The sequence below is a fragment of the Neltuma alba genome, unplaced genomic scaffold (genome assembly GCF_004799145.2).
Source record: "Neltuma alba isolate B1F8T4 unplaced genomic scaffold, ASM479914v2 tig00006042_pilon, whole genome shotgun sequence".
NCBI classification, from domain to species: domain Eukaryota; kingdom Viridiplantae; phylum Streptophyta; class Magnoliopsida; order Fabales; family Fabaceae; genus Neltuma; species Neltuma alba.
In genome coordinates, this window is record NW_021634329.1 from 102,264 (window position 1) to 245,423 (window position 143,160).

The window sequence follows — 143,160 nt, forward strand, 5'->3', positions numbered from 1 at the left end:
TAGCGACGTAAACGTGATTCGCTTATTTTCTCATTTGCATCAATCTCTGAAATCTCAGCACAAATGTTTTTAACTCTTAAAAAATATTCCGAAATAGACATGCCTTCTTGAGTCAGCATTGCTAATTCATTCTCCAATAACTGTAACCTTGCTGTGTTCTTTTTGGTGAATATCCTTTCAAGTGTCTGCCATACTTCCTTCGGAGAGGTGACATCACGGACATGATCAATGAACTCTTTGCTGATGGATGTCCTCAAAGCAAAAAGAGCCTTCCCACACTTGATCTTCCACTTGCGTCGTGACTCGGCATTCTCAGGTACGTCAGACGGAATTGTATCTTCACCGACCACCAACTCCCATAGATCCTGACCTTGAAGATATGCCTCCATGCACGTTCTCCAGTACTTGTAGTTGTTGCCTACAAGCTTCTCCATACTGTTCTGAACACTTCCTTCATTTGAAGCTTCCATGACAGCAAACAACGAGAAAACTTGACTCACGACCTGGCTCTGATACCATAAAACAAATAAGACGGAGAACGACAAACAGTGAAGACTGGTGATATCTTATGGGAATATTTTATGAATTTCTGTATATCTCAATCGATTACATCATGGTCCATATATAGCACTGACCCACGAACTAGATTCCCATATTTTTCTCTAACTACTTAGATATCCTAATAGTAGTCCCCTTATTTAGCAACAACTAATCCTAGATAATCGCAAACCGACGTGAACAATTCTCACGTCTTTTGACTTGGTAAACCAGAGAAAAAGAAACAACAAATAAATAAAACAAATGAGAGAGTAAATGGAGAGGACTCGAACTTTGCATGTCACGTGCTTTGAGGTTTGTGCTAATTTTTAACATTGTCCGCCTTCAACAAACACTTCTATCAGAAATTCTTGAGGAAAAGAAGGTGAGGTTTGGCAGTGTTGACGAAGGGAAATCTATAATTAAACATAGACTCTCTAACAAAAAGGTTTTATTGGTTCTTGACGATGTTGATGAATTTGAACAGTTAGAACAACAGGCAGGTGGCTGTGAGTGGTTTGGTTGTGGAAGCAAAATCATTATAACAACAAGAAATAAGCAATTGCTAATTGCACGAAATGTTGAGAAAGCATATGAAATGAAGGAGCTAGATCATTTTTACTCGAACTCTTTTCTTGGCATGCCTTTGGCACGAGACAACCTCCAAGTGACTATACAAATATGTGCAATCATGTTGCATTACGGGGAAGCGATAATATTGAAGGAATAAGCTTAGATGTTAGTGAATGCCCAATACTTACAAGCTTTCCACATGAAATCAACATGGCATCTCTTGCACGCCTTGACCTCAATTTTTGCGAGAGTCTTGACTACTTCCCACGCATAGTAGGAAAGATGGAAGAACTAACCATGGTTTCTGCAGTAAGGACTGCTATTAAAGAGCTCCCACTTTCAATTGGAAATCTTCCAGAGCTGTACGGTTTGGATTTAAGCTCCTGCACAATTCTTACGGAGCTTCCAAGTAGCTTATTGACATTGCCAAATCTTGGGAGTCTTCAGTTGGCAGATATTCATCCTCTTGGTGGAGAATCTTTGAAGAAAGTGATGCTACAGAGCCAACCAATTATTAGCTGTGAAATCATGGAAAGCTTGAATCTCAGTGATTGTGGTCTATTGGATGAAGATCTTCACCGTACTCTGAAATGTTTTCAAAATGTGGAAGACTTGGAACTATCGAAGAATTATTTTGTGTCACTTCCCGAGTGCATTAAAGAGTGTGCTTATTTGGAGAGTCTAAATCTGAGTGACTGCAAGAGGCTAAGAGATATACCAGAGCTGCCATCAACGTTGCAGGACATAACTGCGGAGTCGATAGGCCGTTTATGGTCTCAGGTATTTCTCATGCTTTTATTTTATTTTATTTTTCCTTTTTTCTTTTGCTATTTTAAAGATTAATCAAAGGAGTGTGAACGGTAAGATAGTTATTAGTGAACAGTCTCGCAAGTGTTAAATTACCTAACGTATTCTCTCATTATGTGCGTATATATTCTCTTATTTTTTATTTTCACATCAGTAAATGCCTGTGGTCGCTGCTGTTTTGTTAATCAGGCAAAAGAGGTGGTCTTTCAGGTGGCAATGGTTCTGCCAGCAACAACATTTCCTGACCGGGTAGATTATTGCTGCAAAGGAGGGAAATTGTCTTTTCGTGTTCGTGGAAATTTCCCACGTGTCCTTCTCGGATACGAGATGGGGAAAGTAATAAACACAAGGTGTATGTACTTGGTGAAAGCTTTTATGAGCATCAATGGTCGTCATAAAATGCCGTGGGTGATACATGATCGTGCTGCAAGGAAAAAGGGAGAAGTTTTATTTACTGCAGGTTATCCCCATCATGTGTTTCTCTTTGATCTGCTACGTCATTTTAGGGAAGAAGAGTTGGAGGGGTTTAATAGGTTTTTGGGATTGGATAAATGGAATGATGTGGACATAGAAATCACATTTCACCCACCAGATATGTCCATAATTAACTGTGGTATTTATGTCGATAAGCAAGAAACGAACATGGAGAATGTACAGTTCAAGTCTTCTGAACTGATTTCCATGAAAACTTCAAGAACTTCACTAAAACGAAGAGCCGTAGCTTCTCATCCTAACGAACCACCCAACAAGCATCTAAGAGGGTTCCAAGAAAAGATTAATAATGCGAGAAAGAGCACAAGGTGAGCCTCTACTTCCTCTTATTAACTGTCGTTTCGTGGTTTTATGATTAGTGTTGATGTTTTCCCCTTTCGTGTATTATTGTAGGAAAACTAAACCTCACCAGATTTTTCACTCACAGTTGAAGAGAAGATGGTTTTTCCTTTGTCTAAGCATCTTTGGAGAGCTTTGTATTCTTAGGCATCAAAATATAACAGTTGGTAGCAAATTGTTAGTTAATCGAAAGGAATTCTGAGTGATTGTTAATTCCAATGTGACGATTAATTTCATTTTTTAATGTATTATCATATATATATATGGTTATATGAGTAATATGTTTACCATGTAAATATTATGTTATATCTTGTGTCCAATTTGTTTAATGACAATTGCTATAGAAATATCATTACATATCTTCAATTTTAGTTTTTGAAAAGTTATTAAGAATAGGGATATTTTATTTTAGAAAAATATATTTAGGTGAAGTTTCGTATGTCTATTATGTCCAGTTCTTCTATCACATTAGTCATGTGTTTTATTTTTTTTCATGTAAGTTTATAATCAAATACTATTAAATACTAATATTTTCAAAATAAAACACATGATTATATGTAATTAAAAATTTTAACATAATAAATATAAATAATTTGATATAAGGGAAAATGCTTACATTAAGTTGTTATATTCATCATAAAACAATAAATAAAGTTGTGTGATTGTCATGTCAAATGGGATTCGAATCATTATAAAACAATATTGCTAATCATGAAGGGGGCGCATAAATAAGAGCGAACGAAAAGAAAAGAACACATATACTACTGCTACATATAAAACTTTATATTTTGGTTATAGTTATTTTAACTTATGCACGGCAATTTAGGGAATGATTAATGTTTAGACCATCAGTTTTGTTTTGTACAGTTTTATAAAGATTAAAATATTTGATGTCGCAGATTTTTTTCCCTTTTACAGTAGTTTTTTAAAAAACAAAATTGAAGGCGGAGTAGAAATGTATATATCTTTTCAACTTCTTTCGAAAATTATAAAACTTTATGGGTCAAAAATCATTTTTGTTCTAAAAATATTCATGAAGGCTTGGGGGTATTAAGATTTTTTTTTTTTGACTCAGTATCCTCTCGGAAGTGTAAAAAAATAGTAATGTCATCCAAATAAAATTTTATATCGTTAAAAATATAGTGAAAACTTATTACTCCTCCGATCCTTATTATAAGACCCAATTTGACTTTTTATTTGGTCCTAATTATAAGACCCAATCCATTTTGTCTCTTATATTTATGCATTTTTTTCCAAGATAATCCTTCTAATAATGATAGTTTTAGCCAATATACTTAATTAGTAAGGATATTTTAGGAATGACAACACTTATTTATTATAAATAACCAACTTAATTTACTTTCTTAATCTCCTCAAATAAGTTAATTGGGTCTTATAATTAGGACCGGAGGAGTATTATATTATCATATTGCACATTCTGGGATTCCCCATATAAAAATGGCACAGCCAGCTGGTTTTGTCTTTGGAATTGACGTAACTATGAGATGCAATACAAGCATTGGATGTGGAAGAATGCGATGCCTTTGTTTCTGTATTGTACATTCCGTCTTTTCATTTCTCCCAGCTATTATATAACTGAGAGATCTGTTGGCCCAAAAACAAAAAAACTGAGAGATCTGTTTCTCCTATTTTTAGTGGCTTGCTTCACTTCTAGCTATAATTTGTTCGCATCATTGGTAAATATGTCCAGCTGTGAGTAGATTTAAATTAACATGAAAGATGTCATATATCAAATAAAGTCGGGATTATTGATAGATATATAATAGAGTTAAATTACTTATAAACATAAGTTATGAGTTAATATAAATTTTAGTCTTTTAAATTTGTTTTAATTTTAGTTTTAGTCTCTTAAATTTTAAATCATAAGTTTCAATCTCTTAATTTTTTTATTTAAAACATTGATCCTTATAATTTAATGAAAATTTGGATCGTTTTACCGTTTGAGGGACCAAAATATTTATTTTCTACGAGAACAAAGATGAGGTTCGATGCTCACTTTAATTTAATTTGGACCATTCAAATTGACTTTGGATGGTATAAATTTAATTTAAAATTTTTTGTGTTTGAAATAATTTTTTATTTTAATATATACAAAATTTAAAATAAAGATAATCTTAAAATTAACTCTTTCTTTAAAAATAAGTTTATTATTGAGAAAATTATAAATTAAAATTTTTGGGGTGCAAATTTAGAGTGTCTCCAAATCACCTTAAAATTGGTAAGTGAAAAAAAAATGAGAGAAAAAAATGAAAAAAAAAGAGAAAAACATATAATTAATTAAGAGTGCATGATTAGATAATTTCATATTATAGAGTATAAAAAATTAAATCCTTTTAAAAATTTGATGCTTATATTTTGAAGTGAATGAGTATTATTTAATTAATTTAATACAAAGGCTGATTGAAAAATGAATGAGAGAGATTGCACGAGGGGGAGAGAATAAGTTACCGAGTTTGTTTTGCTTACAAATCATGTGGGCCCAGCTGTCATTCACCCTCCCTTCCACCAATTAAAGGCACGCAAACACAGCAGTGAAGAAATCGTTCAGGTGGAGCATTTTTGAAAGCGTAGCATTTAAGTATTCTTGTTTACTGTTTATAGTATCTAGGTCAAAAAGCTTCCCTCTAGGCTATCAAATAAAGCAATAACGCATTTGTTTGTGTTTCTGTAAACCAGGAGTGAAGCATCTTTAACGTACAGTGCATCTTATTATTATGTTCCCTAAGGATCCCAAATTATTTGTTGAAAGATTATGAAAGTAAGGTATTAATAATTTTTACTCCCCATTTGGTATAGACAATCAAGGTTTATTATTTAATATTTTTATTTTTAAAAATATTTTTTAATAGATAAATAATCCAAAATAAATATAATATCTTTGATGTAAGTTTTTTTAAAAAAATTATTTTTTATTTAAAGCTACTACTAGTTAAAAATACTTTCGATGGTTGACTTCTCTTCTTCTTCTGGTAATATTTATTATTATGGCAATCATAATTTAAAAATACTGTGCTTAATTTTATGAATATGGCAAATATTTCTCTTATTCTTTAAAAGCACGCGCTTCTTTCTACTAGAAAAAGCAAATATTTATACGTTCATTGCTTTCTAAGATATATAATTATAAAATTCATCACGATGAGATTTTGTTAATTTTTTTATAATAACTTATGGTCGTCAACATATTTTCACATACAAAATGTCGTAGGGAAAACAAATTTCAAATACACAAGATAAAACTAATTCATTTATCGTCTTAGGTTTTTCTCCTGCCACAGGCATCCAAGAAAGCTCCACAAAAAGAGTGAAAAACACAATTAGCTATAACTTATATTATTCATAAAAATTTTTTGATTGTGTTTATTCTTGAGCCCTCAAATCTCAATGGTGACGGTCCTATGGGAATTTTTTTTAATTTTATTTTAGAAAAAAATTAGAATGAATCCCTTATTGAAAAATTAATTGACAAATGGAACCTAAGGACTGTGTGCCAATTAATTTTTATTGCGTGCAACTTAACTTTCTTTGTATATAATTCATCTTCTCTTGTGTGCAATAATTTTTCTTTGTGCAATGTTCAACTTAATTTCCATTTATACAAATGAAATTCTGTTATGTGTAAGTCATCTTCCCTATGTACAAACTAATCCGCCATATCCAAATAATATTTTGTGCAAACCATCTTATCTTTGTGCAACTTACCTTATTTTATGTGGAACTAATCTTTCCTTGTGCAATGAATCATCTTAGGGACTATTTGCCAATTAAATTTGCAACGAGGGATTTATCTCAGTTTTTCCTTTATTTTATGGCCAGAATGGTCCTCTCGATCAATTTCAAATAAAGCATTAAGGCATCTTTCTTTTCTTTCTTTTTTTGGGGGTTGGAAAGCATTAAGGCATCTTTACGTACAAAGAAACCAGAGTGGGGCATCTTCTACAGTATTATTTTCAAACGTTTTCAACATTGACACCGGCCAACACTGGATTCCTAAAAAGACAACATTAAACTGGAATTAGTTTGCTTACATTTCCCTAAGTTCGTCTGTGCTTAATCAAGATTAAATTGGACATAGCAGGCAGCTTAATTATGGCGACTCAAGTTGAAACAACATCATCCTTTGGCTCCAATAACAAAACCGAGTATAGATATGATGTTTTTCTGAGTTTTAGAGGTGAAGATACTCGCCACACCTTCACTGTGCCTCTCTACAATGCTTTGCGATGTAAGGGAATCAATGCCTTCATTGACGACAGGAAGCTTGGCAAAGGGGAAGAGATCTCACCTACGCTTCTTAGAGCCATTGAGAGATTGAGAATTTCCTTCATTGTGTTCTCTAGGAGCTATGCTACTTCCACATGGTGCCTAGAGGAACTCGCCCATATCATTTGGTGTCAGAAGCGGAAGAACCAGCTGGTTATGCCCATCTTTTACAAGGTGGATCCGTTGGATGTTCAGTATCAGAAAAATAGCTTTCAGGAAGCCATGGCTGCTCCTGAAGATAGGTTCAGCGATGACTTGGAGAAAGTGCGCAAATGGAGATCTGCTTTGTTTGAAGCTGCTAGCTTATCACTGGCATGGCTTTTCGAAGAAGATGGGTATGTTTTCTTATATTATTTCCTTAGTGGTTAGCACGCTATTGAAGGTGTTTGAAATTTTGACGTGTGACTATCGCTTTTGCAGTCCAATGAAAGGTGCAAGAAATTAAACATGTAGTTTTCACAGTATTGTTCTTATGAGGATTATTATATATAGAGTTTTAACTTTTGATTCTTGAAATAAATACTAAATTTAAATTTAATAAATAAAAGTTTAATCTAATGCTTACTCGTAAATTTAATAAAATTTTTCCCAATGAAATAAAAAATAATAACAATACGTTGACAGCTACGCATATCCCTTTTTTTTTTTTTTTAAGTTTCTGAACCCAGTTTTCACTTTTAATACTATTTTAGAATAAAATACTATCATGGATATTCATACAAGATTACAATGTAAATTTGCGATCTTAATAAATTAGACATATTCCTTTTATAGTTTGTAACGAGTACAGCTTCGTAACAATAATTATTAAGATATTTTTGTTTTTGCATGATTACTTTTGGTTACTTAAATGATGTCAAGTGCACATTTGTTCCTCTACTTTTATACAATGTTTTAGTTTAGTTTCTTCATTTTAGAAGTATTTTTTCATTCTCTTAAAACTCTAGATGTTTTTGTAACAATTATTGTTATTTTAAAAATTAAACTTAATATGCCACATTTGACGATAGTTTGTCAATATTTCAAATTGAAATTTCAATGTCAGTATTTTTTGGTTTACAGTGTCAGGATAAAATGATTGAAGATATACTTATATAAAATTAAGGGATCAAAGTGAAACCGCTAAAAATTAACTTCAAATATGCACCTTGTATATAAGGGATTCAAATAAATCTTAGACACATACAGTGAAAGTATTAAAATCTTGGAGAGCCAATTAATATTGATAATATCTTCAAAGAATCCAAACATAACTGTATTGAAAAAAATTATATGATAATAGAGTACAAAGATATAAAACAGAACATGTTACGAAAATCATCTTCATAGTAAAAATTTTCGCCGTTGTAGATGCAACGAAGGTGGATTTATTGAGGGTATTGCTGAAGATGCATACGCTAGGCTACCTCCTAAACGCTTCCATAACGTTGATTACATCGTCGGACTTGAGCCTTGCATAGAAGAAGTCATGTCACTTTTGAATGAGTCTGATAATAGTGTTTCTATGTTGGGGATTCATGGAGCTGGTGGAATTGGCAAAACAACCCTTGCAAAAGCCATCTATAACTCAATCTTCTTCTATTTTGAAGGTGCTTGTTTTTTATTTGATGTCAGAGAAGTGTCAAAGAAATATCAGGGTGTTGTCCGCCTTCAACGAACACTTCTATCAGAAGTTCTTGAGGAAAAGAAGATGAAGTTGGGTAGTGTTGATGAAGGAATATCAAAAATAAAGCATAGACTCTCTCACAAAAAGATTTTGTTGATTCTTGATGACGTTGAAGAAGTTGAGCAGTTAGAACAACTTGCAGGAGGGGCTGATTGGTTTGGTTGTGGAAGCAAGATCATCATAACAACAAGAAACAAGCAATTGCTAGTTGCACACGATCTTAAAAAAACATATGAAATGAAACAGCTGAATGAGCATGACTCTCTTAAACTGTTTTGTTGGCATGCCTTTCGAATGAGCCACCCTCCAAAAAGCTACAAAAGTATGTCAATTGGTGTTACAGATTATGTACGTGGCCTTCCTTTGGCCTTAAAATTGATAGGCTCCAATTTGAGACATAGAAAATTAGCGGAATGGAGATATACACTACAACAATATAACCAAATCACTGGAAGAACAATACATGAGATATTGAAAATAAGCTATGATTGCTTACAAGAGGGTGCTAAGCGTATTTTTCTGGACATTGCTTGTTTCTTTAAAGAGGAGAATTTGGAATATGTTGAAGACATACTAGGAGCTTGTTATTATGGGACAAGGTTTTATATTGAAGTTCTTGTTGATAAATCTCTAATAACTGTTGCTGATAATGGTCGCTTGCACATGCATGATCTAATACAACAAATGGCTAGAGAGATTGTTAAGCAAGAGGCACCCTCCAGTCTTGGTAAACGTAGCAGGTTATGGTATTACAAAGATGTGCTTAATGTGCTGCAAAATAATTTAGTAAGAGAAAAAAGGTTATCTATTTCCTTACGTACATTAAATTGTATAAATTTGAAAAATTATCTAACAATGTCACTTTTTTGAACTTGTGTTATAGGGAGGAAATGATATTGAAGGGATAATCCTTGATCCACCTAAACAAGAAGAAGTGATATGGAATGGTTTGGCCTTTCAGAAGATGAAAAATCTTCAATTTCTCATTGTTCGAAATACCCAATTCTTAACAAGTCCCAAGTATCTTCCTAATAGTTTGATATTGCTTGATTGGGAGAGATATCCTTCTATGACTTTACCACCAGATTTTTCTCCTCCAAAACTAGTTTGCTTCAAGTTATATAGAAGTCTTTTCAAATTGGAAGAGCCATTCCAGGTACATTTTTTTCACTCTTTTTTTTTTTTTTTTACTTCTTTCTATCTTTTTTCTTTGATCAAATTTCTGGAGCCATAATGTTCTTCTAAGAATCAAGAATAAATAACTTTAACTCTCATTGTATTTTTTGTTATTATCTATATATAGACTTGCTCACCTATTTCGGATTTCAGAGATTCAATATAAGATAAGATAAACCAAAGAGATGCTAAAATATTCTATTCAAAATATAATATTTATTGATAGTTGCTGTTAATTAAATAACCTTATATTTTTGTTTTTGCAGAAGTATGAATATGTGACATATATGAATTTCTCGCAATGTGAATTCTTGAGAGAAGTGCCTGATATGTCTCATTTTCGAAATTTAAAAACATTGAGCTTTCGCGAATGTTGCAATCTGATCAAAGTTCATGATTCTGTGGGATCTCTTCATAAGCTAATACTATTAGATGTTGGTGAATGTACCAAACTTAAAAGCTTTCCATGTGAAATCAACATGCCATGTCTTGAAGATCTCACTCTTTCTGGCTGCAAGAGTCTTAACTACTTGCCACGTATCGTCGGAAAGATGGATGCACTTACCGGTATTTCTGCAGATAGGACTGCTATTAAAGAGCTCCCACCTTCCATTGGAAATCTTTCAGGGCTTGATACTTTGTTTATACACTCTTGCAAAAGTCTTAGGGAGCTTCCGACCAGCTTATTGATGTTGCAAAATCTTAGCACACTTTTGTTGGGAGGCATTCAACCTCGTGGTAGAAAATCTTTAAAGAAACTAATGCAAGAGAGTCAACCATTGACTAGTTGCGCAAACATGGAGTTCCTGGGACTTGGAAACTGTGGCTTGTTGGATGAAGATGTTTACCTTACTCTAAAATGTTTTCAGAATGTGCATCACTTGGATCTATCAAGAAATGATTTTGTGTCAATTCCTGACTGTATTAAAGAGTGTGCTAATTTGAGGGTACTAGAAATACATAATTGCAAGAGGCTAAGAGACATACCAGAGTTGCCATCAGGGTTGAATGACATAAGGGCAGAGAATTGCACATCACTAACAACTGAGTCAGTAGGCCGTTTATGGTCTCAGGTTTTTCTCATGCCTTTGATAATTTTCATTTGTCATGATCCTGGGCTTTATAGCTATGGCAAGGATAAACTTCTAAAAATCATGTCATAATTAGAACGTTTCAGCATTCGGTAATGTTTAATAATTTTTATTCATCTAAAGACATAGAAAGATAGGAAGATCATATTAAAAACATTCCAATGAATGGGAGATTAAGTTATTTGATATCTATAATTATAAATAATTACTCCTTCAGTTATAAATGTAGGAACTAGTTAGGGATTTATGGTTCTGAACGTAAGATTTAATCTATTTTATCTCTTATATCTATTAATTTTTCTGATACTAATTTGTTTAACTTTATAAACTGATATATAATCTAACGTTATCATGTCAATTTTGTTGGAATTAGGTAATTTATTGAGCTTCCTTAATCTCCTCAATTAACTAAGTAGTTCTTACATTAAAGACCAGATGAGTAAATTGGAAGTATTCTTTTATGTGTAGTTCTCGAATCTGAAAACACCTTTGGTCTCTATTGTTTTGATAAATCAGGCTAAAATCTTCTTTTGCAAAGGAGTTGGTATGCCGGCAACAACATTTCCTGATTGGATTGATTATTGCTGTAAAGGAGGCACATTGTCTCTTCGTGTTCATGGGAAAACTTTCCCCCGTCTTGTTGTTGCAATTGAATCAGGGAAAACAAAGACAAGAAAGAGTATTCCCTTCCAAGTTTTTATGAGAATCAATGGTCGTCAAATGTCATGGATAGAAGGTGATGTTCCTTATGTGCCTGATGCAAGTAAAGAAGGTCGTGTGTTGCTCTTTTTCGGTAAGCCAGGCCATGTGTTCTTATTTGATATACTTCAGAATTTTCATGAAGAAGAAATGAAGGGGCTTAATAAGTTTCTAGAATCAGATTGGAACGACGTGGACATACACGTAATGTTTGGGTCATATATTTCCATAATCAAGTGTGGAGTTTATGTTGATAAGCAGCAAATAAGTATGGAGAATATTTGCTTTGTGTCTCCTAGGGAGTTCATGAATACTTCAAGGACTTCACTGAAACGAAAAGCCATAGCTTCTTCTCTTGGTGAATCAGCCAAGAAGCTCTTGAGACATTTCAAGGCTGCTAATAAAAGAAAGCTCAATGACAAAGGGACACATTAAAGTGAGTTTCTACTTTCTTCTACTAATTGTCATTTCAATTTTGTGCTTATCATTCGTTTTGTTCCCTTGCATGTATTGCAGGAGAAGAAAACGACACCAAGTTTCTTGGTACATGATGTCTTACCCAATGGGCGAGCATTTTTGGAAACTTCTTTACTACTAGATGTTGGTTAACAAATGGTCTGTTTTTGTAAACATGGTTGTTGATTTCAATGTCATTGTGTATTGGTAATTTATGTTTATGACGAAAAATAGTACCATATATAAATACTTATATCTAATGTTTCATTTCTCAACATCATATATTCTAAAAAGGGAAAATTGCAAATGAAGACCCCTAATATGTAAAATTACAATTTGGGACCCTCAACTTGAAAATAACAAATAAGGACCCGATTCCACTTTTGCAAATATCAAATTGTATTAAAATGTTTGAAATACCCCTCAGCTGAATGACAAGTTGACTATGAAAAATAACAAGTTCATTTTAGCGAAGGACAATTTCAGTAGACCAAATCACAACTTGGCTGAGGGTATGACAAATGATAAGTTGACTACGAGAAATGACAAGTTCACTTTAGCGAATGGCAACTACAGTAAACCAAATCACAATTTAGCTGAAGGACATTTCAGACATTTCACCCACATTTCATATTTGCAAAAGTGGGACTGAGTCCTTATTTGCTATTCTCCAAATTCAGAGTCCCAAATCACAATTTTACATATTAAGGGGTCTTTATTTGCAATTTTTCCATCTAGAAACTTGGTATAATTGTTTAAATTTGCTATGATTTTCATATTAGGAAGCCTCTACCATGGATAATAAGCTAGTTCTTGAGTGAGAATACTTGGTGATCTAGAAAAAAGCTACCCACTGAAGGTCTGACCAACAAGGCCACCAAGAAATTTGGCAGCCCCATCCCCCCCCCCCAAATAATCTTTTGGGATTTTAGACTAGTCCCCACAATAAAATAGTTGCCAATTTGTTGAAAGCTTTACAAACCCATATAATTGTTAAGGGGAAAATTAGAGAAAAGACTTTAGAGAAAATCATTATATCTATTGAAAAGCATCATACAAATTATAATTATTTAAAAATACTAATCGCTAAAATGTAAATTTTAAAACACTAAATTCACTCTCGCCAATTTTCCTCCATGACCTCCTACCTTCAATTTTTTTAAATAAAAGATAAAACTGATGAAGCCGAAACCGCATTTCGATCTCTTTGCTTCTGCACAATCATGAACATCCAAATATATATGGAAGATAACAGAAGTAAACATTAATACTGTGGGAGATAAAGTTAATTGACATCTTATATCTAATGCTAAATCCAATCTTTCAACTAGTTCTTATATTAAGAACTGAAAATAGTAGTACTTTTTCTTCAATCTCCCAGCCTAATTTTCAGTTATATATATTATAGTAAGCTATACTACATGCAGATCATTAGTAACATGGCTAGCTAGCTCTTTACAAATTGTGCAAAGATGCATAATATAACATATTATTATATTACTCCTCTGTGGAATCCCCCTTATAAAAATGGCTCAGCCAAACTAGTTGTTGTCCTTTTTATTCTGAGACATTGAACGTTGCTTATTATCTTAGGCAATTATATTCTGGAAGACATCGTAAATGGCACGTCTTTTTATTTGGAATTGACGTAACTGTGTGTGTGTGTGTCTATATATATATATATATAAGAGATAGGCACTGGATGTGGAAGAATGCGATCCCTTTTGAGTGGGAAATGAAATGCGAAAGGGAATAATATATTATTAGAATATTTGCTTCTGCACATATGTTTATATGAGATCCGTCCCTCCTTTTTAAATAGCACGTCTTTTCACTCCTAGCTATAACTTGTTAGAATCATTTGTTGTTGATATGTTTAAGGGGATAAGATGGATCCAGTACCCCGAAATATTTTCTCGGATACATTCAGTACCTCGAAATATATTTTTCAGGTGTCTCGCTACTTGCAATATTTTTTGATGTATCTAGCATCTCAAAATATTTTTTTAGTTACATCTAGTACCCAAAAAATCTTTTTTGGTGCATCAAGCACCAAGACAAAAAAAAAAAAGCTTCATGATAATAGATGCATCACAAAATAGTTCGAAGTGCTGAATGCAGCTAATATAATACTTCAGCGACTGAAGACACTTTAACTTTATGTTTAAGTGGACTTGAATTAATATGGAAGCACCCATACATTTGAAGCAGTTAAGCATTTTGTTTTCTTTTTTTTTTAAAAAAAAAACCAGCAGTGGAGCATCTTTTGCGTGCAATAGTTCAACTCAACCAGCATCCTTGCTGTTGAATTACATGTATGTAAAAAACTTGTAAATTAAACATAGATACGTTTGAGTGTTTAATCTTACTCTTAATTCATAATTATTTTAACCAATTTTTTGTTTGTTTTCAAAATTATTTTTTGTACATAGATTTTAAATAATTCAAAATAATTCAACAATTGAAAATATGTAACATGATATTGACGTCTTTCCCAAAATTGATGGAGAAGGAGAATAAAAAACTAATTAATGAGAGTTTTTTGAAAGAAGTTTTTTCCTTTGAAATCTCCACATTTTACAAAAGAAACAGTTGAAGAGAAAAATATGTGACTCGCACGTATTATTTTCTCTCCAATTTTCTTTCCCTCTCACTTTTTTCTACTTATCCAAGGAGGGGAAGATATAATTTTCCCTCATGCTAACTCAAGCACATTGGTAATGCAATTTCAGATTCACAGGTACTTCAAAAATATTCTCTTCTCCGTCTTCATACGTTGATCATTGTTTCGCTTCCAAAATTTAGAAAAGCATTGTAATAATTGGAATATGATTCTCTAGCTGACTGGATTGACGTAACTGAGACATGCAAAAAGGAATAATATATGCATCGATTTAATTTTGTCACATCCTCCACACTGATGTGGGAAAATTAAAATTAAATATTCTATCCCATCATCGTTATAAAACATTTTAAACGTCACACCGAAATTAAAAAAACAAGAAGTAGTTAAATTATTAATTTTGTTTGACAATGACTAAAAATTTCACATTTATCCTTATTTAAAATTAGAAATCATGTATTGAGAAGCTACAGAAAATTTGAATTGAATATTAAATAGGGAAATTTTTTGTATGCAAAAATAGGGATAGAATGTAAATAATATTTTACATGATGATTTATAATACTAGGAGTCATCTATTCGTTTCAAAGTGTGCCTCATAACAAAGAATCGAAAGTGTGTTTTATTATAGGGATTACATATTAGTAAAGTATACAAATTTTATAACAAATTTTACCGAATATAAATTAAAGACTACTTCACGAACTATAAATAATAGGGAAACTTATTTTACATGTACCCAAACTTTTTTTTATCAATCTTTTATTTTTTACATGTAATTTTCTTTTTCTAGTTACATCATTTAATTTTTGCTCTATTAGCATAGCTTGCTTTATTAATATAATTAGCTTTTGTATAGGTGTTCACGGTGCTCATCGAAGAACAAAGTTAAAGATTTAATTAAAAAAAGCATATAAGTGCCAAATTAAAAATCGAGAAAAAGTATGTGTATTCTCAAGATAGTTTTCCCTAAATAATATGGCTGATTTATTTTTCAATTTTTTTATGCTACACAAAACATATTTTATATGGATAAAATTACTTTAAGAGATACTCATACTGTTTTAATATCGATCTTACCTCTTGCTTTTATTATTCGTAAAGAATTTAATTAATGGTAATTATCTTGGAGCCGCTCATCGTGCCCTCGTTTCTTTTTGCCTTTTTTTTAAGACATAGGTATCCTCTTATCAAATGTAACTTTATTTAAGATATTATCGCGTACTAAATATAAGTACTTATCCCAATAAGAATTCAAACATTAGTTTACTATGTTATGGGGGATTAGACTTTTTTGCTAGACCTGATCCCATTGATAGGTCCTTTCGACATAACCAAATAAAGCAATGTGGCTTTTTCCTTGTGTTTTCAGGAAAAACAAAAAAAGAAAAGAGAAAAAACACCTGCGGTAAAGCATTTTTTATGTACTACGAATTTCACTTTGATATGTTCAATAATTGAAAGTATCGGCTCCAAAAAGACAAATAACTTGGGACTAGACGCAAAAACTAAAATTAATTAGAAAAAAAATATAATTAGGTCTCAAAATATCAATTTAAGCTATATGTAAGTTTCAATTTGCAATTGAAACTTTAGCAACATATTTTTTAAAAATTATTTATAAACATATTTTATTAAAAAAAAAAGAGAGCAACATTATGTATTTTTAAACATTATCTTAATTTATACTACCTCTGGTCTTTAATATGAAAACTAATTTGACTTTTTATTTGGTCCTAAATATAAGATCCCAATCCACTTTGTCTCTCATATTTATCTATTTTTTTAAGGTAGTTCTTGTAGTATTTGTATATATTAAATATTTCATCAAATGACACTTTATTAATAAGGATATTTTAGGAAAGATAACACCTATTTATTGTAAATAATTAACTTAACTAATTTTGTTAATCTACCCAAATTAGTTAACTAGCTCTTATATTAAGAACCAGATATAATAGTATGTATTATTATAAAAGCTAAAGGAAAAAAAATGAGCAACATGATGATAAGAGCAAAAAGAGAGATGTAAAAAAAGAGGGTGGGGTCTCATTCACATACAAGTATACAAAATATATATATAGTCTTTTATAACCTTTCAAACAAATTGAGATTGACAATAAGATGAAGAAAATGAACTTACATATTTTCATAATACATATAATAAAAGATTCCCAAGAAAAAGTCGATTTTAGAGACTGTGATTTCGTGGGTAAAATTCTAAATATCCTTTCATTTATGGAAATCCACGTCATAATGATACCTATAGCAGTATGAAGCTGTTAAGCAGTTAATGTTGTTCCGGTAATTAAGAAAAGAAAAAGAAAAAGAAAAGGCAGTTAATAGTGCTGGCTTATTCCTTTCTTTCCATCTTTATTTTTTCCTTTGTGGTTCAAACTTATTCCTTTCTTTTCAATATATTCTCCCAAAATTATGATAAATTCATCAAGTCAATCTATCATCCACTGCTTTTGATATCATGAATTATTCTTCAGATATTTATATGGACCTATATTGCATAATACCATAGCATAGCTATTTATCTTCTCTGTTTAAGTTCAATAATACAAGAGCACCATTAATCAAAATGCCAGGGAGAGCTGTGGGTCCATTTATTTCGCAGCGACCAACGGAGCTTGCGGGACCAGATCTTTTTAAAACAAAACTTGATAAACATTGAAAATGAAAAATGAGAATTAAATATTGAATTTGAATTTTTGTTTTAATATTGTCCGGCCAATCCATTTTCACGATTAACGGGTGAGATAATTATTGAATTTTTGTTTAGAAAATTATTTATGATAAATATTACAAGCACTTATTGTAACACACACATAATATATTTCTTTTTTTCCAGGAATACGGCCTCACACACTATGCAACTTGGTCCGCCGTGGATTACTGAGTCCTCAAGATGAATGAAAATAAAACAAAAACAAACTGGAAGAAGACCGGAAAAAAAGGATCCATCATCTGCACCATCATTATTTTTTTGGGTCAACAGTTGCTTCCAGAAATACAAAAGTCAAACAAAAACAAGGTACCAACGTCTTCCCATTTGGATCCATTTAATAAATATATACACACACACACATTTATATGAAAGCACAATCCACGTTAACTCTATAAGTTTCTCTCTCGTTTGAGTTTTCAAATCTCAACACCTAACTTCAAGTCTGCGATTATTGCAGCCATGGCGATTCAAGTGGCTTCACCATCATCCCATAGCTTCACCAGCGAAGCTAAGTATCGATATGATGTTTTCCTGAGTTTCAGAGGTGAAGATACTCGCCACATCTTCACTGCACCTCTCTACGATGCATTGCACCGTAAGGGAATCAACGCCTTCATTGATGACAAGAAGCTTGGGAAAGGGGAAAAGATCTCACCTACGCTTCTTAAGGCCATTGAGAGATCCAGGATTTCCATTATTGTGTTCTCTAAGAACTACGCTAATTCCACTTGGTGCCTGGAGGAACTTGCTCACATCGTTTGGTGTAAGGAGGAAAAGAACCAGCTGGTTATGCCCATCTTTTACAAGGTAGATCCGATGGATGTTCAGTATCAGAGAAACAGCTTTGAGGAAGCCATGGCTGTTCTTGAAGAAAGATTCAGAGATGACACGGAGAAAGTTAGAAAATGGAGATCTGCTTTGTTTGAAGCTGCTAGCTTGTCATCAGCATGGCTTTTCAAAGATGGGTATGTTTTCTTATACTATTTTCTGAAAGCCATCTACTGAGCAAATTTTGAAACAATTAATTAGTGGTTGGAGGGTCTGGGGAGGGATAGATGTACATAGTCTTACACTCACAAGGGGAGAGGTTATTTTCAGGATTTAAACCCTTGACTTTCAAGTCACATGATAGCAGTCTTACTGTTGCTTAAAGGCTCACTCTCTTAGCACGCTATTGAAAACGTTTGAAATTTTGATATGTGGCTTTTGCTTTTGCAGTTCAAAGGTGCTATGAAATGGTGGATTTTACAGTATTTTTCTCATGAGGATAATTATGAATTGTGTTTAATATTCAAAATTTTTATTTTCAATTTAGAAGTTTAAATAGTTCTATAATTTGACTTTTTTGTTTTTGCATTATTACTCTTAGATTTACTTAAATGATATAATTCAAATAACAAATACTTATAATTTTTTTAAAAAATTAGACATATAGAGTGAATGGATTAAAATCGTAGAGAGCTAAAAGATCATAGAAATATAAAACAGAATATGTGGCGATAATTATCTTCATAGTAAACAAATTAACTTTTCCTTTTGCAGATACCAAGATGGATTTATTGAAAGTATCGTTGAAGATGCATATGCTAGGCTACCTCCTAAGCGCTACCATAACGTTGATTACATCGTCGGACTTGAGCCTTGCATAGAAGAAGTCATGTCACTTTTGAATGAGTCTGATAATAGTGTTTCTATGTTGGGGATTCATGGAGCTGGTGGAATTGGCAAAACAACCCTTGCAAAAGCCATCTATAACTCAATCTTCTTCTATTTTGAAGGTGCTTGTTTTTTATTTGATGTCAGAGAAGTGTCAAAGAAATATCAGGGTGTTGTCCGCCTTCAACGAACACTTCTATCAGAAGTTCTTGAGGAAAAGAAGATGAAGTTGGGTAGTGTTGATGAAGGAATATCAAAAATAAAGCATAGACTCTCTCACAAAAAGATTTTGTTGATTCTTGATGACGTTGAAGAAGTTGAGCAGTTAGAACAACTTGCAGGAGGGGCTGATTGGTTTGGTTGTGGAAGCAAGATCATCATAACAACAAGAAACAAGCAATTGCTAGTTGCACACGATCTTAAAAAAACATATGAAATGAAACAGCTGAATGAGCATGACTCTCTTAAACTGTTTTGTTGGCATGGCTTTCGAATGAGCCACCCTCCAAAAAGCTACAAAAGTATGTCAATTGGTGTTACAGATTATGTACGTGGCATTCCTTTGGCCTTAAAATTGATAGGCTCCAATTTGAGACATAGAAAATTAGCGGAATGGAGATATACACTACAACAATATAACCAAATCACTGGAAGAACAATACATGAGATATTGAAAATAAGCTATGATTGCTTACAAGAGGGTGCTAAGCGTATTTTTCTGGACATTGCTTGTTTCTTTAAAGAGGAGAATTTGGAATATGTTGAAGACATACTAGGAGCTTGTTATTATGGGACAAGGTTTTATATTGAAGTTCTTGTTGATAAATCTCTAATAACTGTTGCTGATAATGGTCGCTTGCACATGCATGATCTAATACAACAAATGGCTAGAGAGATTGTTAAGCAAGAGGCACCCTCCAGTCTTGGTAAACGTAGCAGGTTATGGTATTACAAAGATGTGCTTAATGTGCTGCAAAATAATTTAGTAAGAGAAAAAAGGTTATCTATTTCCTTACGTACATTAAATTGTATAAATTTGAAAAATTATCTAACAATGTCACTTTTTTGAACTTGTGTTATAGGGAGGAAATGATATTGAAGGGATAATCCTTGATCCACCTAAACAAGAAGAAGTGATATGGAATGGTTTGGCCTTTCAGAAGATGAAAAATCTTCAATTTCTCATTGTTCGAAATACCCAATTCTTAACAAGTCCCAAGTATCTTCCTAATAGTTTGATATTGCTTGATTGGGAGAGATATCCTTCTATGACTTTACCACCAGATTTTTCTCCTCCAAAACTAGTTTGCTTCAAGTTATATAGAAGTCTTTTCAAATTGGAAGAGCCATTCCAGGTACATTTTTTTCACTCTTTTTTTTTTTTTTTTTACTTCTTTCTATCTTTTTTCTTTGATCAAATTTCTGGAGCCATAATGTTCTTCTAAGAATCAAGAATAAATAACTTTAACTCTCATTGTATTTTTTGTTATTATCTATATATAGACTTGCTCACCTATTTCGGATTTCAGAGATTCAATATAAGATAAGATAAACCAAAGAGATGCTAAAATATTCTATTCAAAATATAATATTTATTGATAGTTGCTGTTAATTAAATAACCTTATATTTTTGTTTTTGCAGAAGTATGAATATGTGACATATATGAATTTCTCGCAATGTGAATTCTTGAGAGAAGTGCCTGATATGTCTCATTTTCGAAATTTAAAAACATTGAGCTTTCGCGAATGTTGCAATCTGATCAAAGTTCATGATTCTGTGGGATCTCTTCATAAGCTAATACTATTAGATGTTGGTGAATGTACCAAACTTAAAAGCTTTCCATGTGAAATCAACATGCCATGTCTTGAAGATCTCACTCTTTCTGGCTGCAAGAGTCTTAACTACTTGCCACGTATCGTCGGAAAGATGGATGCACTTACCGGTATTTCTGCAGATAGGACTGCTATTAAAGAGCTCCCACCTTCCATTGGAAATCTTTCAGGGCTTGATACTTTGTTTATACACTCTTGCAAAAGTCTTAGGGAGCTTCCGACCAGCTTATTGATGTTGCAAAATCTTAGCACACTTTTGTTGGGAGGCATTCAACCTCGTGGTAGAAAATCTTTAAAGAAACTAATGCAAGAGAGTCAACCATTGACTAGTTGCGCAAACATGGAGTTCCTGGGACTTGGAAACTGTGGCTTGTTGGATGAAGATGTTTACCTTACTCTAAAATGTTTTCAGAATGTGCATCACTTGGATCTATCAAGAAATGATTTTGTGTCAATTCCTGACTGTATTAAAGAGTGTGCTAATTTGAGGGTACTAGAAATACATAATTGCAAGAGGCTAAGAGACATACCAGAGTTGCCATCAGGGTTGAATGACATAAGGGCAGAGAATTGCACATCACTAACAACTGAGTCAGTAGGCCGTTTATGGTCTCAGGTTTTTCTCATGCCTTTGATAATTTTCATTTGTCATGATCCTGGGCTTTATAGCTATGGCAAGGATAAACTTCTAAAAATCATGTCATAATTAGAACGTTTCAGCATTCGGTAATGTTTAATAATTTTTATTCATCTAAAGACATAGAAAGATAGGAAGATCATATTAAAAACATTCCAATGAATGGGAGATTAAGTTATTTGATATCTATAATTATAAATAATTACTCCTTCAGTTATAAATGTAGGAACTAGTTAGGGATTTATGGTTCTGAACGTAAGATTTAATCTATTTTATCTCTTATATCTATTAATTTTTCTGATACTAATTTGTTTAACTTTATAAACTGATATATAATCTAACGTTATCATGTCAATTTTGTTGGAATTAGGTAATTTATTGAGCTTCCTTAATCTCCTCAATTAACTAAGTAGTTCTTACATTAAAGACCAGATGAGTAAATTGGAAGTATTCTTTTATGTGTAGTTCTCGAATCTGAAAACACCTTTGGTCTCTATTGTTTTGATAAATCAGGCTAAAATCTTCTTTTGCAAAGGAGTTGGTATGCCGGCAACAACATTTCCTGATTGGATTGATTATTGCTGTAAAGGAGGCACATTGTCTCTTCGTGTTCATGGGAAAACTTTCCCCCGTCTTGTTGTTGCAATTGAATCAGGGAAAACAAAGACAAGAAAGAGTATTCCCTTCCAAGTTTTTATGAGAATCAATGGTCGTCAAATGTCATGGATAGAAGGTGATGTTCCTTATGTGCCTGATGCAAGTAAAGAAGGTCGTGTGTTGCTCTTTTTCGGTAAGCCAGGCCATGTGTTCTTATTTGATATACTTCAGAATTTTCATGAAGAAGAAATGAAGGGGCTTAATAAGTTTCTAGAATCAGATTGGAACGACGTGGACATACACGTAATGTTTGGGTCATATATTTCCATAATCAAGTGTGGAGTTTATGTTGATAAGCAGCAAATAAGTATGGAGAATATTTGCTTTGTGTCTCCTAGGGAGTTCATGAATACTTCAAGGACTTCACTGAAACGAAAAGCCATAGCTTCTTCTCTTGGTGAATCAGCCAAGAAGCTCTTGAGACATTTCAAGGCTGCTAATAAAAGAAAGCTCAATGACAAAGGGACACATTAAAGTGAGTTTCTACTTTCTTCTACTAATTGTCATTTCAATTTTGTGCTTATCATTCGTTTTGTTCCCTTGCATGTATTGCAGGAGAAGAAAACGACACCAAGTTTCTTGGTACATGATGTCTTACCCAATGGGCGAGCATTTTTGGAAACTTCTTTACTACTAGATGTTGGTTAACAAATGGTCTGTTTTTGTAAACATGGTTGTTGATTTCAATGTCATTGTGTATTGGTAATTTATGTTTATGACGAAAAATAGTACCATATATAAATACTTATATCTAATGTTTCATTTCTCAACATCATATATTCTAAAAAGGGAAAATTGCAAATGAAGACCCCTAATATGTAAAATTACAATTTGGGACCCTCAACTTGAAAATAACAAATAAGGACCCGATTCCACTTTTGCAAATATCAAATTGTATTAAAATGTTTGAAATACCCCTCAGCTGAATGACAAGTTGACTATGAAAAATAACAAGTTCATTTTAGCGAAGGACAATTTCAGTAGACCAAATCACAACTTGGCTGAGGGTATGACAAATGATAAGTTGACTACGAGAAATGACAAGTTCACTTTAGCGAATGGCAACTACAGTAAACCAAATCACAATTTAGCTGAAGGACATTTCAGACATTTCACCCACATTTCATATTTGCAAAAGTGGGACTGAGTCCTTATTTGCTATTCTCCAAATTCAGAGTCCCAAATCACAATTTTACATATTAAGGGGCCTTTATTTGCAATTTTTCCATCTAGAAACTTGGTATAATTGTTTAAATTTGCTATGATTTTCATATTAGGAAGCCTCTACCATGGATAATAAGCTAGTTCTTGAGTGAGAATACTTGGTGATCTAGAAAAAAGCTACCCACTGAAGGTCTGACCAACAAGGCCACCAAGAAATTTGGCAGCCCCATCCCCCCCCCCCAAAATAATCTTTTGGGATTTTAGACTAGTCCCCACAATAAAATAGTTGCCAATTTGTTGAAAGCTTTACAAACCCATATAATTGTCAAGGGGAAAATTAGAGAAAAGACTTTAGAGAAAATCATTATATCTATTGAAAAGCATCATACAAATTATAATTATTTAAAAATACTAATCGCTAAAATGTAAATTTTAAAACACTAAATTCACTCTCGCCAATTTTCCTCCATGACCTCCTACCTTCAATTTTTTTAAATAAAAGATGAAACTGATGAAGCCGAAACCGCATTTCGATCTCTTTGCTTCTGCACAATCATGAACATCCAAATATATATGGAAGATAACAGAAGTAAACATTAGATAAAGTTAATTGACATCTTATATCTAATGCTAAATCCAATCTTTCAACTAGTTCTTATATTAAGAACTGAAAATAGTAGTACTTTTTCTTCAATCTCCCAGCCTAATTTTCAGTTATATATATTATAGTAAGCTATACTACATGCAGATCATTAGTAACATGGCTAGCTAGCTCTTTACAAATTGTGCAAAGATGCATAATATAACATATTATTATATTACTCCTCTGTGGAATCCCCCTTATAAAAATGGCTCAGCCAAACTAGTTGTTGTCCTTTTTATTCTGAGACATTGAACGTTGCTTATTATCTTAGGCAATTATATTCTGGAAGACATCGTAAATGGCACGTCTTTTTATTTGGAATTGACGTAACTGTGTGTGTGTGTGTCTATATATATATATATATAAGAGATAGGCACTGGATGTGGAAGAATGCGATCCCTTTTGAGTGGGAAATGAAATGCGAAAGGGAATAATATATTATTAGAATATTTGCTTCTGCACATATGTTTATATGAGATCCGTCCCTCCTTTTTAAATAGCATGTCTTTTCACTCCTAGCTATAACTTGTTAGAATCATTTGTTTTTTATATGTTTAAGGGGATAAGATGGATCCAGTACCCCGAAATATTTTCTCGGATACATTCAGTACTTTTAAGTATTTTGTGGTCCATTCAGTACCCCGAAATATATTTTTCAGGTGTCTCGCTACTTGCAATATTTTTTGATGTATCTAGCATCTCAAAATATTTTTTTAGTTACATCTAGTACCCAAAAAATCTTTTTTGGTGCATCAAGCACCAAGACAAAAAAAAAAAAGCTTCATGATAATAGATGCATCACAAAATAGTTCGAAGTGCTGAATGCAGCTAATATAATACTTCAGCGACTGAAGACACTTTAACTTTATGTTTAAGTGGACTTGAATTAATATGGAAGCACCCATACATTTGAAGCAGTTAAGCATTTTGTTTTCTTTTTTTTTTAAAAAAAAAACCAGCAGTGGAGCATCTTTTGCGTGCAATAGTTCAACTCAACCAGCATCCTTGCTGTTGAATTACATGTATGTAAAAAACTTGTAAATTAAACATAGATACGTTTGAGTGTTTAATCTTACTCTTAATTCATAATTATTTTAACCAATTTTTTGTTTGTTTTCAAAATTATTTTTTGTACATAGATTTTAAATAATTCAAAATAATTCAACAATTGAAAATATGTAACATGATATTGACGTCTTTCCCAAAATTGATGGAGAAGGAGAATAAAAAACTAATTAATGAGAGTTTTTTGAAAGAAGTTTTTTCCTTTGAAATCTCCACATTTTACAAAAGAAACAGTTGAAGAGAAAAATATGTGACTCGCACGTATTATTTTCTCTCCAATTTTCTTTCCCTCTCACTTTTTTCTACTTATCCAAGGAGGGGAAGATATAATTTTCCCTCATGCTAACTCAAGCACATTGGTAATGCAATTTCAGATTCACAGGTACTTCAAAAATATTCTCTTCTCCGTCTTCATACGTTGATCATTGTTTCGCTTCCAAAATTTAGAAAAGCATTGTAATAATTGGAATATGATTCTCTAGCTGACTGGATTGACGTAACTGAGACATGCAAAAAGGAATAATATATGCATCGATTTAATTTTGTCACATCCTCCACACTGATGTGGGAAAATTAAAATTAAATATTCTATCCCATCATCGTTATAAAACATTTTAAACGTCACACCGAAATTAAAAAAACAAGAAGTAGTTAAATTATTAATTTTGTTTGACAATGACTAAAAATTTCACATTTATCCTTATTTAAAATTAGAAATCATGTATTGAGAAGCTACAGAAAATTTGAATTGAATATTAAATAGGGAAATTTTTTGTATGCAAAAATAGGGATAGAATGTAAATAATATTTTACATGATGATTTATAATACTAGGAGTCATCTATTCGTTTCAAAGTGTGCCTCATAACAAAGAATCGAAAGTGTGTTTTATTATAGGGATTACATATTAGTAAAGTATACAAATTTTATAACAAATTTTACCGAATATAAATTAAAGACTACTTCACGAACTATAAATAATAGGGAAACTTATTTTACATGTACCCAAACTTTTTTTTATCAATCTTTTATTTTTTACATGTAATTTTCTTTTTCTAGTTACATCATTTAATTTTTGCTCTATTAGCATAGCTTGCTTTATTAATATAATTAGCTTTTGTATAGGTGTTCACGGTGCTCATCGAAGAACAAAGTTAAAGATTTAATTAAAAAAAGCATATAAGTGCCAAATTAAAAATCGAGAAAAAGTATGTGTATTCTCAAGATAGTTTTCCCTAAATAATATGGCTGATTTATTTTTCAATTTTTTTATGCTACACAAAACATATTTTATATGGATAAAATTACTTTAAGAGATACTCATACTGTTTTAATATCGATCTTACCTCTTGCTTTTATTATTCGTAAAGAATTTAATTAATGGTAATTATCTTGGAGCCGCTCATCGTGCCCTCGTTTCTTTTTGCCTTTTTTTTAAGACATAGGTATCCTCTTATCAAATGTAACTTTATTTAAGATATTATCGCGTACTAAATATAAGTACTTATCCCAATAAGAATTCAAACATTAGTTTACTATGTTATGGGGGATTAGACTTTTTTGCTAGACCTGATCCCATTGATAGGTCCTTTCGACATAACCAAATAAAGCAATGTGGCTTTTTCCTTGTGTTTTCAGGAAAAACAAAAAAAGAAAAGAGAAAAAACACCTGCGGTAAAGCATTTTTTATGTACTACGAATTTCACTTTGATATGTTCAATAATTGAAAGTATCGGCTCCAAAAAGACAAATAACTTGGGACTAGACGCAAAAACTAAAATTAATTAGAAAAAAAATATAATTAGGTCTCAAAATATCAATTTAAGCTATATGTAAGTTTCAATTTGCAATTGAAACTTTAGCAACATATTTTTTAAAAATTATTTATAAACATATTTTATTAAAAAAAAAAGAGAGCAACATTATGTATTTTTAAACATTATCTTAATTTATACTACCTCTGGTCTTTAATATGAAAACTAATTTGACTTTTTATTTGGTCCTAAATATAAGATCCCAATCCACTTTGTCTCTCATATTTATCTATTTTTTTAAGGTAGTTCTTGTAGTATTTGTATATATTAAATATTTCATCAAATGACACTTTATTAATAAGGATATTTTAGGAAAGATAACACCTATTTATTGTAAATAATTAACTTAACTAATTTTGTTAATCTACCCAAATTAGTTAACTAGCTCTTATATTAAGAACCAGATATAATAGTATGTATTATTATAAAAGCTAAAGGAAAAAAAATGAGCAACATGATGATAAGAGCAAAAAGAGAGATGTAAAAAAAGAGGGTGGGGTCTCATTCACATACAAGTATACAAAATATATATATAGTCTTTTATAACCTTTCAAACAAATTGAGATTGACAATAAGATGAAGAAAATGAACTTACATATTTTCATAATACATATAATAAAAGATTCCCAAGAAAAAGTCGATTTTAGAGACTGTGATTTCGTGGGTAAAATTCTAAATATCCTTTCATTTATGGAAATCCACGTCATAATGATACCTATAGCAGTATGAAGCTGTTAAGCAGTTAATGTTGTTCCGGTAATTAAGAAAAGAAAAAGAAAAAGAAAAGGCAGTTAATAGTGCTGGCTTATTCCTTTCTTTCCATCTTTATTTTTTCCTTTGTGGTTCAAACTTATTCCTTTCTTTTCAATATATTCTCCCAAAATTATGATAAATTCATCAAGTCAATCTATCATCCACTGCTTTTGATATCATGAATTATTCTTCAGATATTTATATGGACCTATATTGCATAATACCATAGCATAGCTATTTATCTTCTCTGTTTAAGTTCAATAATACAAGAGCACCATTAATCAAAATGCCAGGGAGAGCTGTGGGTCCATTTATTTCGCAGCGACCAACGGAGCTTGCGGGACCAGATCTTTTTAAAACAAAACTTGATAAACATTGAAAATGAAAAATGAGAATTAAATATTGAATTTGAATTTTTGTTTTAATATTGTCCGGCCAATCCATTTTCACGATTAACGGGTGAGATAATTATTGAATTTTTGTTTAGAAAATTATTTATGATAAATATTACAAGCACTTATTGTAACACACACATAATATATTTCTTTTTTTCCAGGAATACGGCCTCACACACTATGCAACTTGGTCCGCCGTGGATTACTGAGTCCTCAAGATGAATGAAAATAAAACAAAAACAAACTGGAAGAAGACCGGAAAAAAAGGATCCATCATCTGCACCATCATTATTTTTTTGGGTCAACAGTTGCTTCCAGAAATACAAAAGTCAAACAAAAACAAGGTACCAACGTCTTCCCATTTGGATCCATTTAATAAATATATACACACACACACATTTATATGAAAGCACAATCCACGTTAACTCTATAAGTTTCTCTCTCGTTTGAGTTTTCAAATCTCAACACCTAACTTCAAGTCTGCGATTATTGCAGCCATGGCGATTCAAGTGGCTTCACCATCATCCCATAGCTTCACCAGCGAAGCTAAGTATCGATATGATGTTTTCCTGAGTTTCAGAGGTGAAGATACTCGCCACATCTTCACTGCACCTCTCTACGATGCATTGCACCGTAAGGGAATCAACGCCTTCATTGATGACAAGAAGCTTGGGAAAGGGGAAAAGATCTCACCTACGCTTCTTAAGGCCATTGAGAGATCCAGGATTTCCATTATTGTGTTCTCTAAGAACTACGCTAATTCCACTTGGTGCCTGGAGGAACTTGCTCACATCGTTTGGTGTAAGGAGGAAAAGAACCAGCTGGTTATGCCCATCTTTTACAAGGTAGATCCGATGGATGTTCAGTATCAGAGAAACAGCTTTGAGGAAGCCATGGCTGTTCTTGAAGAAAGATTCAGAGATGACACGGAGAAAGTTAGAAAATGGAGATCTGCTTTGTTTGAAGCTGCTAGCTTGTCATCAGCATGGCTTTTCAAAGATGGGTATGTTTTCTTATACTATTTTCTGAAAGCCATCTACTGAGCAAATTTTGAAACAATTAATTAGTGGTTGGAGGGTCTGGGGAGGGATAGATGTACATAGTCTTACACTCACAAGGGGAGAGGTTATTTTCAGGATTTAAACCCTTGACTTTCAAGTCACATGATAGCAGTCTTACTGTTGCTTAAAGGCTCACTCTCTTAGCACGCTATTGAAAACGTTTGAAATTTTGATATGTGGCTTTTGCTTTTGCAGTTCAAAGGTGCTATGAAATGGTGGATTTTACAGTATTTTTCTCATGAGGATAATTATGAATTGTGTTTAATATTCAAAATTTTTATTTTCAATTTAGAAGTTTAAATAGTTCTATAATTTGACTTTTTTGTTTTTGCATTATTACTCTTAGATTTACTTAAATGATATAATTCAAATAACAAATACTTATAATTTTTTTAAAAATTAGACATATAGAGTGAATGGATTAAAATCGTAGAGAGCTAAAAGATCATAGAAATATAAAACAGAATATGTGGCGATAATTATCTTCATAGTAAACAAATTAACTTTTCCTTTTGCAGATACCAAGATGGATTTATTGAAAGTATCGTTGAAGATGCATATGCTAGGCTACCTCCTAAGCGCTACCATAACGTTGATTACATCGTCGGACTTGAGCCTTGCATAGAAGAAGTCATGTCACTTTTGAATGAGTCTGATAATAGTGTTTCTATGTTGGGGATTCATGGAGCTGGTGGAATTGGCAAAACAACCCTTGCAAAAGCCATCTATAACTCAATCTTCTTCTATTTTGAAGGTGCTTGTTTTTTATTTGATGTCAGAGAAGTGTCAAAGAAATATCAGGGTGTTGTCCGCCTTCAACGAACACTTCTATCAGAAGTTCTTGAGGAAAAGAAGATGAAGTTGGGTAGTGTTGATGAAGGAATATCAAAAATAAAGCATAGACTCTCTCACAAAAAGATTTTGTTGATTCTTGATGACGTTGAAGAAGTTGAGCAGTTAGAACAACTTGCAGGAGGGGCTGATTGGTTTGGTTGTGGAAGCAAGATCATCATAACAACAAGAAACAAGCAATTGCTAGTTGCACACGATCTTAAAAAAACATATGAAATGAAACAGCTGAATGAGCATGACTCTCTTAAACTGTTTTGTTGGCATGGCTTTCGAATGAGCCACCCTCCAAAAAGCTACAAAAGTATGTCAATTGGTGTTACAGATTATGTACGTGGCATTCCTTTGGCCTTAAAATTGATAGGCTCCAATTTGAGACATAGAAAATTAGCGGAATGGAGATATACACTACAACAATATAACCAAATCACTGGAAGAACAATACATGAGATATTGAAAATAAGCTATGATTGCTTACAAGAGGGTGCTAAGCGTATTTTTCTGGACATTGCTTGTTTCTTTAAAGAGGAGAATTTGGAATATGTTGAAGACATACTAGGAGCTTGTTATTATGGGACAAGGTTTTATATTGAAGTTCTTGTTGATAAATCTCTAATAACTGTTGCTGATAATGGTCGCTTGCACATGCATGATCTAATACAACAAATGGCTAGAGAGATTGTTAAGCAAGAGGCACCCTCCAGTCTTGGTAAACGTAGCAGGTTATGGTATTACAAAGATGTGCTTAATGTGCTGCAAAATAATTTAGTAAGAGAAAAAAGGTTATCTATTTCCTTACGTACATTAAATTGTATAAATTTGAAAAATTATCTAACAATGTCACTTTTTTGAACTTGTGTTATAGGGAGGAAATGATATTGAAGGGATAATCCTTGATCCACCTAAACAAGAAGAAGTGATATGGAATGGTTTGGCCTTTCAGAAGATGAAAAATCTTCAATTTCTCATTGTTCGAAATACCCAATTCTTAACAAGTCCCAAGTATCTTCCTAATAGTTTGATATTGCTTGATTGGGAGAGATATCCTTCTATGACTTTACCACCAGATTTTTCTCCTCCAAAACTAGTTTGCTTCAAGTTATATAGAAGTCTTTTCAAATTGGAAGAGCCATTCCAGGTACATTTTTTTCACTCTTTTTTTTTTTTTTTTTACTTCTTTCTATCTTTTTTCTTTGATCAAATTTCTGGAGCCATAATGTTCTTCTAAGAATCAAGAATAAATAACTTTAACTCTCATTGTATTTTTTGTTATTATCTATATATAGACTTGCTCACCTATTTCGGATTTCAGAGATTCAATATAAGATAAGATAAACCAAAGAGATGCTAAAATATTCTATTCAAAATATAATATTTATTGATAGTTGCTGTTAATTAAATAACCTTATATTTTTGTTTTTGCAGAAGTATGAATATGTGACATATATGAATTTCTCGCAATGTGAATTCTTGAGAGAAGTGCCTGATATGTCTCATTTTCGAAATTTAAAAACATTGAGCTTTCGCGAATGTTGCAATCTGATCAAAGTTCATGATTCTGTGGGATCTCTTCATAAGCTAATACTATTAGATGTTGGTGAATGTACCAAACTTAAAAGCTTTCCATGTGAAATCAACATGCCATGTCTTGAAGATCTCACTCTTTCTGGCTGCAAGAGTCTTAACTACTTGCCACGTATCGTCGGAAAGATGGATGCACTTACCGGTATTTCTGCAGATAGGACTGCTATTAAAGAGCTCCCACCTTCCATTGGAAATCTTTCAGGGCTTGATACTTTGTTTATACACTCTTGCAAAAGTCTTAGGGAGCTTCCGACCAGCTTATTGATGTTGCAAAATCTTAGCACACTTTTGTTGGGAGGCATTCAACCTCGTGGTAGAAAATCTTTAAAGAAACTAATGCAAGAGAGTCAACCATTGACTAGTTGCGCAAACATGGAGTTCCTGGGACTTGGAAACTGTGGCTTGTTGGATGAAGATGTTTACCTTACTCTAAAATGTTTTCAGAATGTGCATCACTTGGATCTATCAAGAAATGATTTTGTGTCAATTCCTGACTGTATTAAAGAGTGTGCTAATTTGAGGGTACTAGAAATACATAATTGCAAGAGGCTAAGAGACATACCAGAGTTGCCATCAGGGTTGAATGACATAAGGGCAGAGAATTGCACATCACTAACAACTGAGTCAGTAGGCCGTTTATGGTCTCAGGTTTTTCTCATGCCTTTGATAATTTTCATTTGTCATGATCCTGGGCTTTATAGCTATGGCAAGGATAAACTTCTAAAAATCATGTCATAATTAGAACGTTTCAGCATTCGGTAATGTTTAATAATTTTTATTCATCTAAAGACATAGAAAGATAGGAAGATCATATTAAAAACATTCCAATGAATGGGAGATTAAGTTATTTGATATCTATAATTATAAATAATTACTCCTTCAGTTATAAATGTAGGAACTAGTTAGGGATTTATGGTTCTGAACGTAAGATTTAATCTATTTTATCTCTTATATCTATTAATTTTTCTGATACTAATTTGTTTAACTTTATAAACTGATATATAATCTAACGTTATCATGTCAATTTTGTTGGAATTAGGTAATTTATTGAGCTTCCTTAATCTCCTCAATTAACTAAGTAGTTCTTACATTAAAGACCAGATGAGTAAATTGGAAGTATTCTTTTATGTGTAGTTCTCGAATCTGAAAACACCTTTGGTCTCTATTGTTTTGATAAATCAGGCTAAAATCTTCTTTTGCAAAGGAGTTGGTATGCCGGCAACAACATTTCCTGATTGGATTGATTATTGCTGTAAAGGAGGCACATTGTCTCTTCGTGTTCATGGGAAAACTTTCCCCCGTCTTGTTGTTGCAATTGAATCAGGGAAAACAAAGACAAGAAAGAGTATTCCCTTCCAAGTTTTTATGAGAATCAATGGTCGTCAAATGTCATGGATAGAAGGTGATGTTCCTTATGTGCCTGATGCAAGTAAAGAAGGTCGTGTGTTGCTCTTTTTCGGTAAGCCAGGCCATGTGTTCTTATTTGATATACTTCAGAATTTTCATGAAGAAGAAATGAAGGGGCTTAATAAGTTTCTAGAATCAGATTGGAACGACGTGGACATACACGTAATGTTTGGGTCATATATTTCCATAATCAAGTGTGGAGTTTATGTTGATAAGCAGCAAATAAGTATGGAGAATATTTGCTTTGTGTCTCCTAGGGAGTTCATGAATACTTCAAGGACTTCACTGAAACGAAAAGCCATAGCTTCTTCTCTTGGTGAATCAGCCAAGAAGCTCTTGAGACATTTCAAGGCTGCTAATAAAAGAAAGCTCAATGACAAAGGGACACATTAAAGTGAGTTTCTACTTTCTTCTACTAATTGTCATTTCAATTTTGTGCTTATCATTCGTTTTGTTCCCTTGCATGTATTGCAGGAGAAGAAAACGACACCAAGTTTCTTGGTACATGATGTCTTACCCAATGGGCGAGCATTTTTGGAAACTTCTTTACTACTAGATGTTGGTTAACAAATGGTCTGTTTTTGTAAACATGGTTGTTGATTTCAATGTCATTGTGTATTGGTAATTTATGTTTATGACGAAAAATAGTACCATATATAAATACTTATATCTAATGTTTCATTTCTCAACATCATATATTCTAAAAAGGGAAAATTGCAAATGAAGACCCCTAATATGTAAAATTACAATTTGGGACCCTCAACTTGAAAATAACAAATAAGGACCCGATTCCACTTTTGCAAATATCAAATTGTATTAAAATGTTTGAAATACCCCTCAGCTGAATGACAAGTTGACTATGAAAAATAACAAGTTCATTTTAGCGAAGGACAATTTCAGTAGACCAAATCACAACTTGGCTGAGGGTATGACAAATGATAAGTTGACTACGAGAAATGACAAGTTCACTTTAGCGAATGGCAACTACAGTAAACCAAATCACAATTTAGCTGAAGGACATTTCAGACATTTCACCCACATTTCATATTTGCAAAAGTGGGACTGAGTCCTTATTTGCTATTCTCCAAATTCAGAGTCCCAAATCACAATTTTACATATTAAGGGGCCTTTATTTGCAATTTTTCCATCTAGAAACTTGGTATAATTGTTTAAATTTGCTATGATTTTCATATTAGGAAGCCTCTACCATGGATAATAAGCTAGTTCTTGAGTGAGAATACTTGGTGATCTAGAAAAAAGCTACCCACTGAAGGTCTGACCAACAAGGCCACCAAGAAATTTGGCAGCCCCATCCCCCCCCCCCCAAAATAATCTTTTGGGATTTTAGACTAGTCCCCACAATAAAATAGTTGCCAATTTGTTGAAAGCTTTACAAACCCATATAATTGTCAAGGGGAAAATTAGAGAAAAGACTTTAGAGAAAATCATTATATCTATTGAAAAGCATCATACAAATTATAATTATTTAAAAATACTAATCGCTAAAATGTAAATTTTAAAACACTAAATTCACTCTCGCCAATTTTCCTCCATGACCTCCTACCTTCAATTTTTTTAAATAAAAGATGAAACTGATGAAGCCGAAACCGCATTTCGATCTCTTTGCTTCTGCACAATCATGAACATCCAAATATATATGGAAGATAACAGAAGTAAACATTAGATAAAGTTAATTGACATCTTATATCTAATGCTAAATCCAATCTTTCAACTAGTTCTTATATTAAGAACTGAAAATAGTAGTACTTTTTCTTCAATCTCCCAGCCTAATTTTCAGTTATATATATTATAGTAAGCTATACTACATGCAGATCATTAGTAACATGGCTAGCTAGCTCTTTACAAATTGTGCAAAGATGCATAATATAACATATTATTATATTACTCCTCTGTGGAATCCCCCTTATAAAAATGGCTCAGCCAAACTAGTTGTTGTCCTTTTTATTCTGAGACATTGAACGTTGCTTATTATCTTAGGCAATTATATTCTGGAAGACATCGTAAATGGCACGTCTTTTTATTTGGAATTGACGTAACTGTGTGTGTGTGTGTCTATATATATATATATATAAGAGATAGGCACTGGATGTGGAAGAATGCGATCCCTTTTGAGTGGGAAATGAAATGCGAAAGGGAATAATATATTATTAGAATATTTGCTTCTGCACATATGTTTATATGAGATCCGTCCCTCCTTTTTAAATAGCATGTCTTTTCACTCCTAGCTATAACTTGTTAGAATCATTTGTTTTTTATATGTTTAAGGGGATAAGATGGATCCAGTACCCCGAAATATTTTCTCGGATACATTCAGTACTTTTAAGTATTTTGTGGTCCATTCAGTACCCCGAAATATATTTTTCAGGTGTCTCGCTACTTGCAATATTTTTTGATGTATCTAGCATCTCAAAATATTTTTTTAGTTACATCTAGTACCCAAAAAATTTTTTTGGTGCATCAAGCACCAAGACAAAAAAAAAGCTTCATGATAATAGATGCATCACAAAATAGTTCGAAGTACTGAATGCAGCTAATATAATACTTCAGCGACTGAATACACTTTAACTTTATGTTTAAGTGGACTTGAATTAATATGGAAGCACCCATACATTTGAAGCAGTTAAGCATTTTGTTTTCTTTTTTTTTTAAAAAAAAAAACCAGCAGTGGAGCATCTTTTGCGTGCAATAGTTCAACTCAACGAGCATCCTTGCTGTTGAATTACATGTATGTAAAAAACTTGTAAATTAAACATAGATACGTTTGAGTGTTTAATCTTACTCTTAATTCATAATTATTTTAACCAATTTTTTGTTTGTTTTCAAAATTATTTTTTGTACATAGATTTTAAATAATTCAAAATAATTCAACAATTGAAAATATGTAACATGATATTGACGTCTTTCCCAAAATTGATGGAGAAGGAGAATAAAAAACTAATTAATGAGAGTTTTTTGAAAGAAGTTTTTTCCTTTGAAATCTCCACATTTTACAAAAGAAACAGTTGAAGAGAAAAATATGTGACTCGCACGTATTATTTTCTCTCCAATTTTCTTTCCCTCTCACTTTTTTCTACTTATCCAAGGAGGGGAAGATATAATTTTCCCTCATGCTAACTCAAGCACATTGGTAATGCAATTTCAGATTATACGTATCCTTTCAAGCAATTACCTCTTCACAGGTACTTCAAAAATATTCTCTTCTCCGTCTTCATACGTTGATCATTGTTTCGCTTCAAAAATTTAGAAAAGCATTGTAATAATGGGAATATGATTCTCTAGCTGACTGGATTGACGTAACTGAGACATGCAAAAAGGAATAATATATGCATCGATTTAATTTGTCACATCCTCCACACTGATGTGGGAAAATTAAAATTAAATATTCTATCCCATCATCGTTATAAAACATTTTAAACATCACACCGAAATTAAAAAAAAAAGAAGTAGTTAAATTATTAATTTTTTTTGACAATGACTAAAAATTTCACATTTATCCTTATTTAAAATTAGAAATCATGTATTGAGAAGCTATAGAAAATTTGAATTGAATATTAAATAGGGAAATTTTTTGTATGCAAAAATAGGGATAAAATGTAAATAATATTTTACATGATGATTTATAATACTAGGAGTCATCTATTCGTTTCAAAGTGTGCCTCATAACAAAGAATCGAAAGTGTGTTTTATTATAGGGATTACATATTAGTAAAATATAAAAATTTTATAACAAATTTTACCGAATATAAATTAAAGACTACTTCACGAACTATAAATAATAGGGAAACTTATTTTACATGTACCCAAACTTTTTTTTATCAATCTTTTATTTTTTACATGTAATTTTCTTTTTGTAGTTACATCATTTAATTTTTGCTCTATTAGCATAGCTTGCTTTATTAATATAATTAGCTTTTGTATAGGTGTTCACGGTGCTCATCGAAGAACAAAGTTAAAGATTTAATTAAAAAAAGCATATAAGTGCCAAATTAAAAATTGAGAAAAAGTATGTGTATTCTCAAGATAGTTTTCCCTAAATAATATGGCTGATTTATTTTTCAATTTTTTTATGCTACACAAAACATATTTTATATGGATAAAATTACTTTAAGAGATACTCATACTGTTTTAATATCGATCTTACCTCTTGCTTTTATTATTCGTAAAGAATTTAATTAATGGTAATTATCTTGGAGCCGCTCATCGTGCCGTCATTTCTTTTTGCCTTTTTTTTTAAGACATAGGTATCCTCTTATCAGATGTAACTTTATTTAAGATATTATCGGGTACTAAATATAAGTACTTATACCAATAAGAATTCAAACCTTAGTTTACCATGTTATGGGGGATTAGACTTTTTTGCTAGACCTGATCCCATTGATAGGTCCTTTCGACATAACCAAATAAAGCAATGTGGCTTTTTCCTTGTATTTTCAGGAAAATCCAAAAAAAGAAAAAAGAAAAAACACCTGCGGTAAAGCATTTTTTTTATGTACTACGAATTTCACTTTGATATGTTCAATAATTGAAAGTATTCGGTTCCAAAAAGACAAATAACTTGGGACTAGACGCAAAAACTAAAATTAATTAGAAAAAAAAATATAATTAGGTCTCAAAATATCAATTTAAGCTATATGTAAGTTTCAATTTGCAATTGAAACTTTAGCAACATATTTTTTAAAAATTATTTATAAACATATTTTATTAAAAAAAAAGAGCAACATTATGTATTTTTAAACATTATCTTAATTTATACTACCTCTGGTCTTTAATATGAAAACTAATTTGACTTTTTATTTGGTCCTAAATATAAGATCCCAATCAACTTTGTCTCTCATATTTATCTATTTTTTTAAGGTAGTTCTTGTAGTATTTGTATATATTAAATATTTCATCAAATGACACTTTATTAATAAGGATATTTTAGGAAAGATAACAACTATTTATTGTTAATAACTAACTTAACTAATTTTGTTAATCTACCTAAGTTAGTTAACTAGCTCTTATATTAAGAACCAGATATAATAGTATGTATTATTATAAAAGCTAAAGGAAAAAAAATGAGCAACATGATGATAAGAGCAAAAAAAGAGATGTAAAAAAAGAGGGTGGGGTCTCATTCATATACAAGTATGCAAAATATATATATAGTCTTTTATAACCTTTCAAACAAATTGAGATTGACAATAAGATGAAGAAAATGAACTTACATATTTTCATAATACATATAATAAAAGATTCCCAAGAAAAAGTCGATTTTAGAGACTGTGATTTCGTGGGTAAAATTCTAAATATCCTTTCATATATGGAAATCCACGTCATAATGATACCTATAGCAGTATGAAGCTGTTAAGCAGTTAATATTGTTCCGGTAATTAAGAAAAGGAAAAGAAAAAGAAAAGGCAGTTAATAGTGCTGGCTTATTGCTTTCTTTCCATCTTTATTTTTTCCTTTGTGGTTCAAACTTATTCCTTTCTTTTTGAATTTGAATTTTTGTTTTAATATTGTCCGGCCAATCCATTTTCACGATTAACGGGTGAGATAATTATTGAATTTTTGTTTAGAAAATTATTTATGATAAATATTACAAGCACTTATTGTAACACACACATAATATATTTCTTTTTTTCCAGGAATACGGCCTCACACACTATGCAACTTGGTCCGCCGTGGATTACTGAGTCCTCAAGATGAATGAAAATAAAACAAAAACAAACTGGAAGAAGACCGGAAAAAAAGGATCCATCATCTGCACCATCATTATTTTTTTGGGTCAACAGTTGCTTCCAGAAATACAAAAGTCAAACAAAAACAAGGTACCAACGTCTTCCCATTTGGATCCATTTAATAAATATATACACACACACACATTTATATGAAAGCACAATCCACGTTAACTCTATAAGTTTCTCTCTCGTTTGAGTTTTCAAATCTCAACACCTAACTTCAAGTCTGCGATTATTGCAGCCATGGCGATTCAAGTGGCTTCACCATCATCCCATAGCTTCACCAGCGAAGCTAAGTATCGATATGATGTTTTCCTGAGTTTCAGAGGTGAAGAAACTCGCCACATCTTCACTGCACCTCTCTACGATGCATTGCACCGTAAGGGAATCAACGCCTTCATTGATGACAAGAAGCTTGGAAAAGGGGAAAAGATCTCACCTACGCTTCTTAAGGCCATTGAGAGATCCAGGATTTCCATTATTGTGTTCTCTAAGAACTATGCTACTTCCACTTGGTGCCTGGAGGAACTTGCTCACATCGTTTGGTGTAAGGAGGAAAAGAACCAGCTGGTTATGCCCATCTTTTACAAGGTAGATCCGATGGATGTTCAGTATCAGAGAAACAGCTTTGAGGAAGCCATGGCTGTTCTTGAAGAAAGATTCAGAGATGACACGGAGAAAGTTAGAAAATGGAGATCTGCTTTGTTTGAAGCTGCTAGCTTGTCATCAGCATGGCTTTTCAAAGATGGGTATGTTTTCTTATACTATTTTCTGAAAGGCATCTACTGAGCAAATTTTGAAACAATTAATTAGTGGTTGGAGGGTCTGGGGAGGGATAGATGTACATAGTCTTACACTCACAAGGGGAGAGGTTATTTTCAGGATTTAAACCCTTGACTTTCAAGTCATGAAGTTAACTTGTCCTTAATTTGTCGCTTTGAGGTTACTCCAAAAATTAACCGAATTAATGCAATATAGTGCACAATCCGGGTCGTATTCACTTTGAGGAGTCGAAAATGAAATTAAATCCTAATAAATAAATGCAAGTAACCTAAACTATAAAAAGGGATTTTTGATTTTGAAAAACTGTTAATTAAATACTTCGAATCAAATTGAAATTAAAATACGTTTTTTTATATAAAAGTGATTAAAATGAATGAAGATTAAATAAATGAAAATGAGACACACAAGTAACAATGATAATAATCAATCCTCCAATTCAACAACGCAGGCAATCCTCACTCCAAAAGATACAGGAGTTAAAACAATGAATTAAGAATTATAATCAAGCTTTTAATCCAACAACCGAGCCATCTCGAATTGCCACAAAATATTTTCCTAAAATCCTAACTTACTAACTGCAACCAGAATAGTAAAATGGGATTAAGGATGCTAAAAACCAATGCTTAATTAGAATTCTTAAATCCAAAAATAACAGAATTATAGCTAGCAAGAGACAATATGATCCAAAATTCCAAGCCACCTTAGAAAATCACAATATATTAACTCCAAAATCAATATGAATGTCATAACCACAACATCATAATTGAAATCAAAGCTATAAACAGCCCAATGTCAAATGCTAGACAATAATCTAGTCACAATAATCCCCAAATATAATCAGATTAAGCAATACAATTATCCCAACAATCAGAAAAAACTATCCTAAGACCTAGGAATTGTTAAACAATTATTGAGTAGGAAATTAAAGCAACTAAAACTCCCCTTTGATGATTTGAGCTCTTGTCATTATTGTTGAATTAGAGGATTTCAGAGCTCTAGCCACGTATAATTTCAGAATCTCCTTCAATCAGTTTCCTCCTACACTCGGCCATGGCAGTGAAGAAGACGGTGGTGATGATGATCCTGTTCACGATTCTGGTCTTGCCGTCAACTCGTGTTCTTCTTTCTTCTCTCAGCCGCCGTCCCAGCTCGTGTTGCCTCCTTCTCTGTTTTTCAGTTCACGTCACCCAGCTCTGTTTTACTACTAGGTCCCTCGCGTCGTTAATGGTCCCTGCCCTCAGCTCTGTCTCGTATGGCCTCCAGCTCGTTCAGCGTGTGTGTGTTGCTGCTGTTTGTATCGCTGCTGTCACTGGTCCCTTAGCTCGCTGGTCTTTTGCTCTGTTGACGCCGAGAAGGAGAAGAAGAAGAAGATGATGATGGATGGTGGAACAATGGTTGGGATTGGTGAGAATAAGAATGGAGAAGTGTGGGTGTGATTTCCGACGAGTCCCTCTGGTCCCTGTGTCGTTCACAACGTGGAGAGGAAGAAGATGCAGTTTTTTTTCCCGTAACTTCCTCACGCCGTCACTGTTCACTCCCTCTGGTTCTCCCCCTCGGTCTTTCTCCTGCGCTGCCAGCTCGTTCAGCGTCTTCCTCCGTGTGTTCCGCCTTTCGCCCTCCCTATTTGCGTGGCTCTGCTCACTGCCGCCCGCTCGTTCTGCTTCGTGTGTTGCTCTGTTTTTCCGCCGCCCCCAGCTAGTGTGTGTGTGTCTCCCCTGTTCAGCCTGTCTGTCTCCTCGGATGAAGAAGATGAATATTAGGTTGGGACAAAACGTTGCCTTATTATTATTTTTTTTAATTTAATTTTTTATTTTTTTATTTTTGAATCTTCCAAGAACCTGCAAACAAAATTCAAGGATAAAGTAGCATTAATTGTCCTCAAAAATCAATTAGTCACAATTAAACCAAAATATAACAATTTTGCCCCTAGAAAATAATAATTCAAAATAAAATATATTAAATCCATTAACAATCAATTAAGGCCAAAAAGACTAATTAAGTTGACAATACCCATAAAAAAGATATCAAAATATATAAAAATAATTGAGTTTGTCAAGTCACATGATAGCAATCTTACTGTTGCTTAAAGGCTCGCTCTCTTAGCACGCTATTGAAAATGTTTGAAATTTTGATGTGGCTTTTGCTTTTGCAGTTCAAAGGTGCTATGAAATGGTGGTTTTTACAGTATTTTTCTCATTAGGATAATTATGAATTGTGTTTAATATTCAAAATTTTTATTTTCAATTTAGAAGTTTAAATAGTTCTATAATTTGACTTTTTTGTTTTTGCATTATTACTCTTAGATTTACTTAAATGATATAATTCAAATAACAAATACTTATAAATTTTTAAAAAAATTAGACATATAGAGTGAATGGATTAAAATCGTAGAGAGCTAAAAGATCATAGAAATATAAAACAGAATATGTGGCGATAATTATCTTCATAGTAAACAAATTAACTTTTCCTTTTGCAGATACCAAGATGGATTTATTGAAAGTATCGTTGAAGATGCATATGCTAGGCTACCTCCTAAGCGCTACCATAACGTTGATTACATCGTCGGACTTGAGCCTTGTATAGAAGAAGTGATGTCACTTTTGGATGAAAGTGATGATCATAGAGTTTGTATGTTGGGAATTTATGGAATTGGTGGGATTGGCAAAACAACCCTAGCAAAAGCTGTCTATAATTCAATCTTCTACAATTTTGAAGGTGCTTGTTTTTTGTTTGATGTTCGAGAAATATCAAAGAAATATCAAGGTGTTGTTAGCCTTCAACGAACCCTACTATCAGAAATTCTAGTTGAAAACAAGACTAAGTTTTGTAGTGTTGACGAAGGAATATCAAAAATAAAACATAGGCTCTCTCGCAAAAAGATTCTATTGGTTCTTGATGACGTTGAAGAAGTTGAACAGTTAGAACAACTTGCAGGAGGATGTGATTGGTTTGGTTGTGGAAGCAAGATCATTATAACAACAAGAAACAAGCAATTACTAATTGCATGCAATATTACAAAGACATACGAAATGAAGGAGTTAAATGAGCGTTACTCTCTTGAGCTTTTTTGTTGGCATGCATTTCGAAAGAGCCAACCTCCAAAAGTATACAAAAATATGTCCATTGGTATTGCACATTATGTACGTGGCCTTCCTTTGGCTTTAAAGTTGATAGGCTCCAATTTGGCACACAAAGACTTAGAGGAATGGAGATATACATTGACACAATATTATAAAATCTCAAGAACAACAATATATGAGATATTGAAAGTAAGCTATGATTGCTTACAAGATGATGCTAAGCGTATTTTCTTGGACATTGCTTGTTTCTTTAAAAAGGAGACATTGGGATTGGTTGAAGACATACTAGGAGCTTGTTATTATGGGACAAGGTTTTATATTGAAGTTCTTGTTGATAAATCTTTGATAACTATTGCTGATAATGGTCTCTTGCTGATGCATGATCTAATACAACAAATGGGTAAAAAGATTGTTGAGCAAGAGGCACCCTCAAATCCTGGTAGACGTAGCAGGTTATGGTATTACAAAGACGTTCTTAATGTGCTGCGTAAAGATTTAGTAAGCATTGAAAATTTATCCATTTCCTTATGTACAATAAACTGTGCAAATTTGGCAAAAATCTAACTATATTACCTTTTGGAACTTGTAGGGAGAAAATGATATTGAAGGAATAATACTTGATCCGCCTGAACAAGAAGAAGTGAAGTGGAATGGTTTAGCCTTTGAGAAGATAGATAATCTTCGTATTCTCATTGTTCGAAATACCCAATTCTTAACAAGTCCCAAGTATCTTCCCAATAGTTTGATACTGCTTGATTGGGAGGGATATCCTTCTATGACTTTACCACCGGATTTTTCTCCTCCAAAACTAGTTTGCTTCAAGTTGTGTAGAAGTCTTTTCAAATTTGAAGAGCCATTCCAGGTATTTTATTCACTCTTTTCTTCTGTGATCAAATTTCTTGAGCCATAATGTTCTTCTGAGAATTCGAGGATAAATTACTTTTAACTCTCATTGAATTTTTAATTATCTTCTATAGAATCGTCAACTATTTCATAATCCGAAGGAGATTTTTCGAAGATTCAGTACGAATAAGATTAGATAAATCAAAGGGAGGCTAGCATATTCTGTTCAAAAGATAATATATTTCTTGACAACTGTTATTAATTAAATAATATTGGTTTTCTTTTGCAGAAGTTTGAATATGTGACACATATGAATTTCTCGTGGTGTGAATTTATAACAGAAGTGCCTGATATGTCTCCTTTTCAAAACTTAAAAACGTTAAGCTTTCGCGAATGTCGCAATTTGATCAAAGTTCATGATTCAGTGGGATTTCTTTGCAAGCTCATCAAATTAGATGTTCGTAAATGTACCCAACTTAAAAGCTTTCCAAGTGAAATCAACATGCCATCTCTTGAGATGCTCGTTCTCACTGATTGCAAGAGTCTTGCCTACTTCCCAAATATAGTTGGAAATATGGATGCACTTGGAAGTATTTTTGCAGATGGTAGCGCTATTAAAGAGCTTCCAAATAGCTTATTCACGCTACAAAATCTTAGCGTACTTCTGCTGGGAGGCCTTCGATCTCATGGTAGAAATTCCTTGAAGAAATTACTGCAAGAGAGCCAACCATTTATCAGTTGCAATAACATAGAGTGCTTGGATCTCGGAAACTGTGGCCTATGGGACGAAGATGTTTACCATACTCTGAAATGTTTTCAGAATCTGCAAAACGTGGATCTATCAGGAAATAATTTTGCATCACTTCCTGAGTGCATTAAAGAGTGTGATGATCTCATGACGCTCGAAATAAATAATTGTAAGAGACTAAGAGACATACCAGAGTTGCCATCGGGGTTGCGCCAGATAAAGGCAGAGAATTGCACAGCATTAACAACCGAGTCATTAAGCCGTTTGTGGTTTCAGGTTTTTCTCATTTTCCTTTTGATAGTTTTCATTTGTCATGTTGGATTTTAAAGCTTTTGCAGGTATAAACCACTAGAAATCATGTCATAATCAGAGCTTCTTATTAGTGTGGGTTAATAATGTTTCGGCATCTAACACCCTCATTATTTTCAAGTTGCATTTAACAACTTTGATTATATTTATGATGCATCCTGCGCCTTGATGTTATTATTATTATTTTTTTTGTGTTTTCATCACCCTAATCTTTTTCTTGTGTGCATCCAGCACCTTAAATCATAAATAAAATTAGGATATCAGATGCAACTAGAAAATAACATCAAACGTGTAGGATGCACCACAAAAATAACATTAATTAGGGTGCCAAATGTTACTTTAGCTCTTGATTTTTTTTTTTTGCCAGATACCCCTTGATATATCCTGTCTATGAATAATATAAATTTCAATTATTATTTTATATGTTATTCTCAAATCTGAAAAAGCCTCTCCGGTTTGGTGATTCGATAAATCAGGCAAAAACCTTCTTTACTATGCCAGCAACAACATTTCCTGATTGGTTCGACTATTCCTGTGAAGGAGACACATTGTCTCTTGGTGTTCGTGGGAAAACTTTCCCTGCTCTTGTCATTGCAATCGAATCGGGCAAAGCTAAGGCAAAAAGGAGTCTTCTCACCTTCCAAGTTTTTATCAGAACTAATGGCCGTAGAACGTCATGGACAAAAAATGATGCTCTTTATGCTCCTAGTCAACGTAGAGAATGTGATGCGTTGGTTTTTTTTGGTAAGGAAGGTCATGTGATTTCATTTGATTTACTTCAGAATTTTGATGAGGAGTTGGAGGAGCTTAATAAGTTTCTAGAATTGGGTTGGAATGATGTGGATATACAAGTTATGTGTGACTCGCCAAATATCTCCATAATTAAGAGTGGAGTTTATGTTGATAAGCAGCAAACAAGCATGGAGAATATTCGTTTTGTGTCTCCTCGGGCTTTCATGAATAATGCTTCAAGAGCTTCACTGAAACGAAAAGTCAGAACTTCCCCTCTTAATGAACCAGCCAAGAAGCTCTTGAGACATTTTAAGGCTAGTGATAAAGGAAAACTCGATAACACCAAGAAAGGGATCAAGTAAGCCTCTATTTTCTTCTGCTAGTTGTCGTTTATTTATTTCGAGGTTTTTGCTTATTATTAATTCTGTCTGCCTTGTATGTATTGTAGGAGAAGAAAACGACATCAAGTTTTTCGTTCGTGGTACAAGACGCTCTATCCAAGGGGCAACCATTTTTGGAGATTTCTTTACTATTAGCTCTCTATTTACTAAAAAAATTAGGAGCATAATTATACTTTAACCCTTTGAGAATGGAACGTCAGCCGATTGCCTCTACCCCCATTCCCCCAACACTTGTCGGTTTTTATTGCTCTTTTATGTAGTATCACTTGGTACTAAATATGAGTCATTTGAGCGTTTAGTAACACACATCAACATTTAATAGAGATAAAGGAGCAAACTTTATTTGGGATTGAGATATGCAGGCATTGGATTTGGAAGAATGTGATACCTTTTGAGTGGTAAATTAAATGCAAAAAAGGAATAATATATGCATCCATTGGGAAAATTAAATTAAAATTAAATATTCTATCCCATCGTTATTATAAAACATTTTTAGCCATTCTACTAGAATGAAAAAGAGGTAGTTAAATTATTAATTTTTTGAAGCCATAAAAAAATAAATTAAACATAAAATAGGAACAGTCTTTTTTTTTTTTGGCCAGCAGGGACAGTCTTTTTTAATACATAGATAAGGGATAAAATGAAATTAATATCTCAACTGATGCTTTATAATAAGAATCATCCTTTCCCCACTAAAATATGCCTTATAATAAAGATTAGGAATTATGTGTGTTTACATAACGAAATACAGATAATAGATATTAGTAAACTATATATTAAGCGCCAAACATGAGTTGGCTCAAAGGGTTATAAAAAATTGTAGTACTCCTTCGTTCCTTAATATAGGACTCAATTGTTGAGTTGGTTTTGGTCCTCAATATAAGACCCATTTCTCATATTTATCAATTTTCTCTAAATTACCCCTATGGATACTTCATTAACCATAATAAAGTAGAAGAGGGAGAGGGGGTATTTATAAGAAAGATGATTATGGTGTTTTAGGAAAAATGTGTCACATTTCTTATAATTAACTAACTTACCTAACTTCCTTAATCTAATCAAATTAGTTAAATGGGTCTTATATTAAGGACCGGAGGAGTACTTCATATCCTTAATATAATAGCTAATTAATTAATTTAAATAGATTAAGAAAATTAATTAGTTATCTACAATAAATATGTATTTTTTTCCTAAAATGTCACTGTTCATGTATGTGTATTACCTAGAGTTATTAATTGATGAAACATTTAACTTGTACAGCTATTATAAGGTTTATATTGAAAAAAATGCATAAACATTAAAAATAAGGTGTATTGGAGTTTTATATTTAGGATAAAATTGAATGTAAAACCATATGTTATATTAGCATATACATAACTCTATACAATAAGTATTACCGAATACAAAAACTATTCACAAACTATAAATAATATGGCATGATTTAATTTTCAAAACTTTTATATTTAAGGAAACATGTTTTATATGAATTTTTTTTTTTACTGTTTTCAGATCGAGCGTCCATCCTATCCATCTGGCAAAAAATCTGGGTCTTACTAGTTTTATTATTCTTTTTTGTTTTGGGCCAAACTCACTTTTATTATTTGTAAAGAATTTAATCAATCGCTATTGTCTTGGAGCCACTCATCGTGTCGGTGCTTTCGACATCATTCAAACAAAGCAGTGGGGCTTTTTATTTGTGTTTTGAGAAGAAAACCAGCGGTGAAGCTTTTTTTTTTTTTTTGGGTAATGCGTATTTTTCACTTTGATATGTTCAATAATTGAGAGAATCAAATCCAAAAAGAAACGCAAAGTAAAATTAGTTATAACTAACGATAGCTAAAATTAATAGGGGAACAAATGATAATTTGGTCTCAAAATATCAATTTAAGTTATTAAATTTCAATTGGCAACTGAGAATTTTTTTTTGGTAACGGTTTGTACTGATATTTTAAAATTATTTTTTGAAAAAAAATTGTATAGAATACCGACTTCTTAATATATAGTACTCCTCTGGTCCTTAATATAAGACCCAATTCTTGAGTTGGTTTTGGTCCTAAATATAAGACCCATTTATCATATTTTTTAATTTTCTCTAAATTACCCTTATGGATACTCCCCCAACTATAATCAAGTAGAAGAGGAAGAGGGGTATTAAAAAAGATGATTATGGTGTTTTAGGAAAAATGTGTCACTTTTCTTATAATTAACTAATTTACCTAACTTCTTTAATATAATCAAATTAGTTAAATGGGTCTTATATTAAAGACCGGAGAAGTAGGTATTATGAAAGCTAAAGAAAAATGTGAACGACGTCAATATGATAAGAGCAAAAGAGAAAGAAAAACACTTAAATCAAGTCCTTTATATATCTATTATGTGACATTCTCAAGTCAAATGTGATTATGTGTTCCATTTTTTAATGTGAATTTATATTAAATGATAATACTTCAAAGACAAGACACATGACAATTTGTGGTTGTAGAACTTAATATATAAACATATATATATATATATATAAAAGAAACTTGGTGTTGTCCAAAGAGAAATAAGAGAATTCTCATTATTTTACTAGTACATATAGTTTCTATATATTTATAACCTTTCAAACAAAAGAGTACAATAACATAAAGAAAATTCACTAACATATTTGCATAATATATATTAATAATAAAATGCTCCCAAGAAACAGTAGATTTTAGAGGTTATCTGATTTTAAGGGCAAAAATTCTAAAGATATATCCTCTCTTTCAAGGTTATAAAATCCACGTTGTAATGAAGCTATTAAACATATAAATATTTAATATCGCTGGTTATTCCTTTCTTTCATTCTTCCAATATATGGTCACAACACCAAGCTTACTGACAAACTTATGTTTTACATGCACTTTCATATATTTTTAGTGGATTTTTGTTATTATTATTGGTCCTTAATTGTATTATTTGAGTATAATATTCATATTAGAGTGTTTTAACTTGAATTAGTGCATAATAGAGGTAAATTTGTCATAACCTATCTTTCAATTTTTAATTGCAGGTTTTTTTGAAGAATTAAAAATAAAAAAAGAAAAAAATAGAAAGAAATATTTAAACAAAAAGTAAAAGGGGGTCAGATAGTAAAACGGTGCGTTTTACTGCCTGCCCTAAAATTCAAATCATCATCATCGTCTTCAGGAGAGGCACACGAGAGGGAGGACGGCGTGAGCAGAAAGTGAGAAGCAGAGGGTAGAAGAGAGGCGACAGCACGAGAAGACCGGGGGAGTGACGGCACAATCACAACCTCAGGCATTCTCTCCGTTCACCGCTCACATTCTTCTCCGTTGAATCTTCCTGGTGGCAGAGAGGACCAGTGACGGCAGAAGACAGAACGAAGGACCAGAGGATTGCGACAGAGGCAGACCAGAGGAGCTCGATCTGTTCTCCACCAATCTTCATCTCCGTTGAATCTTCCTGGTGGCAGAGAGATCGCGAAAGAGACGAGTTGAACAGAGGATGGCGTGAATGAACAGAGGATTAGAGGAGTCGACGGCGAGAGGTCCAGAGTGCGCGACAGGAGCCTTCAATCGTCCTTCATTCTCCATACTCGTCACTCTCGGCCAATTCCATCATCTCCCTTGAATCCAAATATTCGAATCCACCACCATCACCGTTAAAATCCATCTTCATCATTCCATTCCATTCAATCCAGCATCGTCTTTATCACCTCTCTCGGCCTCCTTCATATTTTACCTGAATCCGTCGCTTCACCTCAACTTGCATGGTTGCTTGGTGCTTCATACGAGTTGTATCTGCATCGGGTTCTATGAGTAGCTGAGTTCATTGCCTCTTGGAGAGGGAGCAGCGGCTGGAGTTCCAGAAGCCAATAGGGGGGTTAATTTAATTCAGTTCGTTTTCTCTTATCTAAATTTGGATTCTCTGTTTGTTTGTAGAATAGCGTTCTGTAATGTTAGAGACTGAGATTTCGATTGATTATGTAGCTTAAATGCTATGTTTTTGTATTCCTTTTGTGAATTTATTCATATTGTACTGTTTCGCATGTTATTATAGATGATATAATTGATTTGAGCTTCCTTTTAAGTGTCTTATTTGAGCATTATTCTTTTAGAGGAAGAGCTATTTGATTTAATCACAGTTGCATACTAAATGATTTTAAATAGCAACTTAAGAGGTGCTTACTAACTATAATAGTAGGAGTAATCACTAACTATAATTGCTAGACCCAAACGGTGTTTTGGGATATTTCATTAAGATTTAGTGCATTGTTTTTTAACTCTCAAAATATTTTGAACAATGAAAGTCGCTAATCCGTTTCCAAGAAGTATTCATCTCATGCATTTTATCATATTCATTCTCATTCATTTTTATAAAAAGAAATATTTAAAAAAGGTAATTTAGATTGATTCTATTACATATAGTTAGCAAAGTAAAATTAATTTTCAAAATCTAAAACTTTTTTGCCAAGTGAATTTTTTATCTTTTATATATTTAGTTGCTTAGAATCTTTTTAGAGACTCCCGAAAATAAATACAATTTGAATCGTGCACTATACCGTATTAATTTAGTTAATTTTAAAATAGATCTAAAGTAAAGCAGTTATGGTTAGTTATTCACTTACTATAGCTATTTATCTTGATTCTTTAAGTTCAATGCAATAACACTATCAATCAAAATAACAGGCCTATGATCCATTTATTTCATAGTCATCAATAGAGCTTGCCCGACAAGATTTTTTCAAAAAATAAAATTTGATATAATCCTTACTTATTGATAAACAATGAAAAAAATTAAATATTGAATTTAGATTTACTTATCCTACTATAAATAAATTTAAGCACAAAAAATGGAAATTTTGAAGAACAGTTGTTCTCTTCAGATTAATTTTAGCTTGTACGTGACTGCAAGTCTGTAACTCATTATTAGGTATCCATCAACCGTTGAGTCTCTGGCCAAAAAAAAAATTTTTTTTTCTGGCCAAAAAAAAAAAAAACCGTTGAGTCTGATCTAAAACAATCTAGAATTCGCTGCAAAAAATTACTTTAATTTAAGAATCTAACAACTGTTGACTTTGAATTAAATAAAATTTTTATACAAATTTGTAATGATTTATTTATTTTCGAAACAACTTCACAAAACGATAAAATTAAAGTCAAACGATGCTTCCTTTTCTGCACCACTTGTTAGGCCGAGGAAAAAAGAAAATAAAAACAAAACTTCTGTACCGTTTGGATCCATTTTCACGATTTACGAGACTATTATTAAATTGTTATTTAATCATTTTTATTTAGAAAATTATTTATATTTTCCGGCCAAAAAAAAAGAAAATTATTTATGATAAATATTGCAAACACTCATTTTAACACACAAACACACACTTCATAGTTGCTCCTCAGGAATTTGGCCTCACACCCAATGCAACTTGGTCCGCCGTAGATCATTGAGTCCTTCAAAATAAATAAAAATTAAAACAAAAACAAAGTGGAGGAAAGAATCCATCGACCTGCACCATCGTTACTTTCCTCAATCAACGGTGGCTCCAAGAAACGACACAAAAGTCAAACAAAACAGAAGGCACCGACCTCTGCCAGGTGTGGATCCATTTAAGATATATATATATATATATTAATATATAAGTCACGATCCACGTTAACTGTACAGGTTTCTCTCTCGTTTGAGTTTTCAAATCTCAACACCTAGCTTCAACTCCGCGATTATTGCAGCCATGGCGATTCAAGTGGCCTCATCATCATCCCATAGCTTCACCAGCGAAGCTAAGTATCGATATGATGTTTTTCTGAGTTTCAGAGGTGAAGATACTCGCCACATCTTCACTGCGCCTCTCTACGATGCTTTGCACCGTAAGGGAATCAACGCCTTCATTGATGACAAGAAGCTTGGGAAAGGGGAAGAGATTTCACCTGCGCTTCTTAGAGCCATTGAGAGATCAAGAATTTCCATTATTGTGTTCTCTAGAAACTATGCTACCTCCACATGGTGCCTAGAGGAACTCGCCCATATCATTTGGTGTCAGAAGCAGAAGAACCAGCTGGTTATGCCCGTCTTTTACAAGGTGGATCCGATGGATGTTCAGTATCAGAGAAACAGCTTTGAGGAAGCCATGGCTGCTCTTGAAGAAAGGTTTAGAGATGACTTGGAGAAAGTACAACGATGGAGATCTGCTTTGTTTGAAGCTGCTAGCTTATCATCGGCATGGGTTTTCGTAGATGGGTATGTTTTCTTATACTATTTTTTGAATGCCTTCTACTGATAAATTTTTCAAATAATGATTAGTGGTTAGAACGCTATTGAAGGTGTTTGAAATTTCGATCTGTGACTTTTGCTTTTGTAATTCAAAGGTTCTATAAAATTGTAGTTTTTACAGTATTTTTCTTATGAGGATTATTATAGATTGTGTTTAATATTCATAATTTTTATTTTCAATTTAGAAGCTTACATAGTTCTATATTTTGACTTTTATGATTTTTGCATCATTACTTTTGGATTTACTTAAATGATAGAATTTAAATAACAAATACTCCTCCGATCCTTAATATAGGACGTAATTGTTGAGTTAGTTTTGATCCTAAATATAAGATCCATTTCTCATATTTATCAATTTTCTCTAAATTATCCCTGTAGATATTCCCTTAATTATAATCAAATACAAGAGGGAGGGGGTATGGTGTTTTAGAAAAAACGTGTCATTTTTTTTATAATTAACTAATTTACCTAATTTCCTTAATCTAATCAAATTAGTTAAATGGGTCTTATATTAATGACCGGAGGAGTATTTATATTTCTATAACTTGAAAAATCATTTAGACATGCATAGTGAAGGGATTAAAATCTTAGAGGGCTAAAACAGCATAGAAATATAAAACAGAATATGTGGCGATAACCGTCTTCATAGTTAAAAAAAAATTAACTTTTCCTTTTGTAGATACCAAGATGGATTTATTGAAAGTATCGTTGAAGATGCATTTGCTAGGCTACCTCCTAAACGCTACCATAACATTGATTACATCGTTGGACTTGAGCCTTATATAGAAGAAGTGATGTCACTTTTGGATGAAACTGATAGCAGAGCTTGTGTGTTGGGAATTTATGGAATTGGTGGGATTGGCAAAACAACCCTTGCAAAAGCTGTCTATAATTCAATCTTCTACCATTTTGAAGGTGCTTGTTTTTTGTTTGATGTTAGAGAAACATCAAAGAAATATCAAGGTGTTATTCACCTTCAACAAATGCTACTATCAGAAATTCTAGATGATAAGATCAAGTTTAGCAGTGCTGATGAAGGAATAACAAAAATAAAACATAGACTCTCTCACAAAAAGATTTTGTTGGTTCTTGATGACGTCGAAGAAGCTGAACAGTTAGAACAGCTTGCTGGAGGGTGTGATTGGTTTGGTTGTGGAAGCAAGATCATTATAACAACAAGAAACAAGCAATTGCTAATTGCACGCGATATTAAGAAGCAATATGAAATGAAAGAGCTAAATGAGCATTACGCTCTTGAGCTCTTTTGTTGGCATGCATTTCGTACAAGCCACCCTCCAAAAGTATACAAAAGTATGTCCATTGGTATTATACGTTATATACGTGGCCTTCCTTTGGCTTTAAAATTGATAGGCTCCAATTTGGCTCGCAAAAACTTGGAGGAATGGAGATATACATTGAAACAATATTATCAAATCTCAAGAGGAACAATACATGAGATATTGAAAATAAGCTATGATTGCTTACAAGATGATGCTAAGTGTATTTTCTTGGACATTGCTTGTTTCTTTAAAAAGGAGACATTGGAATTTGTAGAAGACATACTCGGAGCTTGTTACCATGGGACAAGGTTTTTTATTGAGGTTCTTGTAGATAAATCTTTGATAACTATTGCTGATAATGGTCTTTTGCTGATGCATGATCTAATACAACAAATGGCTAAAGAAATTGTTGAGCAAGAGGCACCCTCAAATCCTAGTAAACGTAGCAGGTTATGGTATTACAAAGATGTGCTTAATGTGCTGCAAAATAATTTAGTAAGAGAAAAAAAAGTTATCTGTTTCCTTACATACATTAAATTGTACAAATTTGACAAATTATCTAACAATGTCACTTTTTTGAACTTGTACTATAGGGAGGAAATGATATTGAAGGAATAATACTTGATCCACCTAAACAAGAAGAAGTGATGTGGAACGGCTTGGCTTTTGAGAAGATGAATAATCTTCGAATTCTGATTGTTCGAAATACCCAATTCTTTACAAGTCCCAAGTATCTTCCTAATAGTTTGAGATTGCTTGATTGGGAGGGATATCCTTCTATGACTTTACCACCAGATTTTTCTCCTCCAAAACTAGTTTGCTTCAAGTTATGTCGAAGTCTTTTCAAATTTGAAGAGCCATTCCAGGTACTTTATTGACTCTTGTTTCTATGATCAAATTTCTTGAGCCATAATGTTCTTCTAAAAATTCACGAATAAATTACTCTCAACTGATTATATTTTTTATTCTCTTCTCTAGAATCCTCAACTATTTTTTGACTCAGAGGAGATTTTTCAAAGATTCAACATAAGATTAGATAAATCAAAGGGAGGCTGGACTATTCTATTCAAAAGACAATCTTTCTTGACAATTGTCATTAATTAAATAATATCGGTTTTGTTTTGCAGAAGTTTGGATATGTGACACACATGAATTTCTCGCGGTGTGAATTCATAACAGAAGTACCTGATATGTCTCATTTTCAAAATTTAAAAACATTAAGCTTTCATGAATGTCGCAATTTGATCAAAGTTCATGATTCAGTGGGACTTCTTGGTAAGATTATCAAATTAGATGTTGGTAAATGCACCAAACTTAGCAGCTTTCCACGTGAAATCAACATGCCGTCTCTTGAAGTGCTCGTTCTTACTAACTGCAAGAGCCTTGAGTGCTTCCCTAATTTAGTTGGAAAGATGGATGCACTTGGAAGTATTTTTGCAGAAGGTAGCGCTATTAAAGAGCTTCCAAACAGCTTATTCACGTTGCAAAATCTTAGCACACTCATGTTGGGAGGACTTCAGCCTCATGGTAGAAAATGTTTGAAGAAATTACTGCAAGAAAGCCAACCACTTATCAGTTGCCCAAGCATAGATTGCTTAGATCTTGGAAACTGTGGCCTTTTGGATGATGATGTTTACCTTACTCTGAAATATTTTCAGAATCTGCAAGACTTGGATTTATCAGGAAATGATTTTGCGTCACTTCCTGGGTGCATTAAAGAGTGTGCTGATCTAATGATGCTAGAAATAAATAACTGCAAGATGCTAAGAGACATACCAGAACTGCCATCGGGGTTGCAAGACATGAGGGCAGAGAATTGCACTTCGTTAACAACTGAATCATCAAGCCGTTTATGGTTTCAGGTTTTTCTTATTCCTTTGATAATTTTCACTTGTCATGCTGGATTTAAAGCTTTTCCAGGTATGAACTACTAGAAATCATGTCATGACCAGAGCTTCTTATTAGTGTGGGTTAATAACGTCATTCTGTTATCTTTAATAATTAATATTCATTGAAAACATTACAATGAATGGGATATTAAGTGATTTTTTTATTAGAGGTAATTCTATTTGAGGTATTGTTGAATACTAAATGTACGCACTTCTCCCAACAGGGATTTGAGCCTTAGTTCATCATGTTATAAGGGACTAGCCCTTTCCTTTATATCCAACTCCCACCGATAGTGATTAAGTGATTTGATGTAGTGTAAAGTAGCATCCAGCACCTTAATGTTATTTTTCAGGTGTATCTAGCACCCTGATCTTATATCTAATGTTATTTTATATATAATGCGTCCATCACCCTGATCTTATATATGATGCATCCAGTACCTTAATGTTATTTTTTTGTGCGTCTAATATTCTAATTCTAATCTTATTTATAACGCATCCAACACGTTAGACCATAAATAAGATTAGGCTGCCATATGCAATTAGAAAATAACATCAGGAGTGTATATAGGATAGTTTAGCCCTTGATATATCTTATCTATGAATGACTAAACTGCAAATATTATTGTATTTGTTATTCTCAAATCTGAAAAGGTCTTTCGTGTATGTTGTTTCGATACATCAGGCAAAAAGCTTCTTTACTATGCCGGCAACAACATTTCCCGACTGGTTCGACTATTGCTGCGAAGGAGGCACATTGTCTCTTGGTGTTCGTGGGAAAAGTTTTCCTTATCTTATCGTCGCAATTGAATCTGGAAAAGCTAAGACGAGAAAGAGTCTTCCCTTCCAAGTTTTTATAAGAATCAATAGCCGTAAAATGTCATTAATAAAACGTGATGTTCCTTATGCAACTGGTACAAGTAGAGAATATGATGCCTTCTTTTTCTATGGTAAGCAAGGTCATGTGATTTCATTTGATTTACTTCAGAACTTTGATGAAGAAGAGTTGGAGGAGCTTAATAAGTTTCTGGAATCGGGTTGGAATGATGTGGACATACAAGTCATGTGTGACTCACCAAATATCTCCATAATTAAGTGTGGAGTTTATGTTGATAAGCAGCAAACGAGCATGGAGAATATTCGCTTTGTGTTTCCTAGGGCTTTCATGAATAATGCTTCAAGAACCTCACTGAAACGAAAATCCATAGCTTCTCCTCTTCATGCACCAGCCAAGAAGCTCTTGAGACATTTCAAGGCTGCTGATAAAGGACAACACAATAACACCAAGAAAGGGACCAAGTAAGCCTCTATTTTCTTCTGCTAGTTGTCGTTTATTTATTTCGAGGTTTTGGCTTATTATTAATTTTGTCTGCTTTGTATGTATTGTAGGAGAAGAAAACGACACCAAGTTTTTCGTTCGTGGTACAAGACGCTCTATCCAAGGGGCAACCATTTTTGGAGATTTCTTTACTATTAGCTCTCTATAATTTCTGGCTTCCCCTATCAACGAAATAGGGGTTTTTTCTTTTTTTGATATATACATGATTGTTGATTTCGATGGCAAGAGTAGTATTTAAAGACATTGTCAGAAAATTTAACTTATCTATGTTAATTGGGTCTTAATTACCGCGACAAAAATTATCTAAACTACGTGAGTTCTAGGCTGGGGGGACGTAAATACTCCTCCTTGAATTTCTAGAACTTCAGTTTCCTTCTTTACCCCTCTTCACTTCTTAGACACTCTGAAACAGGGTGACTCCTCGCCAGACACAGCATGTTGGCTCTTCCACCTACAAGTATACTTTTTGGGAATGGGTTGAGATGCAATTTTGAGCCTGATTGTGAAGGCGAAATTGCATTCCAAAAAAAGATGAGATCAAAATTGCTACACTAAAAAAATTAGAAGCATAATTATACCTTAACCTTTTGAGAACGGAACGTCAGCCGATTACCACTGCCCCCAACACTTGGGGTTTAATGCTCTTTTATGTAGTATCGCTTGGTACTCAATATGAGTTATTTGAAGGGACAGTTTTTTAATTTTATTCTTATTTAATTTTTATTGGAATGAGAGAAGAAAATAGATGGGAGAATAATTTGTAAATATAATAAGAAAAAATTTAATAAGAATAAATTTGAAATATTTTATCAATTTAAGATATATTTAGTTGTCATTTTTCAGCATATAAAATGAGCAGAACCGGACTGGCAATGATAAATTGCTTTCAAGGCCAAAATGGTTATGCCCGAAACTAATATTTCTTGGCTTTTATTCTAAATAAAGTTGCCTTGGCTACCTGCAAAAAAATTTTTAAAAGAAAAAATAGTATCCAATCATGAATATTCCTCCAATCACATAACTCGTATTTAATTAATTTGTAGAGATTGAGAAAACTAACTAAATTACTCAATCTTAATAAAATTGACATGATATATTTAAAATACTTTTATCTCCGCTCATCAATATATAAGCTAACTAGAGGTTTTGATTTGATTCTAAATATAAGAATTTAATTTACTTTGTTTCCATAATTTGTAACCTTTCCTATAAAATATCTCTTATATTGATTGTAAAGAGCTTTTCACTGCAGGTAATTCTAATGCACCTAACTCAATAGAGCAGTTTAAAAAGTCAGCATGTACTTATTACAATTAATCAATTTAATTAATTTTTAATTTTTTTAATTAATTAGTTATTTTTTATATTAAAAACTGAACGTACTAGAGTAATTTTTTTTTTGGGGTCAAGTTAGTATATTAATTAACAAATTAATTAAAAAAATTATTCTTTTATTTGGTACTCGAGTAGTCAACTTCATAAAAGATTCTTTTCAATTTCATAAACTCGCCTGCCGGCGCGCTGGAAACCCGAATTCCAACGGTAGGTACTGGGCTGCATGCCTTTAAATACTTCCCAGATAATTAAATAGAACACGCAAAATTCCAAAGATGCAATTGCAAGGTTGGCAATTTTTTTTTTTTAAACTAATAATCCAACGCTGCAATCCCTCCACGCATGGGAAAAAAAATCACGCTCTCTCCATCTGCCTGAGCAAAAAAAGGAAACCATCAAAGGCTTGCTCTGCCTTTGCTGATTCATCGTTTTTGTGTAAATTTCTCTTCCAGGTTTGAGTATTCAAATCCCAATACCTCGCTAGAATTTTGTGATTGTTGCAGCCACGGCGATTCGAATGGCAGCACCATCATCGGCTGTCTTCGCCGGCAAATCCAAGTACAGATATGACGTTTTCCTCAGTTTCAGAGGCGAAGATACTCGCCACTCCTTCACTGTTCATCTCTACGATGCTCTGCGCCGGAAGGGAATCAACGCCTTCATTGACGACAAGAAGCTCGGGAAAGGTGAGCGGATCTCACCTACGCTTCTTAAGGCCATTGAGAAATCCAGAATCTCGATTATTGTGTTCTCTAGGAATTATGCAACTTCCACATGGTGCCTCGATGAACTCGCCCACATCATTCGGTGTAAGAAGGAGAAGAACCAACTGGTCATGCCCGTATTTTACAATGTGGATCCGATGGATGTTCAATATCAGAGGAACAGCTTTGGAGATGCCATGGCTGCTCTGGAAGATAGATTCAGAGATGACTTGAAGAAAGTGCGAAAATGGAGATCTGCTTTGTCTGAAGCTGCTAGTTTGCCATCAGCATGGCTTTTGGGAGATGGGTAGGCTTCGTTATAGTTGTTTCTAATTGCCTTCTGCGGATGAAACATTCAAACTTGCTTAATAATTAGTGGTTGCGGATGATATGACAGGCTTTTGAAGATATATGAAATTTTGATCGGCGTCTATTATTCTTGGATCTTTGTAAACTTGGGGCTTAAACATTTTGGTTTTAATAATGTTCAAGTTTCAGATATTTCGACAAAAAGATTTTTAATTTAAATCTTAACTGCATATTTTTATTGATTTTCTTACTTATATTTTATTTAGTAATTTGCTAATATAATTATCGCGGGATGGGTACTGAATGGCTGGGGACAAACAGTATCTAACTATCTATTATTACTGTCAGTTGCTCACAAATATTTTCATCTTTGCAATTTTCAAATCCTGATGTTACTTCTAATTCTGCTTGTAACACAACACTATATAGGACATTCATATCTGACTACATAACGAATACACTTCTTTTCTTTTTGGCTTATGTACAATAAGAATGAGATATTCTATTTTTTGCTTGTTTTTTATATATATATATTATATATTTGGCCTTGATGATGACCTTTTTAATTTACTTAAAAGGTAATATTATTATGGCCGCATATATCTCGTAATTTTTTAATTTCAAATATAAATACTTTTATATAGTGAAGGGATTTGAAAATTGAGAGCTAATTGAGATTGAGGTTATCTTTGAAGAATTGAACGAGATTTTACTTGACGGAGTTATGATAAATGAGGAAAAAAAAATGGAAAATGGCATTTTGCAACAATCATATCCACAATAACCAGAGAATCTGCACTTTTGTAGAGATGGATGTGGGTTTATTGAAAAGATTGTTGAAGATGCATATGCTATGTTACCTCCTAAACGCTTGCATTGCCGTGAGTACATGGTTGGACTTGGGCCTCGCATAGAAATGATGAAGTCACTTTTGGATCATTCTAATGATGGCATTTGTATGTTGGGGATTTATGGAACTGGTGGGGTTGGAAAAACAACCCTTGCAAAGGCTTTGTGTAATATCCTAAATTTTATTTTAGGATTTAAAAAAAAAGTAAAAAAAAATAATAATAGTATTTTATTATTATAATAAAATAATAATATTTTAATATTAAAAAAAAAACAAGAAAGGGGTAATCTTTCCACCGAATTCGGTGGAAAGATTGAATGTTGACTTAGGAAGAAGGACTTTTGGGAGGGAGAATAAATGAAGAATGAAGAAAATAAGGGAAAGGTAGTTGAAAAATAGAAAATAAAAGGAGGAGTTGAATGGAGAAGATGAGAACACAAGAGAGAAAGAGGGAAAGCGAGAAAGAGTGTGGGAAAGAGAGAGACGAGCATATCAACAGTCTTTGTGAAAGAGAAGGCAACCTTTGGAGATAACTTAGGTACATAAAATTACTTCTTTTCATCAAACTTTCTTCATAAATATTTTCTATATATTTTAAGCTTTCTGATGACAGTGTTATTATAGTTATTAGAGAAAATTTTGAGATTTATATATGATCTAAGTATTGAGTTTTGACAAAAGATGACTATAGACAATTAGAAGTGAATGAGTTGTTAATTTTAATCGGTTAGATTTGTCTATTTGTTGGTTTTTAGTATTTAAATTAGTTTTTCTAGTTGAAAAATCTGTTATATATGATTTATATTATATTTTTACCGATTAAATTCAAGTCAAGTAATTTATTTGGGTTGTTTGGCATATTATTAAGATTTTAATCGGTTTAATTTTATTTATTGGGTGACTGGAGGTTTTAAAATAATTATTGTAGCTAAAAAGTTTATTATTTGTGGAAATATATGTGTGGTAGCTATACCATTAAAGTTTTTGATCATATTATTTATTTATAAATACTTGAAGTATTATTGAATTTTTGATAGTTTGATTTTGAGGTTTAAACTTAAAATGACATTTTTAGAATTTAGAACATAATAATTTTATATTTAGAAATTGTGGAAAATCCTTTTTACTAAGGTAAATAATTTGGAGGTGGTAAATAAATAATTTGGGTTGTTAGAAATTTTAAGTTGTTTCTAAAATACTTAATAATTTTTAAGTTATGAGAGTTGTGGGAATTTAGAGTAAAAATTTAATTAAATTAGAAATTTAACTATATATATAAGCTTAATTAATTAGCTTATATTAATATGTGATTATATTAATTTGTGGTTATATTAATGGTGTAGATTAATTATTGGATTGTTGGTTTGAGCACGGGGTTGACTTTGTAGTAATTCTTTTTATAGCCTTGGTGAAAGGTAACCACTTTCCACTTGTTATGTATACTTGTATGATGTTTGTGAGTGATTTCAAATTATATGAGATTCTTGAAATGCTACCGAATTATTATTTGAGCAATAGAAGACATCGTTGTTAAAATTGCCTTGAGATACTTTATGTTATTGAAAAATAGTATGAAATTATGAATTTATAAATTTGTCATGTGGAACAAGAATTTATTGAGAAATGGTTTGAAGATTGATGTTGATTATTGAAATTTTGAAATCTCGATTTTGGTAAATGTGAAAGTTATTATGTTATTAGTAAATTACTATTCTCATGAGTATAAATACGAGAGGGGATGGTGAACGTTGATTGGTGGGAGACATATTATAGGGAGAATAAGGGGGTGAATTTTGTACATATTATAGAGGTAATAAGGTGGGAGGACGCCAGATGTACACTGGTTGATCCTTTGGCCATTTTATGTGTTGTAGGGCGTATGACACCCCGCTAGTGGACTAGAGGGGGAACCCATGGTCCGATCCTGTGCTCTGTGGATTTTGGCCTGTTCACATCACTTGATCGGTGAGCTTATTATGTTGAGCTACCAGTCACATGGGACAGTACTAGCCCATGGGTTCAGTCAGAGGAATAAGGTGTGAGGAAATAAGGTGGAATTGAGAGTGAGATATTGTATTGTGATATGTGTGTATATATATAACCATGTGACAATTGTGAATGTATGATTTTAGTAACTGTTCCACATGACACCTCTCAAACACTTACTTGTATGCCTAATGAGTAGGATTGTTGGTTACTGAGACTTTTGTCTCACCCCGTGGTTTAACATTTTCAGATAATAGCTCTAGGGCTGGTCCGTCAGGGAAGGCAGCGAAAGCTTAGCTATCACGTTTATCTTGTATAGCCTTCTTTTTGTCATGTGATGAGTATTGTATATTGCCACATATAACTCTTTTTGCATACTCTGATTTCTTTGAGACTTATAGTCTTAGTTACTTTTGTTGTTGAGTTACTTGGGTCTGTAAGTTGTGAACCCATAATGACTTTTGAAAGTAGTTGATTACTGTTGGTTTGGACAAATTTTATTCAGAAAATATCATGTTATGGGCTTAGAGATGAATTGTGACGTGCTGGACTTTGCAAAGCCCAAGGCCCAATTATTGTGAAATATTATTAATTACGGTTTTCATACAATTTGCTTAGTAAAACTCTTATAATCATGATAGACATTTTGAATAATTAGTTCAAGTCTTTTCTATCATGATTAACATTTTTGGCGAATCAAATTTCTTTTTATAACCATGGTAGCCTTTTCAAATATTATACTAAGATTCTTTTCTACCATGGTTAGTATTATTAAATATTTGGAGTTTAAAAAGGTTAGTAACAGGTTGGAGATAACTAATGGTACACTTTGTATAATTCAATCTTCTACCAATTTGAAGGCGCGTGTTTTTTGTTTGATGTTAGAGAAGTGTCAAAGAAATACCAGGGCATTGTTCATCTTCAGCAAACATTATTATCAGAGATTCTTGGGGAAAAGAAGACAAAGTTTGGCAGTGCTGATGAAGGAATATCCAGAATAAAACACAGGCTCTCTCACAAAAGAATCCTATTGGTTCTTGATGATGTTGATGAGGTTGAACAGTTAGAAAAACTAGCAGGTGGGCGTCATTGGTTTGGTTGTGGAAGCAAGGTCATTATAACAACAAGAAATAAACAGTTGCTAGTTGTGTGTAATGTTGAGGAAACATATGAAATGAAGAGGCTAGATGATCATGACTCTCTTGAACTCTTTTGCTGGCATGCATTCCATTTGAACCAGCCTCCAAAAGGCTATGAAAAAATGTCCAAACGTGTGATGAGATTTGCAAAGGGCCTTCCTTTGGCTTTAAGAGTAATTGGCGCCAATTTGGCACATAAAAATTTAGAGGAATGCAGGTCTATATTAGAACAATATGAGAGGATCCCAGAAAGAACAATTCTAGATGTACTCAAGATAAGCTATGATTGCTTACAAGATGGTGCCAAGGGTATTTTTCTAGATATTGCTTGTTTCTTTAAAGAGGAGGATTTGGAATCTGTTGAAGAAAAACTAGCAGCTTGCGATTTTGGTGCAAGGTTTTACATTGAAGTTCTTGTTGACAAGTCTCTTATAACTGTTGCTGATAACGGTAACTTGGGCATGCATGATTTAGTACAACAAATGGGTAGAGAGATTGTTAGGCAGGAGGCACCATCAAATCCTTGTAAACGCAGTAGATTATGGCATTACAAAGATGTTCTTGAAGTATTGCGTGAAAATCTAGTAAGGATCTAATTCTTGTCTTTTCTTCATATGGTCATATGCATTAAATCTATTGTGCTATTTTGCAATATCTAACTGTTATGCCTTGGACTTCCATTATAGGGGAGCAGTAATATTGAAGGAATAATGCTTGATCCGCCTCAACAAGAAGAAGTGGAGTGGAGTGGTATGGCCTTTGAGAAGATGAGTAATCTTAGGATTCTTGTGGTTCGGAATTCACAATTTTCAACCAACCCAAAGTATCTTCCAAGTAGTTTAAGATTGCTTGACTGGGCGGGATGCCCTTCTACTATTCTACCACCAGACTTTTCTCCTAAGAAACTAGTTTACATCAAATTATCCGGTAGTCTTTTTAGATTGGAAGAGCCATTCAAGGTATTTTTTTTCAATTTATAGCTACTTCAAGAATAAACTACTTCAACTTTCCTTCTATATATATTCATTATATATCATAGACAAACCTCTAATCTATTTCATGGATCTGCACAATTATAACGTCATTTTTTTATCAGAAACTTTGTTGGTAATTAAATAATTTAGTTTTTGTTTTGCAGAGGTTTGAATGTGTGACATATATGAATTTCTCACACTGTAAATTCATAACTGAAGTACCTGATATGTCTCAATTTCAAAATTTAAGAAGATTGTTATTTACAAGGTGTCGCAATCTCATCAAAGTTCACGATTCAGTTGGATCCTTGTCTAAGCTCGTCGAATTAAACCTTAGTGTGTGCAGCAGTCTTACAAGCTTTCCACGTGAAATCAATATGGCTTCTCTTCAGAAGCTTCATCTCAGTTATTGCAGGAGTCTTGACTACTTCCTGTGTATAGTGGGAAAGATGGATGCACTGAGGACAATTTATGCAGAAGGCACTGCTATTAAAGAGCTCCCGCCTTCCATTGGAAATCTTCCAAGACTCGAATCTTTAGCTATAAGCACCCACAAAAGTATTAGGGAGCTTCCAAGCTGCTTATTCACATTGCAAAACCTTAGTCGGCTTAATCTAAGTGGTATTCAACCTCCAAGCATAAAATCTTTAATGAAATTAATGCAAGAGAGCCAACCTGTTATCAGCTGTTCAAACTTGGAGGCATTAAATCTTGAAAATTGTTGTCTTACTCATGAAGATCTTCACCTAGCTTTACGTTGTTTTTGGAATGTTCAAAAGTTAATTCTTTCAGGGAGCAATTTTGTTTCCCTTCCTGAGTGCATCAAAGAGTGTGCTAATCTGCAGACACTAGCGCTGAATAACTGCAAGAGGCTTAGAGACATACCAGAGTTGCCATCAAAATTGGAAAATATAGAGGCAGAGGATTGTACATCATTAACTACAGAGTCATTAGGCCATCTATGGTCTCAGGTTTTGTCATCCCTTTTGTATACTCGTTTTCTGTTGCTATTTTGAAGATTAATCAAATTAAATGCTAGTGAAATGGTCAGACAGATGCTGGTCATTTCCATTTGGGATATGGATTTCTCTATTTTCTCAAAGAAACCATTAATTCATTTCTTGTCCATTAACCACAACTTTTTTGCATGAAATCCTTCTATTACCTAGTCAGATTAATTATTTCACATTGCAAAACTTTTTTTGCACAGAATCCTTCCTTTTCCCTTTTTTCCCTTTATCAATCCACAAAATAATGTACTAGTCAATAGATTGCTGAGTTGAACTCTTCTGCTTAGATGTCACCAGTTGTGAACAATTTCATGAACTCAAGTCATCACTGGAGCTTATTATCAGGGAGGGTTAAGAACATATTGGCATTCTGTTAGGAATAAAATTGAAGTTTTGAAAAGGTTAAATTCAATGAATGCAGGATTAAGCCATTTGAAAATATCTATAAATGATTAAATTAAAAATGCTCGTATCTGTTAGGGATGAAAATGATAATTCTCTTTTTATTCTTTTATCTGTTGTTTTCAAATCTGAAAATACCTTTCGTCTCTGTTGTTCTGGTACATCAGGCGAGAAACGGGTACTCCCACTTGAACATCGCTATGCCATCAACAACAGTTCCTGATTGGTTCAACGAATGCTGTAAAGGAGGGACATTGTCTTTTCGGGCTCGTGGGCATTTCCCTCATGCTGCCTTTGCATTTGAGTTGGGGAAAGCAAACAAAAATTCAAAACACTTTTTCCATGTTTCTGTGAGCATCAATGGTCATAAAACACAAAGGAGACAAGATGCTGCAAATTATGGAACTAGGCAAGGCCATCTGTTTTTATTTGATCTGAGAATGGCTTTTGAGCCAGAAGAGTGGGAGAGGCTTGATAGTTTTCTGGAACTGGATTGGAATGATGCGGAAATAAAAGTCCTATGTCTAATCCCCCGCAAGAAAAAGAAAGTCACGAAGTTAACAGCAGAAATGCCCGTAGTTAGTTGTGGAGTTTATGTGTACAAACGGCAAACAAACATGGAGAATGTCCAGTTCGGGTCTTCTATGCTCTCCTCGAATGCTCCAACAACTTCAATGAAACAAAGAGCGGTCACTTCTCCTCCTAATGAACCACCCAAGAAGTTATTGAGAATGTTCAAGGTTGCTGATAAAGGAAAACTCAATAATACAGAAAGGGATAAGGTGAGCTTCTACTTCCTGCTAGTTTTCACTTCATGGTTTTCATTATCATTCTGAAATTTTCCCCTTTCATGTATTGTAGGAGAATTAAACGACACCAGATTTGTCATCCGTCTTGCAAAAATAAAGTTGGTTTTTCCACAAGGTAAGTATATATCTGTTTGGAGATTTTTTGTAAATTCAATGAGACGAATGGTTTCTTTTTCCAATACATTACCATACGATTTGGAAATAAATGTTTATGACGAAAAGAATGTCATGTCACCGAGGCATGCCTTAGTGGCTTTATGATATACCCGAAAGCACAAGAGCTTGGGTTCGATAATGGCAGATCTCATGTTTCATTTGCGGATGGCATTTACTATTGAAACTGCCAAAAAAAAAAGCCTCTGGATTTGCAAGGATCACTTCAAAATCTAAACCTTATCTTTGGCTGCAGGTGATGACTCTATAATTTTTTTGTTGGGGGCAGAGTAGTTTTAAGAACTTCCCACGTGAATCATTGAATTCTATATGGCACATGCAAAGTCCAAATCTTGCCACAATCTACACTGCCCCTTGTGACAAGTACTGGTGGACTAACTCTTAACACAATGTGAAGCTTGTAACCAACGGCCAGCAAATAAACTCCCCTGTTGCTCTGCCTAATGAGTTCGATCCTTGTGATTAGTCATTGAGAATGGGATCTTGATGGGATCACAGCTCTGAAATACTCCTCCGGTCCTTAATATAGGACTCAATTGTTGAGTTGGTTTTGGTCCTAAATATAAGACCCATTTATCATATTTATCAATTTTTTCTAAATTATTCCTGTGGATACTCCCTCAACCATAACTAAGTAGAAGATAGAGATGAGGTATTAAGAAAGATGATTATAGTGTTTTAGAAAAAATATGTCACTTTTCTTATAATTAACTAATTTACCTAACTTTCTTAATCTAATCAAATTAGTTAAATGGGTTTTATATTAAGAATTAGAGGAGTATGTATTAATCAACGGAAAATATAGCTCCACGGAGTGTAAGTCTTATGAAGCACACATAAACAAAAGGAAACCGCTTAACTGTGCATTCGAGAGGCACAGAAGCTCTCCTCACAATTCACTCATCACCATTTCCCTGTCCATCCCAATAACCAGGTCCCTATTATCTCGCCCCCTTCTCTGTAACTGTCAAATGGCAAATACCACAAATACCCACACTCGCATGGTTGACACCCCATATCTCGATATTATCCTTATACCCAACAGATCTCTAAAATAGAACCTACTGCATTCGTTGACTAGAATAATTTTAAGTGCTCAGTACCTCCATCATGAAATATAAGATCGCCCACTGCAATTAAGATAGTTGGGCATTCTGGCTGCGTAGGCTACCCAAGATGAGCGGTTTTGTATCCCAGCATCATGCTAGACGCATGACCATATATAGGTTCCTGAAGAAATTGAAAAATCAAATTGTCTTCTGCTGTGAAACGCCTCGTCACAGATTTAGCTATTAGAGCTTTATTGGAATATTCTGTGGATTTGAAGCCCAAGCGCCCTGTATCCTTACTCTGTATTGCTCCTCTCATTTAGTAAAGTAATCTCTCTGTTTGCCATCTTCATATCAAATTTATGAAAATATATATCTGATACAAGGGAAGCTTTTGGGGAAGAAGAGTGGAAGAGGACTTTTGGAATGACGTGAAAATAGAAGTAGTTGGAGAAACCAGATTTGGCCATAGTTACTTGTGTAGTTTATGTGAAACAAGCATCATCATCATGTATGACAAAAATGCTTAACGTTCATATACATTTCTTTCTATAGCAAATTTTCAAAACCATATACGTAGTAGCGTGCAGGCGCACAAGATTATAATTATATTACAAAAGTTTTAATTTGGTCTCTTAAGTTTAAAAACCATATTTTTTATTTTTTAGTCTTAAAATTGTTTTTAAAAAATAATAACATTGAGATCTTAAATGTTTAAATCATTCTTAAATATTATCATATTTAAGAACTATAATTGTTCGAAAGAAAAAATTATCATTTCAACCTCACGATTTTAGTCTTAAAGGATAAAAATATATACTACCTCCGGTCCTAATTATAAGACCCAGTTGACTAATTTGAAAAGATTAAGGAAGTAAGTTAAGTTAGTTATTTGTAACAAATAAGTGTTGTTATTTCTAAAATATCCTTGCTAATTAAGTGTGTTGGTTAGAACTATCATTATTAGAAGGACTATCTTGAGAAAAAATGCATAAATATGAGAGACAAAATGGATTGGAGTCTTATAATTAGGACCAAACTAAAAGTCAAATGGGGTCTTATATTAAGGATCGGAGGTAGTATTTTTTAAAGTTGACGACTTAATTGAAACCTTGTTTATACAGTAAAAAGACTTTTTAATTCCTACGACTAAACAACAACTAAATTTGAAGAGATGTGTGATATTAAAATTTGATTAATAGTGCGTCTTGCTAATTGGCTCAAAAAAATGAAGACTACACATAACCTTCCCCGAAAAGCGAACTCGAAGTGGGTAACCCAGTGCTTCATTATTTTCTTTTTCTTTTCACATCATTCTTTTCAGTTTTCTTTTAATTCGGTTTCTTGAAGCATAGATCAAAATTTTAGTCAAGTGTCAACAAAATAAAATTTTTTTTTGAGAAGAAAAGAGAAGAAAAGGCAGCTAAAAATGTAAATCCATGACGACCAAGACTACGCTAATTATAAATATATATGTTCATGGCATGCACAGCTTATTCCTAGGCCAATGTTTTTTTTTTCATGTTTTATTATAAGTAATCACTTTTATCTTTTATGAAATAAAACTTCTTTTGATATATTTGTTTTTGTATAATTTAAAATTATTTAAAATAAGTTGCTGATCCACAATCACACAAGTCTATAACAATTTTTTTTCTCTTTTTGCAAAACTGATTCTTTTTTTAAAAAAGAATAATAGTATTAAATTATAAGTAAATTATGATAATTAATTTTTACCTCAACTTTATCAAGTTAATTAGTTTCAATTTCATAAACCCGTCACTTAGAATTCCAACGGTAGGGTACTAGGGTGGATGACTACTGCAAATGATCCCCAAACCTAAAGGTAATAAATAAACAAACAAATGGCTCAGGCAAAATTCCAAGCATGGCAATTTCTTTTTTTTTTTTTTAATAAAATCCAACAACAAGAGATGATCCCTCCACTTAAAAAATACGCTCTCTCGATGAAGAAACCTCTGGGAAGGTTGGAAATTAAAGTTTCAGAATGACTTGATGCTTCCCACTTGCACATGCTTGTGGAGATTCGTTATTTTTTTTAATGACATTAGGCATGTCGGTAATAAAAAATTAGCATTACGAAGTCCTATACTAGTAGAAAAAAAATTCTTTTCCAGACTAACTCATCTGCTCAGTTTATTGCCGTAAAAATGTAAGATATGTGAGCATTTTTATAAATATCGATATAACTTTTATATCAATTCTTTATACGTTCAATAATGTGACTTGAAATTTTTACACCGAACATCTATATGTCCACCTTAGAAGATAGTATAAATAATTAAAAAATAAGTTGAAAGTAATACTCCTCCAGTTTTTAATATAAATCCTATTTAACTAATTTGATTAGATTAAGGAAATTAGGTAAGTTATAGATCCGGTAATACAGGCTGGGCTCCCCCAGCCTGTCAAAAATGGATGGTTCAAGTTGAACAAATGCCAGCCCGCCAAGATGCGGGCTACTCCAGCCCTCACCGTTTTCAGCTCGTTTTTTTTTTTTTTTTTATTTTTTTTATATAATTTCCAATATATTATACAACATAATTGGAGGATTTTGACCCTTAAATTCCACATTGACATCTCCTCATTCATGTAATTACATATGTAATATACACATAAAAGATTTACTTAATTAATTTGGATAAGAAAAATGATCAAATTAATTATTTAGAAAAAATATGTGTTAGTTTTTTTAAAATGTCTTTTCAAATTATAAATTAATCCTTACATTATTTTATTATAACCCACTACTTAAGTTTAAAACTCCAAATCCAATTTCAATATTTCAAACTAAGCTTAACCTATACAAATAATGATGATTTTTTTTATAAAAAAAAAATTTAGGCGATGCCAGCTCGCCAAGGTGTGGACTACTTTTGCTTGTACCGCTTTCAGCCCGTGTAATTGTAAGCTCGTTCGTATCCGCACTGTCAGCTTGCATTACCAGCTCTAGTAAGTTAGTTAATTATAACAAATATAACATGTTTTTCCTAAAACAGCATGATCATTTTCCTTAATATTATTTCTCCCTCTTCTACTTGATTATAGTATAGGGAGTATCCATAAGGATAATTTAAGCAAAATTGATAATTATGAAAAATAGATCTTATATTTAGAATTAAAATCAATTCAACAACTAGGTTCTATATCAAGAAGAGTAGGAGTACGCGAGTTCAAAATTCAAACAACACGTAGCTATACTGCATATAATAATGGGCTGGTGCAGAAATCGAGCACAAAAAGCAACGCTTTAGTTGATATCTTTTGCAATGTCGTGTCCCTATTTCATCTTTAATCTTGTTCGTGTTGTAAACCTCTCCTATTTGGAAACCCCATTCTCCATATCATCATCGCCGACCAATTCCAAACTTCTCCTACTTTTCCTCTTTGAGACCTAATTCTTTTCACCCCTTTCATTTTGTTCCACTAGACTTGTGGGCTTTAAGTCGTAGAAATCAAACAAAACATGCTTTGATTTCTATGTGTTTGTGTTTTAATTTCTGGGTCTTCCCCCATGCCCGTACTTGTGTTCCAACAGGGTGAAAGAGTTTTTGGAGTTTGCCAAACAAAATGATGCTAGAGATAAGGGAGGGTTTTATTGCCCTTGGGTGGAATGTATGAATGAGGCAACTAAATCTTTTGGATATAAATACTCACTTAATCTGTTGTGAGTTTTGAAAGAGTTATAGTATGGGTATGATATGGTGAAGAAGTGGAAAGGGCGCCGAGTGGATCTTAACAGGGTGAATAGGTATTTGATCACGATTATGATATGAATACCGATGATCAGAGGGTGAAGGACATGACCCATGATTGATAAGTCCCTATGTTGTGATGTTATTTTATATCATTTTGTGGACTTTTATCAAGTTTGGTGAGGATATATAGAGAAAGGGAACTAAGGCCTAAAAAAATTGGGACCAAAATGAAATTTACATGTGTAAAAGATTAAAGAAGTAAAAGATTAAAGATGGTGTTTTCAATTATGGCTAAGTATTTCTGGAGGCTTTTGCATATTCTTAGGTATCACATATTAAACGGCCAATCAATTATTAATTAACCGGAAAGAAAAGGACTTTCTATGAAAACTGAATGTTGATTTGGAAAGGCGAATCCGTTGATAATTCTCAAGCTTCATTGTTTGGTTCGCTGGAAATATTTTGGTAGGAGTAGAAAATAAATGGGTTCACAAGCATTTTTTATGTAATGGATAAAGTTACTGCCTAAAAGATTTTTTTTTTTACTTTTTTATTTTAAAAAAACTTTTTTTCCGAAATTCCCAATAAAAGTCATAGGAAAAAAATAGCATTCAAATGGTGATCTCGCAGCCTGGAAGACCTGACAAGATCTGTACCTCATCAGAAAATTGAACCTGGTCCTCAATCTTTTGGATGCCTTTCATCCGAACCATTTTTTCAATCCCTTGTTGACGTGGGCAGCATTAGTCAAGAGAGCAACCAATAAGAAAGAAGGAGGTCATCTGTCCCATGAAAATATTAATAAATCCCCCTCTTAATATAATATCCACTCTAACACAGAAATTAAACTAAGGGAGTGTTTGCATAACAAGCAAAACCATGGTTTGGGATACAAAATCATGATTTAGGGATCCTGTCATCCAAATATCTTTCTAAAATTATTTTTAGAAAATCATGATGTCGAAAAAGGTAGCCAAACACTCATTAAAAGTAAGACTAGGAGGTAGTACCAATTTTCTTATGACAAAAAGGAGGAATGCATATCAAATAAATCCAAAGCAGGAAAGTTACCACACCGGACATTTAGTTAGGTTCTTTCAACATCTGGTCAAGGATTTGATTCCTGGTGGTGTGTATGGAAAAGATCTCATGACTAGCAATAAAGTCCATTCGAAAAGTCTACAATATGAGGAAAATAGTCAATATTATCAGTGCTGAATATCGTGGCCTCAACCTAAAAAAAAAAATAAATCAAACCATGATTAAATTTTATATTGGACAAGATGACGAGGATGCTTTGGATTTTGTCTTGATGTTATTCCGCCACCGACAAATAATAAACTATGAAACAAGTTGATCGAAACTTGGCCCATATTTTATTATCCAACAACCCTCATTGATCAAGTCTCAGCTACTGCAAGTTAGTATGTTCAACAATCCCGGAATGGTCTCTGATTCTTTCTCCTTCCCCTTTAATAATCCATCTGACTAGTGACTACGCTTTCCAACTTCCAACTTTCGGAGAAATTTGTTAATGGAAGATCAAACTCGGTGTTATGCTTTTTGCCGATTCACCACTTTTTGTATAAATTCCTCTGCCTATTTAGAGTATCCAAATCCCAGTACCTTGCTACCATTCAGAGATTAATCCCGCCATGGCCATTCAAGTTTCATCCCACAGCTTCACTGTCAAACGCAAATACAGATTTGATGTTTTTTTGAGTTTCAGAGGCGAAGATACTCGCCACACCTTCACTGTGCCTCTCTACAATGCTTTGCGGCGTAAGGGAATCAACGCCTTCATTGACGACAAGAGGCTTGGAAAAGGGGAAGAGATCTCACCTACGCTTCTTAAAGCAATTGAGAGATCAAGAATTTCCATTATTGTGTTCTCTAAGAACTATGCTACTTCAACATGGTGCCTAGAGGAACTCGCTCATATCATTTGGTGTCAGAAGCAGAACAAACAGCTGGTTATGCCCCTTTTTTACAAGGTGGATCCGATAGATGTTCAATATCAGAGAAATAGCTTTGAAACAGCCATGGCTGCTTATGAAGATAGGTTCGGAGATGACCCAGAGAAAGTGCAGAAATGGAGGTTTGCTTTGTCTGAAGCAGCTTCTCTGTCAAAAGCCTGGCTTTTTGAAGATGGGTATGTTTTCGATTATTCTACTTTCGAATTGCTGCTGATGGAATTTTCGAATTATTTGTCACTGGTAGCTCATATGATGTAACAAACTACTGTTGAAGATGTTTGGAATTTTGACCGGTGATTATTGCCCTTGCAGAATGATTAATCTACTAAGTACTAAGCTTGAGGTCTTTTTTTTTTTGGTTCTGAAAATAATTTATAATTTAAGGGGGTTTTTTCCTTCCAAAAACCTTGTTGATAGAGAGTCTGTTTGGTTAAGCGGTGGGATTTCAAATAAGCCCGTTTAAATTCAAATAAGAGCTTATGAAACATGTTTAGGGTGTTTGGATAATTTTTATAAAATCCCGATGAATCGTGATTTTAACCTTCCACCACACTTTTAGGATAAGCAATAAGAAGTAGCTTATGCTTTTGAAAAATCCCAATGAATCTTCAGTAACTAAATTTTCTCCAATCTACCCCTCATTCTAATGGTAATTATTTTAATTTTTTTTATATTTTCATTCGTCTCTTATTTATATGGGGTCTTTTATTTAATATTTGTACTACACATAAATTTTGTAAGTGCTTTTAAATAATAATAATTTTAAAATAAAAATAATATTTAAATATTCATGTCATTTATTAAATTATATTTAATAAAATTTATTATTAAATATAATAATTATGAAAATGTAAACAACTTTATTAACTTCATGTCCTTTTTAGTAATTATATACCCATAAGTGATTTTAATAAATAAAAACCAAACATAATCACAATTCTTAAAATCACTTATAAAAAAAATCCAAATAGAAATCATGATTAACTAGTATTATTTATAGTTAATATCACTTATAAAATTCACGATTATCTAAAATCACAGTTGTTCACTGCTAATCCAAACGGCACAGAGTTTTCAACTGTAACATTTTATTAATTTTTCTTAATCAAATTTTATTAAAAAAAATTGGTCATTGCTAATATCATAACTGAACCCATAGAACTCTGACATGAAAACTTATCCCCACATTGTTATTATGTGATTTCTTGCTTATAAGTCACCATTACAATACAGAACTATTCATTGCAAGAAATCTCTAAGGATTGGATTCCATTGTTTGTAGTAGCTATTTATTGTTTTTATATTATATGTGTGCGCACACACACAATATATGTGACTATAAAATCCAATATTAGAATTATGAACAAATTCAACATGTTTTCTTGTATATTGTATGAATTTAAAGAATGAATGTTAGCAACGGCTTGATATAGATTTTGTATTTCAAATTGACTACGAAATTTTATTTAATATTAATACTTAAAAATTTTAATTTTGTTCTAGTTTTATTCTTTTAGATTTATTTTTCTTTACACCTAATACTCTATTATTTATACGGTGAAGGGATAAAAATTTTTTTGAGAGCTTATTGATTTTGAGGTCATGCGTATTTTAAGAATCATAATAAGAAGGCATATAAAAATACTACCTCTAGTCATAAATATAAGATCTTGTTTATAGATTATAAACGAGATTTTATATTTAGGACTAGAGGTAGTATATGATGAGAAAACAAAAGAAAAGAATGACATTATACTTGCATGAATCATCTTCATAGTAAAAAGAGATATAATTTTCTCTTTTGTAGGTATGAATTTGGGTTTATTGAAAGGATTGTTAAAGATGCATATGCTATGTTGCCTCCTAAACGCTTACATAGTCCTGGGTACATGGTTGGACTTGAGCCTCGCGTGGAAGAAGTGATTTCACTTTTAAATCAATCCAATGACAGAGTTTGCATGTTGGGCATTCATGGAACTGGTGGAATTGGCAAAACAACACTTGCAAAGGCTGTCTATAATTCAATGTTTTACCAGTTTGAAGGTGCATGTTTTTTGTTTGATGTCAAAGAAGCAACAAAGAAATACCAGGGCATCGTTCGCCTCCAACAGAAACTTCTATCAAAGATTCTTGCGGAGAAGATTATGATGATTGGGAGTGTTGATAAAGGAATGTCAAGAATAAAACATAGACTTTCTCACAAAAGGGTTCTTTTGGTTCTTGATGATGTTGATGAGGTTGAACAGTTAGGACAACTTGCGGGAGGATGCGATTGGTTTGGTTTTGGAAGCAAAGTTATTATAACAACAAGAAATAAGCAAATGCTAGTTGCACACAATGTTGGAAAAATATATGAAATGATGAAGCTGAATGAGTATGACTCTTGTGAGCTCTTTTGTTGGCATGCCTTCCAAATGAACCAACCTCCCTTAACCTATCAAGATATGTCTAGTCGTGCAATGAGTTATGCACAAGGCCTTCCTCTGGCATTAAAAGTAATAGGCTCCAATTTGGCAGATAAAAATTTAGAGGAATGGAAGTTTATGATGGAACAATATGAAAGGATCCCAGAAAGAACAATTCATGAGCTTCTAAAGATAAGCTATAATTTCTTACAAGCTGGTGCTAAGCATATTTTCCTAGATATTGCTTGTTTTATTACCAACGAGATGATGAGATCTATTAAAGAAATAGTAGAAGCTTGTGATTTTGGTGCTAGGTTTTATCTTGAAGTTCTTGTCGACAAATCTCTGATAACTTTAGTTGATGGTGGTAATTTTTTTTTCATGCATGATCTAATACGACAGATGGGAAGAGAGATTGTCAGACAAGAGGCACCATTAAATCCTGAAAAGCGCAGTAGATTATGGTATTACAAAGACGTTCTTAAGATACTGCGTGAAAATCTAGTAAGAATCTAAACTATGTTTGTCTCTTCATACAAAAATATATACATTAGACTTGTTGTGATACACTACGTGGCAATATCTATTAATGATACTTCTTTTAATCTTCACTATAGGGATGCTTTAATATATTCTTTTTGGTGATATAGGGATGCAATAATGTTGAAGGAATAATGCTTGATCCTCCAGAACAAGAGGAAGTAAACTGGAGTGGTACGGCCTTTGAGAAGATGAATAATATTAGAATTCTTGTTGTTCGAAATGTTCAATTTTCAACTGGCCCTACCTATCTTCCTAATAGTTTAAGGTGGCTTGAATGGGAGGGATACCCTTCTGCAACTTTGCCAAAAGATTTTTATCCTTCAGAGCTAATTTTCTTGAAGTTGCCTAGAAGCTCTTATAGACTAAGAGAGCCATGCAAGGTACTTTTTAAAATAATCTTTTATAGCTATTTTCTCAGTCAAATTTCTCCCTTTTTCTTGTTGGCCTGCCAAATTTCTTTAGCTGTAAATTTTCATCCTAAAATCAAGAATAATCATGCTCCGTATTATTCTGGTTTAAATAAGTTTGACATAGTTGTTATAAAATTGAATAGGGTATTCTGTTTTATAGTCTCATATATATGCTTCAAAAACATATAAATGTCTTTTATATTTTGAAAGCATCTGCTTTAATACATTTGCTAATACTAATTATAAAACACATTTCACAATATTCTAGGAATAATTAACAACCCAGTATGGTCTTCGAAACATCGCTGTCTGGAAAATGTATCAAGTAAAACAAATTTCTAAGACTCACTATAAAAAATTCGAAACAAATTTGAACTATCTGACTTTAAACTAGACAATAATCCATATAATGGATTTGCATAATTTTAGCAATTTGGACGATCTAATTAAATAGTATCGTATTTGTTTTGTAGGTTGTTACTAGCTACGTGACCCATTTGGATTTTTCATTTTGTGAATTCATAACTGAGGTACCTGATATGTCCCAATGTCAATGTTTACGAAGATTGGGTTTGGCATTCTGTGACAATCTGATAAAAGTTCATGATTCATTGGGATCCCTCCCTAAGTTGATGATTTTAGATGCAAGAAAATGCACCAAACTTTCTATTTTTCCACGTGAAATGAAGATGGCATCACTTGAAGATCTTATTCTTACAGCATGCGAGAGTCTTGAGTACTTCCCGCATGTCGTGGGAAAGATGGATGCACTAAAGCTGATTTCAATAGATGGCACTGCTATTAAGGAGCTTCCACCTTCACTTGAAAATCTTTCAGGGATTCGATATATATATATGTCCTCCTGCACAAGTCTTGGGGAACTTCCAACCAGCTTATTCAGGTTGCCAACTCTCGAGGTTCTTGATTTCGGGGGCGTTCATCCTCATAGCAGAAGGTCTTGGATGAAGTTAATGCAAGATATGCAACCAATTGTCGGCACCTGTAATATGCAGAGATTGTATCTCATGAATTGTGGTCTATTGGATGAAGAACTTCACCTAATTCTGAACCGTTTTCGAAATTTGCGAGAGTTATATCTATCGGGGAATGACTTTGTGTCACTCCCTATGTGCATTAAGGAGTGCACGAATCTTTGGAGGCTAAACGTGAGTGATTGCAAGAGGTAAAGAGACATACCAGAGTTGCCGCCAGAGTTGTTTCGAATTGAAGCAGTGAATTGCACATCATTGACTGCAGAATCATTGGACAACTTATATTCTCAGGTTTTTTCTTCTTGTTCTTGTCGATCTATTCTCTCTTTCTTTTTCCATTTCAAACGTTAATAATCAGAATAAGTCAATCCCACCAACCAAACACTTTGCCTGTGCAAGATAACAATCCATAAAACATTACAAAAAATTGACTTTTAGTGCTGTTGAAAGTTTTCAGTAATGACAGCCAAGTCGTTGTTACTCATCAGCGGCGACAAAATGAGCCGCCGCTGAAAGGTAATGGAAATGATGAATTTCTTGAGATCCTGTCATATTTAAAATCTGAGAACGCATTTGGTCTGTCTGCTGTTTTGGTAAATCAGGCAAAAAAGGAGTTGGCTGACTTGACAATCCAAGTGACAGCAACAACATTTCCTGACTGGTTCAACTATTGCTGCGAAGGTGGCACATTGTGTTTTCGCGTTCGTGGGAATTTACCTCGTGGTGTTCTTGCATTTGAGATTTCCAGGAAGGCGAACATGAGTAGGGAAAAGATCCACTTCCCAGTTTTTATGAGCATCAACGGTGTCCAAATAATGAAACAAGATTTTGATTATAAATGGCAAATTCTTGCTCAACAAGGTGACTTGTTATTATTGGACGGATTCATGCAATTTACGGAAGAAGAGCAAAGGCACGTGAACAAGTTTATGGGGTTGGATTGGCATGAGGTGAAAATACATATGACTCGCTCACCAGATACATCCATAGCTAAGTGTGGAGTTTATTTCTACAAGGAAACAAACATGGAGAATGTGCAGTTCAAGTCTTCTCATGCTTCAACAACCTCACTGGAACAAAGAGTTATGGCTTCTTCTCCTAATTATGAACGACCCAAGAAGGTCCTCAGAACAAACTGATATACAGAGGAAAACCCAGTAACACAAAGAAAGGGTCAAGGTGAGCATCTTCTTTCTACGCAAGTACTAATTGTCATTTCATGGATTCTCTCTGTGTTTTTTTTTTTTTTAACTACTAATATCACTTTCCCTTTCATGTATTCCAGGACACTTAAGTAACACCATACTTTTCATTCGTGCTACAAGAGAAAGATGGTTTTTCCCAATTAATAAGCTTTTTTGGAGATCTCTGTATCATTAGTTATCAAATAATTATTAGACAATTGTTAGTTACATGTGGCACTAAATACGAATGAAAATAATAAAGAATTTATGAATGCCCCTTCCCGTTTTATGTAAAGGGCATCTGCTTCTAAAAGATGCTTTTGATAATGTTTTTCAAGACATTTGGCAATTTTTTGGAGTACTAAATATTTTTTTTTAATATTTGCCCATATTTACTATGAATAGTAGAGAGAGGGAAGTTTATATTATGTTGGAGTTTAGTGTACTTCATACATATATTATTGAAAATTACTAATTAATGCTTTTAATTTTTGTTTTTTCAGTATACGTAGAATTAATTTAAAATGCTTATACTAGGCACTGTAGGGATTAGATGGTGAATAAATAGAATATTTTAGGCTGGACAGTTAATTGTGAAGCTACTATTAGGACTTGTATCCATATCATTGGGCTTATTTGTTTCTGTCTTAACACTCCCTAATATGTCTATTTATAACAACAACAACAACAAAATGAACGCCGATCCTTCCGCTTAAAATTTCAAGCAATCTGAGGCATAGAAAAACCATTATTCAAAAAATCATCTAGACATCTAAGGTTCAAAACATCTATACTACACAAACTTTATTCTCAAACTTCAGCCAGGCCCCTCCCAATATATAAGTCCAAGTATCTTCAAGTCACTTTTAGCCTGAGACTAATAGCTCTGTTGAGCCAAGAGCATTAAGGCTAAAGCTCTTTTAAATAAATATGCTTCCCACTACTTGACCATTACTAAAACACTGTTTCAGCAAATCCAATGCTTGAGGACCGCTTATTATTATGGTATTTCTTTTATTTATTACAATACAGTTCGTTTTTCAATGTACCTTAAAAAAATTTCCACCATCAACTCACTTTTGAAATGGCCTCGAAAATAAAACAGAATGGTGTGAGGGACTGAAAAAATAAAATAAAACAAATATTTCCTTCATAATCAATATTTTAATAAAATGTTGCAGGTAAGTATCAAGTGAAGTGGTGGCCTGATGGAAGAGAAGTGGCGCTTGTTGCGTACTTTTGAGTGTTGAGTTCAAAGCCCCTTTACTTAAAAATGATGATGATATTAGTAGAAACAGAGGGAGATTTTCATAGTCGGTCAGCGTTTTGCTCTCGTCTTCCTGGGTACTGCTATTTCTTCACCTCACCGATGCTTATCCATCTGGTCTGGCGTTGAACCTGGAAGGGGGGAGAGAATTTGTGAGTTCTGCTTAGTATAAAGCATTAATTGAAGGAGGAGATCTACTTGGATGGGTATTCTATTTTATTTTGGAAAATAAGTGTGCTGGGTATTATATATGAGGATTACTCTCTGATATGAATTAAATTTTCAGTTCAGATTGGTACTTTATCTATGATTGGCACAATCAGTTTTGAATCTCATGTAGGAACTTCGCAACAGCATCACTTATATGCTTTCATTCTATAGAGCGAATTAGCACCTTGGAATTTGACTCCATGGTTGCCAATAACTAGAATAAAAAAAAATAAAGAATGGAAAAATAAGAGGACACGAATTAAAGGCAATCAAGACGTGATCTTGATAAACATATTTGTCGAACATTTGTAGATTGCAAGAATCTTGATATTTTGTTTTCCTATATTTCATATTATTTCATAAATGTCTCAGTATAGGGACTAATATTCCAGGACCCGTAAGCTTTCAGTTATAATATTTAAGCTTTCAGGAACATGGAAGTGCATCAATTCATTAAGGGCATGTTTGAAATAAAAGAGGAATCTGATTCAAAGCAACATGGATTCTTACTCAATCTGAACCTTTTTTCCCCCCTCCGTATTAAGCCTTCACGTGTCATTCATGGACACATTTTGGGAATATGGAATAACTTGAATGTTAAGGTGGAACAATTATCTAAATCCTGCGGAGAGGGTCACATTCTTAAAAAGAAAATAAAATAAAGTAGATCTTCTCTATTAATATTAAATTTTAATGAAATAAATGATATTGAAAAGAAACTAAATGAGAAGAAAACTAGAATAAAAATATAGTTATTACAGAGAAATTTTGTTGGATAAGTAAAGGAGTTGATATTTATTTTGATTGTAAATTAAAGAAAATGTATGGCATGTCATTAGAGCTGTCAATAAGGGCCAGGGCCTAAAAGGGCCGGCCCTTTAAAGCCCACATACCTTAAAATTATCCAATTATTAAAGCCTGGCCCTTAAATATGCGGGCTCAGGGCTTAAAAGGGCTAGCCCTTTTATGTTATTTTTTAAAATTTAAATTCTTTTTAATTATTTTAAAATAAAAAATAAAACAACAAAACTTCTAAGATTTTTTATTCAAATTATAAATATAAGTAAAATAAATTAGTGGTGTATAGAAAAAAAATTAAATGCCAATAAACTATTGTCCAAAATAAAAAAAATCAAAATCTAACAAAACACGAAAAACAGAAAGATAAAACCTAGCAGTTAAAGATTAACAATATCAATATAATTATTATCTTTATCTTCATTTTCATCAGTATCATCAAGATCAGCAATATTTGATTATTCTTTGCTACAAGTGAGCTCTTCTTCAGTGATAAAAATATTAAGGTTTTTGTCTTCATTTACCTTATCTAAAATAAAACTATAAAGTAGTTATAAGTACAAATAAGAACCTGAACATTTGTTCGAATAAGAAAAGTTTTATACTTTGTTAAGATATGTAAACCGATGGTAAATGAAGATCTACTAGCTATTATGGTGATTAAAATGTTAAGAATATCAGCTACCATTCTTGAAAGAATTAAAAATTGATTTCAATTGTTCTTCCACAAGTCCAAGACATTTAATTCTTTTCAATTATTTAGCTTGAGTATTGATTCTTCTAGGTATTTTTTTAATTTAAACTTATTCATAAAAGACTAATCTATAACTTTATAAATATATTGATAATAATTAAAAAAATAAGCGGGCTTAAAAGGGCTAGCCCTTAGCCCTAAAGGGTTTGCCCTTTTATTTTTGAGCCCTATAGGGCTAGCCCTTTTTGTAAAACCCCTAACCTCCAAAACATCGTAACTCGTCATAAAGTCTACTACTATGGTAGAAAAGGAAAGCTGTTAAAACGAGCTACCATAGTAGAAGGAAAATTTCATATTTGTAGAAATTGACTTTCAAACTGGGGTCCACCAGATGGACGTTGCATGCAACTAAAATAGTCCATTCATATCTACTGGGCCTCCGAGCCTCCGGCCCGGGTAACACACACATCAAAATCAGCCCATCAAAATAGTTTTTTCCACCAAGTAAAACATATTCCATAAAGCAATAGCAATGGCCTCCGGCCAACCAAAATAAGGAAATACGTTCTATTCAGTTTACAACAAGGCCGGGTAATCAAAAATACCAAAAGCGGTCCTACATGTGGCAATATAACTACTACTCATACATATACAAATGCTAGAGGCCTAAAGCTAACCCAGCTCAAGCCTCTGCGTCTCTTCCAGAAGGTGCTCGCCTAGAACCCTCTCCTGAAAACATTGTAAACCACGGGGTGAGACAAAGTCCCAGTAACCAACCTTTCCAATACTAGGTACTACTAAATAGGTGCTCGTGAGGTGTCAAGTGGGGCAGTTCACAAATAATACATAATGATAGCCACAACAATTTATGCAAGTGGAATGATGCAAACCCATCAACCAAATCCCTCACTTTGGGGGATTTTCAGGAGCCGAACCCGGCCTATCCCTCACTATGGGGGACGTAAGGAGCCATAAAGGCCTATCCCTCACTCTGGGGGACGTAATGAGCCCGAAGGCCTATCCCTCACTATGGGGGACGTAAAGAGCCAACCATCATGCATTAATGGAGGTCTTACCACGTGGTAGTAACTATCAAACTCTCACCAAATCCCCAATCAATGCATCATGCTCAAATCATGATCAAAGAGTAATATTCATTTCACAATTAACCTCATTAGTGGCATATCTTTCACAATTCAAGAATTCATTCATCATTAGTCAAAACCCCCACAAGACGGTTTTCTTTTTATACACAACATACGGTTCGAACATAATTCCTATTTAGAGCACAAAACATAAATCTACTCACAATACCACAGAAGCAAGTACTAAGGATTGGAAAGTGGTTACCTCTCGCCTGAGCAAGGAATAACAATCAACAATGTGGCCCCGTGCACCACCAAGACTCACAACCGGTCTACACAAGCACACAAACACACAACCAACATATATTAGCTTTCAAACTAATAATGTGGCCAAAAACAACACTTGGGGACACAAAATTCCTATCTCCCATCAAAACTCTACCCAACTCAAAGGGTATAACTATCAAAACAACACTCCAAAGTCCTCAAAGTCTATTAAAACATCAGGTCTCCTTCCAAGCATCAATTATAGTTCAAACCTCAAGGGCCCACTATAGGAATTCAACCTCCAACAACCCATTTGAACAATTAAGGTTCCAACAACAAATCTAAACCGATTAAACATTCAATTTAACCCTCCTTAACATAACCCAATTCACAAAACTCAAAATCAATCTCTACATTATCATCCTCAATCCCAAATCATCCAATTCCATAAACCCTAACTCCAAAACTCAAGATTCTTTAAATCTAAGAAAACTACACCGATTAAATACTTAAACTAACCCAATGCAATCAATTAAACCCAAAACAATCGGTCAAAAACCTCAGTTCAATCACAACTTAGAAAATCTAGGGTTTCACCAAAAATCCTCAGAAATTTCCAAGAAATTCCAAGAAAGAAAGAAGATTAGAGGTTAAAATCACTTACTTGAGGTAATGGATCCTTAGAAATGCCTTTCTCAAGCCTCCTCCACGAAACCCTAGCAGAGCTTCTCTCTCCTCCTTTAGATTTTCAAATTTTCGCACATCTGAACCCTCCAGCGATTATATAGAATCGCGACCTTTCGCCGCGGCGAACTAATCCCGAGAGGGATTACTCGCCTGAAAAACCGACTTCGCCGCGGCGAACTCCAAACTTCGCCGCGGCGAAAGCTTCCCGAGAGGAAACTCTCGCTCGCCTAGAAGAACTTCGCCGCGGCGTGCCCTTACCTTCGCCGCGGCGAAACCTTCCCGAAAGGGAAGCCTCGCTCACCAGAACAACTTCGTCGCGGCGTCCCCAAGACTTCGCCGCGGCCAAACCTGCCCGAAAGACATAGCCTACTAGGAACTCCCGGTTCGCCGCAGCGAACATACCCTGAGAGGGGTACGTTCACCTATACCTCCAACATACCTCAAATCCAACCCAAACACCCAAATCAAGATTAAATCACTAATCTATCCTCAAAATCAACCCAAAAGAGGCTATTAAACCCGATAAAAACTTAGGATGTTACACTTTTAAGCCCAATTTTCTTTTAAACCACCTAAAATACAAGCCCGGCTCTCCATTTAAAAGGGCTTAAAAGGGTTAGCCCGATAGGCTTGGCCTATTTTGACGGCTCTACATGTCATCGTGGTTGATAGTTAATGGCTTCGGTATTATTATTATTATTATTAATGCCTTTATGATGAAGTTTCTGAAGGTTTTATAAAATTTGCTATATATTTTATTTGAGAAAACTTTTGTGAATTGAAAGAAATGATTTCGTATATTATGCTATATTAAAGTTGAGTTGACGATAAATTCGACTTATGCATTTGTTCTAAATAGAAGTTGATCCACAGATTTTGTAAACATGATGATCGCTCCTTGATTTTTCGATTCAATGCATGGGAATGATTGGTATGAACGCAAATTATCGAAACATCCAGAAAGACTAGTCTTAACACGCTTTATAGTAACTTTTCGGCTAAGTGTGAAGAGCATATATACTTCGTCGACAATAAAATAAAATAAACACTCACCGTTTCTTCCTCCTCTCTAATATTCCAATCTGACTGAACTTTCCAAATTCGAACTTTCAGAGAAATTTGTTAATGAAGGATCAAACGCGGTGTTATGCCTTTTTTCAAGTTCACCACTTTCGCATAAATTTCTCTGCCTTGCTAGAGCATTCAAATCCCAATATCTGGCCACCATTCAGAGATTATTGGATCCATGGCTATTCAAGTTTCATCCCATAGCTTCACCGGCAAACCCAAATACAGATTTGATGTTTTTCTGAGTTTCAGAGGCGAAGATACTCGCCACACCTTCACTGTGCCTCTCTACAATGCTTTGCGCCGTAAGGGAATCAATGCCTTCATTGATGACAAGAGGCTTGGGAAAGGGGAAGAGATCTCACCTACGCTTCTTAGAGCCATTGAGAGATCAAGAATTTCCATTATCGTGTTCTCTAAGAACTATGCTACTTCCACATGGTGCCTAGAGGAACTTGCCCATATCATTTGGTGTCAGAAGCAGAAGAACCAGCTGGTTATGCCCCTCTTTTACAAGGTGGATCCGTTGGATGTTCAGTATCAGAGAAATAGCTTTGAAACAGCCATGGCTGCTCTTGAAGATAGGTTCAGAGATGACTTGGTGAAAGTGCGGAAATGGAGGTTTGCTTTGTCTGAAGCAGCTTCTTTGTCAAAGGCCTGGATTTTTGAAGATGGGTACGTTTGATTATTCTATTTTCGAATTGCTGCAGATGGAACTTTAGAATTCTTTATTACTGGTTGCTCCTGAGATAACAAAGTATAATGTTGAAGATGTTTGCAATTTTGATGGGTGGGACTATTGCTCTTACAGAATCATTAATCTACTATACTTGAGGTCTTAACTTTTTCCCCTTGAATATTTAAAATTTTTATTTTTTGGTTCTGAAAATAATTTATGATTTGAGAGTTTTTTTTTTTAAAAAAGGTTGTTGATAAAGTTTTCAAATGCAAAATTTTATTAATTTTTCTTAATGAAATAATAGAATTTTTGTAAGCAATTAGCCATAAATTTTTGAGCTGAAAACCTATGCTGCCCTATTATTGTTATGCTATTGCTGATATCATAACTGGATCCGTAAATTTCTGAGATGAAAACCTATGCTTCCCCATTATTGTTATGTGATTTTGTTCTTAAGAATGGAATAAGTAGTCTGAGTTTCTGAGGTTGCATAAAAATTTTATATTTAAGTTTCCAATCGATTTCTTACTTATAATTCATCTTTACAATAATGCAGATCTATCCATGGCACGAAATCTAAAGATTGAATTCCAATTTTTGTAGTAGCTATTCAGCGTTCTTATATGTTATACCACCCACTCTACTTAATATAAAAGCTAATTGATGAGCTAAATTTGATTTTAAATATAAGACCTCAATTTATTTTGCCTTTTACCTTTTCACAAAATATCCCCATTGATTGTAAGAGGTAAGAGGTACACCAAGAGATAATTCTAATAATCTATTGCATATAATTGAAGAGGCTAGTTTAGGAAGACTAACACGCATTTGTGACAAATAACAAACAATTAATTTTTTAATATTTTAAAATTAATTATCTAACTCTTATATTAAAGAACTTATATAATGTATACTAGATGTGGCTACAAAATTTATTATTAGAAGTATGAACAAATTCAAAATACCTTCCTATATATAGTATACGGAACATAAAGAATGAATGTTTGTATGGCTCTTGATACAGATTTTATATTTCAAGTTGACTACGAATTTTTTATTTAAAATTCATATTTAAAAATTTTAATTTTGTTCTAAATTTATTTTTTTATATTCATTTTTTATGACTAATTCTATTTTATTTATACAGTGAAGCGATAAAAAATCTGTGGGAGCTAATCGATTTTGAGGTCATGCATATTTTAAGAATCAAAATAAGAATATGTATATAAAAATTTATGATAAGAAAACAAAAGAAAAGAATGACAAGCATTTGATATGCATGAATAATCATCTTTGAAATACAATTTTCTCTTTTGTAGGTACGAAACTAGGTTTATGGAAATGATTGTTAAAGATGCATATGCTATGCTGCCTCCGAAAAAATTACATAACATTGGGTACATGGTTGGACTTGAGCCTCGAGTGGAAGAAGTGATCTCACTTTTGAATCAATCCGATGAGAGAGTTTGTATGTTGGGGATTCATGGAATTGGTGGACTTGGCAAAACAACCCTTGCAAAATCAGTCTATAATTCAATCTTCTACCAATTTGAGGGTGCATGTTTTTTATTTGATGTTCAAGAAGCATCAAAGAAATATCTAGGCATGGTTCGCCTCCAACAAAAACTTCTATCAGAGATTCTTGAGGAGAAGACTATGATGATTGGGAGTGTTGATGAAGGAATTTCAAGAATAAAACATAGACTTTCTCACAAAAAGGTTCTTTTGGTTCTTGATGACGTTGATGAGGTTGAACAGTTAGAAAAACTCGCGGGAGGGTGTGATTGGTTTGGTTTTGGAAGCAAAGTCATTATAACAACAAGAAATAAGCAATTGCTAGTTGCACACGATGTTGAAAAAACGTATGAAATGATCAAGTTGAATGAGTATGACTCTGGTGAGCTCTTTTGCTGGCATGCCTTCCAAATGAACCAACCTCCGTTAACCTATCAAGATATGTCTAGTCGTGCACTAAGTTATGCACAAGGCCTTCCTCTGGCATTAAAAGTAATTGGCTCCAATTTGGCAAATAAAAATTTAGAGGAGTGGAAGTCTATATTGGAACAATATGAAAGGATCCCAGAAAGAACAATTCATGAGCTTCTAAAGATAAGCTATAATTGCTTACAGGCTGGTGCTAAGCGTATTTTCTTAGACATTGCTTGTTTTGTTAACAAAGAGATGATGGGATCTATTAAAGAAATAGTAGAAGCTTGTGATTTTGGTGCTAGGTTTTATCTTGAAGTTCTTGTTGATAAATCTCTAATAACTTCAGTTCCTGGAGATGATGACTTTTTCATGCATGATCTAATAAGACAGATGGGAAGAGAGATCGTCAGACAAGAAGCACCATTAAATCCTGAAAAGCGCAGCAGATTATGGTATTACGAAGATGTTCTTAAAGTACTAAGTGAAAATTTAGTAAGAATCTAAACCATGTTTGCCTCTTCATACAATGACATATATTGCAATACCTTTTAATTTTATTTCTCCTAATCTTCATTATAGGGATGCAATAATATTGAAGGAATAATGCTTGATCCTCCTCAGCAAGAGAAAGTAAAATGGAGTGGTATGGCCTTTGAGAAGATGAATAACCTTAGAATTCTTGTTGCTCGAAATGTTCAATTTTCAACTGGTCCTACCTATCTACCCAATAGCTTAAGGTGGCTTGAATGGGAGGGGTATCCTTCTGCAACTTTGCCAAAATATTTTTCTCCTTCAGAGTTAATCTTCTTGAAGTTACCTGGAAGTTCTTTTAGACTAAGAGAGCCATCCAAGGTACTTTTTAGAATACTCTCAGTTATTTTTCTGTCAAATTTCTTTCTCTATTTCTTGTTAGCCCGCCAAATTTCTTTGGCTGTAAATATTCATTTTAGAATCAAGAATAATCATGCTCCGTATGATTCTGATTCAAATAAGTCTGATATAGTTGTCATAAAATTGAATAGTTTTTTTTTTTTTTGTATGGATGTCTCATATATATGTTTCAAAAACATGCAAATGTCGTTTACACTTTGCAAGCATATACTTTAATACATTTGTGAATAATGATTATAAAACACATTTCACATAATATTCTCTGAATAATTAACAATCCAGTGTGGTCTTGGAAACATTGACGTCCAGAAAATGTATCAAGTAAAACAAATTTCTAACTCTTACTTTAAAAAGTTCGAGGTGTAGTGGAGTGAAAAAAAGATTTAGACCGTCGAACAATTTTGCATCTATTAAGATAAAATTATAAAATAAAATTAAAATTAAATTTGAACTATCTGAGTTTAACCTAGTCAATATCCATATAAGGGACTTGCATGATTTTAGTAATTTGGACAATCTAATTAAATAGTATTGTATTTGTTTTGCAGATTTTCACTAGCTATGTGACACATTTGGATTTTTCATTTTGTGAGTTCATAACTGAAATACCTGATATGTCTCAATGTCAATGTTTACGAAGATTGGATTTGCGATACTGTTTCAATCTGATAAAAGTTCATGATTCATTGGGATCTCTCTCAAAGCTGATGAAACTAGATGTTACTAAATGCACCAAACTTTCCATTTTCCCACGTGAAATCAAGATGGCATCACTTGACAGCCTTTCTTTTAGAGGATGCACAAGTCTTGAGTACTTCCCACATGTAGTGGGAAAGATGGATGCACTAGACTACATTTCAATAGATGGCACTGCTATTAAGGAGCTCCCACCTTCGGTTGGAAATCTTTCTGGTCTTCGATATTTATATATGCATTCCTGCACAAGTCTTAGGGAACTTCCATCCAGCTTGTTCATGTTGCCAAATCTTGAGACGCTTGATTTCGGAGGCGTTCATCCTCAGAACAGAAAGTCTTGGATGAAGTTAATGCAAGATACCGAACCTATTATCTGCAGCTATTATATGAAGAAATTGCTTCTCATGAATTGTGGTCTGTTGGATGAAGAACTTCACCTAATTCTGAACCGTTTTCAAAATTTGCAAGAGTTACATCTATCAAGCAATGATTTTGTGTCCCTCCCACAGTGCATTAAGGAGTGCACCAACTTGTGGGGGCTAGAAGTGAGTGATTGCAAGAGGCTAAGAGACATACCAGAGTTGCCAACAAAGTTGCGTCGTATAGAAGCAGCAAATTGCACATCATTAACTGCAGAATCATTGAACAACTTATATTCTCAGGTTTTTCTCTCTTTCTTTAACCAAACACTTTAAGTTGCCTGTGCAAGATAAAAATCTTAAGATGTAAATTTATTCAGAAAGTTTTCACTTAGAGACAACTCTAGGGATCCGGAAGTTTTTTCGGGTATAAAATTTACTCTAAAAGTTTAAAATTGTAGCAATTTTGCTCCTTACCATTAAAATAGTGATATTGACTGCTAATATTTTTAATGATAAGGGACAAAATTGTTGTGATTTTAAACTTTTGGAATAGGTTTGCACCCAAAAAACGGTTGTCGAATGCTGGGGAAAACTTTCAGCTCAAATTTTGCATCTTATCCCATAAAACTGTGGATGAACTTTTAAATGTACTGTAAACATTTTAGCGTTATCTCATATCTAAAATCTGAGAACTCACTTGGTTGAACTGTTTCAGGCAAAAAAGGAATTGCTGAACTTGACAATCATTGTGCCGGCAACAACATTTCCTGATTGGTTCAACTATTGCGGTGAAGGAGACACGTTGTGTTTTCGCGTTCGTGGGAGTTTACCTCGTGGAATTCTCGCATTTGAGGTGGCAGGGAAAGCGAACAGGAGCAAGGAACAAACGTTCCCAGTTTTTATGAGCATCAATGGTGTGGGATTGGTGAGACATGATTTTGATGAAGTGAAACAAGACCATTATGATAAATGGCATATTCAAGCTCAACAAGGTAATTTGTTATTACTTGACGGATTTATTCAATCTACAGAAGAAGAGCAAAAGCATCTGAACAAGTTTATGGGGATGGATTGGAATGAAGTGAGAATACAAGTTGTGACTGACTCGCCAGATACATCAGTTAAGTGGGGAGTTTATGTCTACAAGGGAACAAACATGGAGAATGTGCAGTTCATCAAGTCTTCTCATAATGCTTCAACGCCATCACTATCTCTTCCTAATTATGAGCCACCCAAGAAGCTCCTCAGAAGGAACTGATATATAAAGGAACACAGAGAAAGGGTCAAGGTGATGATGAGCTAGCCTGTTCTATCTGCCTATGTCGTTTCATGCATGCTTTTATTATTATTATTAATATTAATATTACTTCTTCTTGTTTATTAATATTACTTCTTTTTTTTTAATTAATATTACTTGCCCTTCCATGTATTTGTAGGACAATTAAATAACACCAAACTTTTCATTCATGCTATAGGAGAGAGGTTGCTTCTCCAATTATTAATAAGCTTGTTTGGAGATCTTTGCATCATTAGCTATCAAATAATTGTTAGTTACATGTGGCACTGAATACAAATGAAAATAATAAAGACTTTATTAATACTCCTTCCCGCCGCGTTTTATGTAGAGGGCACCTTCTAAAAGATGCTTTTAATATTCTTTTCAAGACATTTGGCAGTTTTTAAGAGTATTAAACTACCTCCGATCCTAATTATAAGACCCAGTTGACTTATTTGAGGAGATTAAGGAGGTAAGTTAAATTAGTTATTTGTAATAAATAAGTGTTGTCATTCCTAAAATATCCTTACTAATTAAATATATTGACCAGAACTATCATTATTAGAATGACTATCTTGAAAAAAAATGCATAAATATAAGAGATAAAATGGATTGGGGTCTTATAATTAGCACCAAACAAAAAGTTAAACGGGGTCTTATATTAAGGACTGGAGGTAGTATTTTTTATATTTGCCCATGTTTAATAATAGTAAAGAGAATGAAAATTAATAGGATGTTGAAGTTTAGTTCATGGGTATAATAATGAAAATTACTAAAATTTTATGATAAAATTGATGCTTTTAATTGTTTTTTTTTATATATGTAAACTTAAAAGAGCAAACGTATGTTTAAGGGAAAATTGTAAAAAAAGACCTTGAAATTACAAAAATACAAATAGGAACCCTTGATAACTTCAGTTTGGATTTTGACAATAATAATATGTCATGAAGTTGTCAAAACCCAAAGTGAAGTTGTCAAAGGTCCCTATCTGCGTTTTTGCAATTCTAAAGTCTTTTTTTACAATTTTCCTTATGTTTAAAGTCAAAGATTAGAGATAAACTTTTACCGCGATAAAAGATTAGGAAGAGAATAAATGTTGAAGGAGGACTCGGCTATGATGTGGCTAGAGGAAGGGAATAAGGGAATTACGGGGGAAAAAAAAGGAAAGAAGTTTTCGAACAAAAATAAAAAAAATCCATCGCAAATTGATTTTGCGACGAACTATATTATATCATAAATAATTGAAGGGGGTTGAAAGTTTCATGAAAATGAGAGATAGAAGTTAGAGGTGGAGCTCACTTGTCAACTTATCCCTGTCTTTCTCCATACTTGACTAATTGAGGGGATAGAAAGTATTCACACCAAACTTCTATTTTTTAGAATTAATTCTTTTTAGCCTCTCCAGATTGCAATTTATGTTCACAATTTCTAATTTGTTTTACCATTGTCTGGAAGCACAGGGTTCATGTAGATGCTAATTAAATGTGTACAGCATCATTCAAGAAATTAAAGCAACCAATAAGCTAGAATACAATATTCTCTTTTGAAGGGGGGAGGGAAAAAACACCAAATAAATAAAAATAAAAATAAAACTTTGAAGTTGACGACCAGGATGCTTTTAGATTTTGAAAAAGACTTAGATCAAGCTATTTATATCCATTATATCTGATTCAATACTCGTTGAGAAACACTCAGCTAACCATAACATATATGAAAAAGATTTAAGACAACAGCAACAAAGATTAGGCCAAGGTGTTGGGACCCAGTTTGTTTAGATTTTCCTTTTTCTGTGAAAATTCCCCTGATTCCTCCGTGAATTTCTGCCCCTTTTCCCCCCACTTTCTCTTTCTCTTTCTACTGAGGCTGAGGATTACTTTTTCCCTGTTCTTCTCGTTTTTTTATCCGAAAGCTGCATTGTAATTCAGGAATTGTTAAGACCGATATATAGACATAATATTATGGGAAGGAAATTTTAAAAAAAAAAACTTGATATTAAAAATTGGCTTATTCGACTTCTAAGGACGCATGACCACGAAAGATGCTCCCTTCATTGCTCCACAGTCCACGCACTCTGAAAAAAAGATAAATAAATAGGCAATAAATTTTTTTTTTAAATACTCATTCGCTCGCATGTGTACGTCAAGATCTGACAGAATGTTGGATGCGAGGTGGAATATGAAGATCCTCCATGTGCCTAGAGAAGAATATTATAGCATAATTTCTTGTTGTAAAGATGAAGAGAGAGGGAATGAGTGAAAAAAAAATGTTATTATTTAATACTCTCTTTAATAGGAAAAAAAAATGAAAGATTTCATCTACTTAATACTCCTTGATATATAAAAAAACTCTTATAAGCAACTAATACTACTTTCGGTTCTTAATATAAAAGCTCATTTAACTTTTATTTTAGTCATAAATATGATATCTCAGTCTATTTTGTCTTTCATATTTATCTATTTTTTCTTAAGGTAGTCCTCAAAATAATGAAAATTATAGCCAATACATTTGATTAGCAAAGATATTTTAATAAAGATAATATCTATTTATTACAAATAACTAACTTAACTAGTTTTCTTAACTTATTCAAATTAGTCAATTAGCTCTTATATTAAAAACCGAAAATAGTAATGAATAGCAAAGTGGTAAGCCATTCCAGTCTCTATTTGATATTAAAAGGTTGAAGGCTGTTATGTCATACTACCTCCGGTCCTAATTATAAGTTCTTATTTATAGATTATAAACTAGGTCTTATAATTAGGAGTGCAGGTAGTAATTTTTATTTATTACATTATGGTTCGCTCTTCAATGTACTCCTCCGATCCTTAATATATGACGTAATTGTTAAGTTAATTTTGGTACTAAATATAAGACTTATTTATCATATTTATCAATTTTTTTTAAATTACCCTTATAGATACTCCCTCAATTATAATCAAGTAAATGACAGAGGGAAGATAATAAGAAAGATGATTATGGTGTTTTACAAAAAAACATGTCATATTTCTTATAATTAACTAACTTACCTAACTTTTTTAATTTAATCAAATTAATTAAATAGGTATTTTTATCAATAACTGGAGGAGTATATTCAAAAAATTGTTTCCATTCTGCGGGTATGCGTCAACCCACTTTTGGGTAGAAATTAAAGGTTAAGGGGTCACCAAAGTTTGGATGGAAAGTAAGAGGGTGCTTGCTGCGAATTGGCGCGCCAGCACAAAATGGTTAAGTCGTATTTTAATTTTCTTTTTTTTGTTTTAATTTATTGTTTTTCTTAAGTTAAATGTTGAAGGTTGATGCAATTATTGCAAACCAAATAAAAATATGCCACCTTTGATCTTTAATATAAGATCTAATTGACTAATTTAGAGAGATTAAGAAAGTTAAAGAATTACTGAGCATATGTTATATGATTTTTTTGAAATATTTTTGTATATCATTAGATTATATATCAATTTATAAATTAAAAAATATTTAAAATAATAAATATAAATACTTTAAAATAATTTAATAATTTTTTTAATCTTTTTAAATTAGTCAATAAAAAAGGCATTTAAATGTTAGGAATAGACCTCCCTATATATATATAACTTTATTTTTGGTATGATAACTCAAATTTGAGCATTAATCTGACTCAAATAGGGAGATTTATTGGTAACATTTAAACACCTTTTTCGTTAATGTATCATTTGTATTATTTTTTTAAAAAAAATAGAGAGACCTATTAATTCCTTCCAACGTACAGTGTCCCTTGATGATATGGACTTTAATGGCCCTTTTCGTATGAGGAAAATGAAGAAAATGACAAAGGAGAGAAAATTTTAATAAGCTTGTTTTGAAAAATTGAAGAGGTGGCATTAACACATTTTAATTAATTTTTCTTACTCTTTTATATTACATCTTCTTGTTTATCAAAATCTTATTACCCTACTTCTTCGATTTTTTAAAATGAGTTTATTAAAATTTTTCATCCTCTCCTCTTTCAGACCCTTAATTATATGGAATGTCAAAAATTCTATACATCATATGCTGCAGCAATCCATTTCCCACAGGTTGGAAGGGTAGGAAATAGGCCACTTCAAGTAATTTTTTTCCCACCCTCGTGACGCACTGACGCCTCCATTTCCCATATCCCTCTTCCCTTTTTTAAGGCTGTTAAAGCTCATTAAGCTTTTATTTTAACTTCTTTGAAATTTAAAAAAAATAAACACTGCACTTATTTTTAATAATTAACACACACCTACACTGTATGTATTTTAAAATTATATTTTAACTAAAATTAGGCTTCTTACAATTATTTTACAGGAAAATTTTGACAACACAGTTTGATTGCCTGTAATTGTTATAGGGTTTAAATTACATAAACACTCTCAAGTATTTTTTTTAAATAGTTTACAATTTAGTTTTTTTTTAACGCTTATAAAAATTGTAGGCAATCAAGTCGGGTTGTCGAGATTTTTTTTTTTGAAAAATATTATAAGAAACCTGCTTTTAATTTAAATATAATTTTAAAATACATATATTTTATATGTGTGTTAATTATTAAAAATAATTGCGGCGTTTTTTTTTAAAATTTTAAAGAACTTAAACTAAAAGCTGAATGAGCTTTTAAAAAAAAAGTTGTGGCTAAGTACGATGTTCATAGGCAAGGGTAGGGCATGCCCCTGCGTGTGATGCCCAACCTAAAAGATGAGCAGGTTGCATTTTACAACCCGCTATCCTGCCTTGCCCATAAAAACCATAACCATTTCGAGCTACGTAATAGCAAGCTAGACAAGACAGGCTTCCAAGCTCAAATGGTGATGCTTTCGTGAAAATTTTTTTAGTTAAAGTAGGGATATCTTATGACAACTATAAAGAAATGAATACTTGAATAAATAATAAATTCAACAAAGCAATAGCTTTGATTTGCCTTAAATTGATATATTTTTTAATACAACATCAAAGTAAGCTTGCTTTTGCATCTTTGCAAGACAACCAACAATGAAAACAAACTAAAAAAAATACTAAATAAGATCAGAAAAACATTAAAAAAAAAAAAAGAAATCAATCCAAAGCCTTCAACAAAAACAATCTCCAATGAAACTTTCAGACGTGATTGTAGCAACTGAATAAACAAAATTCTCAAACATACGATAATGTCATGGTTTGTGTGGATTCTTGCGACATCTTGTTAAGCATCTCTTTAAAGACACTGTGGATTGCTTTATTGAGTCACAAGCAAAATGTGCATTACAATAGTTACAGCAACTCTAATCTTTTCATTTGTATCCTCCAATAGTAACTTAGTAAAATAATCCCATAGTTGTAATTGTTGCATATTCGTAGCTTTAAAAAGATAAAACACAAATAAATTGCTAATAAGAATAATACTCCTCCGGTCCTAAATATATTTTGTACTACAAAATGGGTCTTATATTTATAACTAGAGGAGCACTATAAAATGAATCTTATATTAAGGATCGAAGGAGTATTACACAATAATATGGAGTTTGACAACCTAATAAGTAGTGAAATCTTGTGCTTGAAAGTCAAAAGCAGTACAAAAGATTATAATAATACAATAACATAACAAGCTGTGATGACAATATGCAAATGTTTTCACTAAAATAATGCCATCACTAGACTATAAATAAAACAGTCACAATTTTGTAAGAAAAAGCAAATTAAAATTTGTTTTAAAATATGAAAAAGGTAGGAGAATATTAGTCAAAATACATCAATCAATTTCTTATTTGCATAATAGGCGGGGGGTCTATTAATAGGTGGAGGAGGTCTTATTAAAACTCCAATTAAAATAGAAGTTTCATTATTTTTAACCATCTAAACTAGTCATTAGTTCAAATTGTGCTATTTAACACAATTATATATACAAATATTATCTATCAAGTAGGATTGACTTTACCTAAACATTTTTTATCAAAAAAAAATTTGTTTCTATTTATAATATGGAAGAATTTACGTACACCAATAAATGTACCTAAAGCAAATAGAGGAAGGAGAATAATATATATTATTATATATATTATAAATATATATATCCTTGGAAAAAATATTAAAATATATATATATATATCACAGGTAAGGCCAAACTGGCAGGGAAGCATACCCTAACAACAGCTTGACCCTACCAATGATATGCCTAGTCCAAAAATACTCATTGTTTTTGTGCTGCTTTTTTTTTGGAGCTGGGCTAGGTGATGTTTTTCTCGGACTCAAACGGGCACGTTGGGTGGGCCAGCGGGCTTGATGGGCACCAGAGTAACAGCCTAATAAAAAAAGGGGGAGACAGAGAGAAAGGAGGCGTCAGTGCATCACGGGGGCGGAGAAAAAATGACTTGAAGTTGCCTCTTTCTTACCCTCTAAGCGACGTCGTTTGACCGCTGAGATGCGGCCTCTGCTTTCTTCCTCCGCTTTAACAATCCAACCTGACTACACTTTCCGAATTCCAACTTCCGGAGAAATTTGTTAATGGAGGATCAAACGCGGTGTTATGCCTTTTGCCGATTCACCGCGTTGGTATAAATTTCTCTGCCTCGTTAGAGTATTATTCAAATCCCAATATCTTGCTAGCTTTTCACAGATTATTGCAGCCATGGCTATTCAAGTTTCATCCCATAGCTTCACTGGCAAACCCAAATACAGATTTGACGTTTTCCTAAGTTTCAGGGGTGAAGATACTCGCCACCTCTTCACTGTGCCTCTCTACAATGCTTTGCGACGCAAGGGAATCAATGCCTTCATTGACGACAAGAAGCTTGGCAAAGGGGAACGGATCGCACCTGCGCTTCTTAAAGCCATTGAGAGATCAAGGATCTCCATTATTGTGTTCTCTAAGAACTACGCTACTTCTACATGGTGCTTGGATGAACTTGCTCACATCATTTGGTGTAAGAAGGAGAAGAACCAGGTGGTTATGCCCATCTTTTACAAGGTGGCTCCCATGGCTGTTCAGTATCAGAGAGACAGTTTTGCAGCAGCCATGGCTGCTCATGAAGATAGGTTTAGAGATGACATGGATAAAGTGCAGAAACGGAGATCTGCTTTGTCTGAAGCTGCTTCTGTGTCAAAGGCCTGGCTTTTTGAAGATGGGTATGTTTGATTATTCTATTTTTCAATTGCTGCTGATGAAATTTTGGAATTCTTTATTACGGGTTCCTCATGATATAACAAACTACTGTTGAAGATGTTTTGGAGTTTTGACCGGTGATCACTGCTCTTACAGAATGGTTAATCTAACTAAACTTGAGTTCTTAATTTTTTTTCCTTGAGTATTTAAAATTTTTATTTTTTTTTTGGTTCTGAAAATAATTTATAATCGAAGAATTTATTTTTCAAAAACATTTTTGATAGAGTTTTTACAGTAAAATTTTATTAATTTTTCTTAGTGAAATAATAGATTTTTTTTTAAATGGTCATTGCTAATATCATAATTGGATCCACACAATTGTGAGATGAAAACTTATCCTTCCACATTATTGTTATGTGATTTTGTTCTTAAGAATGGAACATGTACCAGTCGCGATATGCTATTAATGTTGTTCCTGAGGTTGCACAAATTTTTGTATTTAAGCCTCCGATCGATTCTTACTTATAACTCGTCATTACAATACAGATCAATACATTGCGTGAAATCTGACTACAAAATCCATTATTATAATTATGAACCAACTCAAATTCTTATATCCTGTATGGAGTCTAAAAGGAAAAGAATGACAGACATTTTATATGCATGAATCATCTTTGTAGTACAAGAGAATTTGCCCTTTTGTAGGTACGAAATTGGGTTTATGGAAAAGATTGTTAATGATGCTTGTGCTATGCTGCCTCCTAAAAAATTATATAACATTGGGTACATGGTTGGACTTGAGCCTCGGGTGGAAGAAGTGACTTCACTTTTAAATCAATCCGATGATAGAGTTTGTATGCTGGGGATTCATGGAATTGGTGGAATTGGCAAGACAACCGTTGCAAAATTGGTCTATAATTCAATCTTCTACCAATTTGACGGTGCTTGTTTTTTGTTTGATGTTGAAGAAGCATCAAGGAAATATCTAGGCATGGTTCGTCTCCAACAAAAACTTCTATCAGAGATTCTTGAAGAGAAGACTATGAGGATTGGGAGTGTTGGTGAAGGAATATCAAGAATAAAACATAGACTTTCTCACAAAAAGGTTCTTTTGGTTCTTGATGCTGTTGATGAGATTGAACAGTTAGAACAACTTGCAGGCGGGTGTGATTGGTTTGGTTTTGGAAGCAAAGTCATTATAACAACAAGAAATAAGCAATTGCTAATTGCTCACAATGTTCAAAGAACATATGAAATGATGCAGCTGAATGAGTATGACTCTCGTGAGCTCTTTTGTTGGCATGCCTTCCATATGAACCAACCTCCAATAACATATCAAGATATGTCTAGTCGTGCAATAAGTTATGCACAAGGCCTTCCTTTGGCATTAAAAGTAATAGGCTCCAATTTGGCAAATAAAAATTTGGTGGAATGGATTTCTATACTGGAACAATATGAGAGGATCCCAGAAAGAACAATTCAAGATATTCTAAAGATAAGCTATGGTTGCTTACAAACTGGTGCCAAGCGTATTTTCCTAGATATTGCTTGTTTTATTGGCAAGAAGGAACATATTAAAGAAGCAGTAAAAGCCTGCGATTTTGGTGCTAGGTTTTTTCTTGAAGTTCTTAACGATAAATCTTTGATAACTTTAGTTGCTGGTGATGAATATTTTTTCATGCATGATCTAATACGACAAATGGGAAGAGAGATTGTTAGACAAGAGGCACCATTAAATCCTGAAAAGCGCAGCAGATTATGGTATTATGAAGATGTTCTTAAAGTACTGCGTGAAAATTTAGTAAGAATCGAAACCATGAAACTTATTGTGATACACACACAAGCACATATAGTGATATCTACTAATGGTACTTCCCTTAACCTGCATTACAGGGATGCAATAATATTGAAGGTATAATGCTTGATCCTCCTCGGCAAGAAAAAGTAGACTGGAGTGGTACGGCTTTTGAGAAGATGAATAATCTTAGAATTCTTGTTGTTCAAAATGTCAAATTTTCAACTGGTCCTACCGATCTTCCCAACAGTTTAAGATGGTTGGAATGGGAGCGATATCCTTCTGCAACTTTTCCAAAAGATTTTTCTCCTTCAGAGCTAATTTTCTTGAATCTACCTTCAAGTTCTTTTAGACTAGAAGAGCCATTGAAGGTACTTTTTTAAATAATTCTTTATAGTTATTTTTCAGTCAAATTTCTTTCTCTTTTTCTTGTTGGCCTGCCAAATTTCTTTAGCTGTAAGTTTTCATCTTAGAATCAAGAATAATCATGCTCTGCTACGATTCTGATTTAAGTAAGTGTAACATAGTCGTGATAAAGTTGAATAGTTTCTTTTGATATACAGTTGTCTCGTATATATTTCAAAAACCTACAAATGTTTTTTTATATTTTGAAAGCATATGCTTTAATACATTTGTGAAAAATAATTATAAAACACATTTCACAATACTCTGTGAATAATTTACAATTCAGTATGGTCTTTGAAACATTGTTGTCTAGAAAATGTGTCAAGTAAAACAAGTTTCTAACACTCACCATAGAAGTTTCGAGGCTTAGTGGTGTGAAAAGATTTAGACAGTTAAACAATTTTGCATCTATTAGGACAAAAATTATGAAAATAAAATTAAAATAAAATTTGAAATATCTGATTTGAAACCAGAAGATCCATATGGATTTGCATAATTTTAGTAATTTGGACAATCTAATTAGATAGTACTGTATTTGTTTTGCAGGTTTTTACTAGCTGTGTGACGCATTTGGATTTTTCATTTTGTCAATTCATAACTGAAGTACCTGATCTATCTCAATGTCAATGTCTACGAAGATTGGATCTGTCAAGCTGTTTCAATCTGATAAAAATTCATGATTCGTTGGGATCCCTCTCTAAGCTAATCGAATTAGATGTTAGCGAATGCACCAAACTTTCCATTTTTCCACATGAAATCAAGATGGCATCACTTGAATGGCTTGATCTTAAAGCCTGCACAAGTCTTGAGTACTTCCCACGTGTAGTGGGAAAGATGGATGCACTAAGGCGAATTTCCATAACTCGCACTGCTATTAAGGAGCTCCCACCTTCGATTGGAAATCTTTTGGGGCTTCGATATTTACATATGCACTCTTGCAGAAGTCTTGGGGAACTTCCAACCAGCTTATTCAAGATGCGAAATCTTCAGATGCTTGATTTCGGAGGCGTTCATCCTCATAATAGAAAATCTTGGATGAAGTTAATGCAAGATATCCAAATCAGCAGCTGTTATGTGAAGAAACTGCATCTCGTGAATTGTGGTCTGTTGGATGAAGAACTTCACCTAATTCTGAATTGTTTTCGAAATTTGCAAGGGTTATATATGCAAAGGAATGATTTTGTGTCTCTCCCTAAGTGCATTAAGCAGTGTAAGAGTCTATGGTGGCTGGATGTGAGAGACTGCAAGAGGCTAAGAGACATACCAGAGTTGCCATCAGAGTTGCATGACATAGATGCAGGGAATTGCACATCATTAACCGCCGGATCATTGGACAACTTATATTCTCAGGTTTTTCTTCTTCCTTTGGATCTATTCTCTCTTTCTTTTGCCATTTTAGCATTCTCTCATATTTGAAATCTGAGAACGCATTTGGTCTGTCTGCTGTTTTGGTAAATATAATCAGGCAAAAATGGAGTTGCTTCACTTGAGAATCAGTGTGCCAGTAACAACATTTCCTGATTGGTTCAACTATTATGGTGAAGGAGACACGTTGTCTTTTCGCGTTCGTGGGAATTTATTACCTCGTGGTATTGTTGCATTTGAGGCCACGGGGAAAGCGAACATGAGTTTTGAACAGAGCTTCCCAGTTTTTATGAGCATCAATGGTCATACTGATAAATTGCGAATTGCAGCTCAAGAAGGTAATTTGTTATTATTTGACGGATTCGTGCAACTTACGGAAGCAGAGCAAAAGCGTCTCAACAAGTATATGGGGTTGGATTGGAATGACGTGAACATACAAGTTATGATTCCCTCGCCAGATATGTTCTTAGTTAAGTGGGGAGTTTATTTCTACAAGGGAGCAAACATGGAGAATGTGCAGTTCAACAAGTCTTCCCATAATGCTTCAACGCCATCACTGCTGGAACAAACAGGGATGACTTCTCTTCCAAATTATGAACCACCCAAGAAGCTCCTCAGAACGAACTGATATATAAAGGAAAACCCAGTAACACAAAGAACGGGTTAAGGTGAACCTCTTCTTCCTACGTACTAATTGTCGTTTCATGGATTCTCTTTTATTTTTAATGAATATCACTGTTCATTCATGCCACGGTAGAAAGATGGTTTTTCCAATTATTAAGCTTGTCTGGAGATTTTAATTTGTAGCATTAGCTATCAAATAATTGGTAGTTAATTACATGTGGTACTGAATACAAGTGAAAAATAAAAAATGAAGAATTTATGAATGCTCCTTCGGGTTTTATGTAGAGGCCATCTTAGAAACCGCTGCACATTCCAAGCTATTGGGCCTCGTATCCATATAATATACTTGGGCTTATTTGCTTTAGTCCTAACACTCTTAATATTACCTCCGGTCCTTAATATAAGATCTTGTTTGATTTTTATTTTGATCCTAAATATAAGATTTCAATCCATTTTATCTTTCATATTTATACTTTTTTTTTCAAAGTAGTCCTTTTAACAATAATAGTTTTAGTCAATACACCTGATTAGTAAGGATATTTTAGGAAAGACAACACATGTTTAGAACAAATAACTAACTCAACTTACTTCTTTAATCTCTTCAAATTAATCAACTTGCTCTTATAATTAGAACTGGGAGTAGGACATCTCAACACCCTTTTAATGTACAAGGCGAGTTAAGATTGAAATTTTGGTTGAGAAAGGTATTTATATTTAATATCTTAAATATGATTATTTTCAATTAAAAGATATCTATACATAGTTTTAAAAAAAAACCCAAAAATAAAGAACACTTATCCTTCCTCTAAAAATTTCGAATATTCGAAAAATCATCTAGAAATCTAAGGTTCAACGCATCAACATTCCCCTCCCATAAGACTCCGTTATCTTTACAAGATCTTTCTTTTGATCTCATCCAGCCACCAGCAACCCAAAAATGATTTTGTATTCTTTTTTTTTTTTTTTTAAGCCAAGACCTAAAAACTACAATTAACTTGGCCAGTAACATACACAAGTTGATTGAGACTTGACCCTTAATGACCCCAACCACTGCTGACACAGACTAGCTATTTGTGAGTCGGTGTGAACTGAGCTAACCCGATACGAACCAGTTATATCCAAGGTAACTTAGTGGGTTGAGCGGGTTATTTTTTTCCATCCAGCCCACGAGCTTTGAATGGAACGGTGAAAGAAGTCTAAATTTGGCGACAATGATGGCGTAAAGGAAAAAGAAGAAGCTGGAAAGTATAATCAGGGCAGAAATTGAAGCCTGCAACCTATTATTATACCCGAAAGAGATTGAGTGAAATCTTGAACGACTGCCCATGACGAGCATGATGACCGTGAGAGAGAGCAAGATTGAGGAGTCTAGAATGACGGTGAAAGCAATAGCAACCCAGAGAAGTCGAAGAGTGGGTGAGAGACGATGGCTTGCGAGACCGAGATCAGTAGAGACGATCGCTTGGAAGGGAAAGGAATGTGCCTCCTCTGGTGCTCTGCTTCACAATCGTCTTCTTCCTCTCCAATCTATTTCTTTTTCGTTTTCCTTCCACTAGCACCCGCCACCTGCTATCTCCTCTGCCTCGTTCTTTCTTTTCTCCCCTCTCGTGTACTCTTCCGGTTTTTAATAGGTTTTTAATATAAGAACTAATTATTGAATTGTTTTTGTTTTTAAATATAAGATATATTTTTTATATTTATTAATTTTTTTTAATTATCCATATGAATTTCTATCAACTATAATTGAGTGGAAAAAGGAGAAAGGATATTAAGAAAGATGATTATGATGTTTTAAAAAAAACATATCATATTCTTTATAATTAACTAATTTATCTAACTTTCTTAATATAATCAAATTAGTTAAATAAATTTTATATTAAAGATGAAGTATTAATTATGAAAATGACAAAACCATTCTTCAACTTTTAAATTCTTAGGTTTTTTTTTTAAGATAATTTGAAATGGTTTATATGTAACTTTTTAATAAAATAAATATGTGAAAAAAATTTTGTTTTAATTTATATAAAATATGTTTATAAATAATTTCAATTCGGATCCTTCCCTCAAAGTTTGAGGGGCAGCTGAGGGGCAGCTGAGCGGCACAACTGACACCCCAGTCCGACCACTCTGCTATTCAAACCCAACCTCCTCATTCTTATTTACATTAATTGATGTGTTACTAATCTTTAAGTATTCTTTATAAATCTGCCCAAAATAAAATAATAGTATTTGATGGTCACTGTGCAAAAAATTTTAAATGAAAATTTTAACTATATAAATTTCTAAGATTTAACCTAATTCTTACAACTTTAATTAATAATTAATGCATTTACTTAAAACTAGTTGTTTCTTTTTTTGTAGTATTTTTGTATACATCTAAGAGGGACTACTCACACGCTCACTTACACACCCAAACATCTCACACACACGCTCACACACCCACCATCTCGCGCCGTCGCGCGCACCCTTTGCCTTAGACCATACGGAGATTTGATCCCTAACTTCTTTAATAAGTGCCGTGTCATTTGAACTAAGGCTTTCGAGTAGTTTTTTATTTTTTTATTTTTTCAAATAAAAGACAAAGCTTTATTAAAAAGCAAGTAAAAAGATGTGATGCTAAAGAGCCTCTTTCCGCACATCAAAAAGCTAGAAGCCGAAAGCAAACTAGGCTAAGCTGTCGGCTATTTTTTTATTTTAGTGGTTAAATATAAATATCTTTATACATTTTATTTTATTATATTGGTCATTCAAATTTGTTTTTTTTTAATTTTGATTCATCAAATTTTAAATTATAGGTTTTGATTTATGAAAAAATAAAATGATTCAAATTTTTATTAGATTATAACGATCAGTATTATAAATAAAAAGAAATTTAAAAAACTAAAATTTATGGTTTTAAATTAGAGGAACTAAAATTAAAATGTAAACAATTTAAAAGATTAAAATTTGTATTCATTTTGTTATATTTTTTTAATCATCACTCATCTAATTCTAATTCGATCTACTGAGTACTGACACTCGCGACATTATCCTGATCAGTTAGCTTCGGTTCTGACCCCACAAACACGGGACAAACAGGTAATGACGAATTTACTTCATAGGTCCCACGTTCATTTTTTTTTTTAAAAAAAAAAAGGTGGCCGCGTGTACATCTCTTTTCATGAAGAATGCAAGTTAAATTGTAGGGAAAATGACAATAAAATACCACCTGAATTTCAAAAAGACAAATAAGGCACCTGAATAAGCAAAATGACATATAGGGGACTGGGTACCAATCTGGAATTCAGATTTTTGGCCAAAAGACCAAAATGCCCTGTCTGAAAGTGAGAGGAAGGAGAGAGGAAGACACTGATGAAATACGGGAAGGAGAGAGGAGGAAGACGCTGATGAAATCGGGAAGAAGAGAGGAAGGAGAGAGGAAGACGCTGATTTTCGATGGGTTCCCACAGCTTAAAATGTTATTGCCTAGCATTTCTCTAAAAAATTTTGGTTCTGTCTCTGTTCTTCGCATAAAACCATTTTCAGAGAATGTGAAGCTGTGGAAAAGATGAACCTGTGGGAAAGATGAAGCGAAAATCAGAAAACAATGGCAAGCAATTACGTAATGTAACTGCTGTCATATGCCTGCTGGTTTTTAGTAAATCCCACTACGTGAATGGTAAATTTCACTATACATGTAGTTAATTATGAAAGTTAATAGTTCAATATTTATTGTAACGTACTTCAAATGCACGTTCACTGAATGATTTATTTATGCTTATAAGTTGCCTTTCCGGTGAAAACAGGTTTATAAACCCATTGAAGAAGTAGTCATTTTCACTATAAAAGTTGTAAATCCCAGTATATGTTTTGTAAAATTCAACGTGAAATTTTATTGGTTTTTATAAACAAGTTGTTTATCTCCTGAAAACATGTTGCAAAACCCATTAGCAAAGTAGTCACTTTCACTACAAAAATTGTAAATCACAATATGTATTTTGTAAAATTCATAATTAACTACATGTATAGTGAAATTTACAACCACTATAGTGAAAATGACTACTTCTTAAATGGCTTTTGCAACCAGTTTTCAGGGAATGGGCAACTTGTTTCTAAAAACCAATAAAATTCCAGACTGAATTTTACAAAACACACAGTGATATTTACAACTTTTATAGTGAAAATGACCACTTCTTAAATGGCTTTTGCAACCAGTTTTCAGGGGATGGGTAACTTGTTTCTAAAAACCAATAAAATTCCATACTGAATTTTACAAAACATAGAGTGATATTTACAACTTTTGTAGTGAAAATTACCACTTCTTAAATGAGTTTTGCAACCTCTTTTCAGGGGATGAGCAACTTGTTTCTAAAAATCAATAAAATTTCACGCTGAATTTTACAAAACACACAGTGATATTTACAACTTTTATAGTGAAAATGACCACTTCTTAAATGGCTTTTGCAACCAGTTTTCAAGGGATGGGCAACTTGTTTGTAAAAACCAATAAAATTTCACGTTGAATTTTACAAAACATATACTGGGATTTACAACTTTTATAGTGAAAGTGACTACTTCTTCAATGGGTTTTGTAAACCTGTTTTCACCGGAAAGGCAACTTATAAGCATAAATAAATCATTCAGTGAACGTGCATTTGAAGTACGTCACAATAAATATTGAACTATTAACTTTCATAATTAACTACATGTATAGTGAAATTTACCATTCACGTAGTGGAATTTACCAAAAACCAGCAGGCATATGACAGCAGTTATATTACGTAATTGCTTGCCATTGTTTTTTGATTTCCGCTTCGGTTCACTCCCTCTCTCACTACAAATCCTCTTTCTCACAACTAAAATCAACAATCTCTACAAATGGTGATGCGAAGGAGTAAGATAATAGCATTTTCAACATTCTTCTTTTCTTCTTCCCGCATTTCATCAGCGTCGGTCTTCCTCTCTCCTTTCTCTCACTGCGTCGGTTTTCCTCTCTCCTTCCTCTCACTTTCAGCGTCTGTCTTCCTGCATTTCATCAGGGCATTTTGGTCTTTTGGCCGAAAATATGAATTCCAGATTGGTACCCAGTGCCCTATTTGTCATTTTGTTTATTCAGGTGCCTTATTTATCTTTTTGGAATTCAAGTGGTATTTTATTGTCATTTCCCCTAAATTATAATGCAAATGCAGCACCCAAATTCCGGCATTCCGGACAAGTGATGCTCTCTCCACTAAAAAATTTAAAATTCTCACGCTCTTTCCTCTTGCCTGCAAATGTAAAGCGTCAATTCATATTCTGAAACTTTCAAGCTTCCGAGAAATTTCTTTATTGGGTATCAAAAGCGTGCCCTCTATTTTGGCCACTGACCACCTTTGTGTAAATTTGTCTCCCAATCCCAGGTTTGAGTATTCAAGTCCTAATGCCTTACTGGCTTTCAGTTTTATATCATCATAGCCATGGCGATTCTAGTGGAAGCACCATCGTCCTTTAGCTCTCCTACTAAAACCAAGTATGAATACGATGTTTTCCTGAGTTTTAGAGGCGAAGATACTCGCCACACCTTCACTGGGCTTCTCTACGATGCTTTACGACGCAAGGGAATCAACGCCTTCATTGACGACAGGAAGCTTGGAAAGGGGGAAGAGATCTCACCTGCGCTTCTTGAAGCCATTGAGAGATCCAGGATTTCCATTGTTGTGTTCTCTAGGAACTATGCTACTTCCACATGGTGCTTAGAGGAACTCGCCCACATCATTGGGTGTAAGGAGGAGAAGAAGCAGGTGGTTATGCCCGTCTTTTACAAGGTCGATCCGTTAGATGTTCAATATCAGAGAAATAGCTTTGAGAAAGCCATGGCTGCTCTTAAAGATAGGTTCAAAGATGACTTAGACAAAGTGCGCAGATGGAGGTCTGCTTTGTATGAAGCTGCTAGCTTATCATCTGCATGGCTTTTCGATGATGGGTAGGCTCTGTCTGAGTGCCTTTCTTCAGATATGTTTTTCAAAATTATAATCTTAACCTTAAAATTTGATTTTTTTTTTTTTCCCTTTTATCCGGTTCAAATTTTTCTTTATCTAGTATTTAGACCTCTGAATTTCAATTTTTTTTTTGTTAATTACTTTTCTTTAGTCATGGAGTTATGGAATCTTACTTTAATTTATAACGCAGTTTCTATTATAGCTATCCCTGCTTCTTTGAAATTTTGAATAAAAACTGTTATGCGTTCAGCTCAACCTAACGTGACTTCTTCTTATAAAATAGTGTAGAAAATGAGTGTTTTCTGTCACTAGCTAACTGTCGCACAATTTTCATTTTGACTTATGAGTCGAGTTTTTAGTTCTAATTTTACGTTTCTCAAGGTTAGAAGTTTTTGAGTAGAATCCTTGTCTTGAATTAACTTTTTGAACACGATTTTTATTATTTTAATACTGAGAAGTTCACTTTTGTTGTAACTTCTTTATTCTAGATTTACTTAAATGTTACTGTGACAAATATTTTACAAAGAGCACATAACCAAAACTAATTTGAATTTCTATAGATGCAAACTTGGGTTTATCGAAAGGATTGTGGAAGATGCATATGCTAGGCTACCACCCAACCCTTTACATAGCGTTGATCACCCAGTTGGACTTAAGTCTCGCATTGAAGAAGTGAAGTCACTTTTGGATCAGTCTCATGATGGCGTTTGTATGTTGGGGATCCATGGAACTGGTGGAATTGGCAAAACAACACTTGCCAAGGCTCTATATAATTCAATATTTTGCCAATTTGAAGGTGCAAGTTTTCTACTTGATGTCAGAGAAGCGTCAAATGAATATCGAGGCATAGTTCGTCTCCAACAATTACTTTTATCTGAGATTCTTGAAGAGAAGAGTAAGAAGTTTGGTAGTGTTGATGAGGGAATAACTAAAATAAAACACAGACTCTCCCACAAAAGAGTTCTATTAGTTCTTGATGATGTTGATGCATTAGAACAATTAGAACAACTTGCAGGAGGGTGTAACTGGTTTGGATCCGGAAGCAAGATCATTATAACGACTAGAGATAAGCAATTATTAAGTGTACATGGTGTTCAAAAAACTTATGAAATGAAGGAGCTAAATGAGCATGAGTCTCTTGAACTCTTCTCTTGGCATGCCTTTCATAACAACCAACCTCCCAAAGGTTATGAAGATATGTCCGGCCGTGTGATTAGTTATGCACAGGGCCTTCCTTTGGCTCTAAGAGTAATAGGCTCCAATTTGACTCAAAAAAGCTTAGAGGAATGGAAGTCAATATTGGAACGATACGATAGGATCCCAGATAAAACAATTCACGAAGTACTAAAGATAAGTTACGACTGCTTACAAGACAATGCTAAGTCTATTTTTCTAGATGTTGCTTGTTTTTTCAAGAAGTGGAGATCGGTATATGCCGATGAAGTACTACACAACTGTCATGGTGGTGCAAGGTTTTATTTTGAGGTGCTCATTGATAAATCATTGGTGAGTGTTGATAAACATGATTGCTTGTGGATGCATGATCTAATACAAGAAATGGGTCGAGAAATTGTCAGACAGGAGGCACCATTAAATCCTGGTGAACGCAGCAGATTGTGGCATCATGAAGATGTTGTTAGAGTATTACGTGAAAATTCTGTAAGAACTGAATCATTTCTCTTTCACATTAACATTAAATGCATTGTGCATAGTTTGGCTTTCTTGCAATATCTAACTGTTACTGCTCTGCACTTACGTTATAGGGAAGCAGCAAAATTGAAGGAATAATGCTTAAATCTCCTCAACAAGAAGAAGTAGCGTGGAGTGGCTTTGCCTTCGAGAAAATGAGCAATCTTAGGATTCTCATTGTGCGAAATGCACTATTTTCAACCGGCCCTAAGCACTTCCCAAATAATTTAAGATTGCTTGATTGGGAGGGATACCCTTCTATGTCCTTACCGGTGGATTTTTACCTTGAGAACATTGTGGTCCTTAGGTTATGTCGTAGTTATGTCAGATTAGTAGAGCCAATCAAGGTATTTTTCTTTTCCCCTTAACCTATCATTTGCCTCTAAAATTCATATCACTTTATGGAATTGCTAATCAGATTATCTAGTTTTGGTTTTGCAGAGGTTAGAATATGTGACAAGCATGGATTTCTCATATTGCGAATTTATAACTGAAGTGCCTAATATGTCTCAAGTCCCAAATTTAAAAGAACTGATATTTGTAGACTGTCGCAATTTGATTAAGGTTCATAATTCTGTGGGATATCTCTCTAAGTTAGCGGTATTAACCGTTAATGGCTGCAGAAAACTTAAAAGCTTTCCTCGTGAAATCAAATTGGCATCTCTTGAACACCTTGACCTTGCTTTTTGTGAGAGTCTTGATTACTTTCCAAATATAGTGGGAAAGATGGACGCATTGAGTACCATTTTTGCAGATAACACTGCCATTGAAGAACTCCCACATTCCATTGGAAATCTCTCAGGGCTTCAAATTTTATCTCTTAACTCCTGCGAAGGTCTTAGGGAGATTCCAGACACAATATTCACGCTGCAAAATCTTGTCTGGCTTTTATTGGAGAATAGCAGACCTCATAGCAGAAAATCCTTGAAGAAGTCAATGCAAGATAGTTATCCAATTATTAGAAGCACAAACTTGAAGATTTTGAATCTAGAAAATTGTTGTCTATTGGATGAAGATCTTCACCTAACTGTGAATTGTTTTCGGAATCTGCAAGAATTAAATCTATCAGGGAATGATATCTTGTCCCTTCCTGACTGCATCAAAGAGTGTGCTTATTTGGAGAAACTAAATCTGGATAACTGCAAGAGGCTAAGAGACATTCCAGAGCTGCCACCAAACCTGGCGGATATACAAGCAGACAATTGCATATCATTAACGAGAGAGTCCTTAAGCCATTTATGGTCCCAGGTTATTCATTCTCTTTCCCATTTGGCTTTATCATTTTAAGAGAGCAATCAGTAATTATCAGAAAAACTTTATTTATAAAATTTTCATTTGATTTGGGAAAGCCATTTGGGTGTTTTATGTAATGACAGGCTAGAAAGGAGGTGTACTACTTGGCCATCAGTAGTATGCCAGCATCAACATTTCCAGATTGGCTCAACTTTTGCTGCAAAGGAGGGACCTTGTCTTTTCGTGTTCGTGGGAATTTCCCAGTGGTTGCCTTAGTATTTGAGTTTGAGAAAGGAGGTGCGAGCCATGTTTCTGAGGGAAGAGTCCTTGGTCGAATGAGCATCAATGGTCATGAAGTAAAGGAAGGAAATAATATAGCCTTTCCAAGTAGAGAAGGTCATGTGGGTGTATTTGATCTAAGAAGAGCTTTCCCGGACGGAAAACACTGGAAAATCTTAGATGGGTTTCTGGAATTGGATTGGAATGATGTGGAAATAGAAGCCAAATGTGAGCCACCGGATTTGTGCATAGTTAAGTGTGGAGTTTATGTGTACCAGCAGCAAACAGACATGGAGAATGTGCAGTTCAAGTCTTCTTTGCTTTCTTCAAATGATCCAAAATCTTCGTTGAAACGAAGGGCTATAGCTTCTCCTCCTGATGAAAGAACGAAAAAGTTTCGAGTCTATTGACAAATGAAAACTCAACAACACAAAGACAAGGGCAAGGTGAGCCTCTATGCTTTCTACTAACTGATTTATATTAAATGCATGTTGTATATGGTTGGGTTAATTGGTAATATTTAATTGTTACTACTATGCTCTTACATTAAAGGGAAGCAGAAAAATTGAAGGAATAATGCTTAGTTCCCCTCAAGAAGTAGAGTGGAGTGGCTTTGCCTTTAAGAAGATGAAGAATCTTAGGATTCTCATTGTTACTTTAAAATTGGTCCCAAGCACTTTCCAAACGATTTTGAATCTCTTCTATACTAATTGGTGTTGCAGTTTTCCAGCTTCACGTGATGCAAGAGAGTCATTTTAAATGATTTACCAAAAATTCGTGGATGCATATTGCGGAGACTTTCAGAAGAGAAGTGTTTTTAGCTACTGTTGGTTATTGGGAGTATGAGCCTTTTTTGGGGGGAAAAACTACTGGTTAGCTTTCATTCACGTTTTTCCTGGTATTGAATGAAGTATGAAGAACAAGCTGCATTATTTATGTATTAAAAATGGTGTTCCTCGGCATAAATTTTATATTGGTATTAATTGTTGCATTAACATTAAATTGTTCTTGCCGCAATGCCCGTGCAGAACGCAGGGAACCCAAGAAGTGCTCTCGACCTCTCCTTGAGTTCCTTTGCCTCCCAGCGTCTCAGAAATTGTAACTTACAAAACTCGCTAAAAGAATTGCAAAATATTTTGAATACAATAATGCTTAATATATGACTTAATTGGAGAATTGATATTAATCCTATCTGTAATACTTATTTTATATGTTTATTTTTTTTTTAAATTAATCTTATTGATATTTTTTTAACAATAATCAAGTAAGGGAGAGAAGGAAAAAATTAAAGATGATTAGAGTATTTAAAAAAAAAAAAAAGAAGTTACATTAACTAATTTAATTAACGTTTTTGTTATACTTAGATTAGTTAATTAGGTTTTATATTAAAAATTGAAAGAGTGCTACCTATGGTCCTAAATAAAAATTTTATTTTGATTCCAAATTTAAAATCTCTGCTTGCTTTGCCTTTCAATTCAAAAGGGAAAAAAAAATTAAGGAAACAATATGCATGTGCTAATATTAACTAAATTGCCAAATCGAGTGTTCGGATGTTTGAATTAGTTTATTTCAAATAATTTTGTGATGTATAAAATAAATATTCTTTTTTATCCATAATATAGGTCGTTTTTAGAAGAATGGTTTGTCTTAAAATATAAGTCACTTAAAAAAATATTTAATACTTATTTACTAGTTTTGTCCGTATAATTAATGCTAAAATATAATTCATTATGTTTTTCTTTTTCCTTCATGACCTTATTTGATATATGGGTAAAGTTAGAAAAAAAAACTTTTAATTTGAAACAAATTTAATGAGTTCATCCTCTTATCTTATTTATAAAGTATTTTCAGCGTATTTCACAGAGAATAAGGAAACTCTAAATTGTATTAGCTTTTTATTAAAATATAATAACTTTTTAATTTTATTCCTATTTAATATATATACTTTTAAAAATAAATAATTATCTATGGTATAATAGATAAAAGGAGAAAACAGTATATCTATACTACAAAGTGATTTATAAGTAGAATTAAAATTTTTTTTGCTCTCTATCATATAAACCAGACTAAAGGAGGAACTATTATTTTTTGATATTGATGAACTTGTATGGTAGATAAAAAGAGGACGTGAGGCCCTTAATTGATGTTCAAAGGGGGAAAAGCCTGGCGAAAAATACGGTCCCTTGGGTTTCGAAGGCCTACTGGGGCTCCCTTTTATAGAGTCCGAAGGCAGTGAGGCATCTTCCGCAGATTTTCCATGCGCTTTCAATTTTCATGCGGGGAAGTATCGGATCCCAAAAGACACCCACCCGCAAGTAAACTTGTCATTTGCAAGTAATTTGGTGAAGAACCATGTCTCTGTAAGTTGGTCTCTGCCTGTAGGAATAAATTCCCTTATCTAAAAGCTTGTAGTAGCTATCCTGACCATGGCGATTCAACTGGCAGCACCCTCTTTTGGCTACCAGCGAAACGGAGTCTAGATATGATGAATCCCTGAGTTTCACCGTGATTCTCTGCAAGGCTTTGCGCCGGAAGGGAATCAATGCCTTCATTGATGACAAGAAGCTTGGGAAAGAGAAACGAATCTCACCTGAACTTCTTAAAGCCATCGAGTAATCCAGGATTTCGATCATTATGTTCTCTAGGAACTACGCTACTTCAACATGGTGCCTGGATGAACTCGCTCACATCATTCAGTGTAAGAAGGTGAATCCGATGGATGTCCAATATCGGACAAATAATTTTGGAGAGGCCATGGCTGCCCATAAAAATAGGTTCAGAAATGATATGGAGAAAGTGTGCAAACGACAAGAATTAAATCAGGGGACAAATAGGTAATAACGAGGGTGATTAATGATATGTCGGATTTGGAGCTAAGCAAATTTCAGATTGTCATGGATGTGGTTTTTAGGTGATTTCACTTCATGAAGGTGAGCATGTACTCTTAATTATTTTTATTTTACTTTTTTTTTTGTTTTCTACTTTTTAATGATTTTGACTTGATAAACAGAGTTGGTTGTCCTGTTCCTTTGTAGTCTAAAATTTTATACTTCCTCAAATCTTTAATATAAGTCACTTTTAATTACCTTACACATATTAAGAAAAAGAGTCAAAAGTTGGTTGCATCCTTAATTCTGTGAAAAAGTTCTGAAAGCTTCCAACAGTGGCCTTATCAGGCACAATGAATTTCAAAGATTTGCATGTTCCTTGGATAAGGCATCTTTCTCGACGCCTGATCTCCTCGTGAGATAAAACAACCTTGTCAGCACTTCCTAATTGCAGAACAAATAAGCTAGGGGCATCTGTGGAGGGAAAATAGTTGATGTGCAGGCATCTTGCAAAGTGACTAATATTTAGAACCAACCAAAGAGATCCTTCTGAAAGCTGACTAACATTAATGACCAAAGTAGTGTTTGCTTTGTGTATAATGAGGATCGCTATTTGCGCTCAGGGGAGCATAATTAAGGAGGATTGGTAGAGTTTATAGTGAAGATTCATATTAATTTTCTATACAAATTTCAAAGCTGAGACATGGATTGTTCATTTTTTCAATCATGCTTGGTTTTGCAATTATATTTGAACCATAAAAGATACTTTAGATAACTCTTTCATGGATGAGCAACAAATGCCATCCTAATATACTTACTGTCCATTTTTGCAGAATCTGTTTAGACTACATATTTTGTGAATGCGTTTACAATTTTGGTCACTCTTGAGGTCAAATAATAGGTGCCGGTTTTATCTGTTTCCAGTTATTCTGCAAATTAATCTTTCTCCATCATCAGTGTTCCTCTAAATCTTTGTTAATAATGTTCAGAGTTTTGGTATCGACATGGAATATTTTCACCGTTAGTTACGTAGCCCCCTTGTTAAAAGCTATAAGGAGGCATTCTGATAAGTTTTTCACCATGAATATTGGAACTGAGCTAGAGGTGTCATTTTGAGATTAGGCAACTGAAACAACTGGACAAAAGGATATAACACAGATTGTACTGAGCTTGTACATACTGTTCTTCTTGTTGTGAGGAAGAGCCTTCGAGGAAAAAGAGTGGTAGAGCCTTGATGGGTTCATGAAACAGGGCTAGAACTGTGTGGAAATAGAATTCATATGTGGATCACCAAATCCTTCCATTGTTAATTGCAGAGTTTGTGTACAAACAGTAAACAAGGAGAATGTCCAATTCAAGCCTTCTCTGCTTTCCGTTATTGATCCAAAAACTCCATTGCACTGGAAAGCCATAGCTTTTTCTCATGAACCATCCAAAAAGTTCACGAGGAGTTCTGATTCCACCAATAAAATCGTCATAACTGAGTACCTGGTTCCTACTGATTGCAGTTTCAAGTTTCCCTCACGCAATCTGTGCTGATCATCATCATCATCATGATTGTGGTCGTCATCGTTGTCGTCAACGTCTATTGTAGAACTAAACATGAAAGTTGTCCATTAGGTAAGCACGTCTGTAGATTTTTGTAGTACCATAGTTAATGAATGGGATTAGTGATAATTAGGACTTGGACCATGAGAAAGGGGCTGATAGGCTATATGCTTATGAAATGGGCTTATGAAGTGCGTGGGCAGGAAGAGGTGAGTATAGTTATGGATGAAAAGTAGATTTCATGGGACTATAGGATATTGCGGATGATGGAACTTGTAGAAATCTTTTGACGTGTGATGTGCATAATGAGCCTAATTCTCACTGAGAAAACAAAATATTCCCGGGTTTGGATGGATATGGTGGAATCTTTTCTCCAAATTCTGGTGTTCTCTGATATCTCCTTATTTTCCTTTGGACATGTGGCTTCTTCTTCTTTCGGAGGTCGGTGTTATTTCCTAGTAATTCTGTCTGTATGTCTCTTGATTTTTCTCTTTGCAGAAGATCTTATTGTAAATTAGTCATCATCAACATAGTTTTTTGGGAATTAATTGAAATATTAGTCATAACCTTCGAGTGCTCTCTGCTACAGGATTTTATATATATACGAGCTAAGTCCTAAGCCTGTATGAGAGTCATCTTTTTTTTGGGGATAATTAATCCTTTGGCCTCTGTAGTTTTAACTTGTTTGTAATTTAGTTCTTATATTTTGACTCAGTGCAACTCAATCTCTATAATTTTGACTCAATTGTAACTCAGTCTCTAAAGTTTGATTGGTTACAACTCAGTTTCTATATTTTTAACCATTTTATAATTTAGTCCCTCTTTTTATTATATATATAATTTCATTTTTCTAAAACATAAGGACTAAATTATAAAATGGGTAAAACTATAGAGACTGAGTTATAGCGAGTCAAACTTTAAGAACTGAGTTGCAATCAAATTAAAACTATAAAACTATAGAAAAGAAGTTGAACTAAGTAAAAATGTAGAGACTAAGTTATAAATGAGTCATAACTATAAAGATCGAAAGATTAATTTTCTCAAAGATTAATTATACGTTAAACAAGAGAAGTACAAGAGGTCTGAAACAAACATAAAGGACGAAACTATTACATATACATTAATAAAAGATAACCATTAAGCATGTGGATGCCATTCCAAGTATTGGCAGATCTTTCTCATATTCACGTCCCTTGATTTCCAAACTGATATCAGCTCTGTGAAAACAAGCATGCCTTGACGCCAGACCTCCCTAAGATAGCTAATGACACTTATCAAAACTTGAGCCTGGTTTGATGAAGAAGAAAGAATGGAATCTGCCGTATATAACAGTCGAAAACTTTTAAATGTCATCTGGTTGAACCATCTTTTAACACGTTGGAACATGAGACAGAGAAGACAGAGTGAGCAAAGCTCAAAAATTGGGCACTATAAACCCAAACTTGTTCAATTTCATCTCCTTATTTCATGTCACTTACTCGAGCTCATTATTACTGTCTATAAAGCATGTCATTTCAAAGCAGAACACATGAGGAAGATTTAAATTTTAAACGATTCACTAATAAATCCTTCATATTTACTTGCTGGGACAACAGAGAAATGTAAGTAGCTGCCAACCTAGAAAACTATCTAACATTTTAATGAGTGGTAAAGTAACAGTGTGAAGTACCTGTAAAGGTGCTGGTAAAAAAAAAAAAAAAAAGAGGAGTACTTGTAAAGGTGTGAACTCTAAAAAATTATAAGTTCTCTGTTGTTTTCCTTCCTCCAGCAGAGGACAAATGTTGCAAGTAGGTAATACATCAGTCATACTCACCTCATTTTGGCTTTATTCCTCTAAATCCTGCTTTGAAAAACCATTTATTAAAATGTTTTGTATAAAGTGGATGGTTCATTGCAGTAAAGAGCCATCAGATTAAATTATATGATAATTTATAAAAATATAAATCAATATATACTATTAAATTTAGTCCAAATTGTTTAAAACTACAATTTGAAAAAAAAATGTATAGAGAAACATGATTGAAGGAAATCGGACCTAACATCAACAATTTAATCAGCATCTTCCTCTAAGAGAACTTGTAATCCCAAAACCCCAAATTGAAAAGTTGGGCTTATATTGACGAAACCTAAGCTAGAATGATATTCTATTTTATTTAGGGATAAATTTTTTAAAAAATATCAAGTACTTATAGCGGGCTAATCCATTTTATATATCAGCATATTTCTTGATGGCCTAAGAAAAGAATATAATTATTAAAAAAATCTTAATAACAAGTGAGTAATATAAACTTGTTATAATTTTCTATCCTGAAATTTCTCACTACATGCTTCTAAGTTACTGTGACTTTTTAATAATGTATCTTTTGCTTAATACCTCATAATAATTTCCCATTCTTTATTTGAGAGACGGGTTTCTTAAGCTCGGCCCCTATAATTTCATGGGATAAATAGACTCACCCTACAGGCGTAGCTCATATTTCCTTCTCTTTCTAAGGTTTTAAAAGATCATTTTTTTTATATTGCATTTCGTTTAAAAGATCAATTTTAATCACACTTAAATAAAAAGGGGGGCAGATAGCTAATTAAGCAATTTTTTAATCTAGCTGCTGTTTAGAATGCATAAGAAAATTAAATAAATTTAACCCGGTTCGCTTAATTACCTCAACTTGCAAAGTCAAGTTGATGTTGAGATTTCTTTCATAATCAATGCCCTGTTTGTTACTTTTTCTTGTAATAATTGGTTTAATTTATAAACTCCCCTGTGTAAATGATGCATCTATCCTTTTCAGCACCTTGAAAACTTGTTTATGGAAACTTTTTAAAACATTATTGAAGGGTCACCGATTTTTTAGTTCATTGCTAACAACTCCCATAGGGTCTACTAATTTATGGCAGCGCATAACAAGATTCCTTGCAACAATCAGCTCCTAATTATATTTATATTAAAATGGTTTGGTCATAAACAATGCGCAATAAAACAGGTTTTAGCAGAATTTTATGTGAACTGTATTTTTGTGATTACACAGTACATGAATAGTTACATTGGGAATGAATTAAAATTCAAGATACTGTTGAAAACGAGAGTAAGAATGGTGAAGCTGAATAAGCAGCCAGTCAACAACTCAAAGTCAAGAAAGACAATAAGACCAGTTTTATATTTATTATTATTCTCATTTCATTATTTTTTTAATTTTATTTCATACATGTTTCGTAATCGTAATTCATTTGTCTTGTGCTCAGCTGAATAAGGTTAGTCTTATAATTGGCACAATGGGTTCAAGTCCCACTATGAATGTGACAATGTTATTGATTTATAATCCGTAATTACTTTAAAAAAACATCCATGCAAATAGTTGTAAGTACGGGTTTTTTAAGTTTGGAAACTCAAAAATTACTTTAAAAAAGTGTTTTCAAACATGTCGAGATAAAAAAATTTTTATCTATTTACTTCATACACTATAAAATCATTTTTAAAAAACTAATTCAAATACTTCCCTTAGTTCTTATTATCAATTTCAAATAACTAAATTATAGATAATGAATAATCAGTTAAAATTAGTTTAAAATAATAAATAGGTAAAAAATATATATTTTAAAATATGCCTTTATAATAAATAAAAAAAAGATGAAAGATAATGCATAAGAAAATATGATGAGAGAGTAATTTTCTTCCTAAACGTCCATATTATTATACGTATTATAGAGAGAATTCTATCAATAAAGTAACTTCCAATACAAATGATTGTAAAGGTATTTTAGACAACGGTATTTTTAAAAAAAACTAACACATATTTTATAAATAATTAACTTAACTAATTTATTAATTTTCAAAAATTAATCATCTTACCCCTACATTTATAATCAAAAGAAATAGTTTATGGTGCATAGTAAGAGTATAAAACCTAAACAAAGTCTTGAGACTTGGGGATGAGGGAAGGAAAAAAAGCCACTCTTTCCTTCACTTGCTATCTAACTCACTCTAGTCATCTGTAGGTCACTTCGATGTTAAATTATTAATTAAAATTTTCTAATATCACCCTATGTGAAGTCATTAACTGTGGGAGGTAATATAATACAAACGTGAAAAATTTCTATTTCAATAGGGTTAAATTATAAATTTATTACAACAAGAATAGAAAAAGTACTCCCCTGTCTTTTTTATAAGATCTTATTAACTAAATTATATAGTTTAAAAAATAATTAAAATTAGTTAAAAACAATAATAACCATGTAAAGTTTAAATCTTTTTTTTTCCCTAAGGATGTCCTTATTTAATGAGGAGACAAATAAGAAAGAGAAGTACCACTATTAATGAGATAAAAGATGAAAAAAATGAAATATAAAAAAAAAAGATAAGGGGAGAGAATTGAAAATTAATTAGGCACAAATTGTTAAAAACGTATTTAACGCTCAGACAATCCTTAATAGGATATTATAAAAAAGACTAAACCAATTCACATTTTAGAATTTTATAAATAGGAGTAGATGGAGTATATAAGAATATGTCCTGAATCTTATGATGTTTCCAATGTGAATTGGCTGTGTTTTTCTCTTTATTTAAGTGTTTATTATTTTCTCATTGACCAATTGTTATTTTAAAATTAAGTTCCTTGAAGAAAATATCACAAATAGACATAAAATTTCGCTCATACTTTCATTCTTCAGTCAATGATCGATGCCCAACTACATTACAGCTTGTTTCCACTGCAACATGCATCCTACCTACATTTGTCCTTCCAAACAGTCGACATTAAATTAACCCCTTTTGAAATATATAATATACTCCTACCGGTCCTATTTATAAACTTCGAATTTAAGTGGTGTGGTTAATTTTATAAGTTTTAATTTGAGTTTATCTTAACATTCAATGTATTTTTTTTTTTTTGCCCTTAAGTATTTCTCTTTTATCACATTTTTCAAGACATTCTCTTTCATCCTTTTTTTCATTTATTATAAGGGTATATTTGAAAATAAAAGTATATTTTTAACCTATTTATTGTTTTTAACTAATTTTAACTCATTGTTGATTATCCGTGAATTAATTATTTGAAACTTATAATAAGAACCGGTGGAGTATGTTCATAACTCACATAATATTTTTTTTAAAATCAAATAGTCTTATGCACATATTATATTAACTATATCATGAAAGGACAAATGAGGATAATACCTTGGCACAATCATATTAAAATTTCCATTAATAGGTGCTGTTATACGACATGATTCTCCTTTACAAGCCCATAAAAATATACTCCCTCCGTTCCTTATTATAAGAGACAAATAACCAAATTACATTGATCAAAAAATTAGTTAAAATTAGTTGAGGACAATTAATGTGTAAAAAGTATAATATATTTTCCAACAATGCCCCTATTAATAAGGAGAGAGAGTATGAGAGAGAACAATTAAATTATTAAAAGAAAGAGAAGTGGGAGGGAGAGAGAGTATGAGTTGGAGACAAAATAAATAGGGGTAAAATAGAAAATCAATACAAAAAAATAGAGACAACTTTTAAGTGTCTCTTATATATAGGAACATGCCATAAGCATCAAATGTCTCTTATAATAAGGAACAGAGGGAGTATTAAACTAGCTGATTTAATCAGAAAACCGGTAAACAGGTTAATAGTCCGATCTGGTTTATAGATTAAACCAGGGACTAGGTCGAACCAGATTGAATCTGTGAACTAGTAAAAACAGGTGTGAACCGATAATGAACCCGTCTGAATGATTATATTGCTGTTTGTTATATTTTTTCTCATTCAGCTCTTAATATCTCAGTTATTATAGATTTAAATGGATTTTAATGATAATTTTGGTATTGATAACTATTAATTTTAGAAAGATGATTACAGTATTTTAGAAAGAACATATTACATTTATTATAATTAACTAACTTACCTAACTTTTTTAATTTAATCAAATTAATTAAATGAGTCTTATATCAAAAACTGAAGAAATATTAAAAATGGTGTTCCTCGGCATAAATTTTATATTGGTATTAATTGTTACATTAACATTAAATTGTTCTTGCCGCAATGCCAGTGCAGAACGCAGGGAACCCAAGAAGTGCTCTCGACCTCTCCTTGTGTTCCTTTGCCTCCCAGCATCTCAGAAATTGTAACTTACAAAACTCGCGAAAAGAATTGCAAATTATTTTGACTACAATAATACTTAAATATGTGACTTAATTAGAGAATTAATATTAATCCTATCTGTAACACTTATTTCATATGTTTATTATTATTATTTTTTAAATTAATCTTATTGATATTTTTTTAATAATAATCAAACAAGAGAGGGAGAGAAAAAGTTAAAGATGATTGGAGTGTTTTTTTTAAAAAAAGATGTTACATTAACTAATTTAATTAATATTTTTGTTATACTTAGATTAGTTAATTAGGTTGTACATTAAAAATTAAAAGAGTGCTACCTATGGTCCTAAATAAAAATTTTATTTTAATTCTAAATTTAAAATCTCTGCTTACTTTGCCTTTCAATTCAAAAGAAAAAAAATTAAGGAAACGATATGCATATGCTAGTATTGACTAAATTGCTAAATCGAGTGTTCGGATGTTTGAATTAGTTTATTTTAAATAATTTTGTAATGTATAAAATAAATATTCTTTTTTATCCATAATATAGGTCGTTTTTAGAAGAATTGTTTGGCCTAAAATATAAGTTACTTAAAAAGTATTTTAATACTTATTTATTAGTTTTGTCAGTATAATTAATGCTAAAATGTAATTCATTCTGTTTTTTCTTGTTCCTTCATGACCTTATTTAATATATGGGTAAAGTTAGAAAAAAACTTTTAATTTGGAACAAATTTAATGAGTTCCTCCTCTTATCTTATTCATAAAGTATTTTCCGTATATTTCATACAAAATAAGAAAAACTTTAAATTACATTAGTTTTTTTGTTAAAATATAATAATTTTTTAATTTTATTTCTATTTAATATATATACTTTTAAAAATAAATAATTATCTATGTTGTAATAGATAAAAAGAGAAAACAGTAGATCCATACTATAAAATGATTTATAAATAGAATTAAAAAATTTTTTTTCTTTCTATCGTGTAAACAAGGCTAAAGGAGGAACTATCATTCTTTGATATTGATGAACTTGTATGGTAGATAAAAAGAGGGCGTGAGACCCTTAATTGATGTTAAAAGGCGGAAAAGCCTGGCGAAAAATACGGTCCCGTGAGTTTCGAAGACCTGCTGTGGCAGCTCCCTTTTATAGAGTCCGCAGGCGTGAGGCATCTTCCGCAGATTTTCCATGCGCTTTCAATTTTCATGCGGGGAAGTATCGGATCCCAAAAGACGCCCACCCGCAAGTAAACTTGTCATTTGCAAGTAATTTGGTGAAGAACCATGTCTCTGTAAGTTGGTCTCTGCCTGTAGGAATAAATTCCCTTATCTAAAAGCTTGTAGTAGCTATCCTGACCATGGCGATTCAACTGGCAGCACCCTCTTTTGGCTACCAGCGAAACGGAGTATAGATATGATGCATCCCTGTGTTTCACCGTGATTCTCTGCAAGGCTTTGCGCCGGAAGGGAATCAATGCCTTCATTGATGACAAGAAGCTTGGGAAAGAGAAACGAATCTCACCTGAACTTCTTAAAGCCATCGAGAAATCGAGGATTTCGATCATTATGTTCTCTAGCAACTACGCTACTTCAACATGGTGCCTGGATGAACTCGCTCACATCATTCAGTGTAAGAAGGTGAATCCGATGGATGTCCAATATCAGACAAATAGTTTTGGAGAGGCCATGGCTGCCCATAAAAATAGGTTCAGAAATGATATGGAGAAAGCATGCAAATGACAAGGGTTAAATCAGGGGACAAATAGGTAATAACGAGAGTGATTAATGATATGTCGGATTTGGAGCTAAGCAAATTTCAGATTGTCATGGATGTGGTTTTTAGGTGATTTCACTTCATGAAGGTGACCATGTACTCTTAACTGTTTTTATTTTACTATTATTTTTTGTTTTCTACTTTTTAATGATTTTGATTTGATAAACAGAGTTGGTTGCCGTGTTCCTTTGTAGTCTAAAATTTTATACTTCCTCAAATCTTTAATATAAGTCACTTTTAATTACCTTACACATATTAAGAAAAAGAGTCAAAAGTTGGTTGCATCCTTAATTCTGTGAAAAAGTTCTGAAAGCTTCCAACAGTGGCCTTATCAGGCACAATGAATTTCAAAGATTTGCATGTTCCTTGGATAAGGCATCTTTCTCGACGCCTGATCTCCTCGTGAGATAAAACAAACTTGTCAGCCCTTCCTAATTGCAGAACAAATAAGCTAGGGGCATCTGTGGAGGGAAAATAGTTGATGTGCAGGCATCTTGCAAAGTGACTAATATTTAGAACCAACCACAGAGATCCTTCTGAAAGCTGACTAACATTAATGACCAAAGTAGTGTTTGCTTTGTGTATAATGAGGATCGCTATTTGCGCTCAGGGGAGCATAATTAAGGAGGATTGGTAGAGTTTATAGTGAAGATTCATATTAATTTTCTATACAAATTTCAAAGCTGAGACATGGATTGTTCATTTTTTCAATCATGCTTGGTTTTGCAATTATATTTGAACCATAAAAAAATACTTTAGATAACTCTTTCATGGATGAGCAACAAATGCCATCCTAATATACTTACTGTCCATTTTTGCAGAATCTGTTTAGACTACATATTTTGTGAATGCGTTTACAATTTTGGTCACTCTTGAGGTCAAATAATAGGTCCCGGTTTTATCTGTTTCCAGTTATTCTGCAAATTAATCTTTCTCCATCATCAGTGTTCCTATAAATCTTTGTTAATAATGTTTAGAGTTTTGCTATCGACATGGAATATTTTCACCGTTAGTTACGTAGCCCCCTTGTTAAAAGCTACAAGGAGGCATTCTGATAAGTTTTTCACCATGAATATTGGAACTGAGCTAGAGGTGTCATTTTGAGATTAGGCAACTGAATCAACTGGACAAAAGGATATAACACAGATTGTACTGAGCTTGTACATACTGTTCTTCTTGTTGTGAGGAAGAGCCTTCGAGGAAAAAGAGTGGTAGAGCCTTGATGGGTTCATGAAACAGGGCTAGAACTGTGTGGAAATAGAATTCATATGTGGATCACCAAATCCTTCCATTGTTAATTGCAGAGTTTGTGTACAAACAGTAAACAAGGAGAATGTCCAATTCAAGCCTTCTCTGCTTTCCGTTATTGATCCAAAAACTCCATTGCACTGGAAAGCCATAGCTTCTTCTCATGAACCATCCAAAAAGTTCACGAGGGGTTCTGATTCCACCAATAAAATCGTCATAACTGAGTACCTCGTTCCTACTGATTGCAGTTTCAAGTTTCCCTCACGCAATCTGTGCTGATCATCATCATGACTGTGGTCGTCATCGTTGTCGTCAACGTCTATTGTAGAACTAAACCTGAAAGTTGTCCATTAGGTAAGCACGTCTGTAGATTTTTGTGGTACCATAGTTAATGAATGGGATTAGTGATAATTAGGACTTGGACCATGAGAAAGGGGCTGATAGGCTATATGCTTATGAAGTGCATGGGCAGGAAGAGGTGAGTATAGTTATGGATGAAAAGTAGATTTCATGGGACCATAGGATATTGCGGATGATGGAACTTGTAGAAATCTTTTGACGTGTGATGTGCATAATGGGCCTAATTCTCATTGTGAGAAAACAAAATATTCGTGGGTTTGGATGGATATGGTGGAATCTTTTCTCCAAATTCTGGCGTTCTCTGATATCTCCTTATTTTCCTTGGAACGTGTGGCTGCTTCTTCTTTCGGAGTTCGGTGTTATTTTCCCCGTAATTCTGTCTGTATATGTCTATTGATTTTTCTCTTTGCAGAAGATCTCATTGTAAATTAGTCATCATCAACATATTTTGTTGAGAATTAATTGAAATATTAGTCATAGCCTCCGAGTGCTCTCTGCTACAGGCCTGTGTGTGTGTGTGTGTGTGAGCTAAGGGACCTAAGCCTGTATGAGAGTCATCTTTTTTTTGGGATAATTAATCCTTTGGCCCTTATAGTTTTAACTTGTTTGCAATTTAGTTCTTATACTTTGACTTAGTATAATTCAGTCCCTATAATTTTGACTCAGTTGTAACTTAGTCTCTAAAGTTTGACTCGTTACAACTCTGTTTTTATACTTTTAACCATTTTATAATTTAATCTCTCTTTTTATTTTTTATATATATAATTTTATTTTTCTAAGATAGAAGGACTAAATTATAAAATGAGTAAAACTATAGAGGCTGAGTTGCAGCGAGTCAAACTTTAGAAACTGAGTTACAATCGAATCAAAACTATAGAACCATAGAGAATAAGTTGAACTGAGTGAAAATATAGAGACTAAGTTACAAATGAGTCAAAACTATAAAGATCAAAAGATTAATTTTCTCTACAAGAGGTGCGAAACAAACATAAAGATAACAATTGAATAAGCGGATGCCATTCCAAGTATTGGCAAATCTTTCTCATATTCACGTCCCTTGCTTTCCAAACTGATATTAGCTCTATGAAAACAAGCATGCCTTGACGCCAGGCCTCCATAAGATGGCCAATGACACTTCTCAAAACTTGAGCCTGGTTTGATGAAGAAAGAATGGAATCTGCCATATATAACAGTGGGAAACTTTTAGATCGGAGGGTGATGTCATCTGGTTGAACCATCTTTTAACATGTTGGCACAAGAGACAGAGAAGAAAGAGTGAGCAAAGCTCAAAAATTGGGCGCTATAAAGCCAAGTTTGTTCAATTTCATCTCCTGATTTCATGTCACTTACTCGAGCTCATTATTACTGTTTATAAAGCATGTCATTTCGAAGCAGAAGAACACACGAGCAGGATTTAAATTTTAAATGATTCACTAATAAACCCTTCATATTTACTTGCTGGGAGTGCAGAAAAATGTAAATAGCTACCAACCAAGAACCATCTGACATTTTAATGGGTGGTAAAGTAACAGTGTGAAGTACTTGTAAAGGTGTGAGCTCTAAAAAATTGTAATTTTTCTGTTGTTTTTCTTCCTCCAGCAGAGGACAAATGTTGCAAGTAGGTAATACATCAGTCATACTAATCTCATTTTGGCTTTATTCCTCCAAATCCTGCTTTGAAAAACCATTTATTAAAATGTGTATTAAATGGATGGCCATCAGATTAAATTATGTCATAATTTATAAAAATATAAATCAAGATATACCATTAAATTTAGTCTGAATTGTTTAAAACTACAATTTAAAGAAGAAGAAGAAAATGTAAAGAGAAACACGATTGAAGAAAGTTGGACCTAACATCAACAATTTAATCAGCATCTTCCTCTAAGAGAACTTGTGATCCCAAAACCCCAAATTGAAAAGTTATTTCTCACACAAAAAAAAAAAAAAGGTTCATTTTAAAAGATACGAGGCATGTGCAATTAAAGATCGAATGGCTAATATGGGTTTGGGATCGTAACCATTTCTCTTTATATGGGCTGATATTGACGAAACCTAAGCTAGACTAATATTCTATTTTATTTTTATTTTAAAATATAAAATTATTAATTATAACCATAATATATAAATTACAATATCAAAGGTTCAAATATGCATCTAATGATCTTTTTCAAATATAAAATTATGGGGATAAATTTTTAAAAAAATATCAAGTACTTATAGTGGGCTCATCCATTTTCTACATCAGCATTTTTTTTACAGCCTAAGAAAAGAATATAATTACTAAAAAATTTTAATAACAAGTGAGTGATATAAAGTTATTATAAATTTTTTCTCTAAAACTTTTCATTACATACTTCTAAGTTATTGCAACTTTTTAATAATTGTATCCTTTACTAAATACCTCACAATAATTTCCCCATTCTTTATTTGAGACGTGTCTTAAGCTCGGCCCCTATAATTTCATGGGATAAATAGACTCACCCTAGAGGTGTAGCTCATATTTCATGGGATAAATAGATTCACCCTAAAGGTGTAACTCATATTTCCTTCTCTTTCTGAGATTCTAAAAGATCAATTCTTTTTTGGGTAAGATAAAAGATCAATTGCTTATGGTAGATGGAGGTCTCCAACATCCTCTACGACCACACATACTGAAGCTAAGAAGTCTTGCATACTCTGATTGGGATCTCAAGATTACCTATACACCTCGGATGAACATAAAATGCGCTGACCACCTGGCCAAGGAGGCACATATGCTCACAGAACAAATGATCATGATGTGGCACCCACCAGCTGATTATCTCTCTCGCCTTAGGAATGACCTAGTGCAGTTATTTTCGCTGTTATTCGTACTTTTCAAGTGTAATCTTGCCCCTTTTTATATTAAAAAAAAGAAGATAAAAGATCAATTTTAATCACACCTGGAAGAAAAAGGGGGCAGATAGCTAATTAAGCAATTTTTTAATCTAGCTGCTGTTTAGAGTGCATAAGAAAATTAAGTAAATTTACCCCGGTTCTCTTGATTACCTCGACTTGCAAAATCAAGTTGATGTTGAGATTTCTTTCATAATCAATGCCCTGTTTGTTACTTTTTCTTGTAATAATTGGTTTAATTTATAAACTTCCCCATGTAAATCATGCATCTATCCTTTTCAGCACCTTGAAAACTTTTTTATGGAAACTTTTTAAAACATTGTTGAAGGGTCACCGATTTTTTAGTTCATTGCTAACAACTCCCATAGGGTCTACTAATTTATGGCATAACAAGATTCCTTGCAACAATCAGCTCCTAATTATATTTATATTAAAATGGTTTGGTCATAAACAATGCGCAATAAAACAGGTTTTAGCAGAATTTTATGTGAACTGTATTTTTGTGATCACACAGTACATGAATAGTTACATTGGGGATGAATTAAAATTCAAGATACTGTTGAAAACGAGAGTAAGAATGGTGAAGCTGAATAAGCAGCCAGTCAACAACTCAAAGTCAAGAAAGACAATAAGACCAGTTTTATATTTATTATTATTCTCATTTCATTATTTTTTAATTTTATTTCATACATGTTTCGTAATCGTAATTCATTTGTCTTGTGCTCAGCTGAATAAGGTTAGTCTTATAATTGGCACAATGGGTTCAAGTCCCACTATGAATGTGACAATGTTATTGATTTATAATCCGTAATTACTTTAAAAAAACATCCATGCAAATAGTTGTAAGTACGGGTTTTTTAAGTTTGGAAACTCAAAAATTACTTTAAAAAAGTGTTTTCAAACATGTCGAGATAAAAAAAATTTTATCTATTTACTTCATACACTATAAAATCATTTTTAAAAAACTAATTCAAATACTTCCCTTAGTTCTTATTATCAATTTCAAATAACTAAATTATAGATAATGAATAATCAGTTAAAATTAGTTTAAAATAATAAATAGGTAAAAAATATATATTTTAAAATATGCCTTTATAATAAATAAAAAAAAGATGAAAGATAATGCATAAGAAAATATGATGAGAGAGTAATTTCTTCCTAAACGTCCATATTATTATACGTATTATAGAGAGAATTCTATCAATAAAGTAACTTCCAATACAAATGATTGTAAAGGTATTTTAGACAACGGTATTTTTTAAAAAAAACTAACACATATTTTATAAATAATTAACTTAACTAATTTATTAATTTTCAAAAAGTAATCATCTTACCCCTACATTTATAATCAAAAGAAATAGTTTATGGTGCATAGTAAGAGTATAAAACCTAAACAAAGTCTTGAGACTTGGGGATGAGGGAAGGAAAAAAAGCCACTCTTTCCTTCACTTGCTATCTAACTCACTCTAGTCATCTGTAGGTCACTTCGATGTTAAATTATTAATTAAAATTTTCTAATATCACCCTATGTGAAGTCATTAACTGTGGGAGGTAATATAATACAAACGTGAAAAATTTCTATTTCAATAGGGTTAAATTATAAATTTATTACAACAAGAATAGAAAAAGTACTCCCCCGTCTTTTTTATAAGATCTTATTAACTAAATTATATAGTTTAAAAAATAATTAAAATTAGTTAAAAACAATAATAACCATGTAAAGTTTAAATCTTTTTTTTTCCTAAGGATGTCCTTATTTAATGAGGAGACAAATAAGAAAGAGAAGTACCACTATTAATGAGATAAAAGACGAAAAAAATGAAATATAAAAAAAAAAGATAAGGGGAGAGAATTGAAAATTAATTAGGCACAAATTGTTAAAAACGTATTTAACGCTCAGACAATCCTTAATAGGATATTATAAAAAAGACTAAACCAATTCACATTTTAGAATTTTATAAATAGGAGTAGATGGAGTATATAAGAATATGTCCTGAATCTTATGCTGTTTCCAATGTGAATTGGCTGTGTTTTTCTCTTTATTTAAGTGTTTATTATTTTCTCATTGACCAATTGTTATTTTAAAATTAAGTTCCTTGAAGAAAATATCACAAATAGACATAAAATTTCGCTCATACTTTCATTCTTCAGTCAATGATCGATATCGATGCCCAACTACATTACAGCTTGTTTCCACTGCAACATGCATCCTACCTACATTTGTCCTTCCAAACAGTCGACATTAAATTAACCCCTTTTGAAATATATAATATACTCCTACCGGTCCTATTTATAAACTTCGAATTTAAGTGGTGTGGTTAATTTTATAAGTTTTAATTTGAGTTTATCTTAACATTCAATGTATTTTTTTTTTTTGCCTTTAAGTATTTCTCTTTTATCACATTTTTCAAGACATTCTCTTTCATCCTTTTTTTCATTTATTATAAGGGTATATTGAAAATAAAAGTATATTTTTAACCTATTTATTGTTTTTAACTAATTTTAACTCATTGTTGATTATCCGTGAATTAATTATTTGAAACTTATAATCAGAACCGGTAGAGTATGTTCATAACTCACATAATATTTTTTTTAAAATCAAATAGTCTTATGCACATATTATATTAACTATATCATGAAAGGACAAATGAGGATAATACCTTGGCACAATCATATTAAAATTTCCATTAATAGGTGCTGTTATACGACATGATTCTCCTTTACAAGCCCATAAAAATATATTAAACTGGCTGATTTAATCAGAAAACCGGTAAACAGGTTAATGGTCCGATCTGGTTTATAGATTAAACCAGGGACTAGTTCGAACCAGATTGAATCGGTCAAACCAGTGTGAACTGGTAAAAACCGGTGTGAACCGATAATGAACCCGTCTGAATGATTATATTGCTGTTTGTTATATTTTTTCTCATTCAGCTCTTAATATCTCAGTTATTATAGATTTAAATGGATTTTAATGATAATTTTGGTATTGATAACTATTAATTTTAGTTATTTAGGAATCATAAAGATCAAAATTCTTAATATTATTATACTTTATTATTGTTACAATCAAACTATTATTGTATTTCCTTATATTTTGTTATTAATGATTATTAGTATTGTTATATTTTGTTATTTTCAATCAAATTATATTATTTTAATATAACTGGTTTGATCTTGAGTTGACCTCGATCTAACCCGCTAACTTTTCACCGCTAACCGGTTTAGTATCCGATCCGGTTTTTTATTCTTTGCATAAAATCTTGATTATCACATTTGGAAAACCAATTCACATATTGAAAGAAGTTTAATTATTAAAATTAATTGATAGGCTCTAAATTTATTTAAAATTATCTGAATTTTCCAAAATTAGCTCTTATTTAAAAACCCATCAATTACATTAATTTCTTTCCCCATCTTAGTGATCTCTTTCAATAACCCATTAATTTCTCACCCCACCTTAATTATGTTTTTCACGCTTATCTCAAAATAGTTATTTATGTTCTCTAGAGTCTAGAGCCCTCAATCCCTTTTCAATTAGTAAATTTATTTTTCAAATTAAAATTTTCAATCCGTAAAGTTGGTTCCCGTGCCCCAAAACCTATTTAGGGAACCAAAACTAATGTTACTAGTGACATACATAGCTACCACTGTTAGAAAAGAGAAAAAGTATATTGGAAAATATGGTGTCGTTAAACATGATTTATGAGAAAATAAGGGTAAATTTTTTTTAAAAAAAATCATTTGATGCTTCATATATTTTCGAAAGTGACTTGTATAAAAACATGCAACAACAAAAGTTTGCAGAAATGTAATTATAAAAATAAATTGAGGGAGCAGTAGTTTTTAGATTAAAGGAGCACCCAAAAAAAAAAACTAATTTTAGTTAAAAAATTGTAATTGTATCTTCAAATTAGTTAAAAGCATAAAATAATGTGACTTTCTATAAATTATATATATAGTAAAAATATTTTAACCTAAAATCAAACGTGCTTTTCATGCAATATTACACAAAATATAGTCATGTCTTGCACAACGTAAATGAGCTGCTCTATTTTGAACCTGCAAATAAAACTTATTATTTATTTTATATTTTATAACAAATAACAAAACATATTATTCTTAAATTATGACTTTTATGTCTCATTTATGATACTCCATCAAATCCATGTGAAATTAAATTCTTTTTTTAAAAATAGTTGCATGTAGATTTGACATTAACATTGATTCCAAGTAATAACTGGGAAACTGGCCAAGGGCTATTAGATGCAATTTGCTCCCGATCTTTTATTTGATCGATAGAGAATAGATGCCACACCAGCTCTTCGATAAGCGTCTGGACAAGGCTGAGTAGGAAATTAGTTATTCCCCCGTCTTTTTTTATTATAAGTAATATAAGATTTGATTACGTAGATCAAAAAGTTAATTAAAAATAATAAACAAATAAAAATTAAAAGTTTTTTTAAAAATATTCTTATTTAAAAAAAAAGAGTATAAGAAAGAGAATAAAAAATTATTATAATAAAAAGAATTATAAAAGAGAAAAAATGTGTGAAAGAGAGATAATGGTTTGAAAAATAAAATAATAAATTTATTAAATATTAAAATAAATAATTAATAGGACAAGATAAAAAATTTACAATAAAAATTTAAGATAAATTTCAAATATTGTTTGTTATTTTAAAAAAAATAAGATGGAATACGTTTTACGAGGAATTAGGCCACATGCGTGGTTGTGGTTTACGGGGTTGGGGAGCAGATTCCCTCAGCAGCATTTTTTCTCCGTTAATTTATTAAATCGTAGCCGTCTAATTTTGTTGCTTCTTCAAAACGCACTGAACCCTCAACTGCGCGCATGACGTCGATCTTCTGCAAATTTTATCAGATACAAAATAACCAAAGGAAAATTTTACTAAAAGTAAATTACTTTCATGGGTTAAGTACTATTCCAGGTAAAATCTACATTGTCCCTGTTTATGCTCAAACATGTAATATTTGTGGTGTTTGAACTCAATTCTTCCATTGTATTAACAGTTATACGTCAAGCCTGTACATGCTCGTTGCTCAAGATAGCATGTATAATTGTATATAGATATGACGAGAGGAAAGAACAAGTTCCAAATCACCAACATGGTCCTCTCTTTCTCTCTCTTTGTATCTATACTCATCCGATCCTTAATATAGAATCTAATTCTTGAATTGGTTTTGATCATAAATATAAGACCCATTTATTATATTTATCAATTTTCTCTAAATTATCCATATGGATACTCTTTCAATCATAATCAAATAGAAGGAGGAGAAAATGTATGAAGAAAGATGATTATGGTGTTTTAGAAAAAATGAGTCACTTTTCTTATAATTAATTAACTTACCTAACTTTCTTAATATAATCAAATTAGTTAAATGGGTACTCCCTCCGTTTCTTATTATAAGAGACATTTGATCCTTATGGCATGTTCCTATATATAAGAGACACTTAAAAGTTGTCTTTACTTTTTTGTGTTGATTTCCTATTTTACCCATATTTATTATCTCCAACTCACACTCTCTCTCCTTCCCACTTTTCTTTCTTTTAATAATTTAATTGTTCTCTCTTATGCTCTCTCCCCTTATTAATGAGGGTATTTTTGAAGAAAAAAAATTATACTTTTTACACATTAATTGTTCTTAACTAATTTTATCTATTTTTTTGATCAACGTACTTCGGTTATTTGTCTCTTATAATAAGGAACGGAGGGAGTATTATATTAAAGATCGGAGGAGTATATATGAAGAATAGTAGGCTTGCACCATAAAACCCATAACTATTTACACGTACCAAACTATCATGAAATTTTTTAATAACGAATTCACCGCGGGAACAAAAGGGACATAGAGTTCATGGACACAAGCTTCATTTCAATTCATAAAACAATAAGGAAGATAGGTTACAGAGCGTTCATGTTATGTCTATGCTGGTGAGTCAAGAAAATGGAATGTTGCCTTTTTATTGACTTTGGGTCTTTCAGAATCAGAAGTTAAGAACTTTGCCTGCAGGGAAATTTGTTCTGGAATTTTGCAAGCATCAAGAATTAAGTCCTACTGAAAACATGACATTCTTCTTTTCCATTCTTCCATTCAACCATCCCTCCAATATTCTTATAGGCTTTTAGTGAATTTATGTTGACGGGATTTACATGCCTCCATATAAAGCCAGCATGTCATGCCAATATTTTATTATAAAAATAACCATCTTTTTAATACTGCCTCCAGTGTTAAATATAAACTCTAACTGACTAATTTGAGTATATTAAACAAATAAGTTAAGTTAGTTACTTATAATAAATAAGTGTTGTATTTTCTAAAATATCTTTACTAATAAAGTGTATTGGTTAAAACTATCATTATTAAAAAGATTACTTAAAAAAATATATAAATATGAGAAATAAAATGAATTAGGATTTTATATTTATGACTAAAATAAAAATCAAACAACTTCGGAGGAAGTAGTACGTAAAGTTAGGAAAGTCTCACCAATATGACCCTGCTTCGACCAAAATGCTGTGGTTAACATGGCTCAAAGCTAAATTTGCCAACATGCCTCTTGCAGCTTCTTCAGTTTTACATCCTCGTCTTCAAGGTACCTAATAATTAATGGCAGGAAATCACTCTTTGCACGTTTAATGAGGAGCTTCTCATCCACAGATGAATTCTGCACTCATACCCTGCTCCTTTACCTATGGAAATGACGTCCACATAGTCCTCAATAATCTACAGCAAGAGATATGCATAAATGCAAGTGGCAATATACCTGTTCCTATACCTCAGGAACCGAGGAAAACTGCCTCAGCAGTGTATTCATCTCTTCTGTTGCTCTGCTCTCTGACTGAACTCCTGTATAGATTGACTGAACTTAGAGATCGCAAAAGGCCTGCAACTGCTTCGCATGCTTAAACTTGAATTTGATCTGAGGAGGTGAACGGAAGAGTACGAGATGCCGTGTTTCGAGTGACGAAGTGCGAGACGGAGAATATGAAGCCAGAGAGGGCTGTGAAGGAGAACGGAATGCCGCGAGTGCGAGGGAGAGCAGATCGTCGGGGTTCAAATGGGCTTTGAACGAACGGCTTATAATATATTGGACGGTGGAGATAAAATTTTAAAAGCTATATGATGTCATTGATGTGTATTTTTGTGACCTCTTAGATTGATTGGACGGATATGATTTAGAGCTTACAGCGAGAAAATGGCCGCTGGGGGATCCGAACCCCCGTTGACCCCGAGCTCAGAGAGAAACGGAGCGGAGCCTCTGTGCTAAGGTTTCCGTCACTTTCGTCCATTTAGATGAAACGAAAAAAGTTTCAGTTAAAAAAAAAATTTCCAGGTTTCTTTCAATCCAACCGAGCCAGTGGTCCTTGCAATTTTGTTCTTGTCGCGCCATATCTGTGCCTCCCTTGCTGTTGCCGAGAGCCCATTAATTATTAAAAGAGAAAAACCTGAAATGAGTTTTTTTAACTCATTTAATCAATTGAAAGCGCCAAGGCCTGTTTGGTTTGAGGGGATGGGGGAGGGGAGGGGATATTCATCCTCATCTTGTTTGGTTTGATTAAAAAGAAAGGAGGGAAAGGTATTTAATGATCCCTTGCTTGGTTCAAGGAGGGGAGGGGAGGGATAGTAATAATTAATTTACCATTTTACCCTTACATATTAGTTTATATTTTTTATTCATATATTATATAAATTAATTTACATCTTAATTTAAATCATATAATTTAATAAAAATTCAGTCTTATCATGTTAATATGTATATTAAAAAATTGGTACAGTAATTTTTATTCTAATTAATATAATAATATATTTAAACTAATCAAATTAACAAATTTTATATGCTCTAAGAAAAATGAAATTTTATTTTCTTTAGGCTATCTTTTTTTCCAGCTTTAAAATATATTTAATAAATAATATATTTATAAAAAAATTAATTTTATAATATTATAATTTTTATTTAAATAATTTTTATAATATATTTTTAATTATAATAATGTATATATATTTTTATTTTTTTTACTTAGGATAATATATTTTTTATTTGAAATAAATATTATAATAATATATTTTATGGGTAGAAGTGGAATATTTAAAAATTATAAGGGTATAATGGTCCAAAATTTTGGCTCCCCTCCAAAAACTCCCAACTTGGAGGGGAGCCAAAATAAGGGGAGGGGAGGGGAGGGGAGGGGAGGGGAGGGGAGGGGACATTTTAGCTCCTCTCCCTTCTAAAATTTTTAACCAAATGAGGGGAGGGTTCATTTTCCCTCCCCTCCCCTCCAACCAAACACATCCTTAGTGTCCAAGCATTGGTATAACGTGGTTATAAAATGGACGTTGAGACCACCGTTCTTCTCTCTATGGCGTTCCTTGGCTAACTGTTCTGCTTCAAATGTGCTTTCCTGCAAGCTTCCTTTACTTGAATCATATAGCAGAAGAAACTGAGCCACAAATGAAGAACGAAAGCAGGCAAGGAAAGGACAAGAAACACATTTATGGGAACGTAAGCGAGGGACCTCCATGGATTCTTAACCCAGTAACGGGGAATCGCAGCTCGAATATGAAAAATGAAGAAGCGAGGATGAGATCTGGGATGAGGTTGCATTGGAGCAGGCCGGTATCTTGCCGTCGCTGGAGGAGACGATGGCGACGTCCTGAGACATCTTGAGTTCTGCTTCGGTGCCGGCCGTAGGGCGAATGTGTGCCGACCGGAATAAAATTGTAAAGACGGCTCAGCTGGGAAAAAAAATTGCCAAAAATATTTTAATGAAACGATGTCGTTTCATCTAAATGTACCGGGACCTCAGCGGAGAGGTTCGCTCCGAGAGCGATAAAGCTCGACCCGAGAAAAAGTCCCCTGAAGAGCCAATGCGGCATCTTCGCCGGAATCCGAAGCCGGTGAGGCAGAGGCATCTTCTACAAAATTTCCATGCGCTTTCGATATTTCACGCGTCAAGGCATCGGATCCCAAAAGACACCCGCATACAATTAGACTTGTCATTTGCTAGTAATCTGGTGAAGAATCACGTTCCTATAAGCTGGTCTTTACCTGTAGGAGTAAATTTCCTTATCTAACAGCTTGTAGTAGCTATCCTGACCATGGCGCTTCAACTTGCAGCACCATCTTCTGGCCTTACCAGCGAAACGAAGTATCGATGTGATGTGTTCCTGAGTTTCAGAGGCGAAGATACTCGCCACTCCTTCACTGTGATTCTCTACAATGCCTTGCGCCGGAAGGGAATCAATGCCTTCATTGATGACAAGAAGCTTGGGAAAGGGAAACGAATATCACCTGCGCTTCTCAAGGCCATCGAAAAATCCAGGATTTCGATCATTGTCTTCTCTAGGAACTACGCTACTTCCTCATGGTGCCTGGATGAACTTGACCACATCATTCAGTGTAAGAAGAAGAAGAACCAGCTGGTTATGCCGATTTTTTATAAGGTGAATCCGATGGATGTACAATATCAGACAAATAGCTTTGGAGAAGCCATGGCTGCCCATGAAAATAGGTTCAGAAATGATCTGGAGAAAGTGCGCAAATGGAGGTCTGCTTTGTCTGAAGCTGCTAGTTTGTCATCGGCATGGCTTTTTGAAGATGGGTAGGTTTTTATATGTTATTTTTCTAATTGATTCTTGACTTGACTCCGTTGTTGACATGATATACCCCGCTATACAAGATTTTTGACATTTTTAACGAAGATCATTCTTACAGTTCAAATGTTCATGTCTCCGTCAATTAGTAGTAGTGTAGAAGGTATGGTATTCACCAGAGTATCTAGTGTTATTAAAAGCTTCACAAGCTTTGTTTTATGGCTAGTTCTGTCATGTATATTTTGCACAAAGAAGGCACGTTGTTCTAATTTTCCCCTCGATTATCTCTTCAGTACTTGAAAGTCTCATTTTCCATGTATTGAAATAATACGAAAAATCTTTGCAAGAGCTAATAAATCTAAGATCATCTTTGGAGGTTCAAAATGGGACTAAAAAAAGTAGAAAAGCTATGACGAATGAGGAACAAATGGCATTTTGCATGAGTTGCCTTCGTAGTCAGAAGAATTTGCAATTTTGCAGAAATGAATCTGGATTTATTGAAAGGATTGTTGAAGATGCATATACTGTGCTACCTCCAAAACGCCTACATAGCACTGGTCACATTGTTGGACTTGAGTCCTGCATAGAAGAAGTGATATCACTTCTAGATCAATCTGATGATGGAGTTTGTATGCTGGGGATTTATGGAACTGGTGGTGTTGGCAAAACAACTCTTGCCAAGGCTTTGTATAATTTAATCTTCCACCAATATGACGGTGCCTGTTTTCTATTTGATGTAACAGACGCTTCAAAGCAGTACCGAGGCATGCTTCATCTCCAACAGACACTTCTATCAGAGATTCTCGACGAAAGGATCAAGTTGGGCAGTGTTGATGAAGGAATATCTAAAATGAAACACAGGCTCTCTCACAAAAGAGTTCTTTTGGTTCTTGATGATGTTGATGAGCTAGAACACCTAGAAAAACTCGCAGGAAGCTCTGATTGGTTTGGTTCTGGAAGCAAGGTCATCATAACCACAAGAAATAAGCAATTACTAATTGCACATCGTGTTGAAACAGCTTATGAAATGAAGAAGCTAAATGATCATGATGCTTTGGAACTCTTTTGTTGGCATGCCTTCCATACGAGCAAACCTCCAAAATGTTATCAAGATATGTCTAGTCGTTTAATAGGTTATGCACAGGGTCTTCCTTTGGCTTTAAGGGTAATAGGTTCCAATTTGGCTCAAAAGAACTTAGAAGAATGGAGAATTACACTTGAACAGTATGAAAGAATTCCAGAAAAAACAGTTCATGAGGTGCTAAAGATAAGCTATGATTGCTTACAGGATACTGCTAAGAGTATTTTCTTAGATATTGCTTGTTTCTTCAAGAATAGTATGGAATATATTGAAGAAATACAAGAAGCTTATAATTATGGGGCAAGGTTTTTTATTGAAGTGCTTGTTGATAAATCTCTTATAACTGTCAGTAATAATGGCCGGTTTTGGATGCATGATCTGATACACAAAATGGGTAGAGAGATTGTTAGGCAAGAGGCACCATCAAATCTAGGTAAGCGCAGTAGACTATGGTATTACGGGGATGTTCTGAGAGTATTGCATGAAAATTTGGTAAGAATCTAAATCGTTTTTGTTTCCTCATATACGTTAAATGGATTGTGCCTCTTTGGTAATGTCTAATTTTATTACTTGCATTATAGGGAAGTGGTAATATTGAAGGAATAATGCTCGATCCACCTCAACAGGAAGAAGTGGAGTGGAATGGTACTGCCTTTAAGAATATGAGTAATCTTAGAATTCTTATTGTTCGAAATGCCAAGTTTTCTATGGGTGCTAAATATTTTCCAAGTAGTTTAAGATTGCTTGACTGGGATGGTTACCCTTCTATGACTCTACCACCAGATTTTTACCCTAAAAATCTAGTTTGCTTCAAGTTATGTGGTAGTCATTTCAGACTGGGAGAGACATTCAAGGTGATTTCCTCCCCCTAATCTGAATTTTTTTTTTTTTTTGGTTGAATTCTTCATAGTTTTCCCCTAATCAAGAATAAAATGCTCCTATTTTCCTTTTATTTTTTTCTTATTATACTTAGACCTCTCGTGTATATCTTAAATTTGTGCAAATCTCCTTTGTATGTTTTAAATAATTAAGCTACATACTATTCAATGAATATTGATATAATCAGTTTTCTGTTGCTTTTTAAAGGGCCCAAAAGAATCTTTCTTTACTTTTACAGTGTATTAATGTGATTTTTCCCCCCGGAGAAAAAGACAATCTATTGCTGCATATTTTGATAAAAAAAACATAAGAGAGCATTTAGGAATATTTTGGAGTTTTGAATTTATGACGTAGAGTTAACCATGGACTTTTAGAAATCATGTTAGACATTTTAAAATTAGTTTGCTTTGGGGGATTTGTTTTCAAAATGCGAAAGAGACTTTTCTGGATTTTAGAAATATAGGAGAGGTCTGTATAACACTAGACAAATAACGGGGCATTGTAATATTTTACTAAAAAAGCAATATGACTTGACAATCACTGTTCACTAATTATTTAATTTTTATTTTGCAGAGATTTGAGCATGTAACATATATGGATTTCTCTCGTTGTGAATCCATAATTGAAATACCTGACATGTCTCAATTTCAGAATTTAAAAAAATTAATGTTTAATGAGTGTAAGAATTTGATCAAGGTTCATGATTCTGTGGGATCTCTCTCTAAGCTGGTTGAATTAGACGTTAGTGGTTGTCCCAAACTTAGAAGCTTTCCACGTGAAATCAATATGGCATCGCTTGTATCCCTCCAACTAAGTTACTGTAAGAATCTTGACTACTTTCCAAATATAGTAGGAAAGATGGATGCACTGAGGGATATTTTTGCAGTGGACACGGCAATTAAAGAACTCCCGCATTCCATTGGAAATCTTTCAGGGCTTCAAATCTTTGATTTGAGCTCCTGCAAAAGTCTTAGGGAGCTTCCAAATAGCTTATTCTTGTTGCAAAGTCTTAGCTGGCTTGAGCTGGGTGACACTCGAAGCTGCTGCAAAAAATCAATAAAGAAATTAGAGCAACAAAGCCAGCAAGTGAATAGCTGAACCAACTTAGAGGTCTTGAATCTTGAAAATTGCCATCTACCGGATGAAGATCTTCACCTTACTCTGAACTGTTTTCAGAACTTGGAGACTTTGGTTCTATCTGGGAATGATTTTGTATCACTTCCTAAGTGCATTAAAGAGTGTGCAAATTTGTTAAATCTGGAAGTGAATAACTGCAAGCATCTAAGAGACATACCAGAGCTTCCGTTGAAGTTGGAGATGATAAAGGCAGAGAATTGCACATCATTAACGGCAGAGTCATTAAGTCGTTTATGGTCTCAGGTTTTTCTCTTTATTTTTATATATTATTTTCTCTTGTCCTGACAGTTGAGTGATTCCCTTTTTTTTGTTTTTGCATGTTCAAACTGCCTTGACTTTTGGGAGAAAAATACTTTTTTTCAATTTAGTTTTCCTTTCTTTAATACTTTTAGTATTGTCTTTCCAACTTGTCTTCTATCTCTATCCTCACATTAATGAACAAGCCCGTAGACTGCTAAGCTGAACACTTTGCTTCCATAGTACAATTTAAGTCACAATCACATCTGGCACCCACTTAATCCTCACAAGATAGCAGAGTCTTTAAAATCACGGGCGAGTATGTGAGCTCTAAAGTTATAGACCTTATGAAATTCTCTTAATATATTCTTTCAAGTCTGAAAAATGTCTAGTCTCTGATGCTTTGGTACTTCAGGCAATGAAGGAGATCAATGGCCTTGAAGTCCGTATGCCTGCATCATTGTTTCCAGAATGGTTTGACAATTGCTGTAAAGGAGGGAGGTTGTCTTTTCATGCGCGTGGGAGCTTCCCTGTTGTTGCCTTGACATTTGAGTTTGAAAAAGTGAATGCAAATGCGAGATCAAAGAATTTCTGTGTTTGTGTAAATATCAAATCTTGTAAAATAGAAAAGAAGATTTTAAGTCAAATGGTTTATGGTGGTAGAGAGGGTCATGTGGTTTTATTTGATTCAAGAAGGGCTTTTGAGAGAGAAGAGTGTAAGAGCCTTAACAGGTTTTTGAAAGAGGATTGGAATTATGTGGAAATTGAAGCCATATGTGACCCACCAGAATTGTCCATAATTAACTGTGGACTATATGTCTACAAACAGCAGACAAACATGGAGAATGTCCAGTTCAAGTTTTCTCTGCTTTTCATGAATGCTCCAAGAACTTCACTGAAACGAAGAACAACAGCTTCTCCTAGTGAACCAGCCAAGAAGTTCAACCAAGAATTTTATGAGGAAGCTTAAGGCAACTGATAAGGTAAAACACATTAACACAGAGAAGAACAAGGCGTGCCTCTTCTTCCTACTAACATTGCTGTTTGAAGCTTTTGGTTTTGCTCATGACCAAGTTTATTGTTTTGATGTATTGCAGAAGAATTAAACACATCACATTTCTCATTTGGGTAACAACATAATGATGGTGGCTCCAATATGTGAGTATGTTTGAGATTTTTGTATTATTAGCTATAAAATCTTAATCACCAACAAATTATTATTTAACTGAAAAAAATGTGGAGATTGCTTCGGAAACATGATTATTAATTTCAATAGTGCAAATCTTTTTTGAAGTGTCTCTGTTTTATGGTTACTTTTTTAACTAATAAATTAGTAAGATATCTTCACTAAATCAAAGTAATGGTATTTATTGTATTTCTTTTTGTCAATTATATATGCTATCTGTTACATAGTTTATAATTTATTATATGTTTTTACAAGTAGTGTATTCATTGAGGCTTTGGGAGTGTTAGTACTTAACCTAGGAAAACGTCAATATATTTCTAAAACCTATATGAAGTCCAGCTGTTTGAATTAATGGCTTCTCTCTCAAGATCTTTGTTCATAAACCATACCAACTTCTGCCACATTATCATGCTTCCTTCTTCATTATTAACTTTGCAATTATCAATGTCATTTTCAAAACTTTTGCCTCATCTGTTGACTTCCCAATTATCACTATCCTTACCACGTCCATCTTGGCATTTCTTTCTAGAATCTCTCTACTGATTACTGACTGAGTAATCTCCTCTGCAGTGATCCAGAGATGGTAAATTTTCTCCTGCTGGTTCATTATGTTGGAGATTGACCTCATTCTTAGATATTATTTCAAAACTTGCTCTGAAAAGTTGAAGAATTTGGTGATTATGAGTGACTTGTATTGCTATCGTAGAAGTTTGCCCTTTACACTTCAACATTGTCTTCGTCGATTATGTATGCAATACATAACAATTGTTGTTGGCTGATATGGATATTTTAAAATTCCATGAAAATTTTAATTATCAGTTGGTTCCCCCCCCCCCCCCCCTAATTTTACCACAAAAATTCCCTAGTCACGAAGACGTTAGAAACATTACTGTGCTTCAAGTCTTTCAGTCACCATGGTGTATATGGGTTGGGAAGAAAACTTCCTAGTTGCATTGGAAGCGAAAGAAGGCCATACAAAAGAATCTTCTGAAGCCTCTTGGGTGAATTGGAAGAAAAAAGGAACGATTATGCTGCAACATTTTTCCAACACCTCGTACTCCAGAATAATTCTAGGAGTTATTTCTTTTTTGTCTTGGAGTAACATTTTTAATGTCTTATATGTGTTGTTGGTATTTATTTCTGTAAAGCTTTTAAGTGCTTCTTCTTCTTCTTCTTCTTTTTCCGGTTTTTTTTTTTTTTTGGGGACAAGCTTTTAATTGCTGCTGTGTAGGTTGTACATATTCCTTGACCCCAAAAAAAAAAAAAGGTTGTACATATTCCATTTATTAATTTGTGATTTATTTTTATTCTAATATTAGGACATGTGTTGGAATTTGGACTTCTATGGGTATCAGAAATACTCCATGAATGTAATCCTTCGTTCACTCATCACTGCAACCTTTGGAGGTAATGATGTAGTTTAAATTATTGAATGTTTATTTCTGTATTTCAGTAATTGATATAGGGATATTGATGGTATTGTTCCTTATTAATATTTTTTCGGTTCTTAATGTAAGACCTAATTAACTAATTAGAGCAGATTAAGGATGTTAATTAAATTAGTTAATATGATATGTTTTTCTAAACAACCTAATCATATT

At 33.2% G+C, this 143,160-nt stretch overlaps 13 protein-coding genes and 2 long non-coding RNA genes across 17 annotated transcripts; all 15 read left to right on the plus strand.

Moving 5' to 3' along the window:
* Window positions 1-6,858: 6,858 nt before the first annotated feature.
* Window positions 6,859-11,807, plus strand: LOC114749430 (TMV resistance protein N-like). The gene is made up of 6 exons (XM_028937932.1): window positions 6,859-7,367; window positions 8,383-9,484; window positions 9,582-9,854; window positions 10,141-10,947; window positions 11,482-11,728; window positions 11,797-11,807. The coding sequence occupies exons 1-6, from the start codon at window positions 6,859-6,861 to the stop codon at window positions 11,805-11,807; spliced, it is 2,949 nt and encodes a 982-aa protein (XP_028793765.1).
* Window positions 11,808-38,981: 27,174 nt separating this feature from the next.
* On the plus strand, window positions 38,982-39,457 carry LOC114749431 (disease resistance protein RLM3-like). The gene is made up of 2 exons (XM_028937934.1): window positions 38,982-39,349; window positions 39,451-39,457. Exons 1-2 carry the CDS (start codon window positions 38,982-38,984, stop codon window positions 39,455-39,457), a joined length of 375 nt encoding a protein of 124 aa, XP_028793767.1.
* Window positions 39,380-45,932, plus strand: LOC114749418 (uncharacterized). The gene is made up of 5 exons (XM_028937921.1): window positions 39,380-39,487; window positions 43,191-43,463; window positions 43,986-44,468; window positions 44,978-45,591; window positions 45,682-45,932. The coding sequence occupies exons 1-5, from the start codon at window positions 39,470-39,472 to the stop codon at window positions 45,767-45,769; spliced, it is 1,476 nt and encodes a 491-aa protein (XP_028793754.1). The 5' UTR covers window positions 39,380-39,469; the 3' UTR covers window positions 45,770-45,932.
* Window positions 45,933-51,340: 5,408 nt separating this feature from the next.
* LOC114749419 (TMV resistance protein N-like) lies at window positions 51,341-54,373 on the plus strand. Its single transcript, XM_028937922.1, has 3 exons — window positions 51,341-51,856; window positions 53,763-54,035; window positions 54,297-54,373. Exons 1-2 carry the CDS (start codon window positions 51,351-51,353, stop codon window positions 53,785-53,787), a joined length of 531 nt encoding a protein of 176 aa, XP_028793755.1. The 5' UTR covers window positions 51,341-51,350; the 3' UTR covers window positions 53,788-54,035; window positions 54,297-54,373.
* Window positions 54,374-54,509: 136 nt separating this feature from the next.
* LOC114749432 (uncharacterized) lies at window positions 54,510-56,574 on the plus strand. The gene is made up of 3 exons (XM_028937935.1): window positions 54,510-55,031; window positions 55,744-56,357; window positions 56,448-56,574. Exons 1-3 carry the CDS (start codon window positions 54,510-54,512, stop codon window positions 56,533-56,535), a joined length of 1,224 nt encoding a protein of 407 aa, XP_028793768.1. The 3' UTR covers window positions 56,536-56,574.
* A 1,604-nt stretch (window positions 56,575-58,178) lies between these two features.
* Window positions 58,179-65,976, plus strand: LOC114749433 (TMV resistance protein N-like). The gene is made up of 9 exons (XM_028937936.1): window positions 58,179-58,743; window positions 59,553-59,761; window positions 62,415-62,494; window positions 62,540-63,304; window positions 63,407-63,679; window positions 63,859-64,315; window positions 64,487-64,665; window positions 65,274-65,888; window positions 65,968-65,976. The coding sequence occupies exons 1-9, from the start codon at window positions 58,250-58,252 to the stop codon at window positions 65,974-65,976; spliced, it is 3,081 nt and encodes a 1,026-aa protein (XP_028793769.1). The 5' UTR covers window positions 58,179-58,249.
* Window positions 65,977-72,456: 6,480 nt separating this feature from the next.
* Window positions 72,457-76,249, plus strand: LOC114749434 (TMV resistance protein N-like). Its single transcript, XM_028937937.1, has 4 exons — window positions 72,457-73,009; window positions 74,641-75,742; window positions 75,889-76,161; window positions 76,244-76,249. Exons 1-4 carry the CDS (start codon window positions 72,513-72,515, stop codon window positions 76,247-76,249), a joined length of 1,878 nt encoding a protein of 625 aa, XP_028793770.1. The 5' UTR covers window positions 72,457-72,512.
* A 2,056-nt stretch (window positions 76,250-78,305) lies between these two features.
* LOC114749420 (uncharacterized) lies at window positions 78,306-78,716 on the plus strand. The gene is made up of 2 exons (XR_003740557.1): window positions 78,306-78,362; window positions 78,469-78,716. It is a non-coding gene; the product is annotated as an uncharacterized LOC114749420 (long non-coding RNA).
* Window positions 78,717-84,621: 5,905 nt separating this feature from the next.
* LOC114749435 (TMV resistance protein N-like) lies at window positions 84,622-90,144 on the plus strand (the record flags this gene model as incomplete). The annotated part of the gene is made up of 5 exons (XM_028937938.1): window positions 84,622-85,118; window positions 86,442-87,543; window positions 87,631-87,903; window positions 88,491-89,300; window positions 89,716-90,144. Coding segments are annotated over exons 1-5 (3,111 nt in total), but the record flags the coding sequence as incomplete, so codon positions are not given.
* A 6,598-nt stretch (window positions 90,145-96,742) lies between these two features.
* Window positions 96,743-98,610, plus strand: LOC114749436 (TMV resistance protein N-like). The gene is made up of 3 exons (XM_028937939.1): window positions 96,743-97,365; window positions 98,048-98,506; window positions 98,607-98,610. The coding sequence occupies exons 1-3, from the start codon at window positions 96,767-96,769 to the stop codon at window positions 98,608-98,610; spliced, it is 1,062 nt and encodes a 353-aa protein (XP_028793772.1). The 5' UTR covers window positions 96,743-96,766.
* A 1,662-nt stretch (window positions 98,611-100,272) lies between these two features.
* LOC114749437 (disease resistance protein RPP2B-like) lies at window positions 100,273-101,535 on the plus strand. Its single transcript, XM_028937941.1, has 2 exons — window positions 100,273-100,892; window positions 101,008-101,535. The coding sequence occupies exons 1-2, from the start codon at window positions 100,305-100,307 to the stop codon at window positions 101,533-101,535; spliced, it is 1,116 nt and encodes a 371-aa protein (XP_028793774.1). The 5' UTR covers window positions 100,273-100,304.
* Window positions 101,536-106,851: 5,316 nt separating this feature from the next.
* On the plus strand, window positions 106,852-111,666 carry LOC114749438 (TMV resistance protein N-like). Its single transcript, XM_028937942.1, has 6 exons — window positions 106,852-107,472; window positions 108,049-109,147; window positions 109,252-109,524; window positions 109,619-110,425; window positions 110,554-111,135; window positions 111,412-111,666. Exons 1-5 carry the CDS (start codon window positions 106,967-106,969, stop codon window positions 111,097-111,099), a joined length of 3,231 nt encoding a protein of 1,076 aa, XP_028793775.1. The 5' UTR covers window positions 106,852-106,966; the 3' UTR covers window positions 111,100-111,135; window positions 111,412-111,666.
* Window positions 111,667-136,517: 24,851 nt separating this feature from the next.
* On the plus strand, window positions 136,518-138,504 carry LOC114749439 (TMV resistance protein N-like; the record flags this gene model as incomplete). The annotated part of the gene is made up of 2 exons (XM_028937943.1): window positions 136,518-137,047; window positions 137,520-138,504. Coding segments are annotated over exons 1-2 (1,488 nt in total), but the record flags the coding sequence as incomplete, so codon positions are not given.
* A 261-nt stretch (window positions 138,505-138,765) lies between these two features.
* Window positions 138,766-141,082, plus strand: LOC114749415 (disease resistance protein RPP5-like). Of its 2 annotated transcripts, none has more exons than XM_028937918.1 (3): window positions 138,766-138,974; window positions 139,573-140,379; window positions 140,789-141,082. In XM_028937918.1, exons 1-2 carry the CDS (start codon window positions 138,783-138,785, stop codon window positions 140,095-140,097), a joined length of 717 nt encoding a protein of 238 aa, XP_028793751.1. In that variant the 5' UTR covers window positions 138,766-138,782; the 3' UTR covers window positions 140,098-140,379; window positions 140,789-141,082. The 2 variants fall into 2 exon arrangements, with proteins under 2 accessions (XP_028793751.1, XP_028793752.1); XM_028937919.1 differs by having other exon boundaries at window positions 139,573-140,372.
* A 136-nt stretch (window positions 141,083-141,218) lies between these two features.
* Window positions 141,219-143,154, plus strand: LOC114749416 (uncharacterized). 2 transcript variants are annotated; one of them, XR_003740556.1, is made up of 3 exons: window positions 141,219-141,356; window positions 141,471-141,531; window positions 142,879-143,154. It is a non-coding gene; the product is annotated as an uncharacterized LOC114749416 (long non-coding RNA). The 2 variants fall into 2 exon arrangements; XR_003740555.1 differs by lacking the exon at window positions 142,879-143,154 and adding an exon at window positions 142,130-142,377.
* Window positions 143,155-143,160: the final 6 nt, after the last annotated feature.

Bases quoted from the DNA above. Each gene is read 5' to 3' on its own strand.
- LOC114749430 (XM_028937932.1), top strand. From the start codon at position 6,859: ATGGCGACTCAAGTTGAAACAACATCATCCTTTGGCTCCAATAACAAA. The intron at 9,855-10,140 runs GTACATTTTTTT...TTGTTTTTGCAG, and splicing joins AATTGGAAGAGCCATTCCAG to AAGTATGAATATGTGACATA. The intron at 10,948-11,481 runs GTTTTTCTCATG...TTGATAAATCAG, and splicing joins TAGGCCGTTTATGGTCTCAG to GCTAAAATCTTCTTTTGCAA.
- LOC114749433 (XM_028937936.1), top strand. From the start codon at position 58,250: ATGGCAGCACCATCATCGGCTGTCTTCGCCGGCAAATCCAAGTACAGA. The intron at 58,744-59,552 runs GTAGGCTTCGTT...GCACTTTTGTAG, and splicing joins GCATGGCTTTTGGGAGATGG to AGATGGATGTGGGTTTATTG. The intron at 63,680-63,858 runs GTATTTTTTTTC...TTTGTTTTGCAG, and splicing joins GATTGGAAGAGCCATTCAAG to AGGTTTGAATGTGTGACATA.
- LOC114749415 (XM_028937918.1), top strand. From the start codon at position 138,783: ATGAGTAATCTTAGAATTCTTATTGTTCGAAATGCCAAGTTTTCTATG. The intron at 138,975-139,572 runs GTGATTTCCTCC...TTTATTTTGCAG, and splicing joins GACTGGGAGAGACATTCAAG to AGATTTGAGCATGTAACATA.
- LOC114749418 (XM_028937921.1), top strand. The intron at 43,464-43,985 runs GTATTTTATTCA...ACTGATTGCAAG, and splicing joins AATTTGAAGAGCCATTCCAG to AGTCTTGCCTACTTCCCAAA. The intron at 45,592-45,681 runs GTAAGCCTCTAT...TATGTATTGTAG, and splicing joins AACACCAAGAAAGGGATCAA to GAGAAGAAAACGACATCAAG.
- LOC114749432 (XM_028937935.1), top strand. From the start codon at position 54,510: ATGCCGTCTCTTGAAGTGCTCGTTCTTACTAACTGCAAGAGCCTTGAG. The intron at 55,032-55,743 runs GTTTTTCTTATT...TCGATACATCAG, and splicing joins CAAGCCGTTTATGGTTTCAG to GCAAAAAGCTTCTTTACTAT. The intron at 56,358-56,447 runs GTAAGCCTCTAT...TATGTATTGTAG, and splicing joins AACACCAAGAAAGGGACCAA to GAGAAGAAAACGACACCAAG.
- LOC114749419 (XM_028937922.1), top strand. From the start codon at position 51,351: ATGGCGATTCAAGTGGCCTCATCATCATCCCATAGCTTCACCAGCGAA. The intron at 51,857-53,762 runs GTATGTTTTCTT...CTTGTACTATAG, and splicing joins GCATGGGTTTTCGTAGATGG to GGAGGAAATGATATTGAAGG.
- LOC114749437 (XM_028937941.1), top strand. From the start codon at position 100,305: ATGGCATCACTTGAATGGCTTGATCTTAAAGCCTGCACAAGTCTTGAG. The intron at 100,893-101,007 runs GTTTTTCTTCTT...AAATATAATCAG, and splicing joins TGGACAACTTATATTCTCAG to GCAAAAATGGAGTTGCTTCA.
- LOC114749431 (XM_028937934.1), top strand. From the start codon at position 38,982: ATGGCGATTCAAGTGGCTTCACCATCATCCCATAGCTTCACCAGCGAA.
- LOC114749438 (XM_028937942.1), top strand. From the start codon at position 106,967: ATGGCGATTCTAGTGGAAGCACCATCGTCCTTTAGCTCTCCTACTAAA. The intron at 107,473-108,048 runs GTAGGCTCTGTC...GAATTTCTATAG, and splicing joins GCATGGCTTTTCGATGATGG to ATGCAAACTTGGGTTTATCG. The intron at 110,426-110,553 runs GTTATTCATTCT...ATGTAATGACAG, and splicing joins TAAGCCATTTATGGTCCCAG to GCTAGAAAGGAGGTGTACTA.
- LOC114749434 (XM_028937937.1), top strand. From the start codon at position 72,513: ATGGCCATTCAAGTTTCATCCCACAGCTTCACTGTCAAACGCAAATAC. The intron at 73,010-74,640 runs GTATGTTTTCGA...TCTCTTTTGTAG, and splicing joins GCCTGGCTTTTTGAAGATGG to GTATGAATTTGGGTTTATTG. The intron at 75,743-75,888 runs GTAAGAATCTAA...TTGGTGATATAG, and splicing joins AGATACTGCGTGAAAATCTA to GGATGCAATAATGTTGAAGG.
- LOC114749436 (XM_028937939.1), top strand. From the start codon at position 96,767: ATGCCTTTTGCCGATTCACCGCGTTGGTATAAATTTCTCTGCCTCGTT. The intron at 97,366-98,047 runs GTATGTTTGATT...GCCCTTTTGTAG, and splicing joins GCCTGGCTTTTTGAAGATGG to GTACGAAATTGGGTTTATGG.